The following is a 144,179-nucleotide window of genomic DNA, read 5'->3' as shown; positions in this document are numbered from 1 at the left end:
TCCTGCTCTCCATTCGGTCTCTCCGGCTCCTTAATTTCCCGCAACGTAAGTACACAAGTCACAATCTCATTGGTGGACTAGACATGTGTTTGGGAGCCTAAACTTCTCCTGCAGACTTTGTCTCCTCCGTGGATTCACAACATCATGGGTGTGCTAAATCTTGGTCTGAAAGTCAGCAACCCACCTGTGGACAGAGTCCACCTATGACAGTCATCCATGTATACAGTCAGTTTTCCAACTTTCGACTGACTTTGAGTGTGAGATTCAGAATCGCAACAGTGGACTGTTAATGTAGAACGATGACAATCTTTGCTGTCTGTTGGGTGTACATCTAAATGTCACAATGTCACCTGTATGCTGAGCTCAGCACTCAGCACTATTCAAGTGTTTTATACAGTATGCATAAGAGTCACAGTCTTTGCAACATTTGTGATGATATAGACAAATAATCATACCAATGGTTCTAAGCCTAGATATGCGAGTCAATATGTCTCCAACTGGATGGATCTAGATTGGAGAGTCCTCACCTGCCTATGAGCTGGGTTTAGAAATGAGTCACCATCCCGGGCCGGGTGCGGTGGCTCACGCCTGTAATCCCAGCACTTTGGGAGGCCGAGATGGGTGGATCACGAGGTCAGGAGATGAAGACCATCTTGGCCAACATGGTGAAACTCTGTCTCTACTAAAATACAAAAAATTAGCCGGGGGTGGTGGCGCATGCCTGTAATCCCAGATACTGTCCACAGAGAGCCAATAGAAGAGTCACATCACCTCAGTGATAGGCCAGGGATATGTCACAATCTTTCCAGAGGGCAGGGGTGAGGCAGGAGGGGTCACATTACCTGGGTGCTCAACCAGAGATATGTTACAATTTCTTCCTGAAAGCAAGTCACATGAAGCAGAGTCCCATCACCAGTGTGATTGGCTCAGGAGTATGTCACAATGCTCTCTGTTGGCAAGTCACAAGCAGGAGAGACACATACCTGGTTGCTGAGCCCAGTGATATGTGACAATCTTCCCTTTGGGCAGAGTGAAGGTAGAAAAGAAGAGTCACATCTCCCAGATGATTGAAGCAAAATTATGTCACAGGGCAACTGTGAGCCAGGCCCAGGCAAGAGCCTCCAACTGCCTAGGTGTTAAGCTCAGCAGTATGTCACACTACCAAAAATTCTAAGTCCCAATCGTAAGAGGATAGTCACATCACCTGGGTGCTGGGTTCAGTGAAATGTCACAATTCCCTTTTTGGCAGGACAAAGGCAAATAAAAAGAGTCACATCATGTAGGTGATGAATAGAAAGATATATTATAACCCTGATGGCAGGTGCTGTGCTAGAGGGCAAAATCACCTAGGTGCTGGACCCAGAAATATGTCACAGTACACAATATATGCACGGCCCAGGCAGAATAGGAGAGTCATATTACCTAGGTGCTAGACACAGGTATATATCATAATATACCCTTAGTGAAGGCCCAGAAAGAGTCACATCACCTAGGTGATGGGCCCAGAGATATGTCACAATGCCCATTGTGGATAGGGCTCAGAAAAAAAGAGGAGAGTCACATAACCTAAGGGCTGAGCCCAGCTGTACTTCACAATCACCTCAGTGGGCAAGGCCCAGGAAAAAAAAATTGTATCATTTAGGCGATGGCCTCAAAAATATGTCACGATGACTTCTTTGGAAAGAAATCAGTCAGAATAATTACATTTGTGTGCTGGTTCAGGCGATAAGTCACTTTCCATCTCTGGTCATGGCTCACACAGGAGAAGAGAGTCAAATCACCTAGGTGCTGGGCCCAAAGATATGTCAAAATCTCTTTTATTAAAAAAACTCAGATAAGAGTAGAGTCACATCAAATAGTTGATGGGCCCAGAGATATGTCACAATGTCTTCTGTGGGTAGGTTTTAGTCAGAAGACTTAACATCACCTTGGTTCTGGGCCCAGCAGTATGTTATAATGTCTTCTGAGAGCAAGGCCAAGTCAAAAAAGTAATGCCACCTTGAAGTTGGGCCCAGCATTATGTTACAATCTTTTCTACAGGCAGAACCTAAGAAGAAGAGAAAACTTACATTAGCTAGGTGCTGGGCTTAGCGATACATCAAAATCCCCCCTGTGAGCAGAGACCTGGCAAGAAGAGAGTCAAATCACCAGAATTATGAGTGCAGAGATATTTCACAATGCCCCCCTGGACTCAAGGCAGGACTCAAGCAGGAGAGTTACATCACCTGGGTGTTGGACCCAGCAATATGTCACAATAATCCATGTGGGCAGGGCACAGACAGGAGAGTCACAGAACCTGGGTGCAGAGATTAGTGATATGTTACAATGTGTTTTGGGGGCAGCCCCAAGGCAGGAGAGTAGGTTTACATTACCTGGGTGCAATTCCCAGCAACATGTCACAGTGCCACTTGCCACACAGCACCAAGGCAGACAAATGGAGTCACATTACTTAAATGCTAGGTCCAGTGACGTCACAGTCCCATCTGTTGTCTGGTTCCAGGCAGAAGAGTCAAATCAGGTGATGGGCAGAGGTATATGTCACAATCTCATCTGCACAAAGGTCCATAGATGAGATTAACACTCCCAGACACATCCCAGTTTTCAATATGAGAGTAAACACCACCTGTATATTGAGACTAAGTACAGGAGTCACAGTTTCAGTAGTGGACTGGATCTGTGAATTAGTGCCTCAATTTTTTTGTGCAGACTGTTTTAGTGGAGTCACAGGCTCACAGGTATGCTGAATGTTGGACTCAGGGACACCAATCCACCTATGGATGAAATCCATGTACAAGAGTCAATTTTCCAGCTTCTGACTCTTTCTGGGTGTCAGATTCCAAAACCTCAATAGGGGGCTGCATTCATGTGTGAGGATAACAATCTTTACTGTTGGCTGGGTGTGCATACAAGTGTCACAATGTTGCCTGTGTGTGGGGCCCTGTTAAGATACTCTCTGTATTATCTGAGGGCTTTATATGGTATGCATGAGAGTTGGAAATCCACCGAGACCTTCTTGCTGGTATGGACCCGTGTTTGAACCTGTGGCACTAAGCCCAAGTATGAGAGTCAACATCTCCCCAATTGGCTGGGTCTAGATATGAGAGTCCTTGCCTGCCTATGATCTAGAAATGAGTCACCATCCCAACTTTAGCCAGATGATTATATATGACAGTCACTATTCCAACTATGGACTGTGCCCACGTGTGAGATTAAGGACCTCACCAGTGGGTTCTTTCCATGTTTAAAGGGTGACAATCCTAACACTTGGTGGAGTGTGCATACTAAAACCACAGTCTCATATTTTTGCTGGGCTCTGTGATAACATTCTCTGCACCAAACGAAGGTTGTATACAATATGCAAAAGAGTGGTAATCCTCTATGACCTTAGTATAAAGAGAAGACCCAGAATTTTACCCATTTCCTTAAGGTTACCTAACATAGATGGTATCACTCTTATTGGCTGGCTCAAGGTATGAGAGTCCTCATTGCATATGTGAGCGGGGCTAAGATGTATTTCACAATCCCATCTGTGAGCATGGAGCAAGCAGAGACACATCGACTGCCTCTCTGCCAGGGATATGTCACAATCTTCCCTGAAAGCATGAACCCAGCTGGAGAGTCCCATCACCCAGGTGCTTGGCCAAAGATATGTTACAACCCCCTTCTGAGAGCAGGGAACTGGCAGCAGAAGAGTCAAATCCCCTGGATACTGGGCCCAGCAATATATTCCAATGCTACCTGTGGGCAAGGCCAAATGAGAAGAGACACATCACCTGGTTGCTGGGCCCTGCGATATATTGCAATTTTCCATTTGGGCAGCGCGCACGAAAAAGAGGGAAATCACATCCCCAAGGTGATAGATGCAGACATATATCACAAGGGCTACTGTAGACAGGGCCCAGGAAAAGTCTCTCATCCCTTGGGTATTCAGCTCAGCAATATGTCACAATACTCAAAATATACAGGCTCCAGGCAAAAAAAAAAAAAAAGCACCAAGGTGCTGGATCCAGTGCTATGTCACAATTCTCTTTTTGGTTAGGGTCCAGGCAAATAAAGAGAGTCACTTTGCCTAGGTGATAAATAAAAGGATATGTCATAACACCCCTTTGGGCAGGGCCCATATAGAAGAATCTTATTACCTAGCTGCTAGACTCAGCAATACATCACAATTTCACTCTGAGCAGAGCACTAGCAATAGAGGAGAGACACATCACCTAGGTGCTGGGTCCAGAGATATTTCACTATCTTTCTTTTGGGCAAAGCCCAGGTCAGAGAGGAGAGTTCTCATCAAACAGTTGATGAACACAGAGATATGTCACAAACCTCTAAGAATAAAGCCCAGGCAGAAGAGTCACATCAGCTGGGTGCTGGGTTCAGCAATGTCACAACCAGGCAGGAAAGTCACAATTACTTGGATGCTAGGTCCAGCAATATGTTACAATGTCCCTTGTGGACTAGGCCCAGGAGGGAGAAGAGTCACATCACCTAGGTACTGGACCAGGCAATTATGTCACAATCCTCCCAGAAAGCAGGGCAAAACAGGACAGTCAAATCACTTAGTTGCTGGGTCCAGTAATATATTGTAATATCTCCTGAGGGCAAGGCCCAGGCAGAAGAGGAGTTACATCATGTAGGTACTGGGTCCAGCCATATGTCACATCTCTTCTGTGGGCAGAATATAGGAAAAATGGAAGAGTCACATCAGCTGGGTGCTGGGCCAGTGACATTTCCAAATCACTTCTGTGACCAAAAACAAGCAGTAAAAGAGAATCACATCACCTGAGTAACAGGCATAGAGATATGTCACAATGCCTCCTGTAGGCAGGTCTCAAAGAAGAGAGTTACATCCCCTTGGTGACAGACTTATCAATATGTCACAATGCCTCTGTAAGCAGGGTCGTTGCAGGAAAGTTGCATTACCTAAATGTTGAACCCAGCGATACATCCCAGGCAAGAGGGGAGAGTTAAATCCCTTTGGTCAGCCAGGCGCGGTGGCTCACGCCTGTAATCCCAGCACTTTGGGAGGCCAAGGCAGGCAGATCACCTGAGGTCAGGAGTTTGAGACCAGCCTGTCCAACATGATGAAACTCCATCTCTATTAAATACAAAAATTAGCCAGGCTGTGGTGGTGGGTGCCTGTAATCCCAACTACTCAGGAGGCTGAGGCATGAGAACTGCTTGAGCCCGGGAGGTGGAGGTTGCAGTAAGCTGCGATCCCACCACGGCACTCCAGCCTGGGCGACAGAGGGAGACCCTGTCTCAAACAAACAAACAAAAATGTTGGCAATCATCAGTGATAATGTATTGTGAGACCTTTGTATCTTGTAAATTCTTTTTAAAAAATAAATAAAAATTAGGCCCTAAATCTCAACCACAAAAAAAGGAAAAGTCACATTAACCTGATTGTCAGCTCAGCATTATGTCACAATGTGCTTAGAAAATAAGACCCAGGCAGAAGAGAAGAGTCACATCACGTAGGGGGCTGGGATCAGCAATCTGTCACAATCATCCCTGTGAGCAGGGCCTATGCCAGAGAGTTGTATTACCTGCGTGCTGGGCCCAGTGATAGATCACAATTCCTTCTGTGGAAAGAAGCCAAGCGGTAGAGGAGAGTGACATCACACAGGTGTTGGGTCAAGCAAATTGTCACAATACTCCCTAAGGGGGTCCCAGGTAGGAAGGTCACATCATCCAGGTGAGAAAAGCAGAGATATGTCACAATGCTTTCTGTTTATAGGGCTCAAATCAAAGCAGAGAGTCACGTAACTTAGAAAATGGGTTCAGCTATATGTTACAATTGCTTTATTGGGCAGGGTCCAGGCATAAGAAAAGGGTCACACCATTTAGGTGCTTGATCAGGCAGTATGTCACAATCCCCATCATGGACAGGGCCTAGGCAGAGAAGGAGAGTCACATCAACTAGGTGATGGGCCCAGAAACATGTCACAATGACTCCTGTGAGCAGAGCCCAGGTCAGAGAAGGGAGTCATATCAAATAGTTGATGGGTGCAGAGATATGTTACAATGCCCTTTGTGGGAAGGGGTCCAGAGAGGATACTTACATTCCCTTGAAGCTGGGACCACCAACATATCACAATGCCTTCTGAGGGCAGTGAGAAGGCAAAAAGTAACATCACCGTGGTGTTGCAACCAGCAATATGTCACAATCTTCTTTGCAGGCAGAACCTAGGAAGAAAAAGAGTCACATCAGCTAGGTGCTGAGCTCAGCGATATGTCACAATCACCTTTTGGGACATGGAATTGTCAGAAGAGAGTCAAATCACCTTGGTGATGTTTGCAGAGGTGTGTCACAATGCCCTCCGCAGGCCAGGCCAAGGCAGAAGAGTTACATCCACCTGGGTTTTGGAGTCAGCAATATGTCACAATGGCCACCATGAGCAGGGCAAAGGAATGGAGAGTTACATAATGTGGGTTATGGGTGTGGAGCCCAATGATATGTCACAATGCCCCCTATAAGCAGTGCCAAGGCAGGAGAAGAGACTGACATCACCTGAGTTTAAGGACAAGCAATATATCATATGCCCCCTTTAGACAGTGCCAAGGAAGGAGACTAGAGTCACAATACCTAGTTGTGGGGTCTAGTGACATGTCACAATCCCATAGGTGGGCTGGTCTGAGGCAGAAAAGTCAAATAAGTCAAAGGCTGGTCAGAGGTTTATTTCTCAGTCACACCTGCAGGGAAGTCCAGGGATAAAATGAACAATCCTGTACATTTCCCAGTTATAGGTATGAGAGGCAACACTTCCTATATGTTGGGTCTCAGTATATGACTCACAATCTCAACAGTGGACTGGATCCACGCATGACAGCCTCAATCCCTCCTGCAGATTGTGTACCCTTAGTGAAGTCACAGCCTCACAGCTGTGCTGAATCTTGGTCTGAGAGTCACCAACCCACCTGTGGACAGGATTCACCTATGAGAGGCAATTTTCCAACTTTTGACAGCTTCCTCATGTGAGATTCAGAGCCTCAGTGGTGGGCTGTGTTACTGTTAAAGAATGACAATCTTTACTGTCATCTGGGTGTGCAACAGTCACAATATCACCTCTGTGCCATATTTCATTAGGTGTCAACATTTAGCATGAAAATTATAAAACTATAAACCCAGCTCAAGGCAGAATAATCTTTTTGTGATTTTTAATAAATGAGACATTTAATATGGTGTATTTAAAAAGCTACACATTCTGAGTTATCAACAAAATGTCCGTGTATTTAACTTAAAGTTTTTTACATAAACACCTAATGTTCTCAAACTTCAAAATGGTTAACAAATAACTTTAAATAATAACTACCTTTGTGTAATATCTGTTTTCAGAAGTAGTCTAAATAAATGGCTAAAAATGAAAAAATTGAGTACATAGATAAAAAATAGTATTTTGAAAATCTGTTTCAAAATTGTGGAATGGTCCTCATCTATGAAATGCTCATACAAATTTTTGCTTCATAGGTTTATATTAAATGTGCCAAAAAGATAGGTTCTCATTGAAAAATGAATAATTTTGTCTAATTCAAGAGTTATCTAAAAGTTAGCTCAAATTATGAATTTAAAAAGATTATTGTATTCATGCAACCCTCTGTATTGCCTGAAAAATCCTTGTGCTGTTAAGTTCCAGAGACTCAACTCTTGGGTCTAAAAAGTGCACATAATTGTTTTATTTCACATATATATATAAACCCATATGTATACATACATATATACATATACACATACACACACATATACATATATACATATACATATACACATACACACACATAGACATGCATATATACACACATACACATATATACATACATTGTGTATATATATTCATACATACACATTTATACATATATACACATATACATATTTATACATATATACGTATGTGTGTGTATATATACGTATATATATTATTTGAGACAGTCTCGCTCTGTCACCCAGGCGTCCAGTGGCGTGATCTCAGCTCACTGCAACTTCTGCCTCCTTAGTAGCTGGGATTACAGGCATGTGCCACCATGCCCAGCTAATTTTTGCATTTTTAGTAGAGACAGGGTTTCGCCATGTTGGCCAGGCTGGTCTCAAACTCCTGACATCAGGTGATCCACTGTCCTCGGCCTCCCAAAGTGCTGGGATTACAGGCATGAGCCACCGAGCCCAGCCTAATTTTGTATTTTTAGTAGAAATGGGGTTTCACCATGTTGGCCAGGCTGGTCTTGAACTCCTGACCTCAAGTAATCCACCCACCTCAGCCTCTCAAAGTGCTGGAATTACAGGCATGAGCCACCACATCTGGCCAGTTCTATTTCTTTAAGCCTATACATTTGCACTTGTTGAAAGTATTTGAACATACAATTATCCAGCTTCATGCTTTCACTGAGTCTTCATAATGTGGCACTTTAATGATGTGAGCAAGCCAGGAGCTTTGAGCTTTCTGTGCCAGGTAAGGATGCTAAGCCCAGAGACAAAGAGGCCAAGGCTAGGGTTTGGGAACAGGCAGAACCTGGGTTCACCCTGGTCATGGAAGTTTGCTGGAAGCAGAAATAGGCAGGATTTAGTCAGAATGTGACTATTAAAAAGTCAAGAAATAAAAGATGCTGGTGAGGCTGTGGAGAAATAGGAATGCTTTTACACTGTTGGCGGGAGTGTAAATTAGTTCAACCATTGTGGAAGACAGTGTGGTAATTCCTCAAGGATCTAGAACCAGAAATACCATTTGACCCAGCAATCCCATTACAGGATATATACTCAAAGGAATATAAATGATTCTAATATAAAGACACATGCACATGTATGTTTATTGCAGCACTATTTACAATAGCAAAGACATGGAACCAACCCAATGCCCATCAATGATAGACTGGATAAAGAAAATGTGATACATATACACCATGGAATATTATGTAGCCATAAAAATGAGATCATGTTTTTTGCAGGGACATGGATGAAGCTGGAAGCCATCATCCTCAGCAAACAAAACACCGCATGTTCTCACTCATAAGTGGGAGTTGAACAGTGAGAACACATGGACACAGGGAGGAGAACAACACACACCAGGGCCTGTCGGGGGAGTCGGGGCAATGGGAGGAAGAGCATTAGGACAAATACCTAATGCATGTGGAGCTTAAAACCTAGATGACGGGTTGATCAGTGCACCAAAGCACCATGGCACATGTATACCTACGTAACAAACCTGCACGTTCTGCACATGTATCCAGGAACTTAAAGTAAAATAAGATTTAAAACAAAAAGAAAATGCACTGAGGCCATGAGAAACATTTATTGCCAGGTCAAGGCTGACCACTCTAATTCTGGTGAACACAGAACTAAAGATAAAGTAGCTTCAGCTTAAAAGCTCTCCCTCAAATTTGAAAGTGCTAGAAATTTTTCTTTACAGCTTTCATCAATTTAGGTATCTGTTTTTTTGAAAATGTGACATAGGAATGCCATATCATATTTATGTGGGATTCTTTGGCCGGAAAAGTGAATTATGGGGTAAAAAAGAAAAGCCAAGAGTTGTTACTTAAAGATAGACTATGATATTAAAAGCACATTTCAGTTTATTTTGGAAGCTTTACTCTGTGGATTTAGATACAGTATAAAAATGTAGATAGGTTAAAAATACAAACACACAGGGTTATATAAATATGTCTATTATGTCTTGTAATAAAGCCTTGAAATAAAACTGCGTCAGATGTGAATTCTCTACTCATCCCACCCACTCAGTACTTGTAAATCCAACCAGCTAATTAGCTCAGGTCAGTTGGTTGTTTTTTTTGTGGTGGGGGCGGGTGGCGCAGGGGGAAGGGAACGGAGTCTGGCTCTGTCGCCCAGGCTGGAGTGCAGTGGTGTGATCTCAGCTCACTGTAACCTCCACCTCCTGGGTTCAAGCGACCTCCTGAGTAGCTCGGATTACAGGCGTTCGCCACCACACCTGGCTAATTTTTGTATTTTTAGTTAGAGATGGGATTTCACCACGTTGGCCAGGCTGGTCTCAAACTCCTGACCTCAGGTGATCCACCCACCTCGGCCTCACAAAGCTCTAGGATTACAGGAGTGAGCCACTGCGCCCAGCCAGGACAGTTTTTCTAAACTTAGCAAATTATCTCAGCCCAGATGATTCCAATCAGCAAATTATAAAATTAGGTTCTTTCAGGCGGGGCGAGGTGGCTCACGCCTGTAATCCCAGCACTTTGGGAGGCCTAGGTGGGCGGATTGTAGCAGCACGAGTCGCAGACGAAACTCCTCAGACACTGGATTAAAGAAGGAAGAGGTTTTTTATTCAGCCAGGAGCATCAGCAGATTCGCGTCTTAAGAGCCGAGCTCCCCGAAAAAGAAATTCCTAGCCCTTTTAAGGGCTTACAACTCTAAGGGGTCTACGTGAAAGAGTCATAATAGATCAAGTAAGGTGAGGAACGTGACTGGGGGCTACATACATCAGCTAAATCAGCTTATGTTTAGAACAAAAAGTTTTACAAACTTTACAACTCTAAGGGGTCTACGTGAAAGAGTCATAATAGATCAAGTAAGGTGAGGAACGTGACTGGGGGCTACACACATCAGCTAAATCAGCTTATGTTTAGAACGTGACTGGGGGCTACATACATCAGCTTATGTTGTTTGTAAAAAACATAAGCAAACTTCACCTTCAAGGGCAAGGTCTGGAAAGGAAGCTGCCAGTACAGAAATGTATTGCTTTATGTCCAGGTTAACACTTCAGGGTCCTGCTTTCTTTCTAGGACCTGTTCCTAGAACTATGTGAATAGGATGCTATTCACATCTAGCATTTGGAGCCTGAGTTGAATCTGCAGTTCCTATTTAATTGACTGGATGTACCCACCTAGGCTGAGCTTTTTACAGTGCTTTTTCAGAACAAAAAGTTTTACAGTGCTTTTTCATACAATGTCTGGAATTTACAGATAACACCAGTAGTTTTGGTCAGGGGTTAATATTATTATTATTATTTTAACCACCAGGGCCAGGTGGTGGCGCCAAGGTCATCTAGCTATTTATCTTCTGTTTCCTTCCAACTTTTTGCTTTCTCCCTTTTCTCCTGTCTTATAAGCTAGGGAAAAGGGGAGGTTGGGGAGAAACTGGGAAGGACAACAGGAGAAGTAGTGGTCTCATTCCATAGGATGATGAGGTTGGGAGTTCAAGACCAGCCTAGCCAAAGTGGTGAAACCCCATCTCTACTAAAAAAAAAAAAAAAAAATTAGCTGAGTGTGGCGGCAGGCACCTGTAATCCCAGGTACTCAGGAGGCTGAGGCGGGAGAATGGCCTGAACCCAGGAGGCAGAGGCTACAGTGAGCCGAAACCACGCCATTGCACTCCAGCTTGGGTGACAGAATGAGACTCCATCACACACACAAAAAAATTAGTTTGTTTTTTTTTTTCCCAGAGCAGGAGTTGGCAAGAAGGAAAGTGCACTTGGGAGAAACCCAAGTGGGCACCTGACGTTTAAAGGGAGTAAAATTAGGTGATTTCAACTAGCCAGTTACCTCAGCCCAGGTGTATCTAATTACCAATTAGCTCATCTTAGATGATTTCTATCAGCCAATCAGCTCAGCCTAGGTGGGTACATCCGGTCAATTATCTAAATAGGAACTGCAGATTCCTCAACTCAGGCTCCAAATGCTAGATGTGAATAGCATCCTATTCACATAGTTCTAGGAATAGGTCCTAGAAAGAAAGCAGGACTCTGAAGTGTTAACCTGGACATAAAGCAATACATTTCTGTACTGGCAACTTCCTTTCCAGACCTTGCCCTTGAAGGTGAAGTTTGCTTATGTTTTTTACAAACAACATTGTATGGCTGTGTTTCATTCTGGGATGCTATTGTGCCATAGAGTAGAATGGTAAGTATACATCTGCATTTTTAGTATATAGTTGGGTATTGAAAATGTCTTTTGGATACATACTTTCTATACATAAATATTTATATAGACATACCCACATAATCCTGTTTGTGTTTATCTACTTAAATATGTTTATATGCAGATGTATTTGATGCAATTTTGTATCCATATTTATACAGAATAAAGATATAGGTGGTAGAAGTATTGATACTGAAATTAAACTTTCATGCAGGTATAAACTTCTATACACTAAAAATTATATCTACAATAGTACGACATCCTGTTGCATTTAATATATATAAAGGAAGCATTGGTCCATTTTGCTCAATTTTGTGAGACTAAAATGGGAATTATGTGAGACTAAAATTGAAAATAAAAGGTCATGGGAATCATTCATTGCCAGGTCAAGTCTGACTCTTCTTTTTCTGGTAAAAATGGGCTCGCATATGAACCAGCCTCAGTATAAAAGCACTCACCCAAATTTCAGAATGCTTATTTCTTCTTATAGCTTCTGTCAAGATAGGGGTTAATTTGTTTCTATGAGTGTGGGATGTAAAAGTACACTTTTGTATTTACATCTTTGTGGCTAGAGTAGGGTCTTCATGGTAAAGAAAAGAAAGTCTAGGTCTGTTTTCAGAAGATATACTGTGATACTAAAAGTAAAATTATGGTGGATGGTATCTGACCACTTTTTTTTTTTTTCTTCTGAGACAGAGTCTCACTCTGTCACCCAGGCTAGAGTACAATGGCATGATCTCGACTCACTGCAACCTCTGCCTTCCAGGTTCAAGCGATTCTCCTGCCTCGGCCTCCCAAGTAGCTGGGATCACAGGTGTGCACCACCATGCTCAGATAATTTTTATATTTTTAGTAGAGACGGGGTTTCACCATGTTGGCCAGGCTGGTCTCGAACTCCTGACCTCAGTTTATCCACGTGCCTCCATCTCTCAAAGTGCTGGGATTACAGGCGTGAGCCACAGTGCCCAGCCTACCTGACCACATTTCTACCAGGTAATAGTGAACATGTGCTGAAGTGTCAAAGGTGGATTTTATTAAGCAGGCCAGAGCTTGTTTGTGACAAAGTCTAGGCCCACTGTTGTTAGGCATCTCTGACTGTTTATAGATGAATGGTTAGAACCACAAGTGGGCTCATTTAATGAAAAACTAAATTTAAAACACCTTGGAGCCAGTATCAAGGACATTTTCACATTAAAAAATGAGGTTTGGTGTTTGGCTTGGATTAGATAAATCTTCACAAAGTGAATTGGCTGATTGGATTCACCTGGCCTGGAGGTAAAGGCTATGGAAAGAACCTCTGACCTAGTTATTCGTGGGGGATTTTAAAATTTACATTTAAATATAAGATTGTGGATAAACATATACACACTGGCTGGACACTGGCTCACGCCTGTAATTCCAGCACTTTGGGAGGCCAAGGCGGGTGGATCACCTGAGGTCAGGGGTTCAAAACCAGCCTGACCAACATAGTGAAACCCTATCTCTATTTAAAATACAAAAATTGGCTGGGCGTGGTTGCAGGCATCCTGTAACAATCTCTTCAGCACATAGCACCTGCTTAATAAACATTATGTTAGTACATGTGAAAATGTTGTTTTCCCAATGCAGATTTATTCAGACATGGCTGCTTTTTGTTTGTTCTGTAAACTTTAAAGAGCCAGCAAAAAATAAGAAAATCGGTTGTCTTCATTTTTCCTAAAGTTGGCTTATTGAATTCACCTGTTCTGTCTTGGTTGGGAAGAGACATGACCTCTGATCTACTTTTTTTCTGAGGCTTTATTACCAAACATGCATATATGGGCATTACCTAAACAAACCCATGAAACACATTCTGTGTGTATATGTCTTTATTTTTTGGGTGCCTGTAATCCCAGCTACTTGGGAGGCTGAGGCAGGAGAATGACTTGAACCTGGAAGGTGGGGGTTGCGCCATCACACTCCAGCCTGAGCAACAAGAGCGAAACTCCATCTAAAAAAAAAAAAAAAGATATAGGAGTCACTGGCTAGGCGCAGTGGCTCACACCTGTAATCCCAGCACTTTGGGAGGCCGAGGCAGGCGGATCACCTGAGGTCAGGAGTTCGAGACCAGCCTGACCAACATGGAGAAACACTATCTCTACTAAAAATACAAAATTAGCCAGGCATGGTGGCGCATGCCTGTAATCCCAGCTACTCGGGAGGCTAAGGCAGGAGAACTGCTCGAATCCAGGAGTCAGAGGTTGCAGTGAGCTGAGATTGCACCATTGTACTCCAGCCTGGGCAACAAGAGTGAAACTCCTCTTAAGAAAAAAAAAAAAAAAAAAAAAGATATAGGATTCATTGAAAGAGGTAAAATGGTTGACTGGTGCCTAATGAAGTGTGTAGAAATCTAGTCTAACCTCTCCAGATGTGACTGTAGAGGACTGTAGATACCAAATAGGCAGAGAAACAATTCTGCCTGCACATTTAGGAAACAAAATCCACTATGCAGCACAATTGTGAGTTGACTGGAAGCCTGAGAGAGAAAGGCCCCTCTAGAGTAAACCTTGGTTGTCAGCTTACATGTTTATATTACGTCTGGTAATTCTAGACAGTGTTTGGGAAATATAATTAAAAGAAAAATTCTCCCCAGCCCCAGAGTAACTTCACAATGATAGAATAGAAAAAAAAAAAAAAAACTGTTTTACTACACAATTAAATCAGAATGTGACATGCATCAGTCAATCTCCTTAAGAGATTGTAAAGACAAAAATATGGTCACCATAATTAATCCACAAGCAGAAGAATTTGCACACCATGTCATACATAGTTTATCCTGAATTCACCTGTCAATTGGAGAGGCCATCCATGTGTGCTAATTGATTATAATCAATGACAAAATAAACTTCTTACATCTTCATGACAAGTGGTAATTTTACAACTTGAATCCAGGTGCATGCTGAAGGTAGGCTCTCTTTTACAAAAGTGATTGAAAAGGGCACTATCTTTTCGATCATTTACATTTTAAAGCAATGGCTGTCTACTCCCTGAGCACTGGGCTGTATGTAGCACACCTACCTGCCTTCTACTGGTGGCTGGTGTCATCTTTTGACCCCTACCATCTGCCACTGAGGCACAGCCCACAGCATACAGCTCACATATTACATGGACACCAATTGCCACAACATCACTCCAGTGCCACATCAGAGAGTGAGGCCTGAGCTGCAGGAGAGCCTGCAGGCCTCCTGGGTAGGACTGCACCTTCGCAAGAATGGAAATGGGAGCAGTGTTTCAGCCTCACTTTCTAGGTGACATGAAAAAATACTGCTGGATTTCCAAGATAAGTCCAGATAGAGATAGCTCCAAGGGTTTTCACTATGATAGCCCACCTCATTCATAGACACCATGGGATATTAATAGGGCTTCTGAAACAGAAACCCAAAGCATTGGAAGAAAAACAGCTCTCAGTCTGAGCAAGATTATATTGAGAAAAAGAAGTTAAAAGCATTCTTTAAAAAACTCAGATTAGATATAAGATTGATCAAGTTTACCAGAAAATATTCCCCTAAACGAAATTTCTTTCTAAACACTCAAAGTGCACAGCTACTCTCAGCATGAGAAACATGAGCGTTATGAAGAAAGGGGGCATATTCTCAGCAGAATTTAGAAAGGTTTCTCTCCCATCTCTGGGGCTCTCATCTCCTAGCCATTGAATAGGGGATTTATATTGAAATACATCTGACAATTTTTGATGAAGAATTGAAATATGACTTTGTTCATATAGTGGAATATATCTGAGTTATATGGCTAACTAAAGAGGTATTATGGTTTTTCGGTGCCCACATCGCCCTTGTTTATTTGTCCTGTAATAGCAGCATTCCAATTTAGTGAAATGAAAGACACTAAAATCAGGCTTACCTATAATTATGCCTTTGGATAAATTAATAAGCATGTGAGACTAATATCTACTGTAACAATTTGGTAGTGAATTTTCTTTGGATATTAGATGTAAATATCTAAGTATAATTTGTGTACTAGCCATAATGTACATAAAAATTTTTTAAGTTGTCTGTAACCATAATTCGATTAAAACCCTTTATATTTCAAAAGTATGAATAACAATTTAAAATGACTAAGGGATCTATTCAAAGTAAATATTGTGGCTTTATATTCATACTATTGTAGAAAATACTGTTTAATTTTTTCTACAAACACTACGCATAACTATTCTTACTGTTCTGAAGTAATAAACAGAAACCAAAGTACAACTACAGACTTCACTTTTCATACACTGAACCTTTTGCAGTGTAAGTACTTCAGCCTGCAAATATTGCATAACTACTTTGGATAATCAGTATTTTTTGTCAAAAGAACTTACTCAGTATAGTAAAGTCTATCATTCTGTACTGCTAAATTTAATCCTATCTTTGCGCTCAACTTTTGTGTGCTCTTAAAATGAGCTTTAATCTAAACAAATCTGTCTACTTTAAAAGACTAAAAATAAAAAAATAAAAAATAAATCTGAGGTCCTAGACAAAGACAATCTTGAGTCAAAAATAGTAACAAAAGGTTTCTATAGCTGTTATTATGATTTACATATCTTTCAAAACAACAAAGAAAAAATATACATAATCTGAATGCTTTAAGAAAACAGAGATTGGCAAAATATCTTCTCTTATTTTTAACGAAGGAGAATAAAGCCTCGTCTCTTTTTTTTTGCGACATAGTCTTGCTCTGTAGCCCAGGAAGGAGTGCAGTGGCCCGATCTTGGCTCACTGCAACCTCAGCCTCCCAGGATCAAGCGATTCACCTGCCTCAGCTTCCCGAGTAGCTGGGACTACAGGCACACACCACCATACCTGGCTAATTTTTGTATTTTCAGTAGAGACGGGGTTTCACCATATTGGCCAGGCTGGTCTCAAACTCCTGACCTTGTGATCCAGCTGCCTCGTCCTCTCAAAGTGCTGGGATTACAGGCATGAGCCACCACGCCCAGCCAAAGCCTCTTCTTTCTAATTGATATTTTCTCCTACAATAGCCAGGTCTCTGGACATGTTCTTGAACTCCAGGACATCTGAATTTTGCACACTGAAAGAATGTTTGTGGGGAGAAAAGCAGAAGAGAGAAAGGTGTTATTTAAAAAGCAAACTCTTAGAGATTTATGAAGAAACTTGGATTCTCACACAATAACAAGAGACAACTAAAACACCCTAAAAACACTAATAGATCATTGAGGCAGGAATTTTACAAAGATATTAGGACTCAAACTCATCACTTGAATAAATGGTCCTAATAGACATCCACAGAACTCTCCTAAATAGACATCTACAGAACTTTACTTAAAAACAACATAATATACATTATTCTCATAACCATGTGGCACATACTCTAAAATATTGACCACACAATCAGAAATAAAACAATTCTTAGCAAATTCAAACATCCCAAAATCATACCAACCACACACTCAGATCACAGCTTGATAAAAATATAATTCAATTCAAAGATAACCACTTGAAACCATATAATTACATGGAAATTAAACAAGCTGCACCTGAATGACTTTTGGGTAAATAATGAAATTAAGGCAGAAATCAAAACATTATTTGAAACAAATGAGAACAAAGTACAACATACCAGAATCTCTGCAACACAGCTAACGCAGTGTTAAGAGGAAAATTTATAGCACTAAATGCTCACATCAAAAAGTTAAAAAGTGGGGCTGGGCGTGGTGGCTTACGCCTGTAATCCCAGCACTTTAGGAGGCTGAGGTGGGTGGATCACGAGGTCAGGAGATGGAGACCATCTTGGCTAACACGGTGAAACCCTGTCTCTATTAAAAATACAAAAAATTAGCTGGGCGCGATGGCAGGCGCCTGTAGTCCCAGCTACTCGGGAGGCTGAGGCAGGAGAATGGCGTGAACCTGGGAGGCAGAGCTTGCAGTGAGCCAAGATCACGCCACTGCACTCCAGCCTGGGCGACAGAGTGAGACTCCGTCTCAAAAAAAAAAAAAAAAAAAAGTTCTCAACAACCTAACATAATAAAAGAATGAGAGAAGCAAGAGAAAACCAACCCCTAAGCTAGCAGAAGGCAAATAATAACCAAAATTAGATCTGTACTAAAGGAGATTTAGACATTAAAATACAAATAACTATTGAAATCTACTATGAACACCTCTACGCACACAAACTAGAAAATCTAAAATGAATAAATTTCTGAATACATCCTAACAAGACTGAACAACAAAAATTGAATCCCTGAATAGACCAATAACAAGCTTCAAAACTTAATTACTAATAAGTAACCTAGCAACCAAGAAAACCCCAGGACCAGAGAGATTCACAGCTGAATTTTACCAGAGGTACAAAAAAGAGCTGCTACCATTTCTTCTAAAACTATTCCAAAAAACTAAGAAGGCACTCCTCCCCAACGTGTTATACAAGAATAGCATCATTCTGATACCAAAACCTAGCAGAGCTAAAACAGAAAAAGAAAACTTCAGGCCAATATTCTTGATGATCACTGATGCAAAAATCTTCAACAAAATACTGGCAAACTGAATCCAGCAGCACATCAAAAAGCTAATCCATAGGCCGGGCCCAGTGGCTCACGCCTGTAATCCCAGCACTTTGGGAGGCTGAGGCAGGCAGATCACGAGGTCAGGAGATCGCGACCATCCTGGCTAACACAGTGAAACCCCATCTCTACTAAAAATACAAACAATTAGCCAGGCGTGGTGGCAGGCACCTGTAGTCCCAGCTACTTGGGAGGCTGAGGCAGGAGAATGGTGTGAACCCGGGAGGCAGAGCTTGCAGTGAGCCAAGATAGCGCCAGTGCAGTCCGGCCTGGGCGAAAGAGCAAGACTCTGTCTCAAAAAAAAAAAAAAAAAAGAAAAAAAGAAATGTACAGATCTAATGTTATTCCTACCAAACTACCAAAAACATGCTCAACAACAACAACAAAACTATTTAAAAATTCACACGGAACCAACAAAGAGCCCAAATAGCCAAGGCACTTCTAAGCAGAAAGAACAAAGCTGGAGACATTACATCACCCAATTTCAAACTATACTACAGAACTACAGTAATTAAAGCAGCATGGCACTAGTACAAAAACAGACTCATAGACCAATGCAACAGAATAGAGCCCAGAAATAATGCCACACATCTACAACCATCTGATCTTCAACAAAGCTGACAAAGGGAATGTGGGAAGAATTCCCTATTAATAAATAGTGCTGTAATAATTAGCTAACACTATGTAGAAGATTGAAACCAAATGCCTTTATTACACCATGTACCAAAATCAACTCAAGATAAATTAAGGACTTAAATGTGAAACTTAAAATTATAAAATACCCGGCCGGACACAGTGGCTTACACCTGTAATCCCAGCACTTTGGGAGGCCGAGGCGGGTGGATCACAAGGTCAGGAGATTGAGACCATCCTGGCTAACACAGTGAAACCCCATCTCTACTAAAAAAAAAAAAAAAATTAGCTGGGCATGGTGGCATGCGCCTGTGGTCTCAGCTGCTGGGGAGGCTGAGGTAGGAGAATGGCGCCAGGAGGCAGAGCTTGCAGTGAGCCAAGATCGTGCCACTGCACTCCAGCCTGGGTAACAGACCGAGACTCCATCTCAAAAAAAAAAAAAAAAAAAATTATAAAATACCCTGGAAGATAACCTAGGAAATACCATTCTAGACATAGAAACTGGCAATGATTTTATGATGAAGATAAGAAAAGCAATTGAAACAAAAGCAAAAATTGACAAATGGGACCTAATTAAAGAGGTATTTCACAGCAGAGAAAACTATCAACAGAGTAAACAGACAACCTACAAACTAAAAGAAAATATTTGCAAACTATGCTTCTGAGAAAGGTCTAATATCCAGCATCCAGAAGGAACATACACAAATTTATAAAAACAACATTATAAAGTAGGCAAAAGACATGAACAGATGCTTTTCAAAAAAGACATACATGTGGCTAACAAGCATATGAAAAAAATGCACATCACTAGTTATTAGAGAAATACAGAGAAAAACGACAATAGCATCTCACACCAGTCAGAATTGCTATTATTAAAGTCAAAAAATCACAGATGCTGGCAAGGTTGAAGAGAGAAGGGAATGGTTGGTTATACACTATTAGTGGGAGTATAAATTATTTCAACCACTGTGAAAAGCAGTGTGTTTATCACAAAACTAGAAAGAGAAATTACCATTTGACTAAGCAACCTCATAATTGGATATATATCCAAAGTAATATAAATTATTTTATCATAAAGACACATGCACATGTATGTTCACTGCAGCCCTATTCACAATAACAAAAACATGGAATCACCTGGTATGCCTATCAATGGTAGACTGGATAAAGAAAATATAATATGGTAGGGTACATTGGATCACACCTGTTTGGGAGGCCAAGGGATGTGGATTGCCTGAGCTCAAAAGTTCGAGACCAGCCTGGGAAATGTGGAAAAACCCCATCTCTACAAAAAATACAAAATGAAAAATTAGGCTGAGCGCAGTGGCTCATGCCTGTAATCCCAGCACTTTGGGGGGCTCAGGCAGGTGGATCATGAGGTCAGGAGTTCAAGACCAGCCTGGCCAACATGGTAAAACCCTGTCTCTATTAAAAATACAAAAATTAGCTGGGTGTCATGTAGTGTGTTTATAATCCCAGCTACTCAGGAGGCTGAGGCATGAGAATCACTTGAACTCAGAAGGCGGAGGTTGCAGTGAGCCAAGATTGTACCACTGCACTCCAGCCTGGCAACAGAGGGAGGCTCTGTCTAAAAAGAAAGAAAGAAAAAAAAAAAAAGAAAAATTAGCCAGGCATAACGGTGCATGCCTGTAGTCCCAAGTACCTGGGGGGCTGAGGTAGGACGATTTCTTGAGCCCAGGAGGTTGAGGCAGCAGCGAGCCAAGATCACACCACTGCACTGCAGCCTGGACTACAGCATTAGACCCTGCCTCCAAAAATAAATAAAAGGCTTAATAAAAACAAAATATGGTACATAAACATCATGGAATACTGTGTGGCCATAAAAAAGACCAAGATTATTTTCTTTGCAGCAACATGGATAGAGCTGGAGACCATTATCTTTAGAAAATTAATGCAGAAACAAAGCCAAATGCATTTTCTCATTTATAAGAGCTAAATAATAAGAACACATGGACACAAAGAGAGGAACAACAGACACTAAGGCCTAATTTAGGGTGGAGGATGAAAGGACAAAAAGGATCAAATCAATACCTGTTTAGTGCTATGCTTGTACCTCAGCAACAAAATAATCTGCACACCAAAGCCCCGTAACACAGTTTTACCTATATAACAATCCTGCACATGTACCCCTGAATCAAAAATGAAAGTTAAAAGAAAAAAAAAAAATCAACCAGGCATGGTGGCTTACACCTGTAATCCCAGCACTTTGGGAGGCCAAGGTGGGCAGATCACCTGAAGTCAGGAGTTCGAGACCAGCCTGGCCAACATGGTGAAACCCATCTCTACTAAAAACACAAAATTAGCTGGGTGTGGTAGCACACACCTGTAATCCCAGTTACTTTGAGAAGCTGAGGCAGGAGAATCACTTATCATTTGAACCCAGGAGGTGGAGGTTGCAGTGAGCTGAGATCACACCATTACACTCCAGCCTGGACAAAAAGAGCAAAACTCCATCTCAAAAAAAAAAAAAGAAAAGAAAAAAAATCCATGGGTCGGGGAGAGTACAATGTAGGTGGAAGGACTGGTCTGTGCTACAGATAGTGGCCCAGGTGTGGCTGTCCTCTCATTTATTTGTGTCCATGCAGGCAGAAGAGATTATGAACAGATGGTCCAGAATCCTAGGCTGGTGGAGAAAACAGGTTCGTACTGCAGATTCAGTGTCTTGGTATAGGAATATATCAGGAGCCTTGTAGACGCTTTTGTGGGTTTTGGCAAGAAATACCAGGATAAAATATGCTGTGGTGAAATTCCTAGGGGTGGTGTCTAGTCCTAGGAGGGGTGTGAACACCTCAATGTCTAGCATCTTTTTTTTTTTTTTTCCCAGAAAATCAAAGTCAGTGATTTATTTTTTATTATGTTAAAGGTGACAAATCTTGGCTTAAGGAAAACCAGATTTGTGACTAAAGGAAACATTTTCTTGGAGCTTTTCATTGTTCTGGCTTAAATTTCCTTTTAAAAAGTAACTTTCCGGCCGGGCGCGGTGGCTCACACCTGTAATCCCAGCACTTTGGGAGGCCGAGGTGGGCGGATCACGAGGTCAGGAGATCGAGACCATCCTAACACGGTGAAACCCCGTCTCTACTAAAAATACAAAAAATTAGCTGGGCGTGGTGGCGGGAGCCTGTAGTCCCAGCTACTTGGGAGGCTGAGGCAGGAGAATGGGGTGAACCCGGGAGGTGGAGCTTGCAGTGAGCCGAGATAGTGCCATTGCACTCCAGCCTGGGCTACAGAGCGAGACTCCGTCTCAAAAAAAAAAAAAAAAGTAACTTTCCGTAAGTTAAAGTTAGCACTTTCACAAATACTAGCAGAGTCACTAAATGAAATATTAACATCAAAACACATGATTAACAAAAAAGTATTTTATTATTTTGCTGCAAAGCTGTTGCTTCACTGTGTAAAAACAGCATCAGCAAATGCAGTGTATTGCAAAATTAAGATAGTATTGTTCCTCATCTGACACTGTACAAGCAACAAAAACCTCTTCACTCCCAGTTATTTCCAATAGAAAGATCATTAACTATTTCAGCCCAAATCCAGGTATGGATATATGCAAGTTACAATATTATATAAAGCTTAAGAATAACAACGTTATCTTTGAATTATGTAATTTTTATAACCAGTTTTTACCATGGATAATCTCATGAATTCTGAATACCAGAGCCTAGACTAAAAATCATAGGATATTGTGATAAAGACGTGTATTATATTTATCTATAATCATTAGAAAGTTAAAGGGCATTTTCTTTCATTAGCAGTGTTAACAGTTTTTTCTCCCCCAATCGGTAATGCTAAAAGTTGGTATTCTAAGTCTTCCATCCACCCCTAGTTTAAGACAACTCTGCTGGGTTATTTCACACTAGTTTATTTAGGGGTTCCATTTTCACTCCTCAATAGATTTTCTCTATCTCTCATATGCTTCTTCACTCGTAAATTCATCTAGTTCTGAAGGGTTACTTGGTGTCATCTTGATCAGCCAACCATCTTCATAACAAGATTTGTTTACAAGTCCTGGATTTTCTCCAAGAGCTTCATTAATTTAAGTTACTTCTCCTGATAAAGGAGAATAGAGTTCACTAGCAGCTTTCACACTTTCCAAAGCACCAAACTCATTTTGTTTGTTCAATTTTGTCCCAACTTCAGGCAGACTACGGTAAACAATATCTCCCAACGCTTCCTGTGCAAAATTGCTGATTCCCAGTGTTCCGATATCATTTTCTGTTGCCATCCATTCATGTTTCTCTGTGAATTTGCGCACCGAGAGCAGAGCTGGTCCCGCGCGCAGCGTCCGAACAGCGCCCACCCCCAGCTTCCAAGGCCTCGGCGGGCAGGGCGCGGCGGGTGACAGGGCCGCGCGAAGGGTACAGAGCACCACCCGCACGCACGCACGCTCCGCGCCACTGGCAGCGCCACGTTCGCAGGGGTGCTGGGGGTCGCAGCCCTAAGCCTCGGCCAACCGCGTGGGGAGGCGGGGCGGGGCGGGGCGGGGCCTCTAGTAGGCATCTTTGTTAGTGGGTGAAAATCCTGTGGTGGTAGCTGTGGGGAAAAGGGGATCTGTTATCAGCGCTCCTTTCCTTTAAGTTTTCGGTCTTCTCTCATCCTGGGAGGTGACTGGAATCACAGGACAATGGACAGTGTGACAGCCTGTGTAACAGGAGAGCAGAGCCTCCCTTTCCCAGATACCTAGAGTTACATTCCAGGCCAGGCCTCTGAGATATCTTTCTTCTGGCACCAAATCTGTAGTTTGCTGTATATCAAGCAATTCTCCAACACCAACGCACTGTCTAAAACTTGAATTCTGACTGTTAGTCCAAGCTGCTCCATTTTGTAAGCCCCCCCACCATTTCGCAGACCATGGTGTGTCCGGAATTCGTGGGTTCTTGGTCTGACTTCAAGAATGAAGTCGCGGACCCTCGCGGTGAGTGTTACAGCTCTTAAGGTGGCGCGTCTGGAGTTTGTTCCTTCTGATGTTCAGATGTGTTCTGAGTTTCTTCCTTCTGGTGGGTTCGTGGTCTCGCTGGCTCAGGAGTGAAGCTGCAGACCTTCGTGGTGAGTGTTACAGCTCTTAAGGCAGCACGTCTGGAGTTGTTCGTTCCTCCTGGTGGGCTCTGGTCTTGCTGGGTTCAGGAGTGAAGCTGCAGATCTTCATGGTGAGTGTTACAGCTCATAAAAGCAGCGTGGACCCAAAGAGTGAGCAGTAGCAAGATTTATTGCAAAGAGCGAATGAACAAAGCTTCCACAGTGTGGAAGGTGACCCCAGCGGGTTGCCAATGCTGGCTCCAGCAGCCTGCTTTTATTCTCTTATCTGGCCCCACCCACATCCTGCTGATTGGTAGAGCCGAGTGACCTGTTTTGACAGGGCGCTGATTGGTGCGTTTACAATCCCTGAGTTTGACACAAAGGTTCTCCACTTCCCCATCAGATTAGTTAGATACAGAGTTTCCACACACAGGTTCTCCAACGCCCTACCAGAGCAGCTAGATACAGAGTGTAGATTGGTGCACTCACAAACCTTGAGCTAAACACAGGGTGCTGATTGGTGTGTTTACAATCCCTGAGCTAGACATAAAGGTTTTCCAAGGCCCCACCAGAGCAGCTAGATACAGTGTCGATTGGTGCACTCACAAACCTTGAGCTAAACACAGGGTGCTGATTGCTGTGTTTACAATCCCTGGGCTAGACATAAAGGTTCTCCAAGGCCCCACCAGAGCAGCTAGATACAGAGTGTCGATTGGTGCACTCACAAACCTTGAGCTAAACACAGCGTGCTGATTGGTGTGTTTACAATCCCTGAACTAGACATAAAGGTTCTCCAAGGCCCCACCAGAGCAGCTAGATACGGAGTGTCGATTGGTGCACTCACAAACCTTGAGCTAAACACAGGGTGCTGATTGGTGTGTTTACAATCCCTGAGCTAGATATAAAGACTCCACGTCCCCACCAGACTCAGGAGCCCAGCTGGCTTCACCTAGTGGATCCTGCAACGGCGCTGCGGGTGGAGCTGCCTGCCAGTCCCGGTGCCGTGCGCCCGCACTCCTCAGCCCTTGGGCGGTCAATGGGACTGGGCGCCGTGGAACAGGGGGCGGCGCTCGTTGGGGAGGCTCGGGCTGCACAGGAACCCAGGGAGGCGGGGGAAGGCTCAGGCATGGCGGGTTGCAGTCCCGAGGCCTGCCCCGCGGGAAGGCAGCTAAGGCCCGTCGAGAACTCGAGCGCAGCGCCGGTGGGCTGTCACTGCTGGGGGACCCAGTACACCCTCCGCAGCCGCTGGCCCAGGTGCTAAGTCCCTCATTGCCCAGGGCCAGCAGGGCTGGCCGGCTGCTCCGAGTGTGGGGCCCGCCAAGCCCACGCCCACCCAGAACTCCAGCTGGCCCGCAAGCGCCGCACGCAGCCCCGGTTCCTGCTCGCGCCTCTCCCTCCACACCTCCCTGCAAGCTGAGGGAGTGGGCTCCAGCCTTGGCCAGCCCAGGAAGGGGCTCCCACAGTGCAGTGGTGGGCTGAAGGGCTCCTCAAATGCCGCCAAAGTGGGAGCCCAGTCAGAGGAGGTGCCCAGAGCAAGCGAGGGCTCTGAGGACTGCCAGCACGCTGTCACCTCTCAATGGTCAGAATGAAACATTCCACGGGGATTCGGGCCGTGCCAAACATCCTGCCCAACCACAGGACTTTCTTATCACACCCGTCTGTGTAACAGTCCAAGCAACCTCCTTATTACATCTTGCTGGAAAAAGGGCCAAACTGCCTGACCACAAGAACATCTTATCAACATCCATCCAGGCAGCAAGCCATACTGCCTAGATCCCTCCCACCAGTCTGAGCCAACATACAATCCCATTTTATGTCCTTCCTAAGAACATGCTGACTTCAGGGTACAACACTTTCTAATCCAAAATCTGATATTTTCTCACTCTATTTGCCATTCCCCTTCCACCTTCTTTCTAACCTTGTTTGCTCCTCACTATGAAAGAAAGCCTTTGTCTGCCTAAACTTTGCAATCCTTAAAGATTTTATAGTTGGTACTTCCTTCTGTTGCAATACTCTTTTAAAATGCAAATGTTTTAATAGAAACCTAATTTTATTTTATTTTACAAAATCTAGAAACTGCCTCAAAACAATAACAACTTTATTTTCAGTAAGACCCTCCCATTCCTTTTCCATTTTAACCTTAACTGCATCTGCCTGTGGGTCCCCAGCTTTCCAGGGCTCTGTAGCTTCTCTCAGTATAAAGGCTTCTTCCAAGGCTGGTGTGAGCAAGCTGGGACATCTGCAGGGGCAGCTCCCCAGAAAGAACTAACTGGGACTTTTAATAACCCCCTTTTGCAGACTCAATATTAGCCTTAGCTTGAAGTCACTGGACTCAAGCCTTAATTTCCATGTCAATTATTCATTTGGTTTTTGAAACTAAGTGTTTGAAAAATCCAGCAAAATTACTCAAACATGGTGTTAATATAAGAGAAGAATTTTTTTTTTTTTTTCCAGACAGAGTCTTGCTCTCTTGCCCAGGCTAGAGCGCAGTGGCACAATCTCGGCTCACTGCAATCTCTGCCTCCCACGTTCAAGCGATTCTCCTCCTTCAGCCTCCTGAGTAGCTGGGATTACAGGCACCCGCCACCACGCCTAGCTAATTTTTGTATATTTAGTAGAGATGGGGTTTCACCATGTTGGCCAGGCTGTTCTTGAACTCCTGACCTCAGGTGATCTACCTGCCTCGGCCTCCCAAAGTGCTGGGATTACAGGCGTGAGCCACCGCACCCGGCCGACAGTTATATTTTATACCTCAATAAGAAATGCCAAAGTATCTATTCCTTTCAGAAAATAAACCCATTATTATTTGTTTTGTTTTGTTTTTCTTTGAGACGGAGTCTCGCTCTGTCGCCCAGGCTGGAGTGCAGTGGCGTGATCTCGGCTCACTGCAAGCTCCGCCTCCCGGGTTCACGCCATTCTCCTGCCTCAGCCTCCCGAGTAGCTGGGACTACAGGCGTCCGCCGCCACGCCCAGCTAATTTTTGTATTTTCAGTAGAAACGGGGTTTCATGGTGTTAGCCAGGATGGTCTCGATCTCCTGACCTCGTGATCCGCCCGCCTCGGCCTCCCAAAGTGCTGGGATTACAGGCTTGAGCCACCGCGCCCGGCCCCATTATTATTTCTATTAAAAATTATGTAGTAGGCCAGGCGTGGTGGCTCACACCTGTGATCCCAGCACTTTGGGAGGCCAAGGCGGGTGGATCACGAGGTCAGGATCACAAGGTCAGGAGATGGAGACCATCCTGGGTAACACGGTGAAATCCCGTCTCAACTAAAAATACAAAAAAAAAAAAAAAAAATTAGCCAGGCGTGGTGGCACGCGCCTGTAGTCCCAGCTACTCGGGTGGCTGAGGCAGGAGAATTACTTCAACGTGGGAGGAAGAGGTTGCAGTGAGTCCAGCTTGCGCCACTGCACTCCAGCCTAGGCGACAGAGCGAGAATGTCTCAAAAAAAAAAAAAAAATTATGTAGTAAACAACTAGTCATATGGGAACACTTCTAGGAGTATCAAGTTTCAGCTCATAAAATTTAGCATAAATCTCAGAAATCAAGATGATGGGATATAGAACATAGATAGTCAGTGTCACAAACTTACTCTGCCAAAGGAAGAACTGATGTTTTCATAAATCTATGTAACTCACCAATTATTTACCACATTTTCTTGTGGAAATGTATTTATTTTCTGCAGCCAAAATGAGAGTTTTTTTCTATTCTTTTCCTTGGTAGCATTCTAAAAGCTAGGTCTTGGAATTCTGTTTGTAATCACCCAGCCATTTAAAAAAGACACACACACCTGAGAAAATTCCAGAACTCACTCTGGGCAAGAAAAAGGTAAATGAGAATTGTTAACAAATGGAGTATGAAATTAGGTATTAATTTACTCTGAAATCCACCTCTTTGATACCCTTTGTGAACATTTTCTTACCTTTTAAGTCCCACTAATAAAATGCAAGTTACAGTTTAAAAGCTGAAGTCAAAATAAGTGAACAAATTTTTTCAAGGTAACAAACCTAAAGAGTGGCAGTACTGATGAGAAAACAAATGTGTCTGACTCACGTGTCAAATCAGGCCATCTAATCACTTGAAAGATTCTCCCACCCCATCCTACTTATTTAAGTTCTCAAAGACCACCCTCTCAGGAGACACTGCCCTATGCCTCAGTGAGTGCCCCAGATGCTTTTTACTTTGCAAGTTCTTGCACCATTTCACGGGGGTCATGTTTGGGTTTTTTGTCTTTGGGGATACTACTTTTTCTTTCACAAATCTTAGAGAATACAGGTGGCAGAAATTATTTCTGTGCTTTACCCTCAATGGCAGCATCTGATTGGCTGACCAGCAATGTGTCTCCAAGAAATAAGCTGGGTTGGGCGAAGACAATCTTACTATCTAAAAAAGCCTGGGCACGGTAGCTCACGCCTGTAATCCCAGCACTTTGGGAGACTGAGATGGGCAGATTACCTGGGGTCAGGAGTTCGAAACCAGCCTGGCCAACATGACAAAACCCCCTCTCTACTAAAAACACAAAAATTAGGCCGGGCGCGGTGGCTCACGCCTGTAATCCCAGCACTTTGGGAGGCCGAGGCAGGCAGATCATGAGGTCAGGAGATCGAGACCATCCTGGCTAACATGGTGAAACCCCGTCTCTATGAAAAATACAAAAAATCAGCCGGGCGTGGTGGCGGGCGCCTGTAGTCCCAGCTACTCGGGAGGCTGAGGCAGGAGGCTAGAGAATGGCATGAATCCGGGAGGCGGAGCTTGCAGTGAGCGGAGATCGTGCCACTGCACTCCAGCCTGGGCGACAGAGCGAGACAAACAACAACAACAAAATTAGCTGGGTGTGGTGGACGCCTGTAATCCCAGCGACTTGGGAGGCTGAGGCAGAAGAATTGCTTGAACCTGGGAGGCACAGGTTGCAGTGAGCCGAGATCGCGCCACTGCACTCCAGTTTTCGCGACTCTGTCTCAAAAAAAAAAAAAAAAAAAAAAAAATCTAAAAAGGTTTGCTTTTCCAAGGAAGACTACACCAGGAGATTCCTCTCAGCCCCAGGGCACCCACCTGCTCCCTTGAGAGGCTACACTCCATACCTCAGGTTGTCTTATGGGAGAAAATGACTCAGGAGCTGATATTCACTAGACACTCTAGCCGACATAGCCACAGTGGATATCTTGATTTATCCCCAGACAGTACTGAAACCCAGGACCAGAAAAAAACTGAAGGGTGGCTGAGGACGCATCACTCCATAAAGTTTCCAAAGGGAAACCTTCACCAAAAAACATTCTGATAAAATCTCTGTGGCTAGGAAAGATAAAAGGAAAAGAGGCACAGAGATTTTTTACAATAAAGCGTCAGGAGAATTATTCTCTGCTTTCTTCTCATGGGAAATATTTTCAAACAGAAAACAAAGTGCCATCCAACGCTTTATCAAAAAATGATTAAAATACGGAATATAAAATGCACACTGAATGGCAAAAATGTAAATGCATTCTAAATCTAAGGCTTTTTTTTTTTTTTTTTTTTTTTTTTTTTTTTTGAGACAGTTTTGCTCTTGTTGCCCAGGCTGGAGTGCAATGGCGCAATCTCTGCTCACCGCAACCTCTGCCTCCCGGGTTCGGGCAATTCTCCTGCCTCAGGCTCGCGCCTCAGCCTCCCAAGTAGCTGGGATTACAGGCACGTGCCACCACGCCCAGCTAATTTTGTATTTTTAGTAGAGACGGGGTTTCTCCATGTTGGTCAGGCTGTTCTCGGTGATTCATCCGCCTCGGCATCCCATTGTGCTGGGATTACAGGCGTGAGCCACCGCGACCGGCAATCTAATGAATTTTTTTTGTAAATTACTCTTTGGGGAAACAAAATTCAGCCTTAACCAACTATAAACTGCCAATTAACCAATGATTACCTAACCAGGAAATTTCCACCTTGATCGTACAAATTAAGAAACTACATAACTCTACTAAATCAATTATTGAATTTGAGTTTCTCCATCATGCACTTTATACATAAAGTTTTTTCCATCATGCACTTTATATATAAAGTTTTTCTTTTATATTTAAAGTTTTAGGGACATGGATGAAGCTGGAAACCACCATTCTGAGCAAACTATCGCAAGGACAGAAAACCAAACACCGCATGTTCTCACTCATAGGTGGGAATTGAACAATGAGAACACTTGGACACAGGGTGGGGAACATCACACACCAGGGCCTGTCGTGGGGTAGGGGGAGGAGCGAGGGATAGCATTAGGAGATACACCTAATGTAAATGACACGGTAACGGGTGCAGCACACCAACATGGCACATGTATACATATGTAACAAAGCTGCACGTTGTGCACATGTACCCTAGAACTTAAAGTATTAAAAAAAAAACCTAAAAAATAAAAAAAGGAATCGTTATAGAAAGTACTATGTAGAGATATAAGAAAAGCAGTAAAATCTCATTATAAAGAAAGAAAAATAAATAAAGTTTTATATATAAAGTTTTTCATGGACCACAAACTACAAACCATAGCTGCTAGCTGGGTGCTCTTCAATTCTTGAATTACTCTTTTTTTTTTTTTTTTTTCTGAGACGGATTCTCGCTCTGTCGCCCAGGCTGGAGTGCAGTGGCGCAATCTTGGCTCACTGCAAGCTCCACCTCCCAGGTTCACGCCATTCTCCTGCCTCAGCCTCCCAAGTAGCTGGGACTACAGGCGCCTGCCCCCACGCCCGGCTAATTTTTTGTATTTTTAGTAGAGACGGGGTTTCACCGTGTTAGCCAGGATGGTCTTGATCTCCTGACCTCGTGATCCGCCCACCTCAGCCTCCCAAAGTGCTGGGATTACAGGCGTGAGCCACCGCGCCCGGCCCTTGAATTACTCTTTGATTTTATTCTTTAATATTTTTACCTTGACTCCCATAATTTTTTTTTCTTTTTTTTGAGACGGAGTTTCGCTCTAGTTGCCCAGGCTGGAGCGCAATGGCGCAATCTCGACTCACTGCAAACTTCGCCTCCCGGGTTCAAGCTATTCTCCTGCCTCAGCCTCCAGGGTAGCTGGGATTACAGGCGCCCGCGACCACGCCCGGCTAATTTTTGTATGTTTAGTAGAGACGGGGTTTCACCATGTTGACCAGGCTGGTCTTGAACTTCTGACCTCAGGTGATCTACTCGCCTCGGCCTCCCAAACTGCTGGAATTACCGCGTGAGCCACCGCGCCCGGCCCGACTCCCATAAATTTTTAATCAAAAAAAAAAAAAAAAAAGCGGGGGTACTGGAAACACCACAGCCCAAAAGTTCTTCTTATTCATGAACCCCACACCCCGAGTCAGGATTTTCCCTTGACTACCGTCCCGTGGTCCCGGCACAACAGGGGAGAGATGCGGCGATGCCAGTGCAGAGCTGCCCAGCGAGAGCTCCAGGCCATGGCACAGTCACTGCGCAGGGAGGAGACAGGGTGCCCGGGGTCCCGTCTGTCAGCCCAGCTGCCATCTTATGGCTGAAGGGGACTGAGGGCCGAGCTGTACCAAGGACAACTCTGGCCAAGGATTTTGGAGCCGACGGCGGGGAGGCCGGAGTCCCGCCACAGCCACTTCAGACTGGTTCCAACCAGCCCCTCCCCCTCTCTCGGGGTGTCGGACCCAGCAGACTCACCATTTTTCCAGGCTTCCCAGGGGGTCCTGGCATCTTAGCTGTGGATCTCCCAATACCTACAGGTCACAGGGACACAGAAGCTGGGCCTCTAGGAGCAGAAGACACAGAACAGAGAAGACCTGGAGCTGCGACTGCAGCCAGAGACAAAGGCCGCGCCAAATCTCGAAAGCCGTCCTGTCCACTCCAGCTGCGTGCCTGATTGGATGGATCCCAGCCCAGAGTCCCTGATTGGATAACATTTAACACCACACCCCCTCAGGCCCTGAGTGACAGAAGACGTGCTCAGGTGCTGGGCTGAATGAAAATAGAGTGAAACCTAAGCTGCAGCTTTTTCAGGCAGGGTTTCCTCCCTGAGCTGACCCAGGCCTGCCTCAGAGGGCATTTGCATTTAACCATGTGTAAAAGATCATATGCATTTATAAATAATATATTATATGGCTATTCACAAGTGAAGATAATGTAATAACAATTATTTTAAAATTCCAGATTTTATTACCTTCCCGGCTTCTGGTCCTCTGAGCAGGCAGCCTGAGATTTTAAAAAGAAGGCAATCCTCTGAAATAAAATGTGGGCCACATGTGAATTCTAAATTTTCTAGTAGTCAAATTTTAAGAAGAAAGAAGCAACAGGTGGAATAAATGGTAACCATTTAATTAACCCAATATATCCAAAATACTATCATTTTAATATGTGAGCAATGTGTAATTATTAATGAAGTATATATAATTTTTACTCTAATTTAACTTTCTAGCACATCGCAGTTCAGACCATCCACATTCCAAGCACCCAGAAGCAACATATACCCAATAACTGTCACATTAAAGTGCAGCTGTGATGTCAGGGTGGGCAAAGGGCCTGAAAATCCCTTTTCTGCCAGAGGTAAAGGAAGAGCCTCTTCCTACCAACATCTCTCTTTAGTTCCGAGGGTGCAACAGATAGTGACCATAGAAAGAGCAGAGGGCAGCCGGACAAGGCAGCTCACGCCTATAATCCCAGCACTTTGGGAGGCTGAGGCAGGTGGATCACTTGAGGTCAGGAGTTCGAGACCAGCCTGGCTATCACGGCGAAACCCCGTCTCTACTAAATATACAAAAATTAGATTGGCGTGGTGGCAGGTGCCTGTAATCCCAATTACTTGGGAGGCTGAGGCAGGAGAATCGCTTGAGCCCCGGAGGTGGAGGTTCTAGTGAGCAAGATCACGCCACTACACTCCAGCCCAGGTAACAGAGCAAGACTCTGTCTCCAAAAAAAAGAAAGAAAAAAAAGAAAGAACAGAGGGCAGCAGAAATAAAATAACCCCAGGTAGACCACTGCTGGCCACATGTTTTCCATTTTTGTTCCAGAGATCAGACAGTGAACAAAGGATGATGGGTCCACAGGAGAAGAAAACTCTATGTCTTCAGATATGTCCACAGTCTTGACCTCCAATGTATAAATATAGAGAAAACAGATTAAAGGTAAACTTATTTTGCCATTTGGCCTTGGCACTAATGGTCAGGCTGTGGTTATCTGTTTTCTCCTGTGGTTTATGGGAATGTGTGAGTATAAGCACCAATCACATGCATACATGTCTACATGTATTTATTCATTTCTCAATATTACAAAACATCTAACTTTAAATCAGGGAAAAAAAGTCAGCACTTTTAGGGTGCCCACTGTTAGAAGGTAACTAGTAATCAATTTGCCATTAGTTTTTGGCATCCTATCTGCACTGGGTGCACGTATTAGTTAGCTCTTACAGCATAACAAACCATCCAAAACTTCTTAGCTCATAATTGCAATGGTCAGCCATTTCGGCTAGGCTTGGTGGGGCCATTCTTCTGGTCTCAGCTGAGCTCCTTCAGACATGTATCATCAGCTACCTGTCAACTAGGCAGCTGTGCTTCTGGGCATGAGCTTCTGCTTCTGGGATTGTCAACAAGGGGCACCTTGCTTCTCCTCCCCGTTGTATCTTATCCTCCAGCTGGCAAACATGGGCTTTTTTCATAGAGATGGCAGCATTCTAAAAAACAATTAGAAGCATTTAAAACCACTTAAGCCTAGGCCTCAAACTAGCACACTGTCATGTTCACAGGTTTCTACCACCCTGAACAAATAAGGCCAGCCAGATCTGGGGTTTGGAAAACAGATTCTGGATCTCGATGGGAACACCTGTAAAAGCACCTGGCAATGAGCATGGAACAGGGAGAACAAAAAATTGCTACCATTTGTGCAATCAGAATCATTCTGTTTTTCAGCTTTTTGTTTTGTTTTGCTTTGGTTTTGGATATATGTGGCTTATAGAACTCTTCCACATCAAGAAATTGCCCAAACACCCACAGCTATTAAGTGACTGGGCTGAGACTCACTCTCCAGGGCTCTAAATCCTGGAGAGTAACACTTCTAAAATAGAAGCCAGATTCCTTTTAGATTTGTGCCCAAATAGTACTGTTTATTATCGGAAATAATCTCAATAAATTGCATAAGCACACGGTGGCTCATACCTGTAATCGTAGCACTTTGGCAGGCTGAGATGAGAGAATCATTTGATATCAGGAGTTAAAGTGCAGCCTGGGTAACATAGTAAGATCCTGTATCCATGAAAAAGACATTACCCAGGCATGATAATGCATGCCTGTATTCCCAGCTACTCGGGTGGCTGGGGCAGGAGGATTGCTTGAGCCTGGAAGGTTAAGACTGCAGGGAGCCATGATTGGTTACACCACTGCACTTTAGCCTGGGTGATGGAGTGAGACCTTGTCTCAAAAGAAAATAAAATAGCTGGGTGTGGTGGCTCACGACTGTAATCCCAGCACTTTTGGAGGCTGAGGTGGGCAGATCACCTGAGGTTGGGAGTTCGAGACCAGCCTGACCAACATGGAGAAATCCCATCTCTACTAAAAATAGAAAATTAGCCGGGCGTCGTGGCACATGTTCGTAATCCCAACTACTCAGGAGGCTGGGTCAGGAGAATCTCTTGAACCCGGGAGGCAGAGGTTGCAGTGAGCCGAGATCACACCATTGCACTCCAGCCTGGGCAACAACAGCAAAACTCTGTCTCAAAATAAATAAATTAATTGGCCGGGCATGGTGGCTCACACCTGTAATCCCAGTACTTTGGGAGGCCGAGGCGGGTAGATCACAAGGTCAGGAGATCGAGACCATCCTCGCTAACACGGTGAAACCCCATCTCTACTAAACATACAAAAAATTAGCTGGGTGCGGTGGTGGGGGCCTGTAATCCCAACTACTCGGGAGGCTGAGGCAGGAGAATGGCGTGAACCCGGGAGGTGGAGTTTGCAGTGAGCCGAGATTGCGTCACTGCACTCCAGCCTGGGCGACAGAGTGAGACTCCATCTCAAAAAAAAAAAAAAAGACATAGAATAATGTGGAGAAAACAGCTGAGAGATGAGTTTAGAAATCAAAGTCCAACAACGCATTACTTATTTTTTTATAGAAAAAAATTTGAAAACGTTTCAAAGAAAAAAGCTTTTAGAGAAATTAAATTTCACAGAGTTTAATTGAGCAAAGTATTATTTGCAAATCAGGCAATCTGTGGGCCCAGAGTAGGCTCAGACTTCAACACAGCCACATAGTAAAAAAAGATTTATAGACAGAAACAGCAAAGTAACATACAGAAAAAGAAAGTGAGGTACAGAAGCAGCCAGATTGATTACAGCTTGAGATATGTCTTATTTGAACATAGTTCAAAAAGTTGATGTCCTTTTATTGGCATAAACACAGTAGTTGGTACAAGAATGGGTTACAGTCTATTTATATATCCAGTTAGGTTCAGTTTACTATGTACAGTTTACTATGGTACTATGTACTGTGGCAATTAGCAATTGCCATAACAGAATTAAATAAATATTTCTTATGGTCATCTGCTAAAAGCTAATTAATTAGAAAAATTGGATAATGACTTTATGCTTTATTACATGTTAATTGTAAATGGTTCCAATCAGCATAAACATACTAAAGTATTTTCAACTTTGAAAGATCCAAGAATGATTAAATCCTTCTGAATAATTGTTTATAATAACTAAGATTATAGCCCTGTAGTTACAAAAATAATAGAAAAAATAAAGTTTTTCTATTTTATGATAACAACATTCTTCAAATTATTTGAAGTTTAAAGTTTAAAGGCACTGGGAAAAGGGATTACTAGAGATGTCATTTTACTATGTTACCCAATAATGTATTATTACCATTTGTTACCTGCAACCTTGATTAAGGTGGGATAGGTTACAGATGGTGACAGGATATACTTCATTCAATGCACAACAATTTAAACACACTAAAGCCACTTTTGTTTGATCTTAAAAATTATGGGTCGCGCCCCCCCAGCCCCCTCCCCCCACACCCCGGGCCGGTGCAGCCGCAGGAGGGGTCCCCCTCCCCCTTCCCCCTCTCCCCCCAGGCCTCGCGCGCCCCGGACCGGCCCCCCCTTTCCCCTCCCCCTCCGTGCCGCCTCTGTCGCGATGCCCCCGGCTGCGCCCGGGGCCCGGCTTCGGCTTCTCGCCGCCGCCGCCCTGGCCGGCTTGGGCGTCATCAACCGAGGGCTGCTCTCCCAGAGCCTGGAGTTCAACTCTCCTGCCGACAACTACACAGTGTGTGAAGGTGACAACGCCACCCTCAGCTGCTTCATCGACGAGCATGTGACCTGCGTGGCCTGGCTGAACTGCTCCAACATCCTGTACGCCGGCAACGACCGCAGGACCAGAGACCCGCGGGTGCGGCTGCTCATCAACACCCCCGAGGAGTTCTCCATCCTCATCACCGAGGTGGGGCTCGGCGACGAGGGCCTCTACACCGGCTCCTTCCAGACCCGCCACCAGCCGTACACCACTCAGGTCTACCTCATTGTCCACGTCCCTGCCCGCATTGTGACATCTCGTCGCCTGTGATGGTGAATGAGGGGGGTAATGTGAACCTGCTTTGCCTGGCCGTGGGGCGGCCAGAGCCCACGGTCACCTGGAGACAGCTGCGAGACGGCTTCACCTCGGAGGGAGAGATCCTGGAGATCTCTGACATCCAGCGGGGCCAGGCCGGGGAGTATGAGTGCGTGACTCACAACGGGGTTAACTAGGCCCCCGACAGCCGCCGCGTGCTGGTCACAGTCAACTATCCTCCGACCATCAGGGACGTGACCAGCGCCCACACTGCGCTGGGCCGGGCCGCCCTCCTGCGCTGCGAAGCTATGGCGGTTCCCCCCGCGGATTTCCAGTGGTACAAGGATGACAGACTGCTGAGCAGCGGCACGGCCGAGGGCCTGAAGGTGCAGAGGGAGCGCACCCGCTCGATGCTTCTCTTTGCCAACATGAGTGCCCGGCATTTCGGCAACTATACCTGTCGCGCCGCCAACCGGATGGGAGCGTCCAGCGCCTCCATCCGGCTCCTGCGCCCAGGATCCCTGGAGAACTCAGCCCCGAGGCCCCCAGGGCCCCTGGCCCTCCTCTCCGCCCTGGGTTGGCTGTGGTGGAGAATGTAGGCGCAACCCAGTGGAGCTCCCCTCCCCTCCCCCTGCAGGGGGCCTCAGGCCAAGAGTGAGAGAAAAGGGGGAGCAAGAGCCCTGGGTCTCTTGGGGGCAGAAGAGCTCTCGGCCACCAAGGAAGAAAAGAGGAGAGAGAGGAGGAGGCAGAGGAAGAAAGATCTTTAGAGAACCCATCACTGTGAGGGGTAAAGCAAAATTATGCAACTTTCTACAGCCATTCTCGCCACCCGTTCACGTTTCCGATTGTGACCCACTCCCGCCACCCCATACCCCTCTCTCTTAGCTCAGGCTGTCAACTGGCTTGTGTGGGTGTGGGTGTGTGAGTGTGCACCTGCACGCTTGTGTAGGTGTCTGTGTCTCTGTGTGTGTGTGTGTGTGGATGGGTGGGGGGAAGGGACTCAGCCGTCCTCCCACCCCCAAAACCCCCATGTCCACTGTCCCCAACCCTACTGCCTCTCACCTCTGGCTGGAGGTAGGTATGAGGCTCTGCAGTGGAAGCTGTGAAGAGAGGCTTACCAGGCTCCCTGCTTCCCCAGTATATGCAGGCACACTGACCCCTCCCCCTGTCGAAAGGACAACTCCTGGCAGGTTGGGAGTGGGGAGGGGCATCGCGCTCACCTGTCAAGCTGTCATTCAGCCTTTGTGAGTAAGTGGGGGACCTCCATCTGGGCTCTGGGCTTCCCTGCTATCAACCACCAGCTTCCTGTAGCCAGAGGCCCCATCGCTGGCTCAGTGGCCTGAGACCTTCCCACTTTTCCTGTCCCTCCCCACCCTGGATTTTCTGGACCCCTCTTGGGCCAATCGGTGCTTCCATCCAACTGTCAGACTGGTGGCAGAAGTCACCTGTCTGTTTCCGTGCTTTGCCCTACCCCTGCCACCACTCCCCTTGGCCTTGATTTCCCCACCTGCGGCACCAGCCAGCTGCCCTTGGGGCCTTTGCAGCTGGCCCACAGGTGTGGGCTTGCTGGTCTATCACTTCCTGGCCTCTCCACCAACTGTACCTCCCAAAGGCTACCTGACCGCCCTCACACACACTCAGACGCACCACACACACACACCGGCGACTGTGACCAGCAATAGCCCCCTGGCTCCAGCTGTCCTGTAGCTGGTGACTAGCTGTATTTCCCCCTGGGTAGGCATCTGTTGTCAGGAAGGGACACTGAGAGGCTGCAGCCTCAGCTCTGATTGTAGGACTACTCCACCCTGGTACACCACACCACACAAAGTGGGGGACAGAGAGGCATCACACAGACATCCTGAGCCCAGACAAAGATGCCATGTCACCAACTCCGACTCCCAGGAGACCCTCTATATAAACACCCACCCCAAACCACACCACCCAGAGTCTGGTGGAGAAGAGGAGACAGCAAGGAGCAGTGACTGTACCTCAGACGGGCGCATGGGCCCCATCCCACATTGTCTTCCATTCCCAGGATCCAGGGGATAGGGTGGGACCTGGGAGGGATTCTAGGGAGGGGGTGGGGGGCCCTGGGGGCCGTGTGTTCCAATTCATGGGGATTGTTGAGACCACCACACCAATAAACACCTTTTTCCAAAAAAAAAAAAAAAATTATGTTCATGGCCAAGTGCAGTGGCTCACGCCTGTAATCCCAGCACTTTGGGAGGCCGAGACGGGTGGATCACGAGGTCAGGAGATAGAGACCATCCTGGCTAACACGGTGAAACCTCATCTCTACTAAAAATACAAAAAATTAGCCGGGCATGGTGGCGGGGACCTGTAGTCCCAGCTACTCGGGAGGCTGAGGCAGGAGAATGGTGGGAACCTGGGAGGCAGAGCTTGCACTGAGCCGAGATTGCGCCACTGCACTCCAGCCTGGGCGACAGAGGGAGACTCCATCTCAAAAAAAAAAAAAAAAAAATTATGTTCACACAGGCTAGATGTGGCTTGCATTCCAATGGTTGAGACTCTTTCACCTGAGACTGAGACTCGGTGGTCTTCAGTTCACTGTCTTCTAGTTGCATGATGAGTGCTGTGTAAGATCAAGATTCAGAGGAAGAGGAGATGGTCAAGAGGAATCTGATTTGGTTGCATTCATGGCTTCCCAGAAGCACCGTGAATCTCAATAAAAGAAACCACTGGCTGGTGCGGTGGCTCGCACCTGTAATCCCAGCACTTTGGGAGGCCGAGGTGGGTGCATCACCTGAGGTAAGGAGTTCGAGACCAGTCTGACCAACATAGAGAAACCCTGTCTCTACTAAAAATACAAAAAAAAAATTATCTGGGCGTGGTGGTGCATGCCTGTAATCCCAGCTACTTGGGAGGCTGAGGCAGGAGAATCACTTGAACCCGGTAGTCGGAGGTTGTAGTGGGCCGAGATTATGCCATTATGCCATTGCACTCCAGCCTGGGCAACAAGAGCGAAACCCAATCTCAAAAAAAAAAAAAAAAAAAAAAAGAACACTAACTGAGAATTAGGATATTAAACCTGGACAAGAGAGAGAATAAACACCTGTGATTGAGCAACTTAAATTGGAAGGTGATTGCCAGAAATTGCATCTGGAAAAGACTGGGAGTAAGTGCGAAGATGGCCCTGATGTAAAAGGGAAGACTCCACCTAATCTGAAGCGTGCTAAGATTATAGAAGCAGGAGATGGGCAGCCATAAATTAAAAAGAAGACGAAGTGGTTGGTCGCGGTGGCTCACGCCTGTAATCCCAGAACTTTCAGAGACCAGGGCGGGTAGATCACGAGGTCAAGAGTTCAAGACCAGCCTGGTCAATATGGGAAACACAGTCTCTACTAAAAATACAAAAATTAGCCCGGCTTGGTGGCAGGCACCTGTAATCCCAGCTACTTGGGAGGCTGAGGCAGAGAATTGCTTAAACCCGTGAGGCGGAGGTAGCAGTGAGCCGAGATCCTGCCACTGCACTCCAGCCTAGGTGACAGAGTGAGACTCCGCCAAAAAAAAAAAAAAAAAAAAAAAAAGAAGACACACACACACACACACACAGATGATGTCACATTGAAAATTTGGCTGAAATTTTGAAAATACTGTCAATTAAGTTTGAGTTTTCACTGAAGCAAAAAATAAAACAAGTATCTTAGAATTAACTGTATTTTATTGTCTTAATGTGCAATTGGTAAAACCAATTTACTTCTTTAAATTTCAAATTTTTCTGACTATAATGCAGTAGACTATGACTCTAAACATTTCCCTCATGCATTTTGTGGGAATTATGACTTATCATAGAGTCAATCACAAAGAGAGTCTACACTTAAATTTTCTCCTTGCATCTTAAATTTCAGTATCTATAATCCTCCATAAAAAAGAATATGAGAGGCTGGGCATGGTGGCTCACTCCTGTAATCCCACCATTTTGGGAGGCCGAGGCTGGTGGATCACCTGAGGTCAGGAGTTCGAGACAAGCCTGGCTAATGTAGTGAAACCCTGTCTCTAGTAAAAATACAAAAATTAGCCGGGCGTGGTGGCAGGCGCCTGTAATCCCAGCTACTCAGGAGGCTGAAGCAGGAGAATCACTTGAACCCAGGAGGCGGAGGTTGCAGTGAGCTGAGATGGCGCAATTGCACTCCAGCCTGGGCGACAAAAGTGAAACTCCATCTCAAAAAAAAAAAAAAAAAAAAAAATGAGGCCGGGCGCAGTGATTCACACCTATAATCCCAGCACTTTGGGAGGCCGAGGCAGGTGGATCACCTGAGGTCAGGAGTTCAAGACCAGCCTAGCCAACATGGTGAAACCCAATCTGTACTGAAAATACAAAAATTATCTGGGCGTGGTGGTGTGCGCTTGTGGCCCCAGCTACTCGGGAGGCTGAGGCAGGAGAATTGCTTGAACTGGGAGGCAGAGGTTGCAGAGAGTCTAGATTACTCTGCTGCACACCAGCCTGGGTGACTGAGCAAGACTCCATCTCATAAATAAATAAATAAATAAAGCAAATCTAACATAGAAGAACTTTTCATAGTTTTAATGCAGCCAACAACTGATCAAATGCTTTTCTATAAATGCTAAAATGAAGGCATAACATCAAGTGATTTGAGAGTTAAATTACCTCAACATTCATATTTTGAAAATTTAAAATTCTTTCAATGCAAAACAAGAAAAGTCAAATATAACTACAACGCCTCAAAAGATCAAACCCTTGCTTCTTTTAGTCTTACATAAAAGTAAATGATACATTTTAACTTTGGATTACTCTGTATAATAAACACTAGAGTAATGTCTAAAATGTTAGTGTCTTAGTGCTTTCTACTGTGAATTACCTGATGATTACTTCTACTTGATTTCTAATTTTTTTTACATTTACTGAATTTGAAGAATATTATTTAATGTGAACACTCTGGTGTTTTCTAAGGTATACTTCTTAGAACAAATGGTTTTTCTCTATTTATTATATTATTCATAGGGTCTGTCTAAAATACAAATTTCCTAAAGTTGAAGAAAGTGTCAACAACTGTTTGAGGGTTTCTCTCCAGTATAAATTCTCCTGTGTACAATAAGATATAAGTGAAGATATTAAACTCAACTTTTCAAAGTCAGGAAATGTAACATTAAAAAATGAGGTGAATCTTAATAACATAAATAAAGTATACAATCACAAAAAACAGATACTGTCGGAATCCACTTATATGAGATAGCTAGAAACAGAAACCAAAACGATATTTTGAAAAAGATAAATAATAGGAAATTGGGCAGTTGTTTCAGGAGTATTGAGTTTTGTTTAGAAGATAAAAATGTTTGCCGGGCGCGGTGGCTCATGCCTGTAATCCCAGCACTTTCGGAGGCCAAGGCGGGCGGATCACCTGAGGTTGGGAGTTTGAGACAACCCTGACCAACATGGAGAAACTCCATCTCTACTAAAAATACAAAATTAGCTGGGTTTGGTGGCACATGCCTGTAATCCCAGCTACTCGGGAGGCTGAGGCACTAGAATCACTTGAACCCAGGAGGTAGAGGTTGCAGTGAGTTGCGATCACGCCATTGCACTCCAGCCTGGGTGACAAGAGCAAAACTCTGTCTCAAAAAAGAAAAAAAGAAAAAGAAAGACCAGGGAGGGATCTGTAGACATAGAGCTTTCTTCTTCTGTGGCCCCATTGTGCTTTGTTTACTGTCTGATCTCTGGAAGAAAGGTGGGCAACAGGTGGTCTTCCTGTTGTTATTTTATTCCTGCTGTACTCTGCTCTTTCTATGGCCACTATCTGTTCTACCCTTGGAACTGAAGAGAGATGTTGGTAGGGAAAGACTTTCCCCTTATTTATGGCAGAAAAAGGATGTTCAAGCCCGGTGTGATGGCTCATGCCTGTAATCCCAGCACTTTGGGAGGATGAGACAGAAGGATTACTTAAGGTCAGGGGTTCGAGTCCAGCCTGGCTGACATGGCAAAATTCCATTTCTACTAAAAATACAAAAATAAGCCAGGCATGGTGGCACATGCCGTAATCACAGCTACTCTGGGGAGGATAAGGCAGGAGAATTGCTTGAGTCCAGAATGTGGAGATTGCAGTGAGCCGAGATTGCACCACTGCACTCCAGCCTGGACATAAGAGCGAGACTCTGTTTGAAAAGAAAAGAAGAGAAGAGAAAGGAAAAGAAAGAAAAGAAGAGAAGAGAAAGGAAATAAAAAGAAAGGAAGAAAAGAAAAGAAAAAAGAAAAGGGATGTTCAGGATTTCATCTTCTGCCATCAGAGCTGCACTTCAATGTGGCAGCTGTTGGCCACCTGTGGCTACTGGGTGCGTGGAATGTGGCTGGTCTGAACTGCGATGTGGTAGAAAGGTCAAATACATAGTTTTAATTTTTTTTCCAAAATATATATACCTTACTAATAATTACATACTGGTCACATATTAAAATGATAATATTTTGGATATATTGGGTTAATTAAATTTCTACAATGAATTCCTCCTGTTTTTTTTCTTTTTAAAATTTTCCTTCTAGAAAATTTAGAATTCACATGTGGCTCACATTCAATTTCAGAGGATTGCCTTTTTTAAAAAAATGTCAGGCTACCCGCTCAAAGGACAAGAAGCCAGGGAGCTCATAAAATTGGAAAATTTTAAATAATTGTTATTGCATTATTTTCATGTGTGAATAGCCACATAATATATTATTTATAAAGGCATACGACCTTATACACAGGGTTATATGCAAATACCCTCTGGGGTGAGCCTGGTCCGCTCAGGGAGGAAGCCCTGCCTGAGAACGCTGCAGCTTTGATTTCACTCTTTCTACGTTCAGCCCAGCCGCTGAGCACATATTCTGTCACTCAGGGCATTAGGGGGTGGGGCCCTAAACATTATCCAATCAGGAACGCTGGGCTGGGACCCGTCCAATCAGGCACGCAGCTGGAGCGGACAGGACGGCTTCCGGGATTTGGCGGGGCCTTTGTCTCTAGCTGCTGCGGGAGCTCCAGGTCTAGTTTTTACTGCTCTGTGTATTCTGCTCCTAGAGGCCCAGCCTCTGTGGCTCCGTTACCTACAGGTATTGGGAGATGCACAGCTAAGATGTCAGGACCACCTGGAAGCCTAGAAATGGTGAGAGTGCGGTCCGACACCCCGAGAGAGGGGGAGGGGCTGGTTGGAACCGGTCGGAAGTGGCTGTGGCAGGACTCCAGGCTCCAAGCACTGGGCTCCAAAATCCGCGGCCCGAGTTGTCCTTGGCGCAGCTCGGCTCTCAGTCCCCTTCAGCCATAAGATGGCGGCTGGGCTGACAGCCGGACCCCGGGCGTCATGTCTCCTCCCTGCGCAGTGACTGTGCCTTGGCCTGGAGCCCTCGCTGGGCAGCTCTGCACCCGCAGTGCCGCATCTCTGCCCGATAACTCGGTGTGCAGGGTTCATAAATGGGAAGAGCTTTGGTCCATGGGGTCCCAGTCCCTCCTTTTTTCTATTAAAAATTCATGGAAGTCACTGCAAATATATTTAAAAATGTAATAGAAGAGTGGTTCAAAAATCATAGAGCACCCAGCTATGATTTGTAATTTGTGGTCCATGGGAGGGGCTTGAAGGAAAGACTTTTAAGTGGTGTATGATGAATAAAATAAAATTCAATAATCGGTTAGGTACAGTTACATAGCTTCTTAATTTGTAAGATCAAAGTGGAAATTTTCTGGTTATGTAATCGGAGGGTACTTGGCAGTTTATAGTTGGTTAAGCAAGAATTTTATTTCCCCCAATGTAGTAATTTACAAAAAACAATGTATTTGAGTTAGATTTTTTTTTTTTTTTTTTTTGAGACGGATTCTCGCTCTGTCGCCCAGGCTAAGTGCAGTGGCGCGATCTCGGCTCACTACAACCTCTGCCTCCCGGGTTCAAGCGATTCTCCTGTCTCAGCCTCCCGAGTAGCTGGGATTACAGGCGCCCGCCACCACGCCCGGCTAATTTTTGTATTTTTAGTAGAGACGGGTTTCACCATGTTGGACAGGCTGGTCTCGAACTCCTGAGCTTGTGATCTGCCCGCCTCGGCCTCCCAAAGTGCTGGGATTACAGGCGTGAGCCACCGCGCCTAATGTACTTTTTTTTTTTTTTCTTTTTTGAGACGGAGTCTCGCTCTGTTGCCCAGGCTGGAGTGCAGTGGCGCGATCTCGGCTCACTGCAAGCTCCGCCTCCTGGGTTCACGCCATTCTCCTGCCTCAGCCTCCTGAGTAGCTGGGACTACAGGCGCCCACCACCATGCCTGGCTAATTTTTTTGTATTTTTAGTAGGGACAGGGTTTCACCATGTTAGCCAGGATGGTCTTAATCTCCTGACCTCGTAATCCACCCGCCTTGGCCTCCCAAAGTGCTGGGATTACAGGCGTCAGCCACCGCGCCCGGCCCTAGTGTACATTTTTGATACTGTATTTTAATTAATCACTTTTTGAGAAATCATTGGATGGTACTTTTTAAAAGATTTGTTTTCCGTTTGTAAAAATTTTCTGTAAGAAGAAAGCAAAGAGTAATCCCCGGACACTATTGTAAAAAATCTCTGCTGCCTCTTTTCCTTTTATTTTCCCTAGGCACAGAGATCTTATCAGAATTTTGGAGGGGTCACAGTTTCCCTTTGGAAACTTTATGGGGTGATGTGTCCTCGGCTACCCTTCAGATTTTTCCTGGTCCTGGGTTTCAGTACTGTCTGGGAATAAACCATGATACCCACCATGAGTATGTCTGCTAGAGTGCCTAATGAGTATCAGCTCCTGGGTCATTTTCTCCCATAGGACTGCCTGAGGTACAAAGTGTAGCCTCTCTAGGGAGCAGCTGGATGCCCTGGGGCTGAGAGAAATCTCCTGGTGTACTCTTCCTTGGAAAGGCTGACACCTTGAGACATTAAGATTGTCTTCACCCAACTCAGCTTCCGTTTCTTTGGGACACATTGCTGGTCAATCAGATGCTGGTATTGAGGGAAAAACATAGAAATAATTTCTGCCTTTTGGATTCTCTGAGGGGGCAGAAAAATAGTGAAAAAAATATGATGAAAAAAGAGTGAAAGACAAATAGTGAAAAATTTGTAAAGGAAATTAAAAGGTAAAATATTTACAAATGGTGTAAAAGAAGTGAGTTTCAGAAAAAAATTAATATCTACGTATATTCCATTTGTTAAAAATTCTCATTTACTATTTTGTTCTCCAGACTGAGTTTAGTAATTGTCACAGGTAGTTTTTTTATGGCTGGGTAATTTTTTTTTTTTTTCCTGAGACAGTCTCATTCTGTCACCCAGGCTGGAGTGCAGTCACATGATCTTGGCTCACTGCAACCTCTGTCTCTTGGGTTCAAGCGATTCTCCTCCCTCAGCCTCCTGAGTAGCTGAGACTACAGGTGCTAGCCACCACGCTTAGCTAATTTTTGTATTTTTAGTAGAGATGAGGTTTCACCATGTTGGCCAGTCTGGTCTCAAACTCTTGATCTCAGGTGATCCACCCGCCTTGGCCTCCCAAAGTATTGGGATTACAGGCGTGACCCACCGCACCCAGCCTAGCTGGGTAATTTCAAACAGAATTCCAAGCCTTAACTTTTAGAATGCTAGCTATCTAGGGAAAAAATACAGAAAATCTCTTCTCCATTTTGGCTTTAGAAAATGAATACATTTCTGGCCGGGTGCAGGGGGGTGGATCACCTGAGGTCAGGAATTCGAGGCCAGCCTGGCCAACATGGTGAAGCCTTGTCGCTACTAAAAATACAAAAATTAGCCGGGCGTGGTGGCACATGCCTGTAATTCCAGCTACTTGGGAGGCCGAAGCAGGAAAATTGCTTGAACCCAGGGGGGCGGAGGTTGCAGTGAGCCAAGATTGTGCCACTTCATTCCAGCCTGGGCGAAAGAGCGAAACTTCATCTCAAAAAAAAAAAAAAAAAGTAAAGAAAAGAAAATGAATACATTTCCACCAGAAAATGTGGTAGGTAATTGGTGAAGTTACATAGATTCTTGAAAACATTAGTACCTCTTTTTGCACAGCAAATTTGTAACAGTGAATATTTCTAGTCTATACCCTGTTATCTTGATTTCTGAGTTTTGTGCTAAATTTCATGAGATGAAACTTGGTACCTCCTAGAAGTGTTTCCATATGAATAATTGTTTACTACATAATTTTTAATGGAAATAATAATACATTTATTATCTAAAAGGAATACTTTTGCTTTTCTTATTGAGATATAAAATGTAAGCATCTTCAAAAAAGTCCTCCCTGGCCAGGCACAGTGGCTCAAGCCTGTAATCCCAGCACTTTGGGAGGCCAAGGTGGGTGGATCACTTGAGGTGAGGAGTTTGAGACCAGCCTGGACAACATGGTGAAACCCCGTCTCTACCAGAAATATAAAAAATTAGCCACGTGTGGTAGTGGGCGCCTGTAATCCCAGCTACTCAGGAGGCTGAGGCAGGAGAATTGCTTGAACCCAGGAGGTAGAGGTTGCAGTGAGCTGAGATCGCACCACTGCTCTCCAGCCTGGGTGACAGGGCGAGACTCTGTCTCAAAAACAACAGCAAAAAAAACCTAAACAAACAAATAAAAAAAAAAAGTGGATTTATATGCCTGTGCTCCAAACTTGCTGAGTCACTCTGGCCCGGATGTCTGCCTTTGCCTATTCCTGACCAAAGCACATCCATGTACCTTACAGCCCCCAAAATGAATAAAGCCTTTCCTAGAAGTTGCCAACTTCCTAATGAAAACTTTGCCCTTGACTTTGGTAATATCAAAAATTGCAGATATATGTGGAAGGAAAATAAACTCTTGGGATCCTGAACTCACTATGCCAAAAGTTAAGCTGGGAACTGGGTCATGCAAAGATTGGCTTCCTTTTATTCCCAAACAGATAGCTGTAATTTCACATGCTTACTTTATCTTGTATAAAATGTAGAGTTACTGAGGGAGAGAGAGAAGGGGGAATGCATGATTGACTTTTCCGAACCCTTTCTACATGTAAAATATAGATTCACTGAGTGCTAATCAGAGCCTCATGGGAATGTAGCCAATAGCCTCATCACCTACACTCCCTCTTGTTTCTCCCACCCGGCCTTTTTTCTTCCCCTCCCACTTGCTCTTTCTTCTTTAAATACTGAAGTTCCCAAAACATTCTTTGGAAAAAACACAGGACACAGATCCTATTGCGACTTGTGTTTCTTTCTCCCAGGTGTGTCCTCAGCATTAACAAAATAAATCTCAAAATTGATTGAAAAAAAAAGAAAAAAAGAAAGCAACCCCTTTTCTGCCTAAACTTTGCAATCTTTAAAGATTTATAGTTGGTGCTTCCTCCTTTGGAATTCAAATTTTGTTTACATAAATCTGTGTTTTGTTTTACAAAGTCTAGAAACTGCCTCAAAACAGTAACAACTTCATCTTCAGTAAGACCCTCCCAATCCCCTTCCATCTTAACCTTAACTACATCTGCCTGTGGGTCCCCAGATTTCCAGGGCTCTGTAGCTTTTCTCAGTATAAAGGCTTCTTCCATGGCTGGGGTGAGCAGCTTGAGACATCTGCAGGGGAGGCTCCCCAGAAAGAGCTGGGCCTTTAATAATCTCCTCCCAGGTGAGAGAGGACTGAAAACTTACAGGAAATTAGCTCTGATAACAGACCCCCTTTTCCCACAGCTGCCACCCCAGGATTCCCACCCACTCACAAACATACCCAGAAATTGATGTGTCCACACTCCTCCCAGGACTAGGCACCACCATCAGGAATTTCACCACAGCATTTTTGATCCTAGTGTTTTTTTTTTGCCAAAAATCCACAAAAGTGTTTACAGTCTCCTGCATATCCCCACCCCCAGACACTGAATCTGCAGCAGCAACCTGCTTCTTCCACCAACCAACGGTTCTGTACCACCTGTTCATAATCTCATCTGCCTGCCCGGACACAGAAATAAACAAGTACAGCCCCACCTGGGCCACTATCTGTAGGACAAACTAGTCCTTCCACCTACATTGCACTCTCCTCCACCCATGGATTTTATTCCTTTTAACTTTTATTTTTGTTTCAGGGTTGGGGTAAACGTACGAGTTGTTATATAAGCAAAATTGTGGCATAGGGGTTTGGTGTAGATTATTTTGTTAATGAGGTACTATGCATAGCATAAACAGGTATTTTTTCTAGTCCTTTCTGTCCTCCCACCCACCACCCTCAACTAGGCCTGTGTCTGTTTTTCCTCTCTTTGTCCTCCACCTCCTGGGTTCAAGCAATTCTGCCTCAGCTTTCTGAGTAACTGGAACTACAGGTGTATGCAACCATGGCCGGCTAATTTTTGTATTCTTAGTAGAGACAGGGGTTTCACCACATTGGCCAGGCTGGTCTCAAACTCCTGACCTCAAGTGATCTGCCTGCCTCAGCCTCCCAAAGTGCTGGGATTGCAGGCATGAGCCATTGCACCCGGCCTTTTTTGTTTTTTTTTTTTTTTTTCTTTTTTTTTTAAGATAGACCCTTGCTCTGTCACCCAGGCTGGAGTGCAGTGGCACGATCTTGGCTCACTGCAACCTCTGCCTCCCGGATTCAAGCTATTCTCCAGCCTCAGCCTCGTGAGTAGCTGGGATTACAGGTGCGTGCCAACACACCTGGCTACTTTTTGTATTTTTAGTAGAGACGGGTCTCGACCTGTTGGTCAGGCTGGTCTCGAATTCCTGACCTTGTGATCTGCCTGCCTCAGCCTCCCAAAGTGCTGGGATTACAGGTATGAACCACTGCGCCCGGCCTTATGGTAAACTTTTTTTTTTTTTTTTGAGACAGTGTCTCGCTCTGTCGCCCAGTCTGGAGTGTAGTGGCGCGATCTTGGCTCACTGCAGGCTCCGCCTCCAGGTTCACACCATTCTCCTGCCTCAGCCTCCGGAGTACCTGAGACTACAGGTGACTGCCACTACGCCTGGCTAATTTTTTTGTATTTTTAGTAGAGACGGGGTTTCACCATGTTTGCCAGGGTGGTCTCAATCTCCTGAGCTCGTGATCCGCCTGCCTTGGCCTCCCAAAGTGCTGGGATTACAGGCGTGAGCCACTGTACCCGGCCCACCTTATGGTAAAAGTTTTAAAATTCTTTACAAATTTTGAATAATAGACCTTTGTCAGAAGCATATTTTACAAATATTTTCTTTTTATTGTGTAGGTTGTTTGTTTACTCTATTGATAGTTTGCTTTGCTGTGAAGAAGCTCTTTAGTTTCTTTAGGTCCCATTTATCAAGTTTTTGCTTTTGTTGCAATTGCTTTTGGTATCTTCATTATAAAATCTTTGCCAGTTCCTATGTCGATAATATTTTCTTTATCCAATTGACATAGGTATTTTTTAGATTTTCTTTCAGGGTTTTTTACAATTTTATGTTCTACATTTAGGTCTTTAATCACCTGGAGTTGATTTTTTTTTATATGGTGTAAGGAAAGCATCCAGTTTCAGTCTTTTACATAGTGCTAGCTGGTTATTCCTGCACCATTTATTAAATAGGGAATTCTTCCTGCATTGCTCTTGTGACCTTTGTGGAAGATCAGATGGTTGCAGGTGTGTGGCATGATTTCTGGGCTCTCTATTCTGTTCCATTGTTCTATAGTCTGTGTTTGTACCGGTATCATGCTGCTTTGGTTACTGTACCTCTGTTGTATAATTTGAAGTCAGGTAATGTAATGCCACCTGCTTTGTTCTTTTTGCTTATGATTGCCTTGGCTATTCAGGTTTTTGTTTTTTTTTCGGTTTCATATAAATTTTAAAATACTTTTTTTTTTTTTTTAGTTCCGTGAAGAATGTTTTTGGTAGTTTGATAGAAATAGCATTAATTCTGTAAATTTCATTTGGCAGTATGGCCATTTTAATGATATCAATCTTTTCTATCCATGAGCATAAAATGGCTGCCCATTGGCTTGTGTCATCTCTGACTTCTTTAAGAAGCATTTTGTAATTTTTGTTTTAGAGATTTTTCACCTCCCTGATTAGGTGTATTCCTAGACATTTTATTATTTTTGTGGTTATTGTGAATGGGATTTTTTTTTTATTTGGCCTTAGGTTGAATGTTGATGATGTTCAGAGATGTTACTGATTTTTGTACACTTATTTTGTATCCTGAAACTTCTGTTTTCTAGTTTGTGTGCATAGATTTTCTAGTTCCTGTGCATAGAAGTGTTCATAGTAGACTTCAATAGTTATTTGTATTTCTGTGGGGTCAGTGGTAGTCATTTCTAATTGTGTTTATTTGGACCTTCTCTTATTTCTTTATTATTGTAGCTAGTGGTTTGTTTATCTTTTTTTTTTTTTTTTTTTTTTTAACAAAGATTTAACTCCTGGATTTTTTGGTCTCGTATGTTTTTTTCTGTTTAAATCTTCAGTTCAGATCTGATTTTGGTTATTTCTTGTCTTTTCCTAGCTTAGGGGTTGGTTTGCTCTTGCTTTCTCTCATTCTTTTATTCATGATGTTAGGTTGTTAAATTGAGATCTTTGTAACTTTTGGATGTGAGCTTTTAGTGCTGTAAATTTCTCTTTAACACAGCCTTAGCTGTGTTGCAGAGATTCTGGTATGTTGTATCTTTGCTCTCATTTTTTGCAATGAACTTCATTTCTGCTTTAATTTCATTATTTACTCAAAAGTCACTTAGGCTCAGGTGGCATAATTTCCATGTATTTGTATCATTTCAAGTGGTTTTTTTTTGGTATTATATTTTTATCAAGCTGTGCTCTGTGTGTGTGGTTGGTGTAATTTTGGAATTTGCTGAGTGTCTTATTTCTGATTGTGTGGTTCAATTTTAGAGTATGTGCCACATGGTAATGAGAAGAATGTATAGTATGTTGTTTTCAGATTAAGAGTTTCGTAGGACTATTTGTCCAAGTGTTGAGTTTAGGTCCTGAGTTCTTTGTAAATTTTCTGCCCTAATAATCTAACAGGGTCTGTGGGGTGTTGTAGTCTCCCACTCATATTGTGTCAGAATCTAAGTCTCTTCATAGGTCTCTGAGAACTTGCTTTATTCATGTACATCCACAGATTTTTTTTATAACACCTTTCTGTATTCTGCTTTTTCTCTCTGTAAACATTCTTTCAAGTGCACACAGTGTGCCCAAGGCTACTTCTGGGATACCTGAATCCAGTGTCTACTGAAATTCAGATGTCCAAGAGTTCAAGAGCATGTCTAAAGACTTGGCTGTTATAGGAGAAAATAAAAATAAGAGGCTCTATTCTCCTACCTGAAAATAAGGAAGGCTATTAAGGCTATTATCCTCATCTCTCTTTTCTTAAAGCATTCGGATTATATGTACTTTTTTTCTCTGCTTTATTGAAATATATGTAAGTCATATAAATCATATTAATCTAGGTGTAGCTAAATAAACAGTTCAGTATATAACAGTGGAGTTGGAGTTGAACCTTGGTTTCTATTTATTACTTCAGAACAATTACCATTGTCACATGAAGCATTTGTAGGCAACCTACAATCATATACTTTTTTTTTTTTTTTTTTTTTTTTGAGATAGAGCGTTACTTTGTCCCCCAGGCTGGAGTGCAGTGGCACAGTCTCAGCTCACTGCAACTCCATTTCCCAGGTTCAAGGAATTCTCCTCCCTCATCCTCCTGAGTAGCTGGGACTACGGGCATGTGCTACCATGCCTGGCTAATTTTTGTATTTTTAGTAGAGACAGGATTTTGCCATGTTGGCCAGGCTGGTCTTGAACTCCTGACCTCAGGTGATCTGCCCATCTCGACCTCCCAAAGTGCTGGGATTACTGGCGTGAGCCACCATGCCTGGTCAACATTCATATAAATTAAAGAGTATTTTCTACAATAATATAAATATAAGGCCACAATATTTACTTTGAACCAAACCCTTAGTCATTTTAATATTGTTATTTCTACTTTTTAAATATAAAGTGTTTTAACTGAATTATGGTTAAAGAACACTTTCACAAATCCTACATACATTATGACCAGTACATTAAAATTATTTATATTTAGATACTTATCTCTAATATCTAAATAAAACTTATTACCAAATTGTTACAGTAGATACTAGTCTTACATACTTATTGCCTTATCCAGTAGGGATAACTATAAGTAAGCATGAGTTTAGTGTCTTTCATTTCAGTAAGTTAGAATGCTGCTATTAAAGGACAAATAAACACAAATGATGTGACCACCAAAAAAACTATAATAGCTCTCCTCTTAGCTGTGTTGCAAGCTCAAATATATTCCACTATATAAACAAAATCAGATTCTAATTTTTCATCAAAAAGTGCTGGTGGTGACAGAGCACAGTGGCTCACGCCTGTAATCACAGCACTTAGGGAGGCCAACGCGGGTGGATCACTTGAGGTCAGGAATTCGAGACCAGAATGGCCAACATAGTGAAACCTGTCTCTACTAAAAATATAAAAATTAACCGGGTATGGTGGCAGGTGCCTGTAATTCCAGCTACTCTGGAGGCTGAAGCAGGAGAATTGCTTTAACGTGGGAGGCGGAGGGTGCTGAGATCATGCCACTGCACTCTAGCCTGAGTGACAGAACGAGACTCCATCTCAGAAAAAAAGTGCTGGTGGATGTAGTCTGATGTATTCCAATAGAATCCCCCCTTTCAATGGCTAAAAGATGAGAAAGCAGCAGAAATGGAGGAATCTTATAAAATTCTGCTGAGAATATGCTCCCTTCTTCATAATGCTCATGTTTCTCGTGCTGAGTAGCTGTGTAATTTGGGTATTTAGAGAGAAATATTTTATAGGGAAATATTTTCTGGCTGACTTCATCAATCTTACATGTAATCTGAGTTTTTTCTCAAGATGCATTTAACTTATTTTTTCTCTCAATATAATCTTTCTGAGACTGAGAGATGTTTTTCTCTCCAATGCTTTGAGTGTCTGTTTCAGAAGCCATTTTAGCATTTCACAGTGTCCGTGAATGAGGTGGGCTGTCACACTGGAACTCCTGGAGCTATCTCTTTACAGACTCATGCTGGAAATCCCACAGAACGTTTTCCATGTCACCATTATAAATAGAAACTGAGCCTAAAACATTGTTCCCATTCTCATTATTGTGAAGGTGCATTCCTACCCAGGAGGCCTGCAGGCTCTCCTCCTGCAGCTCAGGCTTCGCTCTCTGATGTGGCGCTGGAGTGCTGCTGTGGCACTTGGGGTTCATGTGAGATGTGACCTCCCAGCTGTTCACCCTGTATTGTGGGCTGTACCTCAGTGGCAGAAGGTAGGGGTCAAGAGAAAACTCCAGCCACCAGGAGAGGGCAAGCAGAAGTGCTGTAGTCCAACGCTCGGGGAGTAGAGAGCCATTGCTTCAAAATGTAAATAGCCAAGATGATAGCACACTATTCAGATGTTTCTGTAGGAGACTGAGAGCCTACCTTTAGCAGGCACGTGGTTTTATATTGCAAAACTACCCTCTGTCATGAAGATCTTAAAAGTTTATTTTGTAATTATATATAACAAATTAACATACACGGATGGCCTCCCCAATTACCAGGTGAATTTAGAATGAACTACGCATGACATGGTGCTGTAAGTTTTTCTACTCATGGGCTAATTATGGTGACCATCTTTCTGTCTTTGCAATCTGTTAAGCAGATTGACCTTGATGCATGTCAAATTCTGGTTTAATTGTGTAATATAACAGTTTCATTTCTGTTCAGTCATTGTGGAGTTGCTCTAGGGCTGGAGAAAATTTGTCTTTTAATTATATTTCCCAAGAACTGTCTAGAATTACCAGACATGACATAAACATATAAGGCGCCAACCAAGCTTTACTCTAGAGGGGCCTTTCCCTCTCAGGCTTTCGGTCAGCTCACAATTGTGCTGCAGAATGCATACTCTCCCCTAAATATGCAGGCAGAATTGTTTCTCTGCTTGTTTGATAATCTGTAGTCCTTTATAGTCACTTTTAAAGAGGTTAGACCAAATTTCACAGGGCAGCAATCAACCATTTTACCTCTTTCAATGACTCTTGTATTTTCAGACCTGAAACTGATTCAGAGACCATGAGGCTCACAAACTTAAGAGTAACATGTGTGCATTGAGCAGAAATGAGAATCTCTGCTTTCTCTTTCCTCGTGTTGCTAAAATGTCCATAAATCTGCAGGTGACACCTGCTACTACTCCATTTATTCAGGACCTAAATCTGCAGCTCCAAATTCTGAATCGGGGTCTTGGGAAAAAATAAAACATTTTATCTGAGAAATGCATGTCCGTTTAGTTGTAAGACTCAAAGAGACATTAAAATGAGACCACAATTATGTCTTTCTTCCTTCTTTTAGCTATTATCTCTTAAAACTGCTTACTATAGCCATAAGTAGCTATAAGTTAAACTAATAATTCCACACTGGACACTATAACCCACACCCTATAGCTTAACAATGTATAGCCAATTAGTAATCGATTTTATTTTTGTAAATAAATAAGAATTTCTAACAACTTTGTATCAGTCCACTCTCTGTCCCTCTATTTTTGCCTTTACAAATCCACTTGTAACTGCTGCTAATCAAAGTGTAAATTTTTGACAGTTTGAATCTTGCTCTCAAGTTAACAATCCTCAAGCTTGACCCAAATAAACATGTTGCCTCAGTTTTTCGTTTTTTGTTTTTTTTGAGAGGGAGTCTTGTTCTTGTCGCCCAGGCTGGAGTGCAATGGTGCGATCTCTGCTCACTGCAGCCTCTGCCTCCCGGGCTCAACCGATTCTCCTGCCTTAGCCTCACAAGTATCTGGGATTACAGGCACGTGCCACCACACCCAGCTGATTTTTTTTGCATTGTAAGTAGAGACGGGGTTTCACTGTGTTGGCCAGGCTGGTCTCAAACTCCTGACCTCAGGTGATCTACCTGCCTCGGCCTCCCAAAGTGCTGGGATTACAGGTGTGAGCCACTGCGTCCAGTGTCTCAGTTTTTTTTTTTTTTTTTTAGATAGACATATCATTTAGAATGTGCTAGAGCAGCCTCTATAAGGGGATCTCTCCTTTGGTTGTACTCCATTTGCTGTAACACCCAAGAATGCAGAGCTAGGTTGATCCCACCTAGAATCTGCACATAAGGTTTGGCCTCTGCCTGGGTTTTACAATACAGGGCCAGACTTAGGATTGAGAATGTACAGAAAACCAACAGGAGGCATGTTCTGCATTGTGAGATGTCAACATAGACATCTTAAAGTTCCCTTTTGAGAGTATGGCTTCTTGAGCTTTTCAGATCTTGTTCCGTGACCTGCTACAGTTATGTGAGAGGCACCAGGTATACATAGAATCTCATGGGAGAATCAGTAAGTGTAAACAAGCGTCTTAGGAGTGAGAGATCAAGGCCACAGAGTATCCAAAGCCATGACCACAGCTGTATCTACCTGTAAAATGTGGTAGTGGAGTATTCCTGTCCTTCCTGTTACTCAAGAGCTAGCTCATCAGGACAGGTGATCCAAATTCTGGATCTCCACCAGGGCAGTTTCATTGTTTTTTTTTTTTTTGAGGCAGAGTCTCACTCTATTGCCCAGGCTGGAGTGCAATGGCGTGATCTCAGCTCACTGCAACCTCTGCCTCCCGGGTTCAAGTGATTCTCCTGCCTCAGCCTCCTGAGTAGCTGGGATTACAGGCACATGTCACCACGCCAGGCTAATTTTTGTATTTTTAGTAGAGACAGGGTTTCACCATGTTGGCCAGGCTGGTCTCAAACTCCTGACCTCGTGATCCACCCACCTCAGCCTCCCAAAGTGCTTGGATTACAAGCATGAGCCACCGCGCCCAGCCAGTTTCATTTTTTATATAGGATCACCCTGAGTCTCTCCTGCATGGTACATCATCGGGTCATCAGCCTAGGGTCATTGGGAACCCTCTCACAATCACCTAGGCATCTTTGAGACATTTGAGGTTGTCCAGAGCAGAACTGTGTCAGGCTGACAAGAGTGGTTAATTATGCTTCTGTCTCAGTGTAAGACAAATGAGTCAGTCTGCATTTGTTCCTCCCCTCATACAAGAGATGTCTTGGTTGGTACCCAGATGAGAGTTTCTCAAGTTTCCTGGTGCTTGGGTGAAAAAAAAGGAAAGGGTCTGGAGACTCAAATAGATAAACTAATTGCTTCCATTTTATATGGCCATTAGAAAATAGTTGAAGCAGTCAGGGTTCCTACCATGCAGGAACTTTAAGTCTAGACTAGTAACTGGATAAATGGTTGAAGCATTATATGGTTGGTACAATGTATAGATGTGTGGAAAAAAAAATAACTTGGCCTTTGGCCACTTTCTTTATATTGTTGTGACTTCTGATGTCATCACCTGAAAGGATATTTATGAACAGAAGAGTTGTTATTGTTTGTATTCTTTTTTACTTTCCTATTAATACATATTTATGTCCTAATAAATTACCCTAGAAAACCTTAAGGAATTTGTTGAAATTATTTATTAGTATACGTTATAAAATTGACATGGCAGTGGCTAAAAGAAATTAGAGTTACACAAACTCTGTAATGTAAGTTTCTCTGAGGTAAGCTGAGAAAAATCAGAACTGGAAATACCTCAGTGGCATAGAGAGCAGAATTCTACATAGGGTCCACTCCCTGCCCCAGTTCTGCTAAGATTCACTCTTTTTGGAGGCCTTATTTAGGTCTGACCCCACTGTGGAGTCTTGCCTCACCAAACTGATTAGAAGAAATTAGTTTTGTCTGGTGAGTCCTGCAGCCTTTTTAGAACTGGTGCCCATAATTCTTTGAAACTCAGAAGCAGATAAATGGGAAAAATATTTATTTTAGGGCCTTAATTTTTTATTTTTTATTTTTATAAAAACCAGTACTTGCTGAAATGTTCCATGTAGCAACTTGTTTTCTATTACTGCAGATTTAGTAGTTGCTCCATAAGCCACGATAAAGTAAATATAAACACAATAAAAATTTTTCTAAATTACATTAAGCTTTTCTGTATCCCTCTCATCTGTCTATATTTAGCTTTTATTTTATACATCTTCAAGACAAAATCAATGACGGAGAAACAGAAGAAATAAAAATCCTGGGCTCTTTATCCTGAGATTTATTGAACACCTCTTACCAACTCCCAGGGTGTTATGAGGATTAAATCAAATAATGTATTTTTCCCAGCACAATGCTCTGTAACACTTGAGGACATAGTACCTGCTTAATAAACGTTACGCTAGTACATGTGTACATGTTGTTTTCCAAATGCAGATTCATTCAAATATTGCTCCCTTTTGTTTCCTCTGTAAACTTTAAAGGACCAGCAAAGAATATGATACTTGAGGATGGAGATTGGTTGTCTTTATTTGTGTTGTGACAAGAGTGCTGAGTTTAAGGGAGTCTGTGCTGTGCCTGCTTTCTCCAACTAATGCTAATAATGAGCCCAGGAAGAGCAACATCAGCATTGACAGAGGATTTGTTTAAAACACCCATTCACGGACCCTTTCCAAACCTGCAGAATCACATTACATAGAGACCAAAATTATCAAGTGATTTATAAGCTCATTAAAGCTTGAGAGGCAATGCTTAGCTAAGTGGTTATCAACCCAGGCTTCTAATTAGGATTAAATGGCCAATTTTAAAAATCTTACTTGTGTCCTTTCCACAGGTTCTGTTAATTGTTCTTGGTGGAAGCATCCATATTGTTTTAAGTAAGGGCCTCATGTGACTCTTAAAATGAGGACAGAGTCAAGTATGAGGGGTTCAGGATACATTCATGAGAGTTAAGTTCCACCTTTGCATTGAAGGTTGGTCACAGGGCCTGTTCTGTTCGGGTTTGGTAGAGACAGGTCATTGTGGCCCATATTGCCATTATTGTAGCAGAAATTGCTGGTGTCTGTGCCCGGGGAGGGCACCTGAGAACAGGAAAAGAGAAACATATATATATTTAAGAGACGGAGTCTCACTCTGTCACCCAAACTGGAGTGCAGTGGCGCTATCTCGGCTCACTGCAACCTCTGCCTTCCAGGTTCTAGCAATTCTCCTGCCTCAGCCTCCTGAATAGCTGGGATTACAGGCTCATGCTGCCATGCCTGGCTAATTTTTTTATATTTTAGTAGAGACGGGGTTTCACCGTGTTGCCCAGGCTGGTCTCGAACTCCTGAGCTCAGGCAATCCACCTGCCTCGGCCTCCCAGTATGCTAGGATTACTGGCCTGAGCCACTGTGCCTGGCCGAGAAACTTACATTTTTATCTTCATGGAGCGTCTCATTGTTCCTGAATCTCTTCTTGTATAAAGGACAGAAGTGGGTGGACTTTTTCTTCAGGTTTTGGTTTTTCTGCCTGTGGGTGTGGTGATAGCAGGTAAACAGGGGGTGCTGACACCTATAGAGGCGTATTCTCAAGATACAAGTGTAATTTGTCCAGAGAATCTCATCTGAGAAGGAATTCCAAAAAAGGAAAAAGAAAAAGAATTGGTTCTTTTTTTTACTTAAACCTGTCTCAGATCAAGAGCTGTGTCCACTCTTCCTCCTGGAATGCCATGTGTTTAGTGCTTGCAAACCCTTTACTTCTCTACTCGATCTTTTCCTCCCTAATGAGCTAGTTTCAATTACTTTAAAAATTCGTTATAATAGTCAAGGGTCTCTGAAAAATATTTTTCCTAGGTACCAGAGCCTTCTTTACATTCTCTGCATCATGGCTTCTTATGTGCCATGCAGAATTCTCATTATGAATTTATAATCTGCAATATTAAAAATATTTCCTTTGTAGCTGTTGAATTATGGGAACGTGTGGATACTCAAGATTTTTACTGGGGAAAAGCTGGGGTCCTTAGTAAAGAAAAAGAACATGTAATGTTGAGGATCCATCTGTGTTCTCTATTAGCTCTGTGCAGAAAAGGATCAAGAAAATGCTTATTTAAACAGAATGTCATTTATCACCCATGAAGTTCTGAAAAAAATTTTAGGAGATTCCTGCTCTCTAGGGTGCTGAAGAAAGACTACTTAAAATCACTATTTAATAGTACAGTAAATAGGAGCTACCTGTATTTTGAACTTTGCATAAAGTTGATGTTTCTTTATGGTTAAATTTAGATTATAATTTACTTTTTGGGGGCAGTATTCCAGCAGTGATGCTGTGTTCTTTGTGCATCAGCACATCATAAAAATTTGTTCCTAGTGCAGTTGATGTTAATGATTCACTTGGCTAAAGAGCTCTCTGACAAGTTTTTTTTTATAGTTAATTACTTTTCATTAGTATCTTTATGCAGCTGATGTGCATAAATTATCACATTTGATTTGGCAGCTGCCTTTCTTCCTTAGGTTTTATTTGCATATATGTCTTTGGAAGATGAAGGCTCTCATCTTTATTTACAAAAAAACTGGGAAAAACACAGGTTCTTTTTTTTTTTTTTTGAGATGGAGTCTCGCTCTGTTGCCCAGGCTAGAATGCGCTGGCGCAGTCTCAGTTCACTGCAACCTCCGCCTCCCAGGTTCAAGCGATTCTCCTGCCTCAGCCTCCCAAGTAGCTGGAATTACAGACGCACATCGTCGTGCCCGGCTAATTTTTGTATTTTTTTTTTAGTAGAGATGGGGTTTTGCCATGTTGGCCAGGCTGGTTTCGAACTCGTGACCTCAGGTGATCCGCCTGCCTCGGCCTCCCAAAGTGCTGGGATTACAGGCGTGAGCCACCGTGCCTGGCCAGCACAGGCTCTTTTACTTAGTGGATGTTTGACAAAATACTCTTCTTGGGCCAAAAACATTGGCATTACTGGTGAGCTTGTTGAAAATTCAGAAATTCAAACTTTATTCCAGATTTTCTAAAAACAATCCGCATAATAAGATCTTCAGTTTATCATACACATTAAAATTTGAGATGTACCTTCTAACTCAACATATCTTTTCTATCTGAAAAATATATACAACTCATTGTGTATGATGTAAATATAGCACTCAAAAATTTACACGTTTGTATTCATGTCCTTTTATAGTTTTTCTTCAAAAAAGTATATATACACTGATGTTGTGGATCTTATGCTGTTCTCTTATCTGAGTTAAAGAATATATTAGAGAATATTTCTGCATTGAAATTTATTTTATTGTATAATTTGAGTCACTCCTATAAGTCAGAATCAGTTTTCTATACTGTCTTACTTTGCCTTGAGCCAAAATAAAAATTCTGCCCATGGTTATTCAGTAAATATATGTGTGTGTGTGTGTGTGTTTTTCAGGGACCATTGACATTTAGGGATGTGGCCATAGAATTCTCTCTGGAGGAGTGGCAATGCCTGGACACTGCACAACGGAATTTATATAGGAAAGTGATGTTTGAGAACTACAGAAACCTGGTCTTCCTGGGTGAGGATAACTTCAACACACAATTCCTAATATGCCCTAAAGGTTTTATTTCTCTTTTTTTGCATAACTTGTGGTAATTTGTGCTTTGCATAAATGAGTTTCAGATCCCTGTTTTCAAGAAAATCTTTGAGATTTGTCCGTGTAGAAAAAAATTTCTTCAGTACGTTTCATCGTGACCTGAACTTTCCACATTCCTGAGCTGATCTATATCCTTCACTCTAGATTAGTGGTAATTACAGAAATTTGATGGCATAAAATGTTGTTGCCCACACCTTAAAATTTAATTGCCACCACCAATTTTTGATTCAGTAGTACTGGGTAGTGAAATTAAAGACCTAAAAATTTAAAGCATTTTCTAAATATTTAGAAATGTCTGTTATAAATTAGTAATTTGGGATTAATTTACTAGAATATGCTATGACATTCTCTTTACTGAGCACATTAGTAGGTTGGTAACTGGAGAATATGAGCAAGATTCATGTTATTTATTTTTAATAAAACAGGTATTGCTGTCTCTAAGCCTCACCTGATAACCTGTTTGGAGCGAGGAAAAGAGCCCTGGAATAGGAAGAGACAGGAGATGGTAGCCAAACCCCCAGGTAGGTGAGAGTGATAGTGAATACAACAGATGACACAGATGAGAGGTCCAAATGTCAAAGAGAAAGTCAGTTCTTGACATGGGATTTGGGAAGCTATGTTCCAGAGAAAGTTTCTGGGAAGCTCAGTTTCTTTTCTCTTGCTCTCACATAGGGGCATCTTCTTTATGCTCTTAAATTCTCTAAAAATTCTACTTTCCCATCAGTGATCTTCCTTCAAGTTTACTGTGAGCCAAAGTCCTCTTCATGGCTTATAAGAGACTGCACAATCTGACTGATGTTCCATTGTTTTAGGGATACACAAATATCTGCAAAATTTTGAGAAACCCTGTTATTTTTTAAGTTCTCTTTCTACATCACGTCTGAAATGTGTGTGATTAGTGGTTTCTTTTCCATTTTTTTGGTTCATTTTTCTGCACATTTCATCTTGTTTTTATTATTATAGTCTTTTTTTGATACTCGAAATATAGTTTGAAATTATAATGTCCTTCTTTGTTCTTTTTCCTCAAGATTGCTTTGACTATTCAAAGTTTATTGTAGTTTCATATAAATTTTAGGATTTTATTTTTCATTGCTGTAAAAAAATGCCACTGGAATTTCGATAGGGAGTTCATTGAATCCATAGATTATTTTGGATAATATGGCACTTTAACAATATTTATGCTTTCAATCCATGGACATAAAATATTTTAAAATTTATTTGCGTTGGCCAGGCACAGTGGCTCACACTTGTAATCCCAGCACTTTGGGAGGCCAAGGCAGGGAGATCACTTGAGGTCAGGAGTTTGAGACCAGCCTGGCCATCAGGGTGAAATCCCATCTCAACTAAAAATACAAAAATTAGCCTGGCATGGTGGCAGGTTCCTGTAATCCCAGCTACCCAAAAGGCTGAGGCAGGAGAATTGCTTTAACCCAGGAGGTGGAGGCTGCAGTGAGCTGAGATTGTACCACTGCACTCCAGCCTGTGTGACAGAGACTCTGTCTCAAAAAATAATAATTATTTGCCTCTTCTCTATTTCATTAATATATTTTTATTGTAAAGATTTTTTTACCTCCTTGTTTAAATTTGTTCTCAGAAATTATTTTAATGCTACTGTAAATAAGATTGTTTTCTTAATAATCAGTTTGCTTTAAGTGTATGGAACCATATCTTAAACTTGTATGTTAATTTTATATTTTGCTAATTTACTGAATGTATTTATTAATTTAAACAGGTTTTAGTATACTGTTTATAATTTTTTATATATAAGAGCATGTGATCGATAAGCAGCAAGTTTTTACTCATTTGTCTTCAATTTCAGTGAGTTTAAAAACTTTTTGACGAATTCTTCTGCCACATACTTGCAGTTCTATGTTAAAATAAAGTATTTACAGTGGGTACAATATAGTTTTGCATTGGTGTCTGAATTTGAAGGAGCAAACACCTCTTTAAGTTTTTATAAACTGGTTTAGGAGGTAAAGATTTTTTTTTGTTGGGTTCTCAGGGTGATGGGATGCCCTCTGGGTTTGTAGTGGAGAGGGCCGTAGCTTGGTCACAAGGCTGCTGGGTCTGCACTAGGGCTCACCTTTAGTTGGCTTAACAGGGGCTTGGGTAATTGTAATTTCCATTATATTTTGGAACAGACTAAATATTTTTCTGGATATTGCTCTGTAGGGCAGACAGTAGGGCAGGTTTTTGTAATTGGGTCTATATATGGTGGGCCTTATATCAGAATGTGGATGAGTATGGCTTTCACTGAGTATCAAAGAGAATTTTTTCAGGTCACTGTGTGGGTTCCTATATAGGCAGAACTGGCCATGAACTATGGCTCAGGGAGCTGGAACTGAGTCATTGAACTGCTTCAGAAACCACAGTAAAGGACAAGGTCTGCAGGCCTGCCTGCATGGCTATAAATGGCTGTCTTCCTCCAGGCCTCTGGAAGGGCACGGTCTCTCCCAGACTGTGGCTGGGAGGAGTTTGGAATGATTAGAGAGTAAGTTCAGAATTCTCAGTGGGACCAAATTTGGTGGGCCATTTCCTGGTCTGCAGCCTAGAACAGGGGTCCTGTATTTTTCCACCTGAATGAGGGCCTGCCTTCTGAAAAGAACACTCCTTAATCTTAGACTGTAGCAGTTTCACAACACCCTCTCTGGATCTCAAAGCTCTCTTAAAGGCACTTATTTTTGAGATGGGTTTTGGCTTCATAACCCAGGTTGGTCTTGAAATCCTGGCCTGAAGCAGTTCCCCAACCTGAATGTACCATGTAGCTGTCATTACAGGTGTGAGCCATGGCTCACATAAATGCATTTTTGTCAGAGATGGCTGATAAATTTTCTTGCTGTGGGATGATAAGCAAATAGGGAACCTTTTATTTTTCCATCTTACTGATGTCACTCTCCCTATACATTTTTACTTTCTATTTTCTATTTCAAATTTTTCTGTACTTTAGGTTCAGACATTTAGGACAATATGCTAGAACTTACATGATATGGCTGATGTTACTTATAAATTTAAGTTTGCTTCAGGCAAACAGGAATTATAGGATTTTCACCCACTTTCTTAAGCATATATCTAAGTAATGACATAACTAATTTCTAAATATTTGTTTTATATATAAGAAGTGCTAACCATATTCTGCAAAATATATAATTTTTAAATTTAGCAATACAAGACTATTATTTTGCTTCTAAAGTTGGATTACAGTAGTTTTATTTTGTGTAAGAATAGCATATATTTAAAACATAAATACTAATTTATTATAAATTTATTGTTAGAATCTTTTATTTATAATTATACTGTTTTTTTCTGAAATTTTATTGCAACACAGCGCGTGCCAATGATTTGAAATACCTGCTTTCCATGAGTACACACAGTCAAATATTGTAATTATCTAGACAAATTCTTTAATGGTACATAAATATTGCAAAGCGGATTTTGTGAGTAAACATTTCTCTAGTTATTGTTTTGCAGTTCCATATTAGTGTTTTATTTAGTGTAGGTTTTTAAACATCAGTTTATTGTGATTTTTTGTTTTACTTATATATTTAGACATTTTGCAATTCTGTTTGTAAACTTTAAGTCAACATGGGGTTTAATTAAAAGATAAATCAGCCGGGCACAGTGGCTCACTCCTGTAATCCCAGCACTTTGGGAGCCCGAGGCGGGCAGATCAGAAGGTCAGGAATTCGAGACCAGCCTGGCCAATATGGTGAAGCCCTGTCTCTACTAAAAATACAAAAATTAGCCTGGCGTGGTAGCGGGTGCCTGTAGTCCCAGCTACTTGGGAGGCTGAGGCAGGGGAATCTCTTGAACCTGGGAGGCGGAGGTTACAGTGAGCTGAGATAGCGCCACTGTACTCCAGCCTGGGCGACAGAGCGAGACTCCATCTCAAAAATAAATAAATAAATAAATCAGCCATATGTCTATCACAATCAGTTTATATATGTGTGTGCTTTTATCTACAAATATGACCTCAATTTTGGTTATGGCTTATTTTGTATGTATTCTTTCTTAGCTGATTTTCAGTGGTTGTCCTATCATATCTAAATGAGTAGTCATGGAAATCGCCTTCTTTTCACCATGTGTTTAATGATGAATATATATTTCTTTTGCATGAGAGAAACACGTTTGTGATTTGAAGATAATTTTTGAAAAGATTTATAATTTATTTTTTTCAGTTTTTCTTTTAAAAAAATTAATTGTGAAAATATAACATAAAATTTACCATCTTAAATTCATTGAAGTGTACATTTCAGGACCAGGCATGGTAGTGGCTTACTTACATCTGTAATCCAGGGATTTTGAGAGGCCAAGACAGGAGGATCACTTGAGCCCAAAATTTGGAGACCAGCTTGGGCAACATATAAAGACCCAGTCTACAAAAAAAATTTTTTCTAAAGACAGGCATGGTGGTGTGCACTTATGGTTTCAGCTACTTGGGAGATTGATGGGGGAGGATTTACTTGAGCCTGGTTGAGGCTACAGTAAGCCATAATTGTGCCACTGCACTCCAGCTTGGGTGGCAGAGTGAGATCCTGTCTGAATAAAAGTTGTACATTTCAAGCATGTTAAGTGTATTCACACTGTTAGGCAAAATACTTCTAAAAGTTTTACATCTTGTAAAACTAAAACTCAGTACACATTAAGTAACGACTGCCCATTTTACCCTCTCTTCAGCCCTTGACAGGCACACTTCCACTTTCTGTTTTTATGAGTGTGACTACTTAAGATATCTCATATAAGTGGAATCATACAGTATCCATCATTTTGTTACTGGCTCATTTTAGGTGACATAATTCTCTCAACATTTGTATTAAAATGGGACAAGATTTTCTTTTTGGTTTTTTTTTTTTGAGATGAAGTTTTGCTCTTGTTGCCCAGGTTGGAGTGCAGTGGTGCCATCTTGGCTCACCTCTACCTCCCAGGTTCAAGCAATTCTCCTCCCTCAGCTTCCCAAGATTTTTTTTTTAAGGCTGAATAATATTCCATTGTATGCATATGTTACTTATTTTATGTATTTATAAATCAACATCTGGATTGCTTCAGCATTTTGGCTTTTTTTTTTTTTTTTTTTGAGATGGAGTCTTGCTCTGCCTCCCAGGCTAGAGTGCAATGGCACAATCTTGGCTCACTGCAGTCTCCGCCTCCCAGGTTCAAGTGATTCTCCTGCCTCAGCCTCCTGAGTAGTTGGGATTACAGGCGCCCACCACCACACCTGGCTAAATTTTGTATATTTAGTAGAGACGAGGTTTCACCATGTTGGCAAGGCTGGTCTCAAACTGCTGACCTCAGGTGATCCATCCGCCTCCGCCTCCCAAAGTGTTGGGATTACAGGTGTGAGCCACCATGCCTGGCCGCGTTTTGGCTTTTGTGATGCTGGTACAAGAAACATAAATGTTCAAATATGTCTTCCAGGTCCTGCATTGCATAGTTTGGATGTAGATCCATAAGGGGGATTGCTGTATTTAATAACTCCATTTTTAATTATTTGAGGAACATTTATAACATTTGTAAATAATGGTTGCATCCTTGTTTTGCACCAACAATTAACGTGGGTTTTATTTTCATTGCATCATCAACTGATTTGATGTTTTCTAGAAAACTTATAGTGGCTATTATAATGGGTGGGAGAGGATTCTGTTTTTCATTGTGATTTTCATGCATTTGTCTACAAAGTAGTATTTTTGTGTATCCTTTCAAATGCTTTTTTGCATTTGTATCATTTTGATGAAAATTTAATTCAATTATTTGTCCACTTCTAAGTCGTTATTCAACTTTATAATTCAGTTTTAATAGTTGTTTATATATTCTGAATATTAACTCCTATCACATGTGATTTGCAAATATTTTCACCCATTTCCTAAGAGGCATCATTACTCTTTTGAATGTTTTCTTTGATATGCAGAAATTTTGAAGTACAGTGTAGTTCAGTTATTCTGTTCTTTGTTGCTCATGCGTTTAATGTTGTATCTAAGAAAATGGTGCCAATACCAATGTCATGTTTTTTTCCTATATTTTTTCTAAGAGATTGTTATTTTTTAAATTTCTAAATATTTTATTTCAAATATTCTTTGTATATAGTTCAAGGAAAGGATTCAGCTTTATCAGTGTAGATAACCTGATTTCAACGTTATTTTTTTGAAAAGATTGTCTTTTCTCTATCATGTGTTAATGGTGACTTAGTGAAAGATCATTTGATCATACACAAAAGGGTTCTTTTCTGGGCTCTCTATTCTGTTTTTGTTTGTTTTTTTGTTTTTTTTGGAGATGGAGTCTTGCTCTGTCACCTAGTCTGGAGTGCAGTGGTGCTATCTCAGCTCACTGCAAGCTCTGCCTCCCGGGTTCACGTCATTCTCCTGCCTCAGCTTCCCGAATAGCTGGGACTACAGGCGCCCGCCATCACGCCCGGCTAATTATTTTTGTATTTTTAGTAGAGACAGGGTTTCACCGTGTTAGCCAGGATGGTCTCGATCTCCTGACCTCGTGATCCGCCGGCCTTGGCCTTCCAAAGTGCTGGGATTACAGGCATGAGCCAGTGCACCTGGCCGTCTATTCTGTTATCTCTTTATATGTCATTGTGTCAGTACCACATTATTTTTGCTGTTGTAGCTTTTAATATGTTTTTCAATCAGGAAGTATAATGCTTTTTTTTCATGGTTGTTTAGCTAGTTATAGTCATAATCAAATTTAAAAATTTTAAACATTTCTGTAAAAAAAACTGCTATTGGGATTTTTATAGAGATTATATTGAATTTTTTTACCACTTTAGTTTATATTGACATCTTAACAAAATTAAATTTTTTGACCCTTGAGCAAAACTATGTCAAAGAGTATGTTTTATTTTATTTTAAATTAAATTAAGTTTAAAGACAGGGTCTCACCTTGTTGCCCAGGCTACTTTCAAACTCCTAGGCACAAGTAATCCTTCTGCCTTGGCCTCCTGAAGTTCTGAGTTTACACATTTGAGCCACTACACTCAGCCTGTGTGTTTCATTTTCATATATTTTTGGATTTGCCAATTTTACCTTTGCTTTTAATTCCTAGTTTTATTAAGTTTTTGTCAGAAAACACACAGTGTATGATTTTGGTGTTCTTAGATTTATTCATCATTGTTGTTTTGAGGCAGGATTTTACTGTCACTCAGGCTGGAGTGCAGTGGCATAATTTTGGCTCACTGCAGCCTCAGCCTCCTGGGCTCAAGTGATCCTTACCCCTCAGCTCCCCGTGTAGCTGAAACTACAGACATGCACTATCATGTCTGGCTATTTTTTTTTATTATTTGTAGAGACAGGGCCTCACTGTGTTACCTAGGCTGGTCTCAAACTTCTTGTCCCAAATGATACTCCCACCTTGGTCTCCCAAAGTGTTGGAATTATAGGCATGAGCTACTGCACCCAGTTGTTATTGTTAAATTTAATAAGACCCATTATGTGTTTTCACAGAATACACTAGGTGCAAATAAGAATATCATATATTCTGTTGCTTTTGACTGAGAAGTTTTTTATGAGTCTGTTAAGCCTAGTTGTTCTATGCTATGGTTTGGATGTCCGTGTTCTCCAGACCTCATGTTGCAATGTAATCCTGAATGTTGGATGTGGGACCTGGTGGGAGGTGTTTGGGTCATGGAGGCAAATTCCTCATGAATGGCATGACGCCATCCTCTTGGTAATCAGAAAGTTTACACTCTATTAATTCAAATGAAAACTGCTTCATTAAAAGAACCTGTTTCCTTCACCTCACACTTGCTCTGTCTCTTACCATGTGATATGTCCAGTTACTCTTTGCCTTCCACCATGATTGTAAGCTTCCTGAGACCCTCACCAGAAGCAGATGCTGGCACATACTTCTTGTACAGTCTGCCAAAGTGTGAGCCAAATAAACATGTTTCTTTATAAATCATCCACTCTTAGCTATTCCTCTATATGCAAAATAATCAATGCAGTCTATAATGTCTAAGTTTTCTGTTTTCTTATTAATCTTTTATCTTAATTTTTTATTATTGAAAATGGGGTCTTGATATCTACAATTATTATGTTGCTATGTATTTCTTTCTTCACCTTTGTCAATATTTGCTTTATATATTTTGGAGACCTGATGTTATTAGTACACGTACATATAGGTAGATAAATATGATAGTTATAGATTCCTGGCAAATTGACCCATTTTACTTACCATTATATAATATCAATCTTTGATTAATGCTACTACTTGACTTATTTGTTTGTTTGTGTTTTTGTTTTTTTGAGACAGAATCTCACTCTGTCGCCCAGGCTGGAGTGCAGTGGTGTGATCTCGACTCACTGCAACCTCTGCCTCCCGAGTTCAAGCAATTCTCTTGCCTCAGCCTCCCGAGTAGCTGGGATTACAGGAGTGTGCTACGATGCCTGGCTACTTTTTGTATTTTGGGTAGAGATGGGGTTTCATCATTTTGTCCAGGCTGGTCTCGAACTCCTGACCTCAAGTGATTCACCTGCTTCGGACTCCCAAAGTGCTGGGATTACAGGCATGAGCCACCGTGCCTGGCCAAGTATTTGACTTAAAGCATATTATATCTGATATAATGATGACCATCTCACCCAGTCGTGGTTACTATTGGCATGAAATAAGATTTTTTTCATTTTGTTACTTTCAGCCTATTTGACTCAATGTTAAAATGAGTCTCGTATAGAGAACATATTGTATGCTTTTTTACTTAAGCCATTCAGGCATCTTATTTCTTTTTCTCTTTCTCTCTCTCTGTCTCTCTCCCTCCCTCCCTCCCTTCCTTCTTTCCTTCTTTCCTTCCTTCCTTCCTTTCTTTCGTTCTTTCTTGTGGCCTCACTCTGTCAACCAGGCTGGTTTGCAGTGACGTGATAATTAATGGCCCACTGCATCCTCAACTTTCTAAACTTAGAAAATTCTCTAACTTGAGCCTCTCCAGTAGCTGGGTTACAAATATGCACCATCACATCCAGTTAGTTTTTTTGTATTTTTGGTAGAGACAATGTTGTCCAGACTGGTCTCAAATTCTCTTTTATTTTTTATTTTTTTAATTTTATTTTTCTATAGGTTATTGGTGTTTGGTTCCATGAGTAAGTTCTTTAGTGGTAATTTTTTAGATTTTGGTGCACCCGTCACATAAGCAGTATTCACTACACCCTATTTGTAGCCTTTTATCTCTTGCCCCTCTCCCACCCGAGCCCCCCTAAGTCCCCAAAGTTTATTGTATTGTTCTTATGCCTTTGCATCCTCATAGCTTAGCTCCCACATATCAGTGAGAACATACAATGTTTGGTTTTCCATTCCTGAGTTACTTCACTTAGAATAATAGTCTCCAATCTCATCCAGGTCACTGCAAATGCCATTGGTTCATTCCTTCTTATGGCTGAGTAGTATTTTATCCCATATATACACCACAGTTTCTTTATCCCATTGTTGATTGATGGGTATTTGGGTTGGTTCCATGATTTTGCAATTGCAAATTGTGCTGCTATAAACATGTGTGTGCAAGTATCTTTTTCAGATAGTAGCTTCTTTTCCTGTGGGTAGATACCCAATAGTGGGATTGCTGGGTCAAATGGTAGTTCTACCTTTAGTTCTTTAAGGAATCTCCACACTGTTTTCCATGGTGGTTGTACTAGTTTACATTCCCACCAGCAGTGTAAAAGTGTTCCCTGATCACCGCATCTATGCCAGCATCTACTGTTTTATGATTTTTTGATTACGATCATTCTTGTAAAAGTAAGGTGGTACTACTGCATTATGGTTTTGATATGCATTTCCCTGATCATTAGTGATGTGGAGCATTTTTTCGTATGTTTGTTGGCTATTTGTGTATTTTCTTTTGAGAAATGTTTATTTGTGTCCTTAGCCCACTTTTTGATGGGATTGTTTGTTTTTTTCTTGCTGATTTGAGTTCATTATAGATTCTGGATATTAGTCCTTTGTCAGATGTATAAATTGTGAAGATCCTTTCCCACTCTGTGGGTTGTCTGTTTACTCTGCTGACTGTTCCTTTTGCTGTGCAAAAGCTCTTTTGTTTAATTAATTTCCAGCTATTTATCTTTGTTTTTATTGCATTTGCTTTTGGGTTCTTGGTCATGAAATCCTTGCCTAAGCCAATGTTTAGAAGGGTTTTTCCAATGTTATCTTACAGAATTTTTATAGTTTCAGGTCTTAGATTTAAGTCCTTAATCTATCTTGAGTTTATTTTTGTGTAAGGTGAGAGATAAGGATCCAGTTTTATTCTCCTACATGTGGCTAGCCAATTTTCCCAGCACCGTTTGTTGAAAAGGGTTTCCTTTTCCCACTTTATGTTTTTGTTTGCTTTCTGAAAGATCAGTTGGCTGTAAGTACTTGAGTTTATTTCTGGGTTCGCTATTCTGTTCCGTTGTTCTATGTGCCGATTTTTATACTAGTAACATGCTGTTCTGGTAACTATGGCTTATAGTATAGTTTGAAATCAAGTAGTCTGATGCCTCCAGATTTATTCTTTTTGCTTAGTCTTGCTTTGGCTATGTGGGCTCTTTTTTCGTTCCGTACACATTTTAGAATTGTTTTTTCTAATTCTGTGAAGAATTATGGTAGTATTTTGATGGGGATCGCATTGGATTTGTTTATTGCTTTTCGCAGTATGGTCATTTTCTACAAGATTAATTCTACCTATCCATAAGCGTAAAATGTGTTTCCATTTGTTTGTGTTGTCTATGATTTTTTTCAGCAGTGTTTTGTAGTTATCCTTGTAGAGGTCTTTCATGTAATTGATTAGGTACATTTCTAAGTATTTTATTATTTTTGCAGCTATTGTAAAAGGGGTTGAGTTCTTGATTTGATTCTCCACTAGGTCACTGTTGGTGTATAGAAGAGCTACTGGTTTGTATACATTAATCTTGTACCTGGAAACTTTGCTGAATTCTTTTATCAGTTCTAGGAGTTTTTTGGAGGAGTCTTTGGGGTTTTCAAGATAAACGATCATATCACCAGCAAACAGTGACAATTTGACTTTCTCTTTACTGATGCCCTTTATTTCTCTTGTCTGATTGCTCTGGCTAGGACTTCCAGTGCTATGTTGAAGAAGAGTTGTGAGAGTGGGCATCCTTGTCTTGTTCCAGTTCTCAAAGGGAATGCTTTCAACTTTTTTTCCATTCAGTATTATGTTGGCTGCGGGTTTGTCATAGATGACTTTTATTACGTGGAGGTATGTCCCTTGTATGCCAATTTTGCTGAGAGTTTTAATCATAAAGAGATGCTGGATTTTGTCAAATGCTTTCTCTGCATCTATTGAGATGATCATGTGACTTTTAACTCTGTTTATGTGGTGTATCACACTTATTGACTTGCATATATTAAACCGTCTCTGCATCCCTGGTATGAAACTCACTTGATCATGATGGATTATCTTTTTGATATGTTGTTGGATTCAGTTAGCTGGTATTTTGTTAAGGATTTTAGCATCTATGTTCATCAGGGATATAAGTCAGTAGTTTTCTTTTTTGATCATGTCCTTTTCTGGTTTTTATATTAGCATAATGTTGGCTTCATAGAATGAATTAGGGAGGGGTCCCTCTTACTCTGTCTTCTGGAATAGTGTCAATAGGATTGGTACCAATTCTTCTTTGAGCGTCTGGTAGAATTCTGCTGTGAATCTGTCTGGTCTTGGACTTTTTTTGTTGGTAATTCTAAAATTACCATTTCAAAAGCTACTTGCTTTTGGTCTGTTCAGGGTAGGAGGGTTTTATTTTTACAGGAATTTATTCATCTCTTCTAGGTTTTCTAGTTTATGTATGTAAAGGTATTCATCGTAGCCTTGAATGATCTTTTGTATTTCTGTGGTATCAGTTGTAATATCTCCCATTTTGTTTCTTATTGAGGTTATTTGGATTTTCTCTCTTCTTTTCTTTTTTTTTGAGATGGAGTCTCGCTCTGTTGCCCAGGCTGGAGTGCAGTGGCACGATCTCGGCTCACTGCAAGCTCTGCCTCCCAGGTTCAGGCCATTCTCCTGCCTCAGCCTCCCGAGTAGCTGGGATGACAGGCGCCCACCACCATGCCCGGCTAATTTTTTGTATTTTTAGTAGAGGTGGGGTTTCCCGGTGTTAGCTAGGATGGCCTCAGTCGCCTGACCTCGTGAGCCACCGTGCCTGGCCTATTTATGTTTTCAAAAAAACAGCTTTTTGTTTCATTTATCTTTTGTTTTTTTTTGCTTCAGTTTCATTTAGTTTTGCTCTAATCTTGATTATTTCCTTTATTCTGTTGCATTTGGATTTGGTTTATTCTTGTTTCTCTAGTTTCTTGAATTGTGACCTTACTGTCTCAAGTTTGTGCTTTTTCAGTCTTTTTGATGTAGGTGTTTAGGGCTATGAACTTTCCTCTTAGCACTACCTTTGCTGTATCCCAGAGGTTTTCATAGGTTGGGTCATTATTGTCATTCAGTTAGACAAATTTTTAAATTTTCATCTTGGTTTCATTTTTGACCCATTGATCATTCAGAAGCAGGTTATTTAATTTCCATGTATTTGCATGGTTTTGAAGGTTTTTTTGGAGTTGATTTCTAGGTTTGTTTTTTTTTTTTTTTTTGAGACGGAGTCTCACTGTGTTGCCCAGGCTGGAGTGCAGTGGCACGATCTTGGCTCACTGCAAGCTCCAACTCCTGAGTTCACGCCATTCTCCTGCTTCAGCCACCCGAGTAGCTGGGACTACAGGCACCCGCCACCATGCCTGGCTAATTTTTTTGTATTTTTTAGTAGAGACGGGGTTTCCCCATGTTAGCCAGGGTGGTCTCGATCTCCTGACCTTGTGATCCGCCCACCTCGGCCTTCCAAAGTGCTGGGATTACAGGCGTGAGCCACTGCGCCCGGCCGATTTCTAGTTTTATTCCACTGTAGTCTGAGAGAGTGTTTGATATAATTTCAATGTTCTTTAACTTATTGAGGCTTGTTTTGTGGCCTATCATATGGTCTATCTTGGAGAAAGTTTCACCCACTGTTGAGTAGAATGTGTATTCTGTGGTTGTTGGATGGAATGTTCTGTATATATCTGTTAAGTCCATTTGTTTCAAGGTATAGTTTAAGTCTGTTGTTTCTTTGTTGATTTTCTGTCTTGATCTGTCTAGTTCTGTCAGTGGGCTATTGAAGTTCCCCACTCTTACTGTGTTTATCACATTTTTTAGGTCTATTAGTAATTGTTTTATAAATTTAGAAGCTCCATTGTTAGGTGCATTAATGTTTAGGATTGTGATGTTTTTCTGTTGGACAAGGCCTTTTATTATTATTATTATTACTATTATTATTATTTTTTATTTTTATTTTATTTTTTTTTTTTGAGATGGAGTCTCGCTCTGTTGCCCAGGCTGGAGTGCAGTGGCATGATCTCAGCTCACTGCAACCTCCACCTCCTGGGTTCAAGCAGTTCTCCTCCTCAGCCTCCCGAGTAGCTGGGATTACAGGTGCCTGCCACCACACCTGACTAATTTTTGTATTTTTAGTAGACATGGAGTTTCTCCATTTTGGCCAGGCTGGTCTTGAACTCCTGACCTTGTGATCCACCCGCCTCAAGCCTCCCAAAGTGCTGGGATTGAACAAGCCAAGGCCTTTTATTATTCTATAATGTCCCTCTTTGTCTTTTTAAACTGCAGCTGCTTTAAAGTTTGTTTTGTCTGATATAAGAATAGCTACTCCTGCTCACTTTTGGTGTCCATTTGCATAAAATGTTTTTTTCCACCCCTTTAATTTTATGTGAGTTCTTATGTGTTAAGTTAGTCTCTTGAAGGCATCAGATGGTTGGTTAATTCTTATCCATTCTGTATCTTTTAAGTGGCAGATTTAGGCCACTTACATTCAATGTTAGTATTTAGATGTGAGATACCATTTCATTTATCATGCCATTTGTTGCCTGTGTACCTTGGTTTTTGTTTTTTTGTTTTTGCTTTTTAAATTGTATTTTTGTTCTATAGGTCCTGTGAGATTTATGCTTTAAAGAGGTTCTGTTTTGGTGTATTTCCAAAATTTGTTTCAAGATTTGGAGCTCTTTTAGCAGTTCTTGTAGTAGTGGCTTGGTAATGATGAATTATCTCAGAATTTGTTTGTCTGAAAAAGACTATATTTTTCCTTCATACGTGATGCTTAGTTTCACTGGATACAAAATTCTTGGCTGATAATTGTTTTGTTTGAGGAGGCTGAAGATAGATAGGGCCCCAGTCCCTTCTAGCTTGTAGGATTTCTGCTGAGAAATCTGCTGTTAATCTGATAGTTTTTACTTTATAGGTTACCTGGTGCTTTTGTCTCACAACTCTTAAGATGTTTTTCCTTGTCTTAACTTTAGATAACCTGATGACAATGGGCCTAGGTGATACTCTTTTTGTGATAAATTTCTCAGGTGTTCTTTGTGCATCTTGTATTTGGATGTCTAGGTCTCTAGGAAGGCTGAGGAAGCTTTTCTCGGTTATCAACCCAAATGTGTTTTCCAAACTTTTAGATTTCTCTTTCTCACAAATGCCAATTATTCTTAGGTGTGGTCATTTAACATAATCCCAGACTTCTTGGAGGCTTTGTTCATATTTTCTTATAATTTTTTCTTTGTCTTTGTTGGATTGGGTTAATTTGAAGACCTTGTCTTTGAGCTCTGAATTTCTTTCTTCTATTCATTCAATTCTATTGCTGAGACTTTACTGTAAGTGTGTCCAGTGTTTCCTGAAGTTTTGATTGTTTTTTCTTTATGTTATCTATTTTCTTGAATATTTCTCCCTTTGTTTTGTGTATTGTTCTTTGAATTTCCTTGCACTGGGCTTCACCTTTCTCTGATGCCTTTCTTATTAGCCTAATAACTAACCTCCTGAATTCATTTTCAGGTAAAACAGGGATTCCTTCTTTGTTTGGATTTATTGCTGGTTAGCTAGTGTGATAATTTGGGGGTGTTAAAGAGCCTTGTTTTGTCATATTACCAGAGTTGGTTTTTTAGTTCCTTCTCAGTGGCGTAGGCTCTGTCAGAAGGAAGGTCTAGGGCTGAAAGCTGTTTTTCAGATTCTTTTGTTTCCTTGATTTGGTATTCTCCCCTTTTCCTGTGGATGTGGCTTCCTGAGAGCTGAGCTGTATTGATTGTTATTTCTCTTCTAGGTCTAGCCACCCAGCAAATCTACCAAACTTTGGGCTGGAACTAAGGGTTGTCTGCCCGGAGTTCTGTGTTGTGAACTGTTCATGGGTTTCTCAGCTGTGGATACCAGCACCTGTTTCAGTGGAGGTGGTAGGGGGGTGAAATGGACTCTTCTAGTGTTCTTAGCACTGGTGATTTAATGCTCTCTTATTGTGCTGATTTGCCTCCTTCTGGGAAGTGGTGCTTTCCAGAGAGCATCAGCTGCGGTAGTATGGAGAAGAACCCAGTGGGTGGGGCCTTACAACTTCTTAGAGTATATGCCCTTTGTGTTCAGATACAAGGGTGGGTAGGGAAGGACCATTGGGTAGGGGCAGGGCTAGGTGTGTCTGAACTCAGACTCTCCTTGGGTGCGTACTGCTTTGGCTGCTTTTGAGGATGGGGGTGAAGTTCCCAGGTCAATGGATTTATGTACCAAGGAGGATAATGGCTGCCTCTGCCAAGTCTTGCAGGTTGTCAGGGAAGTGGGGAAAAGCTGGCAGTCACCTGCCTCACCCAACTTCTACACAATCCAAAGGGCTGGTCTCACTCCTACTGTGCCCCACCTAACAGCACCAAGACTCTTTTCAGGCAGTTAGCAAGCAGGGCTAAGAACTTGCCCCAGGCTACCCACCTCCTAGCTGTGAAAGAAAAGGGCATTAGTTCTTCTCCGGCCCTGTGACCTGTGACCTGTGGACTCTGCAGGTTGGATTTGATGGATTCTCGCCCTTTGCCGAGTTCTGGCCCGGAGGCTTCTCAGCTGGTTCAAATTGTCACAAAGTTCAGCTGGAGGTTTTCTTCTCCCTGTGGTGTTTTTCTCGTGCCTGTGGCTGCCCTCCAAAAAGATCCTTGTGATGCCAGGAAGGAATGGCCTGCTTGGGGACCCAGTGAGCTCCTAGGGCCTTTTCTGCTGCTTCTTCCACCCCCATATTTCACTTGGCACTCAATTGACTCACCTCCAGGTAAGGTCGGCATCTTCTCCCACAAACTAGACCTTCAGTTTCCCCAGTGGGGGTGCATGTTTCAGAGGTGAAGGATCTCCCTTTTCCACTTCTGCAGTTTGGGCACTCACAGTATTTGGGGTGTCTCCTGAGTCCTGTAGGAGCAGTCTGCTTCATTCAGAGGATCTGTGGGTCATTTCAGGTTTCCTGATTTATTCCTGCAGTTATTCTGAAGCTAAAATTTATGATACAAGCCTCCACACACTGCTTTATTCGCCTGAGTTGGAGCTGCAGTCTAGTCCTGCCTCCCATCCACCATGATGCCCCCAGATTTGTCCTCAAACTCTTGAGATGAACTGATCAGCCCACCTTGGCTTCTCAAAGTCCTGAGATCACTTTTTTTTTTTTTTTTTTTTTTTGAGACAGAGTTTTGCTATTATTGCTCAGGCTGGAGTGCAGTGGCACCATCTCGGCTCACCGCAACCTCCGCCTCCTGGGTTCAAGTGATTCTCCTGCCTCAGCTGCCCCAGTAGCTAGGATTACAGGCATGTGCCACCATGCCCTGCTAATTTTGTATTTTTAGTAGAGACGGGGAGTCTCCATGTTGGTCAGGCTGGTCTCGAACTTCTGACCTCGGGTGATCCACCCTCCTCGGCCTTTCAAACTGCTGGGATTACAGGCGTGAGCCACTGTGCCCAGCACCTTTTTTTATTAATTAGTTTAATTAATGTATTTTTAAAATGATTGCTTAAAGAAGTAAAGTTACTATTATCAGTTTATTGTTATTGTTTTATGTGTTTCTTGTAGATATGTTTTCTTTTTCATTGTTCATTTTAGTGCTTATTTTTGTTTATTTATTTATTTATTTTTTTGAGACAGAATCTTGCTCTTGTTACCCAGGCTGGAGTGCAATGGCGTGATCTCGGCTCACTGCAACCTCCGCCTCCTGGGTTCAAGTGATTCTCCTGCCCCATCCTCCTGAGTAGCTGGAATTACAGGCACCTGCCACCACACCCAGTTAATTTTTGTACTTTTAGTAGAGAAGGGGTTTTGCCATGTTGGCCAGGATGGCCTCGAACTCCCGACCTCAGGTGATCCGCCCACCTCGGCCTCCTAAAATGCTGGGATTACAAGTGTGAGCCACCTTGCCGTGCCAATTTTTATTTAAGTTTGTTGTGACATACTTTGATTATTTTAAAATTTTGTTTCACATACTTTCTGGAAATACAATGTAATTATCTTGAAAAGTGGAGATTACATAAAACATCTTAAAGTTAAAACAATATGTTTTAATTTCATAGCAACTTCAATTTAATACAAAAACTAATATATTTTCCAGTTTTTTTATTGATGTTAAAAACTGTTATTTTTTATTGGGTATCGACAGATTTATGCAGATTTATTTTTAGTTTCTCATATTATATAGAATAACTTTAAAGGTTTTATGCTTCATCATTATGAGAGTAAAGAATTCTATGTGTGTGTGTATATTTACATTTAATAGCTTTATATTTATATATAGTTTTATGATGCTGTCCAGCATCATTTTTTTTTTTTTTTTTTAAAATAATGGACTCATGTTAGCATTTCTGTTTGTTTATATGCAGAGTCTTACTGTGTTGCTCAGGCTGATCTTGAACTCCTGGTCTCAAGTTATCTTACTGCCTTGGCCTCCCTAAAGATGTGGGATTACAGGCATAATACACTTTGCCAGGCTACTATGTAGCCCTTCATGTAGAGCTGTGCTAGTCATAATGAATCATAACACTGTCACCTTTTATTTTGAAAAGCCTTTATTTTTCTCTGTTTTTAAAGTACACTAATCTTGAATCAAGTATTATTGGTTAGGAATTTTATTACTACATCAAAATTTGGGAAGTTCTCAGCCTTTTTTGTCTACAAGTAACCTCTACATTACTTTTTCCCTACATTCTTTTTCTAAGAGTTTTTTAATGAATATATTGATGTACTTGATGGTGTCCAATAAGTTTTACATTTCATGTTTTAATTTTCTTTTGGAATTTTATATTTTTGTGTTACATATTTTAGGATATGCCACCTCACATGAGTTAATTCTTTTGGTTTTTTAGTTTATATTATAATTGAGTATGCCAGTATTTAACTCTGTAAAATTTAAGACAGTGTGGAACAAAGTCAAATATGAATCAGCCATATGTCTACTACCAATATAACGATCTCTGTGTTTACCTGTATAAATATTTTCCCTGTTCTTTTTATGACTTGTATATTTCTGGTATAGGTTTGTTGCGAATGGTTGTTTAATCTTGACTAGGTGAGAAGTCATAGAAATTCTCCTAATTTCAACATCTATTTATTCATGAATCTATATTATTTTTGTGTGGGAGAAAAACTTCTCTATTTAAAGATAATTTACAAACGATCATAACTCTGTATCTCTTTTAGGTATTGTCTATTTTTACTTGTCAAAAACACATAACATTTACAATAGAATATTTTTAAATGTTTATTTTAGTCCTATTATATTGACATTGTTATGCAACATATTCCTAAAATGTTTTTATCTTGCAAAGCTAAATATCAATACCCATTAAAAAACTATGAATTTTACCCATTTCCTGGCACTTTTCAAACACCACTGTGTTTTCTCTAAGAGTGTAACTGCTTCGTATATCTCATACAATCTCTGTCTTTTTGTGACTGGCTCATTTTATTTTGCACAATGTCATCAAGCTTTATAGTTGTTAGAATATTTTCTGCTTTTTAAATACTGGGTGATATTTAAGTATTTTATATTTTAAATTATATCTACTGAGTAATTTGGTGACAAATTTGCACTGCTTTTACCTATTGGCTTTCAGTAACAATGCTGCAATAATTACAGGTATGCAAATGACCTATATGATCATATATGTGAAAGTTTATGTGCCGCATTCTGTTCTACTAGTGTACGTTTTTACCTTTGTACTCATACCAAATTGTTACAGTTCTGTAGCTCTGTAATGTGTTTCAAAATCAGAAACTGTAATGCCTTCAAAATTGTTTATTTTATTGCAGATTTTTGGGTACTTTATTATCTCTTAAGACTTTATATACTTTGGGGGTTGCTGTTTCTATTTCTTCAAAAATGCAATGAGAAATTTGAACAACATCGCATTAAATCTGTAAATTATATTGAGCAGGATGGACATCTTCACAAGATTAATTATTTTAACATTTCAACAAGCATGCTCAAGAGAGTGTATTGTTTAATTTCTATGTATTTGTGAATTTTTCAATTTTTTCTTCTTACTGTTCTATACTCATTTCATTTTGGTCATAGAAAGTAACCCATAAAAATTTAGTTTTAAATAATTTGTTAAGACTTCTTTTTTGGTTTACCAGGTTGTCTATCAAGGAGAATTTCGTATGAGGTATTGAGAAGGCTGTTTATCGTTACGTTGTTGAGTGTTCTCTATGCCTCTGTTATAAATAATTGTTTTATACTCCCTTCAAGTCCTGTTTCTTTACCAATATTTTATCTTTTTAAAATCTTTATTACAGAAAGTGAAGCATTAAAATATTCTACTATAGTTATATTGCTCTCTATGTGTTTCTTTCATTCTGACAGTATTTGCTTTATATATTTGGAAACTTAATGTGAGATACACACACACTGCCATATACAAATTTGTCATTGGTTCCCAGCAAATGAATCTATTACTGTTTAATATTCTTCTTTGTGAGCCAGGCATGGTGGCTCATGCCCATAATCCCAGCACTTAGGGAGGCTGAGGTGGTTGGATTGCCTGAGGTCAGGAGTTTGAGACCAGCCTGGTCAACATAGTGAAACCTCGTCTCTACTAAAAATACAAAAAATTAGCTGGGTATGGTGGTGGGCGCCTGTAATCTCAGCTACTAGGGAGGCTGAGGCAGGAGAATCACTTGAACCCGGAAGGCAGAGGTTGCAGTGAGCTGACATCTCACCATTGCACTCCAGCCTAGCCAACAAGAGTGAAACTCCATCTCAAAAAAAAAAAAAAATTCTTCTTTGTCTCTTTGGAGTTTGACTTCAAGTATATTTCATAAAATATGACAGTTTTTGACTTAAGATGTATTTTGTGTAATATTTTGACCTCTTCTTCTCTCATTTGATTAATATTTGCGTGAAATGTGTACTTTTGTCTTGCCACTTTCAGTCTCTGTTTATCATTAGATCTAGCCTGACCCTTGTAAAAAGGCATGTTGGATCTTGGTTTTTAAAATTCTTTTTTTTTTTTTTTTTTTTTTTTTGAGATGGAGTCTCGCTCTGTCGCCCAGGCTGAAGTGCAGTGGCGCGATCTCAGCTCACTGCAAGCTCCGCCTCCCGAGTTCACGCCATTCTCCTGCCTCAGCCTCCCAAGTAGCTGGGACTACAGGCGCCCACCACCATGCCCAGCTAATTTTTTGTATTTTTAGTAGAGACAGGGTTTCACCATGTTAGCCAGGATGGTCTCAATCTTCTGACCTTGTGATCCGCCAAAGTGCTGGGATTATAGGTGTGAGCCACCGCGCCCAGCTTAAAATTCTTTTAATAAATCCCTTTAATGAAAGTATATCTCTTGATTGGAAAGTTAATTTTACATATATATTTTACATATATATATATATTTGGATAATTTTCTGAAAGAGAAAGAATGTTATTTTATTGTTTTATTTGATTCTTTTACTTTTGTCTCTGATTTTCTCTTTCTGTCATCCTTGGTGTCTTGTTGATTTTTGTATTGAAATGCTTCACTTCCTTCCTGTTTTCTTTTGTATATCTATGCAGATATACAAAACACTTTCTTTGTGGTACCTTGGGGATTACATAAAACCTCTAAAGGATACAATAATATATTATAATCTGGTAGAAAAATTAACTTCCCTTGCATATAAAAGTTCTATTTCATTACATCTGCCCTGAACTTTATTATTAATGTTGCTAATTATTTCTTTTTATGTTGTATATTAATAGACATTTATAATACTTTCTATGATTTTATCTTTCAAATTTTAGAGAATAATTAACGTTTTCTGCACCATTATAATAATGTTAAGGAATTCTATTTGTATGTGCATATCTTTTTCATAAAGTTATGTATTTTTATATAATAATGTGTTGTTTTCTGTCATGTTATTTTCAGTGGAAGAAACTGCTTTCAGCATCTTTTTTATGTAGGGAATTTGCAGTGCCAATATACTTTTTCAGAATTTGGTATTTTGGAAGTTTTTTTTTTTTTTCCATTTTGTAGGACAGATTTGCTGATGGTATTATTCTCATTTGATATCTATTTTTCTCATGACTTTGACTATATCACACACTTCTTTTCTTGCCTGCAAAATTTTCTTGACAAATTCACTGGTTATTTAAAAAGACTATGCTTATAAATGACATATCATTTTTATACTGCAACTCACAAGATTCTCTTCTTGGTCTGTGACTTTTGAAATTGTGTTTATATATGTGTTTGTTATAAATATCATTGTGTGTATCCTAATTTGTCAAGCTTCTTCATTTGTACATAACTTTTTTTTTTTTTTTACTTTTAGGATTTTTTAGTTATTTATTTTTGTATTTTGCTTATGTAGTTGGTGTAATTTTATAAATTTGATTTGTAAAATATATTCTATCTGAGTCTAGGAAGTGGCGTAATTTGTTATTTTTATGTCTTTCAGTTATATATTCTCATTTCACTGAAGACCTTTGGCCAGAGCACAGCATAAAAGATTCTTTTCAAAAAGTGATACTGAGAGGATACGGAAAATGTGGACATGAGAATTTACAATTAAGAATAAGCTGTAAAAGTGTGGATGAGTCTAAGGTGTTCAAAGAAGGTTATAATGAACTTAACCAATGTTTGACAACTACCCAGAGCAAAATATTTCAATGTGATAAATACGTGAAAGTCTTTCATAAATTTTCAAATTCAAACAGTCATAAGAAAAGAAATACTGGAAAGAAGTTTTTCAAATGTAAAGAATGTGGCAAATCATTTTGCATGCTTTCACATCTAACACAACATATAAGAATTCACACTAGAGAGAATTCCTACAAATGTGAGGAATGTGGCAAAGTTCTTAACTGGTTCTCAGAGCTTATTAAACATAAGAAAATTCATATGGGAGAGAAACCGTACAAATGTGACGAATGTGGCAAAGCCTTTAACCAATCCTCAACCCTTATTAAACATAAGAAAATTCATATTGAAGAGAAACCCTTCAAATGTGAAGAATGTGGCAAAGCCTTTAGTTTATTCTCAATCCTTAGTAAACATAAGATAATTCATACTGGAGACAAACCTTACAAATGTGATGAATGTCACAAAGCCTTTAACTGGTTTGCAACCCTTACTAACCATAAGAGAATTCATACTGGAGAGAAACCCTTCAAATGTGAAGAATGTGGCAAAGATTTTAACCAGTTTTCAAACCTTACTAAACATAAGAAAATTCATACTGGAGAGAAACCCTACAAATGTGAAGAATGTGGCAAAGCTTTTAACCAGTTTGCAAACCTTACTAGACATAAGAAAATTCATACTGGAGAGAAATCCTACAAATGTGAAGAATGCGGCAAAGCTTTTATACAGTCCTCAAACCTTACTGAACATATGAGAATTCATACTGGAGAGAAACCCTACAAATGTGAAGAATGTGGCAAAGCTTTTAATGGATGCTCCAGCCTTACTCGACATAAGAGAATTCATACTAGAGAGAATACCTACAAATGTGAAGAATGTGGCAAAGGCTTTACTTTATTTTCAACCCTTACTAACCATAAGGTAATCCATACTGGAGAGAAATCCTACAAATGTGATGAATGTGGCAATGTTTTTAACTGGCCTGCAACTCTTGCTAATCATAAGAGAATTCATGCTAGAGAGAAACCCTACAAATGTGAAGAATGTGGCAAAGCTTTTAACAGGTCCTCGCACCTTACTAGACATAAGAAAATTCATACTGGTGAGAAACTCTACAAACCTGAAAGATGTGACAATAATTTTGACAACACCTAAAACTTTTCTAAACATAAAAGACACCATCCTGTTGAGAAACCCTAAAAATGTGAAGAATTTGACAAAGCCTTCCAATGATTGTTACACTTGCTTGTAGGTAAGATAATTTATACTGGAGAAAACTTTATAAGTGTAAAGAATGTGACAAAACTTAACCAATACATCTTATTGCACAGGAAAGCATTTTTACTTGAGAAAGATCGTACAAGTATAAAGAATGTGAAAAAGTCATTGATATCTTTTCACATCTTACTCAACACCAGAGAGTTTATACTTATTAAAAGCATTATAAATGCAATTACTGTCAAAAGAAATTTCAGAAAATATAACACTTTAAAGTGAAGAAGCATGTTTATTTTGAAGACAAACATAACAAATATAAGGAGTGTAGGAGGGTTGTAGTACCTTTACTTGTATTACAAATCTTATTGTACTCATTTTGTACTATAGAGAAACGCGAAGCAGTTGCTCAAACTTTGTTCAACATCAGGGAATTTATATTGGAGAAAAATCCTGCAAATGTAATGAATTTGGAAAAACATTTTTTTTCAAAAACTACGGTGTCGAAAACATGAGTTTATATTGAAATGTGTTTTTGCAGATGCAGTAAGTATGAAAAATATTTAATCCAAAATTAAGTCTATGTAAATATTAAAGAATTTACAGTAGAAATAACTAAGGCACTGACACTTTAGACATTACACTAAAACAGAGTGTTGAGTATAAAAAAATCTATAAGTTGTTAGATTATTTGTAAATAACTTTAAAAGGAGTAGAAGATTGTTTAGAGAGTTATAATTACATTGAAAGTATACTTTTTTCTTGAAAAAATTATAGCTTATTTGAAAAGTAAATAATGATGAAATTCAACTCTCAAATTACTTTATCTTCATTCCTATTGTATTCACATGTGAAAGCGTGTTGCTGTGTCAGATATAGGAGAGATTCTTTTTTTATTAGATGGACATTATTTATGGTTTTTTCTGTGGAAGAGTATGGGCATTAAAATGTAAGGTTTATGATGAAAATCTAAGTGGAGAGGCCCTTGTTAGTTTACTTTCCATATTGAGTGATGCGTGAGGTGGGTGTTCAGAGTAATATTCTGCATCATAGTGAGAGAAAAGCATTTTTAATTTTACTTTAAATTAAATGTAATTAAATTACTAGTGAATCATTTTACTAATTGTACTTTTATGCTATAAATGCAGTACATTTGAAAATTTTTAGATTATGTATAAGCTTAATTTTGTAATTAAACATTTCTTTAACATGTTAAGACTATTGTGCATTCAATGAAGCGTTATTATGCCATTAACTTTAACCTTTTTCACTTTACTCAAGGAGGGAGGTAAAAGAGAGTAACAATATGTTATTTGGTCATGAGATGTTAATCTTTCTGTGCCTGGCTTATTTCAACTAATATGCTGTCCTCCAGGTTAACTGATGTGATCAAAAATAATAAAATTTTCTTTTAGATTCCACGTAGCAAAAGCAAGAGTAAGAGAAAAGAACAAATCTGGAGGCATCACATTACCTGACTTTATACTATAAAGCTTTAGTCATCGAAACAGCATGGTGCTGGTATACAAATAGGCACATAGACTGTAAACGTGTGTGCAAGTATCTTTTTTCATATGATGCCTTTTTTTCCTCTGGATAGATACCCAGTAGTGGGATTGCTAGATCAAACGATAGATCAACTTTTAGTTCTTTAAAAAAATCTCCACACTATTTTTCAGAATGGTGCTAATTTACATTCACACCAGAAGTGTAAAATTGTTCCCTTTGCACCACATCCCCACCAACACCTCTTATATATTTTTTTATTTTTTAATTATGGCCATTCTTGCAGGAGTGAGGAGGTATCATATTGTGATTTTCATTTGCATTACTCTGATAATTAGAGATGTTGAGCATGTTTCCATATGTTTCTTGGCCATTCGTATATCTTCTTTTGAGAATTGTCTATTCATATCCTTAGCCTACTTTTAAATGAGATTGTTTTTATTTCTTGCTGGTTTGTATGAGTTTTTTGTAGATTCTGGATCTTAGTCCTTTGACAGATGTATAGATTGTGAAGATTTTATCTCACTCTGTGGGTTGTCTGTTAACTCTGCTGATTATTTTTGCTCTGCAGAAACTTTTTAGTTTAATTAAGCCCCATCTGTTTATATTTGTTTTTGTTGCATTTACTTTTGGGTTCTTATTCATGAAGTCTTTGCCTAAGCAAATGTCTAGAAACGTTTTTCCAATGTTATCTTCTAGAATTTTTACTGTTTTAGGTCTTAAATTTATGTCTTATATCTATCTTGAGTTTATTTTTATATAAGTTGTGAGATGAGTTTCCAGTTTTATTCTTCTACATGTGACTTGCTAAACATCCCTCCATTATTTGTTCAATAGGGTTTCCTTTCCCCACTTTATGTTTTTGTTTGCTTTGTCAAAAATCTGTTGGCTGTAAGTATTTGGTTTTATTTCTGGGTTCTCTATTCTGTTCCATTGGTCTATATGCCTATTTTTATATCAGTACCATGCTGTTTTTGTGACTATGGCTTTATAGTATAAAGTTATGTAAACTTTAGGATTGTCTTTTGTCATTCTGTGAAGAATGATGTTGGTATATTGATGGGAGCTACATTGAATTTCTAGATTGCTTTTGGCAATGTAGTCATTTTCACAATAGTGATTCTACCAATCCATGAGTATGGGATGTGTTTCCATTAGTTTGTGTCGTCTGTGATTTCTTTTAGCAGTGTTTTGTGGTTTTCCTTGTAGAGGTCTTTCATGTCATTGTTTAGGTATATTTTTAAGTATTTTTTTTCCAGCTATTGTAAAAAAGTTGCATTCTTGAATTAATTCTCAACCCAGTCACTGTTGGTATATAGCAGAGCAACTGATTTGTGTACATAAATTTTGTATCTGGAAACTTTGCTGAATTCGCTTGTCAGTTCTGGGAGATTTTTGGAGGAGTCTTTATGGTTCTTTAGGTATACAATCATATCATCAACAAATAGTGACAGCTTAAATTCCTCTTTGGCTGCCCTTTATTTCTTTCTCCTATTTGATTGCTCTGGCTAGGACTTCAGTGCTATGTTAAATAAAAATGGTGAAAGTACACATCCTGGTCTTGTTCCTGTTTTCAGAGAGAATGCTTTCAACTTTTCCTTGTTCAGTGTTATGTAGGCTGTGTTTTTGACATAGATGGCTTTTATTACATTGAGGTATGTCCTTTGTATGCAGATTTTGCTGAGGGTTTTAATTATAAAGGAATGCCGGATTGTGTCAAATGCTTTTTGTGTGTTTATTGAGATGATCATTGTTTATAATTCTGTTTATTGGTGTATCACATTTATTGACTTCTATATGTTAAATCATCCCTGCATCCCTGACACAAAACCCACTTGATCATAGTGGATTACCTTTTTGATATGTTGTTGGATTCAGTTAGCTAGTATTTTTTTTTAAAGGATTTTAGCCTCTGTGTTCATTAGGGATATCAGTCTGTAGTCTTCTTTTTTGGCTATGTCCTTTTCTGGTTTTGGTATTAGGGTGATGCTGGCTTCATACAATGAATTATGGAGGGTTCCCTCTTACTCTGTCCTGTGGAATAGTGTCAATAGGATTGGTACCAATTTTCCTTTTAATGTTGGGTAGAATTCTGCTGTGAATCTGTCTGGTCTTGGACTTCTTTTGTTGTTAATTTTTTAAATTACGATTTTAATCTCACCGCTTGTTATTGGTCTGTTCAGGGTTTCTGATTTTTCCCGATTTAAGCTAGGAGGGTTGTACATTTGCAGGAATTAATTCATCTCCTCTAGATTTTTGTGTTTATGTGTGTAAAGGTGTTCATAGTAGCCTTGAATGATCTTTTGTATTTCTGTGATGTCAGTTGTAATATTTCCTGTTTTGTTTCTAATTAAGCTTAATTGGATATTCTCTCTTTTTTTCTTAATCTTGCTAATGGTCCATCAGTTTTATTTATCCTTTAAAAAACCAGGTTTATGTTTCATTTGTCTTTTTTTCTTTTTAATCTTATTTAGTTCTGCACTGATCTTGGTTGTTTCCTTTCTTCTGCTGGGTTTGGGTTTGGTTTGTTCTTGTTTCTCTAGTTCCTTGAGGTGTGACCTTAGATAGTATATTGTGGTCTTTCAGACTTTTTGATGTAGACATTTAAAGCTATGGACTTTCCTCTTAGCACGGCCTTTGCTGTATCTCAGAGGTTTTGATAGGTTTTGTCACTATATCATTCCATTAAAATTTTTAAATATTTTTCGTCTTGATTTTATTGTTGACCCAATGATCATTCAGAAGCAGTTTATTTAATTTCCATGTATTTGAATGGTTTTAAAGGTTTTTGTTGTTAACTTTCAGTTTTATTCCACTGTGGTCAGAGAAAGTACTTGATATCATTTCAATTTTCTTAAATTTATTGAGACTTGTTTTGTGGCCTATCATATGTTCTGTCTTGGAGAAAGTTTCATGTCCTGGTTAATAAAATGCATAGTTTGTGGTTTTTGGCTAGAATGTTCTGTAAATAGCTGTTAAGCCCATTTGTTCCAAGGTATAGTTTAAATCCATTTTTTCTTTATTGACTTTCTATCTTGATGACCTGTCTAGTACTGTCAGTGGAGTATTGAAGTCCCCCACTATTATTATGTTTCTGTCTATTTAATTTCTTAGGTCTAATAGTTATTGTTTTATAAATTTGGGAGCTTATAAAGCCCCATTTTCCACTTTTACAGTTTGGGCACTCAGAATATTTGGGCTGTCTCCCAGGTCCTACAGGAGCAATTTGCTTCCTTTAAAGGAACTGTGAATTATCTTGCCTTTCCTGGTATATTCCTAGAGTAGTTCTGTGTAGTTTTAGCAATGCAACAAGATTTAACAGGTTTTCTTTTGTTTGAGATAACACTTAGAGTTTTTTGTTTTATTTTTATGAAAATTAAAAAATATGAACACAAAAGTGAGGTTGGAGTGAAAGTTTAATAAGCAAAAGAAGAAAGCTTTTTGCTAGCAGAGAGGGGTTTCTGAATAGGAGTTCCCCCTGTGAGGCTGGGGTTCAGGGTTATTACGGACTAGGAATAAAAAGAAATGTGCTTAGTTTGTGGGCTGTTTTGGAGATCTTGTGACTTAGCTTGGCCTGGGACTAATTAGAAAGCTTGGGCTGAGATCTTGGCCCAGGACCAATTAGAAGCTGAAATGATGATATATAGATGCTGCTTAGCTTGGCCCAGGACCTATTAGAAGCTGAAGTGAAAGCTTGGCCTGGGACCTTGGCCCGGGACCAGTTAGCGTCTGAAGTGATGATTTATAGGAGCCGCTGTATAGTTTAAATAAAGGTGAGTGCCCACTGGAGCTCACTGTGTTTATGCCCACAAAAGGAGAAGAAACTTTTTTGGAGCCCTCTGATTATATAAAGGATAAAGGCATTTTATACCAGGCCTTGTTTTTTATTTGAGTGAGCTAGAGGTTTGTGCAAGTTTTTATTTAAATAGGCTGGAGGTTTTTTTATTTGTGCAGTTGTGGGCATGTTTTTAGGCACAATACTTTGTGCCAGTTTTTTTATTGGTGCCTGCAGCTTGAATTTTTTTTTTTCCAGGCTGCATTTTACATTATGTGGGGTTGAGGCAATGACTCATTGGCTGGGGACTTTTCAGGGACCTTTCTGTTGCTATTTACCTAAGGCAAGCAAACTTCTTTCAGTCTCCACTCAGGAGTGGAAACCGTAACTATTTTTATGGAGATTAGGCATTGGATTTTTTTGGACTGCTTTTTGCTTGAAAGGGGCATTGTGTAGGGAACAGTAGCCAGGATTTTTTTTGGGGGGGGTGCTAGTTTAAGGGTTTTTGGAAGAGGTGCACATTTATGTGTGTGTGTGTGTTGCACTGATGCAAACAACTATATTGTTGTAAGTCAAGAATAATTTAACTAGTTTTTAGATTTTAGAGGAGCTAGGCTGAGAGAAACAAATGCATTTTAAATTTTATTTACAGGAGTATACCTTGCTTGTTAAAAGGTTTTAAGAAATTCTTACTTACTTTGAAAAGCAAAATAAAGATTAGCAATTTGTGTGTGTGTGTGTGTGTGTGTGTGTGTGTGTGAGACAGAGTTTTGCTCTTGTTGCCCAAGCTGGAGTGCAGTGGCGCGATCTTGGCTCACTGTAACCTCTGCCTCCCGGGTTCAAGCGATTCTCCTGCCTGAACCTCCCAAGTAGCTGGGATTACAGGCATGCGCCACCACGCCCGGCTAATTTTGTATTTTTAGTAGAAACTGGGTTTCTCCGTGTTGGTCAGTCTGGTCTTGAATTCTCGACCTCAGGTGATCCATCTGCCATGGCCTCCCAAAATGCTGGGATTATAGGCATGAGCCACCACGCCCAGCCAAGATTAGCAATGGTTTAAGCAAAAGTTAAAAACATTGCTTTTGTTTTCTATTAGTTTAGTTTATTTTGTTAACTTTTGTTTTGCTTGATATTTATAAATATTATGTTTTTATTATGGGTTTTATTAATGAGTTATGAGTTTATTTTATTGATATTTATAAATATGAGTTTTTATTGTGAGTTTTATTATTATAGAATTTTTTTATTATGAGCTATTTATGAGTTTTGTTTTGTTATGAGAAACCTGCATTGGAGAACATTTGTTAAAGTTTTACAGCTAATTGTAAACCATTTTTTGAAGAAAATTAAAATAAGATAATATTTTATTTTATAAAATAAATAAGATAAATAAGATAATGTTTATAAATGACAAAATGTTTAGGGTGATTACAGTTAGAAGCACAATTGACAAAGAAATGTGGTTATTTTTGTGGCTTATAATAACATAACCTTAATTGTGATTGATGGTGCACATTTAGACATTAGAATCTTAGATATTTTATATGGTTTTGGAACATATGTTAATGATATTTACTAAAATATAACCTGAGGAAGATTAGATATTAATTTGGCAATTTTATATACCTAAACTTGTTAAATAATTTTGTTAACCTCTGTTTTGGATGCCCCAGGAGCCCCTTGCAGCACTCAAGAGCTAGACATTAGAAAAGACAACTTTGAAACTGAAATTTGATTTTGTGAAGTTTGTTGAAGTTGTTGGAGGTTTAAAACACTTGATATTCTGAAATAAAATTTTAAATTACTGTAAGTTATTTGTTTTGCTAAAATGATGACTTAAAATTTGAAAAAGCAAAACCTTTTACTAGCTCTTATTATTACATAAAAATTTTGATTGGCCAGGTGTGGTGGCTCACGCCCGTAATCCCAGCACTTTGGGAGGCCTAGGAGGGTGGATCATGAGGTCAGGAGATCAAGACCATCCTGGCCAACATGGTGAAATCCCGTCTCTACTAAAAATAAAAAAATTAGCTGGGTGTGGTGGCAGGCACCTGTAGTCCCAGCTACCCAGGAGGCTGAGGCAGGAGAATAGCTTGAACCCAGGAGGCAGAGGTTGCAGTGAGCTGAGATGACGCCACTGCACTCCAGCCTGGGTGACAGAGCGAGAATCTATGTTAAAAAAAAAAAAAATTTTTTTTTGATTAAAAGAAAGAAAGCTAAATTTTACTGTTGCATACTGTTCATGTTAACCCCAATTTTAATGAAACCTTATAAACAATTTTCTTCAATTTTAACTAATTAGACCATGAGGTGAGAGTTTTATAAACCTTTTATAACCCTTTACAAATTTTGCTAAGAGTAGATTAGTGCTTTAATAAAACCTTGTGTTTGTATTTTAATGCTTAATTTGAAAAACTATATAATATCCTTTAGAATTTTAGTTGATATGTTTACATACAGGATTTTTTTGCAAGATTAATTTATACAGTTCTTTTTTTTACAATTTGCTTAAAGCTTTTGCTTTAAGACTTTTTTATTTTTAGGCAAAACGTACTTTTAAAAAAGATTTTACTAAAAACACATTTTACTGCTTTTGCATACCTTGCATGTAAATTTATTTTTAGTAGTTTTAATTATATGTTATAATGATATGTTATATGTTATAATGATAACTTTCAGCAATGAATGTAAAACCTGGTAAATTGTTTTAGTTATGTGCTAGGTGCAGATGAATTTTGACTTTTTTTTAGCATAGTTAGGGGCACATACGCTTTTTGGCCTTACTCATTGTGAAGCAGGCAAATAGAACAGTTTTTAAAGGCCAAAGGAGTAGTTTACAACCTTAAAACATTTAGCAAATTTAATATTTGGCCAGAATAATTTTGATTACCTATTTACATTTTGTAGACATTTATACTTTATTAATAATCTTTAAGGCTGATTTTATTTTTTAAAGATTAAAGTTACATAAACTGAAAGGTACCACAGCCTTTATTTAAAAAAAATTGATTTAAGCACTTATTTTTAATTAGAGCTTTTTTAAATAGACATTACACACACAACACATGTATAACCACACAGAAAAAAAAAATTTAGTAGTTACAAGATTTTTTACTTGCCAGTTTTTAACTGGATTATTGGCCTCTGGGTAAAGCCCTTTAGGAACAAGGCTAGAAATATAGTTTTTATTTATAGGGCTAGGAATACAGTTTTTAGGGATTTTATGAGAAAAATTTTTTTTAAATGAGATTTGTGGTGTTCTTGTTTTTAAGAAGTTTTAGGCCACCAGAAATTATTTTAGGACCTTTTATGAATGGACCAAGAGTGGCAAGGCACAGTGGAGAAAAGTCATTTAGTTGACTGAGAAGAAATTTTTTTTTTTTTTTTTTTTTTTGTTGGAGACGGAGTTTTGCTCTTGTTGCCCAGGCTGGAGTGCAATGGTGCGATCTCGGCTCACTGCAACCTCTGCCTCCCGGGTTCAAACGATTTTCCTGCCTCAGCCTCCTGAGTAGCTGGGACTACAGGCGCACGCCACCACGCCCAGCTAATTTTTGTATTTTTTTTAGTAGAGAAGGGGTTTCACCATCTTGGCCAGGATGATCTCGATCTCTTGACCTTATGATCCGCCTGCCTTGGCCTTGCAAAGTGCTGGGATTACAGGCATGAGCCACTGTGCCCAGCCCCTTAAGAAACTTTTTTTAGAAAAGATTTATGAAGAGAAAAACATGAAACCTTTTAAAATATATTTATAGCTTGGATATTTATTTTTAATAGTGCTTTTTTTTTTTGGAGACCAAGTCTTGCTCTTGTCTTCCGGGCTGAAGTGCAATGGCGCGATCTTGGCTCACTGCAATCTCCGCCTCCCAGGGTCAAGTGATTCTCCTGTCTCAGCCTCTTGAGTAGCTGGAATTACAGGTGCCCACCACCATGCCCGGCTAATTTTTGTATTTTTAGTAGAGATGGGGTTTCACCATGTTGGCCAGGCTGGTCTCAAACTACTGACCTCAGGTGATCTGCCCGCCTCGGCCTCCCAAAATGCTGGGATTACAGGCGTGAGCCGCTGTGCCTAGCCAATAATGCTTTTTAATAATTTTTTTTAAATTAATTAAAACTTCACAGAGAATATAAACAGTAATTTTACCATTTTTTTCCTAGTTTGCACCACTACCTGTTTACAATTATGTTTAGGTTTTTTTGGAGGGTTTTTTGAAGAAAGTGTCTGGGTTTAGGCAAGGGCAATGTTTTTTGTTTGTTTGTTTGTTTTACTAAAGATTTTTTTTAGCAGCAAAGCTTGATATTTGAGGCGGTGATGGCCAGAGACTATTTTTTAGAGGACAACAGTTTTGCAGTACTGTGTGAGGTATAAACAGTTAAGTTATTTTCCATGGTTAGCCCACTTGCTGTTGAGTCAGACCTTGAGCCTTAGCCAAAACTTTTAGGGCTATTTTCTTTTTTCTTTTGATACATAGAAATTAAATACCTGAGGGCATCAGCCCTCAGTCTTCCCATAGAGACTGTGCTTTAGCTGGTTAAAAGTTTTTGTGTTTTAGGTTTTATTTTATTTTTTTGAGATGGTGTCTTGCTCTGTCGCCCAGGCTAGAGTGCAGTGGCCCAATCTTGGCTCACTGCAACCTCTGCCTCCTGCGTTTCAGCAGTTCTCCTGCCCTAGCCTCCCAAGTAGCTGGGATTACGGGTGCCCGCCATGGTGCCTAGGTAATTTTTGTATTTTTAGTAGAGATGGGATTTCACTGCGTTGACCAGGCTGGTCTCAAACTCCTGATCTCGTGATCCACCGCCTTGGCCTCCCAAAGTGCTGGGATTACAGGCATGAGCCACTGTACCTGGCCTGTGTTTTAGGTTTTTAAGTTAGGAAGTGAGTTTTAGCTGCTTACATTTTTGTTTGTTTTTTATGAGGTGATACAAAGGATGAGCTATTTTACCATACCCAGGTATTTATAATTTACAAAAACATGTAATGCCTTAAAATTCTTTTAGCTCTTTGAGGGTTTTGGGAAAGAGGAAAGAAGGAAATAGGCTTATTTATTTATTTATTTATTTTGCTTCATGCTTTAGTTTTTGTTTTTTGTTTTTTTTTTCTTTGAGATGGAGTCTCACTCTGTTGCCTAGGCTGGAGTGCAGTTGTGTGATCTTGGCTCACCACAACTCCACCTTCCATGTTCAAGCGATTCTCCTGCTTCAGCCTCCCGAGTAGCTGGGACTACAGGCGCACACCACCATGCCAGGCTAATTTTTGTATTTTAGTAGAGACAGGGTTTGACTATGTTGGTCAGGCTGGTCTTGAACTCCTGACCTCGTGATCCGCCCACCTCAGCCTCTCAAAGTGCTGGGATTATAGGCATGAGCCACCGCGCCTGTCTGCTTTAGTTTTTTTTTTTTTTTTTTTGACAAGACTGGACTTAAGTACCTTACTGAAGTTTGAACTGAGCTTTAGATTTGGGTATTTTATGTTTTTTACCTGCTAGAAAATTAAAAAGAAACTTAGTGCCTTTTTGAAAGACTCCCTCAGTTGGGGCACAGAGGAGAGTGTTATTTATATACTGCAAAGTTTTAAATTGAGGCTGAGCAAAATTAGATTTTTGGAAACAGCCTGTTTTTGCAACTTTTTTTTAATATTAAGGGCTGCCTGAATAATAAACCTGTTTTTTTAATTGAGTTGGGATACAGGTAGGTGTTTCTACTAAAGCTTTTTTTAGGCTATTTAAAAAGGTGGCGGGGCGGGGGGGGGTGCGTTATTTGGTTTTTGATTTAGCAAGGACAGTTTAGAGTTACTAAGAGGTTTGGTTTTGGTTTTTTGCAAGCTTTTTAAAATGCATATTAGAAAGTGTTTTGTTTTGTTTTTTTTTTTTTAATTACGTTATTTATAGGATTACCAAGACTTTAATTAGGTTTTTAAGGGGCATTGTTTTATTTTAATTGGGATTGGGGATCTTGTTCTACCCTTTTTTCCTTGGGGCTTTTTTTTTGTTGTTGTTTTGACTGCCTAGGCCTCCAATTCGTAAGATGGCTATGCCCTTATGCAAGAGAATATAAGTCTTTTTTTTTTTTTTTTAAGAGTTTTACGGTTAAAGGAGCTTTAGTAATTTAGAATACACTTGAGGGGAGTATAGACTGCAGATGGTCTGTTGCCCATCTAGAACGAGAGGGAGAAACAAAGCTTTCCTTAGTTCCTTTTCTCCCTTTTGTGTGACCCAGGGTGGAGAGCAAGAGAGAAAGGGCATCCTCTTTCTCCTCCTCCTCTCTCTCCTTTGGGTTCAGGCTACCATTATAGGTGCTGCAACATGGATACAAGCGTGACCTTTACCCGTGTTCCTGGAGAAGCTAGTCGGCAGGGTTTAGTTACACTTACCTGCTTAAAATTCTAGCCTTTTGTCCTGCTGGATTTCTAGACTCACTCAGCCCAAAAGGCTCCCAGGGTACCCCAGATGTTGGAAGAAAGTATGTAGTAGTTGGATTTGGGCAAGATTTTTTAATGAAGGGAATGTTTTAATACTATTTTTGGCTTTCCTTGCTATGGCCCCAGTGAAGAATTTAAAAAGCAGACTGATTAACTTTTATACATAAAATTTCTGTTTTGTTTGAATGCCAGTGTAATTGAATGCAGAACAGATGCCTTAAAAGTGTAAAAATTGAATGGCTGCCCTTTCTTTGATGGGGACAGTATTGAAGCTAAGATTTGTCTTATTAGGATGGCTTCCTCCTGGCTGTTGAAAGTGGAGTTTTTCTGTTTACACATAGGACGTGGGGCCTGATTACTGATAGAGAGACGTAAAAGGGAAAAGAATGGAAGATGAGAGGTTTTGGGCAAAGGGCTGACAAGGCTCCCCATGGAGAAAAATTCTGTTCCATTATGTGGCACTGCAGGATTAGAAGTGTTAGGTAAAAACTCTGACTCCAAATTCTTTTTAGGCAAAAGTTAGGTTTGGGGTTGGATAGGCTATTATTATAGTATGCCCCCCAGCATAAGAAAATCAACCGTTTAAACTCATTGGACAATGCTGAACTTTTATGTGGAAGGAAGAAATAAATGGAGAGGGGGAGGGTATTTACATGAGGTGACGTTCCCCTATACAGTGCCATAAATGTCTATTATTGGGGACAAAAAGCCCTTACTAGAAAATTTAGACTGAAATCCCAAAGTCCCCCTGTCTCAAGGAATCACAAAAACGGCAATTTTTTAAGTTACATTCGTAAGACACTAACTCTACCCAGCAAGATTATATCTTTAGGTTGCAGAAACATCCGCGACATTGTATACAAAGAAGGGATAGGAGGCATAATAGCCATCATAGGAAAGGAAAATGCAATAGGAAAAGACTGGAAGTCCTTGTGCTGACACCCTGACAGGCTGTTGGGGACTAGAGTTAGTCCAAGGGCCTTTAGATAACACTGAGGTATAGCCCAAGCCAGAAATTTTTAGTTGCCTAGGACCCCCTTTTAATTCCATGTGATGGCTTAGGTCCTCTGTGAAAAGTAGCTAGATTGGAATAGACAAGAAGTTCTAAAAATGAAAGTAAAGGGTTAAAGTTAAACCACTTTGTAAGTGGCTGATTAGTAATTCCAGTCTGTTTCATTTTTAGTCAGGTAGCGAGTATACAGGAAATTTATTAGCTCTCATTTTTTATTCTGTTAGATCATGATTAGTGTTAAGCCTGAAAACAAGCTGGCCACATCAGTAGTTTGTAACCCATGTTAATTCTAATCAGTCAATCTGGGGCTATAATAGTAGTTAAATGTTTTCAATACTATCCTTGGCAGATTCACATACAGCATAAATATAAATATTATGGTAACATTTCTCATTGAGTACTGTTCTTTAGCACTCCAGTAAATTTAAATGTAATTTAAAAATATATATTCATGCTTGAACCCAAGAGGCGGAGTTTGCAGTGAGCTGAGATTGCACGACTGCACTCCAGCCTGGGCAACAGCAAGACTCTGTCTCAAAAAAAAAAAAAAAGTATGTGTGTGTATATATATATATACACACACATATATATAAAATATGTATATATACACACATATATAAAATATGTATATATACACACACATATATAAAATATGTATATATACACACATATATAAAATATGTATATATACACACACATATATAAAATATGTATATATACACACATATATATAAAATATGTATATATACACACACATATATAAAATATGTGTATATACACACATATATAAAAAATATGTGTATATACACACATATATAAAATATGTATATATACACACATATATAAAATATGTATATATACACACATATATATAAAATATGTATATATATACACATATATAAAATATGTATATATACACATATATATAAAATATGTATATATATACACATATATAAAATATATATATACACATATATAAAATATATACACATATATAAAAAATATGTATATATATACACATATAAAATATATGTATATATATACACATAAAAAATATGTATATATATATACACATATATAAATATGTATATATATACACATATATAAATATGTGTATATATACACATATAAAATATGTATATATACACATAAAATATGTATATATACACATATATACACACATATAAAATATGTATATATACACACATATATAAAATATGTATATATACACACATATATAAAATATGTATATATACACACATATATAAAATATGTATATATACACACATATAAAATATGTATATATACACACATATATAAAATATGTATATATACACACATATATAAAATATGTATATATACACACACATATATAAAATATGTATATATACACACATATATAAAATATGTATATATACACACATATATAAAATATGTATATATATACACATATATAAAATATGTATATATATACACATATATATAAAATATGTATATATATACACATATATATAAAATATGTATATATATACACATATATAAAATATGTATATATATACACATATATAAAATATGTATATATATACACATATATAAAATATGTATATATATACACATATATATAAAATATGTATATATACATAGTTTTTAAAATATATATATATTCAAATAACTTGTTTCTCTAACAAGTGAAGGAAATAATTTACTTAGACATTTAGAGAGAATTTTACTCAAAACAGTAGCTTTAGAGCCTTTTAAAGTATTTTATTATTTTGAACATTAAAAATCAAGAAAATTTATTCTTGAGTGTTGGGTTCATACTATTCATAACATTAAAAGTTTACTAACCCACATCACTAAATGAGCAAACCATTTGAAATTAAAAAAATGTGTGTGTGTGTGTGTGTGCGTGTGTGTGTGTGTGTGTTTGTTTCCTGGAATTTTAAGATGAAAAAACACTTTTTTCTCTAGCCCAAATTCTTAAAGTTTATTTCTCTCTTTTTTCTAAGAAAAGTATTAATAGTATTTTTAAATGGCAAATCAGAGTTGTATACATTTATGGGGTACAATGTGATGTTTTAATATACGTATATAATATGGATGGCTCACGCCTGTAATCCCAGCTACTCGGGAGGCTGAGGCAGGAGAATCACGTGAACCCGGGAGATGGAGGTTGTAGTGAGCCAAGATCGTGCCATTGCACTCCAGCCTGGGTGACAAGAGCGAAACTCCGTCTCAAAAAAAAAAAAAAAAAAAGAATAATTGAGTTGAGTTGAATAACATATGTATATCAACTCGCTTACCTATCCTTTGTGGTGAGACATTTGAAATTTACTCTTAGTTATTTTGAAATACACAATATATTGGTGTTTACTATAGTCCCTGCTGTGCAATAGATCTCAAAACCTATTTACCCTATTTGAAACTTTGTACCCTTTGATGAACAACTCTCTGTTTCCTTCCAACCACCCCCAGCCTCTGGTAACCGTTACTCCACTTTCTAGTTTTTGAGTTAAACTTTATTAAATTCTACGTATAAACGAGATTATGCACTATTTGTCTTTCTGTGTCTGGCTTATTTCATCTAGCATAGTGTCTTCTAAATTTATCTATCTTGTTTCAAATAATGGGATTTACCCTTTCTTGACGCTGAATAGTAATTGTTTATACCACATTTTTAAAAGAATTAATATAAATATATATTTGTCTATTGGTTGAAAAAGTCTGTTCTTAGGGAATAATATTTCTGTGTTAAAGCATGTATTAATGTAATTCAGCATATAATTATCTTATTAAAATTACCTAATTTCTACTGAGTACTGACCATAACACTATATATGTGTTAATAAATTTAATTCTCACAGTAACTTAATAACATAGGTATCATTATTACCCTCATTTTACCAGAGGAAGAAACAGAGCCACTGAGAGAAATGACTTGCTCACAACAGCAGAGCCAATATTAAACCACAGGCAACTTTGTCTGCACAGAGGTAACACTCGAGTACAACAATAAAAAACTTCAAACAGAAAATAATTATTTTAAACTCTCATTTTAAATAAAAAATTTTTAGAAATTGAATAATTGGATACATTTGCATTGTTATATCTGTGCATGAATGTATAAAATGGTATATTAGAGAGAAATAATTTAAGCCAGAAAAAAAATTAGTTAATATTTGTTGTGAATAAAACTGGAAAGTAATTAATTATTATTTGCAGGTATTATCTTTGTTTACTTAGATAACAAAAGAAACTAAAAGACTAGGCTGGGTGTGGTGGCTCACGCCTGTAATCCTAGCACTTTGGGAGGCCGAGGCAGGTGGATCACAAGGTCAGGAGATCGAGACCATCCTGGCTAACACGGTGGAACCCTGTCTCTACTAAAAATATGAAAAATAGCTGGGCATGGTGGCAGGCACCTGTAGTCCCAGCTACTGGGGAGGCTGAGGCAGGAGAATGGCGTGAACCCGGGAGGCAGAGCTTGCAGTAGCCGAGATGGCGCCGGTGCCACTGCACTCAAGCCTGGGCAACAGAGCAAGACTCTGTCTCAAAAAAAAAAAAAAAAAAAAAAATCTAAAAGACTATTTTAAAAGTCTATTCAGGTGGGTGGGCAAAATTCTAAGATGATCCTCAAGGTTCCCAGCCTGTTTCACACCTGCTGTGTAATCCTCTCCTCTTGAGTGTAAAAAAACTAACTGTGGTGTGAAATTACTCATAAAATTAGGTCACTAGTGTGTTGCCTTTGTCATCAAAAGGGAGATTATCCTGATTGGGCTAAACTGAATCAGAGGTGCTTTTAAGAGAAAGGGACACATAATAGAAAAACACTTCAGCTGGCCTGGAAGTAAGTGATTTCTAGGTGGGCCATGCTGTAAGCTGCTTATGGTGGCCACATGGCAGGAAATATATTTGTATATTTTCATCATTCCTGCCTCCCACATGGTGCTTCCAGTAGAGAGGACAGGAGGATCTCATGGCAGAGGAAAAAAAAAGGAGTCTAATTTATGCAAAAAGAAAAAAAATCACCTCTCATCTGAGATAGCCTAAGATAAACAAAGGAGACAACACTGATTACGTCAATGGGAGGAAGAAACAACCTGGATGAAAGGGCTCACTGGCACTGTGGAATGACATTTAGAAAGCCATAGTGAATGATCAGCCTCTGGAACATCAATAGCCTACCAACAAGGGATCTCATTCTTACTATAATTAAATCAGCATGTCTGCACCATTCTGGTAGCCCAGTTTTACACTACTCATTACAAAAATACCATGGAGACTAGTGTGTACCCTCCTAGAATTGAACTTATTATGAAAAAGCATACCTAATTATTTGTTTTTACAATTGAAATACCTTGAAGACATAATAAATTTATTAATAATTGACATTACAGAGAATTTTACTATACTGTAATATAATATTGACTTTAAACAGTATGATTATGTCTAGAATGCATGGAGTTATATATGTAGTTTTTCTTAGTTTAACATGATAAAAGTAACAGATGAAACATTTGAAGTAGAATAAAATTAATCAAAACCACATTTTTTCAATGGCTTGGCATAATTGCCGTGCTTTTTGAAATGGCCTGATTACTAACACGGAGCAAAGACATGATTTTGGCTTTGCTCGATCATTATGTTCTTGACCTTTTAAAATCTAAAATTCTGGCTAAAGGATTTTCAAAGGGAGTATTATTTAGATGGCTCCCTTGGGTTTCCAAGGCAATACAAGAATTTTGATAGGCAGAAAAATGCATGCTGCATAACACATTGCTCTTCTCTGATTTGCCTTAACACTGAAAGATTGAAGATTGCAAATCTAGTCTCTCAATTTAGAGTAAATTGACAAAAAATTTATTTCCTAGCCACACAAATCATTATATAAAACTAATGGGTAAAAGATGCCATTAGCTGCCAAAAACTTGTGTGACTAGATTCAGGAAGCATCTGGACATGCAAATAACAGCCCATTAAATTAAGACCCTAATAGGTGCATGTGGAAAGCATTTATGTGCAATGTGGTGCACTTCCTCTTGGCACCTTTTTCTGTGTCTTTGCAGAGATACCAGCTTTTTCTGAGTGACTCAGGGTGAATACTGGGCACTGAGAATGCTGTATTCAGAGTCATTACTGTGAACACGGTTAACACATTTCTTCCATATTATAAAAAATATGAATCCTACTCTGCCTCACAAAGGCTTTTAGTAAAAGATTGTTTATAGTACTCAATTTGGATTCATGGAAAATTTTCACATTCCAGATAAATCAGAAACAGTTAAACGTAAACCAAATTCCATAAAACATATGAATGAGATAAAATCTTCTTAGCTAAAAAATTGTATATTATCAATAAATTTAGGGAAAAATAGAAAACCAGTACTTTAAGCCAAATAACAGTGTTTGGCACATGAATACCACCCAAACAAGTGCTCTTCATCGTCATCGTTAAAATAGCGATAGCAGCATGTTCTTTCCTGGCACCAGCTAGCCTGTTTTCCACTGATATAAACGGAGAAGGCATTGAAATAGTGAAAGAGGGTAATATAAATGGAATAATTATATAAAATGCAACTTTTAATAAAAAGCATTTGGTATTGCATAACTATAGATGAGACTATTAGTATGAGGTCATAATAGTATTCTATTGACAGAATAACTTCACAATATTCTTATTTAAAATAACATTTTTCTGCTTATTTGCTATCTTTTGGCCAAATACTACACGAGCTCAATAGAAATAAAAGTAATATTTTACCACAAGCACTTTATTATTGATGCATATGCTTATTTTGTTTAAAATATGTTAGCTTTTTAAAGAAGATGTATTTTTTTTGGTGTGTTTTTATTGCTAGGAAGTGGCTGTCCTGCCAGGAAACTGCTATTCTCAGCTTTACCCACATTGACTAGTAGTGAGTGGAAGTGATGTGTGGATAAGAAGCAAATATGTCTTCTCCGCATCTTGTTTTCATCCATTGGCTAAAGAAAAAGGAGGATGCAGATAGAAAATGAAAGAAGATACAATCCCTGAAAGATTAAGTCTTCTTAAGCAGACAAAAGACTCACAGATGGCCAGGTGCAGTGGCTCACACCTGTAATCCCATCACTTTGTGAGGCAAGGTGGGCGGATCGCCTGAGGTCAGGAGTTCGAGACCAGCCTGACCAACATGGTGAAACCCCATCTCTACTAAAAATACAAAAATTAGCTGGGTGTGGTAGCATGTGCCTATAATGCTAGCTACTCAGGAGGCCGAGGCAGGAGAATCGCTTAAACCCAGGAGGCAGAGGTTACAGTGAGCCGAGATCGCGCCGTTGCACTCCAGCCTGGGCGACAGGTGAAACTCCTTCTCAAAAAAAAAAAGCCTTCCAGTTGATTTCTTAGGTAATAGCAGAATCTGTTTTTTCTGTAGCATAAGAATTCTTGATTTACCACCTTTAGAGGTACTGAACAAAACTGTATATGTGTTCTGAAATCTGGATTTATTTATAAGCTCATTAGAGACTAAGTCATGGCAACACATTATAGTTCATTATTTTCGTCTAAATTCTTGTTGAGCCGCATCCATCTATATATAATACTAAGTTGCTAACAGCTTCTTTATACCAAGCCACAACTCATTTTACCTGGTGGTTTCATTTGAAATGTATGAGCTGTATTATATAACATTCAAATAAGTAATAATTTAATTCAAAGACTATGGAAAGAAGAGTCATACAGGCACACTGATAGTGAATTGGAATCTGGCACCTGACACTGATTAACAGGTTGAACAGATTCAACTAGACCTAGTGCCACTGCACTCCAGCCTGGGAGACAGAGCGAGACTCCATCTCAAAAAAAAAAAAAAGTTCACAGACTGTGGGGATGTGAGCAAAAAATATATTATTCTAAGCATCTGAAATTTTAGTGTACAACCTGCATTGCCTTAACAGATATATTATTCAGTTTTGATTCTTCAGGATATGATTCAATCCTCTGGTGAATCAAAACTGAGAGGAGAATAACTTATTTGTTAAGGTAGGAAATGTAGGGAAGACACTTTTTTTCCTCCAAATTCCTGGTTTAATAAGGACTTGTTTATTTTGAGAAAAATAGGTCCCAAACATCAGGCTGTTAAAATAACCCACAGTATCAACCTTAAAAAGCAAATCTTAAGACTATAACACTGTTTTTCTAGAGGATGCATTTAACATGGCAACTCATTCACAAAAATACATTGTTATATTTGTGTTGAACTGCCCCACAAATCACACCTATGTGGGGGTGTAACACACATACTTCTAACTCAGCTGCTTTTAGGAGCTATGCAACTAAATTAGATTGCTTTTGCAGTTAGGGAGGCAACTACTGAAATTATGTATGATGAAAAAAACTACTTTCTGCATAATGAGATAATTTTGGAGACAGTTGATAAAAACCGAACATCCGGCTGGGCACGGTGGCTCATGCCTGTAATCCAAGCACTTTGAGAGGCCGAGGCGGGTGGATCACGAGGTCAGAAGTTCAAGACCAGCCTGGCCAACATGGTGAAACACCATCTCTACTAAAAATACAAAAATAAATAAAATTACCCGGGCGTGGTGGCACGTGCCTGCAATCCTAGCTACTCCGGAGGCTGAGGCAGGAGAATTGCTCAGTCCGGGAAGTGGAGGTTGCAGTGAAGCAAGATTGCACCACTGCACTCCAGCCTGGGCAACAGAGCAAGACTCCATCTCAGAAAAAAAAAAAAAAAAGAAATACATCCTTTTTATTGTTAAGTCATAAAGAGGTTTCAAAATTAAAAGCAAAAACTACAGGGTAAGACTTAACAAAACTACTAGGAGTGTCAAAGGAGGTGAAATGGGACCTAGGTGCAGGGCAATATGAATTAACATGGGAAAGACAAGGACAATGAGCATGTGCTGAAGATACTAGAGGAGAAGATCTGGTAAAAAAATTTGATCTTAGAGAAGCACCTAGGTAAACAAATATTGGGATAAGATTTCTAACCCCCACTATGTGCTTAAGAGTCATTTTTGCCATTGGCACTGTCTCTGTCATCCTCTCCTTCCTCAGCCTCTTTTTCATCCTTGGTCAACTCCAGCTGGCCATCCCCCACCTTCATTATCATCATCATCCAGTAGATCCCCCTCCTCAGCAGAGTCATCTGTGCCCCCCTCAGACTTCACATTAATCTCATTTTTCTTCACTGAGCTCCTGCTCTATTCCTCTTCTCACTTACCATTCTTCATCTCTACTGCTTGTTTGCTCTGTTCCTTTTAAATTTTTCCAGGTTTTCCAGGGGTGACTCCACTTTTTGTTTTATCTGGGTCAGTTCCTTCTTAATGGCCTAAAGGTCATCTCCTTTCAACTTTCCAGACTTGGAAGATCCCTGCTGTCCACTCTTAGAATTGAAGCCACTTTTGCCCCTTCATGAGGTGTTTTCTGATACATGCTGACGTTTCGAGGGCACTACAGCCTAAGCAATAGGAGGAAGAGGAGGAGGAAAATGTGCTGGGCAACTGTACATCCTTTCACAATAATCCCGTTGAAAGTCATAGTCCAAGTCAAGAGAGGAGCTGAATAGAGGCGATGGAGAAGGGTGTTCTGTTACTGACCCCATACATCGCTGCAGATCATTTCACACCTGCTTTTCCTCTGTTCACTTTTGGCTCTGCAGCCAGGTTAATATCTAAAACCTGGCCAGCAATTATTCTGCCCTTCTCTCTTCTACAGCAGCCGGGGCATTTCTCTCATTCACCTATTGAACAAAGGCAAAGCCCTTATGAACAGAGCAACCCACAATTTTGCTGCACGTCGAAAAGATTGCCTCCACATCAGACTTCTTGACCACAAGAGTGTTGAGATTTCCAGTGAACACATGGAGTTCATGGAGCGAGGATCTGTTCTGTTGGTAACATTGCTGGCCATTGTGTTTGATAAGGTTTCCAGAAAGCCAAAAACAGGAGGAAGGAGGGAGAAGAGATTCGATTCTGAGTCTCCTACTCCCAGGTTCTACGTGGAGAAGCCAACTGCTGCTCGTGGTCGGCAACGTGGCCACAACCGCTCAGTCTTCGTCTCTTCACAAAATCAGCCCCATTACTTCTGACCAACATCTCCACTCCCAACCCCAGACAATCATCATTCTACTCTATGCTTCTATGAGTTTAAACCTTTTTATACTCTACATAGAAATGATATTATGAAAGTTTTTTTCTGTGCCATCTTATTTAGCATCATGTCTTCCAGGTTCATCAATGTTGTTGCAAATAACAAGGGTTCCTTTTTTTTTCCCATAGGGCTGAGTAGCATTCCACTGTGTAAATATATCACATTTTCTTTATTCATTAACCTGTTGATGGACACTTAGGTTGCTTCTATATCTTAGATATTGTGAGTAATCCATTTCCTTCCTTTTCTCTCATTTGTTTTTATATCTTTTTTCCTTTTTTTATATCCAGGAGTATTTTATTTTTAAAATATAAACTATGAATGTTAAATGCCTTCATTTGAGCTTCATTTGGGTCATTAGCTGTGTTCCCAGAGGAAATTATTTTACATCCTTGGTATAAGAATTAAAGAGAAGAGAAACACAAAGGGTGGCTTGACAGTCAACAGGGACAGGTTTATTTTGAATAAACCTAGGGGGGCAGCTGGCCGAGTTAGGTCAGAGCCCACACTCTTTTACAGACTAAAAATTTTTAAGGATTTAGGGTGGGAGAGTTTATCGGAGGCTTGGACTGCTTCTATGTCTCTTCGTTGTGCTTATCTGGGAGGGAGAGTTGTGTGTCTGTTCCCATACATCTTTCTGCAGCTGCAGGCATAGCCCCCCAGTCTGCTTTTAGCTTCCCAATCTTAGTGCACCCGAAGGGAAAAGAATGTGCTTATTAAGGCCCACTGTTTTACTGGGGCCTATTGTATGAGGGTGAAGATTGGCAGTTACTCAAGAGACTTTCCTTCCACCTCCCTGTGTGCCCAAGCTGGCTGTTTTTTGTTTGTTTGTTTTGTTTTTTTGAGACGGAGTCTCGCTGTGTTACCCAGGCTGGAGTGCAGTGGTGTGGTCTTCGCTCACTGCAACCTCCACCTCCTTGGTTCAAGCAATTCCCCTGCCTCAGCCTCCCGAGCAGGCGCATGCACCACACCCGGTTAATTTTTTGTGTTTTTGGTAGAGATGGGGTTTCGCTATGATGGCCAGGCTGGTCTCGAACTCCTGACCTCATGATCCGCCCGCCTCGGCCTCCCAAAGTGTTGGGATTACAGGCGTGAGCCACCGTGCCCACCTGAGCTGTCTTGCCTGTATTTTACTGTCTGCTCTTTCTGGCTGCTTGTAGTTAGAAGAGAAGTGATTTCCTTGAAATGCATGAGGCTAGAAAGGGAGCTAGAACTTAAAAGTGGCAATGTTTGTCTGAGTTGACCTTGCTCCTGCTCTATCACTTGGAGCTTCAATCTTCATTGTTAATAAAAAATACTATTTCCCCCAGGGCTGTTTTAATTCATACATGGTAGCTATAAGTAATTTTCACTGAAAGCCTTGTCTGAATATAGTACAGTAAATATTTAAAAATAAGAACAAAATCATTTATATTTCAAAGATCCTTTATTATAGTTTAGTGGGTATATTATGTCATATTTAATGTATTTATTCTTTCCAAAAAATGCCAAAATAAAAATGTTATTATTTTTTCTGGAATAACAGACTAAGAGTTTCTACATTGTGACTTTGCTAATTTTTGCATATGGTGTTAACTGCTACCTTTGAATTTAGGTTGAATTTTAAACCCACTGTTGTTTACTTTGTGTAATATTTGTTTCTTTTGGGGAATCAAATATATTAAATATGGACTGTTTGGGGTAACCTAATTTCTGGGCTTAATTTCTGCTTTCTTTCTGTTATTAAATCTGGAATTTTAGAAATTACTAGGATTCAAATAAGGTTGGTTTGGAATCCAGCAACAGAAAATCCCAGAAAAAAGTGAAGGACACAGCTACTGGATAGTGCCTTTCAGTGAGCTATATACATGAAACAGAGTTCAGTGAAATTTATAAAATTATTGCAAGTTTGTTGAATTTAGAAACTAATTGCCTACAATATATTAGGCACTTAGTTTGTCTGTGGCATCCTTAGCTTGAGAAAGCTGACATTACTGAAAATAATATTGCTACTGTAATAAACTTTGGAACAAATATTTATGTGCTAGTAAACATTTGCCTTACTTCTTAAATACATGTCATTCTGGCTCAGTCCTTTTGGCACAACTGTTTATAATTGCAGAGACTTTCACCAATGTTCATTTTATGTTTATTTTTACATAGTAAGCTTCACAGTTGACATCATTATATTGGGATGCACCAGCCAATTCCTGAGCCTTAGAGCTGACCATCCTACCTCATCCTTCTTATTTCACGTGCTCTGTTGTTGTGTTTCTCTCACTCCATATTTGAGTCTTAACGAGGCCTCAGTCTGGAGAAACCAGAGGAATGGGTTGCCATATATGTTGGGTTGAGAATCAGGATCCTCTTGAGGATAAAGACTTGACATTTATTATTCATAGTACAAAGTAGAATTTTTAAGATGCAGACATGTTGTTGTTTTTGTTTTTTTGAGGCGGAGTCTTGCTCTGTTGCCCACGCTGGAGTGCATTGGCATGATCTCAGCTCACTGCAGCCTTTGCCTCCTGAGTTCCAGCGATTCTCCTGCCTCAGTCTCCCGAGTAGACTAGCTGGGATTACAGGCGCGCACCACCATGCCTGGCTAATTTTTGTATTTTTTTTTTTAGTAGAGACGGGTTTTTACCATGTTAGCCAGGCTGTTCTTGAACTCCTGACCTCAGGTGATCCGCCCACCTCGGCCTCCCAAAGTGCTGATATTATAGGCGTGAGCCACCGCGCCCTGCCAACATGTTTTATTCAAATTAAATATAGATGATTTTATCAGTATGCCCATATGGTAAAAATAACTGTATCAAGTCCATCAAATGTTCTGCTTTAGACTCTCCCAACGCAAAGATCAATATATATGAATTGGATGTTAGTTTTGTTTTGTTTTTTAGTGTAGGCTATTGTTTTTAAGATTTTTTTTTCTACTTTATGCTGATGTTAAGCTACACAAAGCTTACCAAAAGATTTATCATATTTATTTTTTACCCAAAGTTACAACACTTAAATATTTAAAGTGACATTCTGGATTCCCATTTTCCAGGTGATGTAGTTTGCATTTATTAGTACTACCTTTCAGTTTTTCCTTATGTGGTGCGAGATTATAAAAATGCCTTCCAGCTGATTTCTTAGGTAACAGCAGAATCTGTTTTCTCAGACAGTAGCATAAGAATTCTTGATATACCACCTTTAGAGGTATTGAACACACTGGATAAATGTGGTGAAATCTGGATTTATCTATGAACTCATTAGAGGCTGACTCATGGCAGCACATGTTATAGTTCAATATTTTTATTTAAATTGTTGAGCCACATCCATCTATATGTGTAACACTAAGATTGTAACAGCTCCTTTACACTAAGCCTGAATTCATTTTACCTGGTGATTTTATTTGAAATGTATGAGCTGTATTATATAACTTTCAAATAAGTAATACAAATTCAAAGAATATGGAAAGAAGAGTCATACAGGCACACTGACAGTGAATTGGAATCTGGCAGGTGACAATGATTAACAGGTTGTGCAGATTCAACTAGACCTAAATCCCTGAAACAATATTAAAAGATAGAATTTTTAAATTAAAAACATTGACAATATAATAGGCCTATTTAAAAAAATGTTTACCCATCATCAGTCGATATTAAGTTAAACTAGAAAATTTGGAACACACTATACAAAAAAAATGAAATAAGTCAACTATCCCCAGGCTTACTCTGATCAAAATAAGAGTTCAGCATATTTGAAAACACCAAATTATTATGAAAAATATTCATTTTGAACAGATCTTTTATATATATTACTTCTAAATAAACCTAATACTAATAGGTTTGATTTATGAAATATTTGTTTATGTCTATCGCTGTAGTTAAAAATTGAGATATTATATAAACATACTCTTTAAATAATTTTGATTAAAATATTTGGTGTTTTAATTGAGTACCAGTATTCATACAGTATGGCAAATTCAGGCTTATTGTATAAAATGGCAAAATAGTATTTTACTTTTTGTAAAATGCAAAATGGTATTTTACATTTTTTGACTATTTTGGCATTTTATAAAATAAGCCTACATTTTTGGAGACATTTTTAAAGAAGCCAATCTTTTCTAAAATAAAATTAATACATCAAAAACTAGAGACATAAATTTCATATACATCGTTTACTGAATTCTACAGTAATCTGTAAAGTTTGTTTGTGTACATCAATGTTAGATTACCTAAAACATAATAAAGTTTCTACTTTACGTTATATTTAATATGCAAAAGTCCAAAATATATCCAGACAGACAAAAATTGTGGCTGCCACTTTAAAAAACAAATGTTTGTCTGGCCATGGTGGCTCATGCCTGTAAGCCCAGCACTTTGGAAGGCCGAGGCAGGCGGATCACTTGAGGTCAGTAGTTTGAGACCAGCCTGGCCATGATGAAACCCTGTGTCTACTAAAAGTACAAAAATTAGCTGGGAGTGGTGGCAGGCACCAGTAATCCCACTTACTCGGAAGGCTGAGGCAGGAGAATCGCTTGAACCCGAGAGGCGAGGTTGCAGTGAGCCGAGATCGCGTCACTGCAGTCCAGCCAGGGCAATAGGGCAACAACTCCATCCCAAATTAAATTAAATTTAAAAAACCAAAGGTTTTAGCACGATAAAGAACGTTAAAATGTAAACTAAACTATGACAGTTTTGATTTAAAATATGATGAATGACTTTTTATTTGCACTTGTGTTAAGAATCACCTTTATTTTTTTGAAACACACAGGAAATGCTGCGGTGGTAACTTGGCTGGGTGATGACTGGGATGGTATTTACTATCCTAGGAATGGTGGGGTCCAGTGGAGCAGAATCCTCAGCACCTGACCATATTCACTGCTGTCCTTTCTCTCCCTAAGATTCGTTTCTCAGACTCCATCATCAACTCTGTTTCTATCGTGGCGTGAACGGTTTTTCGCTGCTTTAGCATCTAACTTTGACTTCTGCTAATTTTCGTTGATAGTTTGTTTTTCTTGTCCATCTCTGGTGCTGGCTTTGCTGTTCCACTTTGAGGAGTTCCGGCAGCTTCACCCTCAGCTACTCCAACAGTCCGTCCCTTTGGCTCAAACTCTTGCAGTTTCTTTCGGTTCTTCTGTTCCTGGCGTCTGAGATTTGTCAGCAGAGCCTGTTTTTCAGGGAACATGGCTACCACCTCCTCCCTCCTGCGGGGCGGCTCCTGCACTTTTGGTGGGCGCTAGTCCCAGCCGCGGCCCAGCCAAGCACAGCGGGAACCGCAGCAGCAGCCGGAGTGCCAGCCCCCGGGGTCGCCCAGGCCAGGGACGCCACGGCTCTAACCCTGGGTCGAGGCCCAGATCGGTGCACAGAAAGCCGATGTCAAGTGGAGCATTTCCCACAGCTGGGCGAGCCCTCCTCAGCCTGCGGAGCCAGTTCCTGCCACCAGCTTCATGCTGCCGCTGCCACTGCCCCTTTCATTAGAGGGACGCACAGGAAGGCACAAGGGCGCAGAGACATCGTGGAAGAGTCCAGGGGAAGGAGGAGGGGCGGGGCCCGGCAGCCTCAGGCCCAGGGCATTGCGGCGCGCCTCATGCCTGAGCAAACATCAGCCACTGTCACCGCGGGGAGGACAGAGGGGCCCAGGCTCCCCCAGCCAGCCTTCCTCTGTGCCAGGAGAGGAGAGAACTTTCTTTCTTTCTTTTTTTTAATTATTATTATTATAATTATACTTTAGGCTCTATGGTACATGTGCGCAACGTGCAGGTAAGTTACATATGTATACATGTGCCATGCTGGTGCGCTGCACCCACCAACTCGTCATTTAGCATTAGGTATATCTCCCAATGCTATCCCTCCCCACTCCCCCCACCCCACAACAGTCCCCGAAGTGTGATGTTCCCCTTCCTGTGTCCATGTGTTCTCATTGTTCAATTCCCACCTATGAGTGAGAACATGCGGTGTTTGGTTTTTTGTTCTTGCGATAGTTTACTGAGAATGATGATTTCCAATTTCATCCATGTCCCTACAAAGGACATGAACTCATCATTTTTTATGGCTGCATAGTATTCCATGGTGTATATGTGCCACATTTTCTTAATCCAGTCTATCATTGTTGGACATTTGGGTTGGTTCCAAGTCTTTGCTATTGTGAATAATGCTGCAATAAACATACGTGTGCGTGTGTCTTTATAGCAGCATGATTTATAGTCCTTTGGGTATATACCCAGTAATGGGATGGCTGGGTCAAATGGAATTTCTAGTTCTAGATCCCTGAGGAATCACCACACAACTTTCTTAAAAAGAAGCACAGGGTAGAACCTGCAGATCTGACCCAATTAAGTTTTTGTCCTTTTTATCTCTTTTCTCTTTTTTTTTGCCTTTTCCTTTCAAATTATGCTCACCTGAAGTCAGATTTCATGTTCCATCTTCATGTGGCAATTTACATGTAATCATAATGGTCACAACTTTAAAAACTTTTTTTGTTTTTTTAATTTGGAGACGGAGTCTCACACTGTCGCCCAGCCTGGTGTACAGTGTCGCGATCTCAGCTCACTCCCAGGTTCAAGCAATTCTCAGGCTTCAGCCTCCTGAGTATCTGGGATTACAGGCATGCGCCACCACGCCCGGCTAATTTTTGTATTTTTAGTAGAGATGGGGCTTTGCTATGTTGTTCAGGCTGGTCTCAAATTCCTGGCCTCAAGTGATCTGCCCAGCTTGGCCTCCCAAAGTGCTAGGATTACAGAAAAATTTTAATTTATTTTACCCAACAGTGCTGGGTTAACATTAAACTTTTTATAGTGCTTTCTGAATGCTACAGTTTATTACCTTTTATTTGATTCTATTAACTAAGCTATAGTAACTAATAAGTTAATTTGCATACCTTGACAGTTTACAAAGGGCATGTATTTATTCATTTAACCAATCAATGTGTGTTGAGCATACACAATGTGCCATACTTTTTGCTAGGCTTAGGAAATAAAATGAAGAAAAGAAAGTATTGGTCTCTACTCTCATAAAACTTTCAGTCTGGCTTCATGAAACTCTCACACACTCCTGAGAAGTGGATACCTCTGAAGTCTCTTATTAACCTCCTACCCAAAGTAACCACTATCTGAATTTTGTGTTATTCTTTAATTTATGCAATTTTATCTATAAACCATATACATTTTAGTGTTGCCTGTTTTTTGCGTTTATATAAATTTTACCATTTTATATCTAGGACTTGCTTTTTTATTTATAATTTTTTTATTATTTCATGTTGCTTAGCATAGCTGTAGTTGTGCATTTTCACTGCTGCATAGTGTAAATGTACATCAATTTATAAATCAATCTGATTGACAGTGGATATTTGTGAATTCCAATTACTCCATATTTTTACCAACTTAGAATTACTAGACATAATTTTTGACAAAATGGTGAATTAGAAAAGTGTATCATTTATAATTTTAATTAGCATTTTCATAGTTACTAATGAAGTTGGAATTTTTCATAAGTTTATTGATCTAATAAGCTCTAAGACTTGCCATCTCTCCTATATTTAATGTCTTTTTCTTATTTATTCATAATAATAAATAAGTCTAATAAATAATTGTCTGGTTTTTTAATATATATATACTTTTTTTTTTTTTGAGACGAAGTTTCTCTCCTGTTGCCCAGGCTGGAGTGCAATGGTGTCATCTTGGCTCACTGCAACCTCAGGCTCCTGGGTTCAAGCGATTGTTCTGCCTCAGCCTCCCAAGTAGCTGGGATTACAGGTGCGCACCACCACACCTGGCTAATTTTTTTGTATTTTTAGTAGAGATGGGGTTTCAACATGTTGGCCAGCTGGTCTTGAACTCCTGACTTCAGGTGATCCACTTGCCTCGGCCTCCCAAAGTGCTGGGATTACAGGTGTAAGCCACAGTGCCCGGTCTGTAATATATATATTTTTAAATATCAATCTTTTGTAGTATATCTTTTAAAAATATTTTCTCCCAATTATGCTTTGCCTTTGCATTATCTGTAGTAAAACATGTTTTTATACATTATTAATCATCAAAAGTTTAAAATTGATAGTCTAATTTATAAATATTTTTATGCATTATTTTTATCTTGTGCCATGTTTAGAAAATTTTTACCCCAGTTATAATAATATTTTCCTGTATTTTCTCCTAAAAGTTTTAATTTCTTAATCTATGTGAACAAGTTTTTTGTGTGAGTTGCTTTTCAGGTATCCAATCTACCTAGGTAGAACCAATTGTTTAGGTACTAGTTTATTGACTAATTTTTCTTTGCAAGTATAATTGTATAACTAATTTCTCATTTTAATCTGTTGACTGGAACCACAGATGCAATAGTTAACAAAATGTTTACATCAGCATCATTATCATGTTTATGATATTAAAAAACAAGCTTTTAATAGTTTATTATGTACATTTGCTGTAGTTTATTTTAGATACCTTGTATATTTACAAAATAAAATAACATCTTTTATTTCTAGTTTGCTAGAAGGCTTTTACCGAGCTCTTTTCTGTGCCTATTTTATATACACGTGTAGATTTTAGTGTTCAACTTATCCTGTACTCCTGAGATAATCTTAGTCATGGTTTTACTTATTTTATACAGAATGTGAAAGGAAATTAAATTTTGGGACCCCAAACTCATTTAGTTGAAGGAAAATGTCAAGCTGGAAACTGGGTCTCACAAATCTGTCTCCCCCTTTTGATTCCTAAATAAGATGGTTACAAGATGAAGGGCTACACACCTCCCCCATATTTTGTGCACAAGAAAATTCCTGGTGAGATGTTAAAACTTCACCATGGCAATGCAACTTGATAGCTTATCTTTACAGGTGCAGTCACCCTGGCCCGCCAGACACAAATGCATATCTGATTGTTTTCCTACCCCATTTTGTCTGTGTTATGTAAAATGCAGATTCCCCACATTTTTCCTCTGCCCCCTTTTATGTAAAAACTGTGTGCTTCTCAATATCCCACCCTTTCCCCTTTAAATTTGGAGCCCTCAAAATCATCTTCAGAAAAAGGCATAGACCTATCTCCTGGGTGTGTCCTTAACTTTGGCAAATAAATCTCCTAAAATGATTGAGATGTGTCTTGTTTTTTACTTCAACTGACATCTGGTAACCACAGAGGGATCCTGACTGAAAGTGACTTACCTGGCTTGTGGCAGTTCACTTTTCAGTGCTTCGTACCGGCTTGTGCACTTTATGGCCCGAACCGACAGGACAATTTACGGAAGTCTGGGACCCCTTTTCTCCAGGGATCCCTGATTTTCCAGCGTTTTTCAGCTGGGGGGGGTCGGAGGTTTTTTTGCTGTTAAAAAGACTCTTTTGCTTCTGTGTCGGCAGAGAGTCGTCTCCAGCATGGGCCCCATCAAGTAGTAAGAAACTGGTTTGGGATTCTGCCTTGCAAATTCTTCTCTTTCCTTTTTTTGTTGTTGTTGTTGTTGTTCTTGTTTTTGAGACTGAGTCTCACTCTATTGCCCAGGCTTGAGTGCAGTGGGGCAATCTGGGCTCACTGCAATCTCCGCCTCCCAGGTTCAAGCGAGTCTCCTGCCTCAACCCCCCCCGCCCCCCCCAGTAGCTGGAATTACAGGCGTATGCCACCACACCTGGCTACTTTTTCTTTTTTTTTTTTTTTTGAGACGGAGTCTCTCTCTGTTGCCCAGCCTGCAGTGCAGTGGTGCAATCTCGGCTCACTGCAACCTCCGCCTCCCAGGTTCAAGCAATTCTCCTGCTTCAGCCTCCCGAGTAGCTGGGATTACAGGCGCACAACACCATGCCCGGATAATTTTTGTATTTTTTTTTAGTAGAGACGGGTTTCACCATGTTGGTCAAGCTGGTCTCAAACTCCTGACCCGTGATCTGCCTACCTCAGCCTCTCAAAGTGCTGGGATTACAGGCGTAAGCCACTGCACCCGGCCTAATTTTTGTATTTTTAGTAGAGACGGGGTTTCACCATGTTGACCAGGATGGTCTCAATCTCTTGACCTCGTGATCTGCCCGCCTCAGCCTCCCAAACTGCTGGGATTACAGGCGTTAGCCACCACACCCAGGTGCAAATTCTTTTAAATGACTGAAATAGCATAATAACATTAACAACTAGCTGGTGTTAATTTCCTGCCTACACTTAGAGCACTCAGAAACTGTATATTTTGTGTGATCATTGTTAGTTATGCTTAACTTTTTTGTTTTTATTTTTTGGTGTGTGTGTGTGTGTGTGTTGTGTGTGTGTTTTGGTCCTTTCCCTTATCAGATTTGACCAACTTTGAACCCTCTAGCTCATGAGTTTGTAATCTTCCACTCTGAAGAAATACAGCACCTTGCTCCCCTCAGCCTTTTGGGGCATTCTCAGATGACTGGGAATCATGTGAGGTTGTCTAGGAGAAATGCTCCCTAAAACGTGCAGATGTTCTAAATAGGTTTCCCCTTTCAGAAGAACATATTTAGAATCCAATCTCATCTAGCAGGGGCATATAACGAGCCAAACCCTACCGCACCTTGAGCCCCTGACACATTTGTGCTAAGTAGCTTGGACACAGGTGGACTGAACCGGTTCAGGGGGTAACGGCCCTGAAAAGCTAGGTCTGAAAGCAGCACATTTTTGGTTTGACACACGTCCCTACTTGATCAAATCTGAAGAGGAGCTCTAAATTATGGGGAACAAGGCCTCTAAGACCCCGGGTGCTGCAGAAAACAAGGTTCTGCCTTTGGAAACTCCGCTGGGTATATGCAAAATGCTTATGGTAAATCATCATGCAAATATTTAACTAAGTGGACCACTATAACTAAAGCAGATTCTAAATTCCAATGGCCTAAATTGGGATCTTTTGAGATGCCTAAATTAGTGTACCTGTGAACCAGGATGAAAAATTCAGGCACAAATCTAAGCGGCCAGAATGGGAGAGTTATTTTTAGTGGTATTTGGAGAGTAGCAAAAGGGGCAAAGACTGCCTCACCTCCCTACAGGAGGTGAACAAGCAACTTAGAAATACTAATCAGGAACGCTCTAATCTTATATCTCTCAAAAAATACTCAAAATCCCTTCCTTCCCCCTTGGCACCACCCTCACCTCCACCTACAGCACCACTCTACTCTGTCCTCTCTGAACTTCCCAGACCAGACCTGTGCCCTTTCACACTCGCTCAACAGAAGGCAGTCTGGAATCTGACTTTAAAAAGGCCTCACCCACTGACAGTTCCCTTAAAGCCCCAATGGCAGTGTCTCATCTGGAAGATGTAAAAAGGAAGGACCTTCTCTCATGATTGCCCCATTTCAGGAACAAACAGTAACAGGTAGGGGAACCCAAGTTATTGTCTACTAACCTTGGTCAAAGACTGAATTATGAAGCATAGTTTAAAAAATTCCTGCTAGGGTGCGGTGGTTCATGCCTGTAATCCCAGCACTTTGGGAGGCTGAGGTAGGTGGATCACCTGAGCTCGGGAGTTCGAGACCACCCTGGGCAACATGGTGAAATCTTATCTCTACTAAAATACAAAAAATTAGCTGGGCTTGGTGGCGTGTGCCTGTAGTCCCAGCTGCTCAGGAGGCTGAGGTACGAGAATCGCTTGAGCCCAGGAGGTGGAGGTGGCAGTGAGCTGAGATCGCTCCACTGCACTCCCGCTTGGGCTACAGAGTAAGACTCCATCTCAAAAAAAAAAAAAAAAAAAAAAAAGTCCTGACCCCCATGAAGTTCCAATCAGGTGTGCCCAAGAATTTGAGCTCATTATCAGAACCTATGACCCAGGTCATTCAGACCTTTATCTGCTAGTTCACATGTTGGTCTCAGAAGCTAAAGGTAAAGAATGGCTGGAAAAAAGCACAATGGTCAGACCCTATAGCTGATTTAGCCCCTGAAGTTCCAACAGAGCCACAACAACCAGTCCCCAAAATCCAGAAGACAGGTGTAAAGATGCATGGGAATGAGCGATTGCTGTTAAATGTTATTCCTTCAGTGTTCCAAAGGGTTGTGGATTGGAATAAAATCCAACAATGCCACCAGAACCCAAATAAATCAGTTTTAGATTATTTCACACATTTTGATAAAACTTTAAGACAATATTGTGGGATGTGAGCTGATTGCTTTGAAAACAATAAAATGATACATATTAAATGTAAATTTCTTAAATGGAGTAGATGATGATTTAACCAGCCTTGTAAAATGCCACATAACAAACTGGGCCACAGAAAGAACTAGTAAACTAGTTAACTTAGCTGATCAATTATCCTACACTATGATAAAAAAAGAAAAGCAGAAGAGTGCCCACTTACAGCTAAAGCAATTAAGTTCTCAAACCTGTCAGCCGTAGAAAGATTTTAAGCTCCCTTTGTCTGAGAACTCTTTCCCTCCCAGTCTGTTACTACTGTAAAGGATCAGGACACCTTAAAAGGGATTCTCTTAGGCTGAAATGAAAGAAAAGGCAGGAAAATGCAATTCAGGAAGACCAGGGGTGCTCTGAGGAAGGACAGAAGTTTCACCTCTCCAAATATTCTATCCTGACGAACAAATTGAGAGAGATTAATATAATAATAAACCATAGCTTAAAACTGTTACAGGAAAGGTGTCCTGATCCAGACCCTGAAACAGGGTTCTTGGATCTCGCGCAAGAAAGGATTAAGGGAGAGTCTGCAATGCAAAGTCAAAGCAAGTTTATTAAAAAAGTAAAGGAATAAAAGAATGGCTACTCCATAGAGCAGCCCTGAGGGCGGGTGGTTGTCCATTTTTATGGTTATTTCTTGATGATATGCTTAACAAGGGGTGGATTATTCATGCCTCCCCTTTTTAGACCATATAGGGTAACTTCCGATGTTGCCATGGCATTTGTAAACTGTCATGGCACTGGTGGGAGTGTAGCAGTGAGGACCAGAGGTCACTCTTGTCGCTATTTTGGTTTTGGTGAATTATGGCTGGCTCCTTTACTGCAATCTGTTGTACCAGCAAGGTATGTATGACCCGTATTTTGTGGTGACCTCCTATCTCATCCTGTGACTTAGAATGCCTTAACCATCTGGGAATACAGCCCAGTAGGTTTCAGCCTCATTTCACCCAGCTCCTATTCAAGATGGAGTTGTTCTGGTTCACAGGCCTTTGACACAACTGCCTTAATTGACACTGGCATGACTATATCTCTGATAAATCCCACCTTATTTAAAAACCCCATTCCTTGGATAATGAAAGAATTAACATGGTAGGTATGTCTAATAAAAGGATCTTATGTTTTAAGTCAAAACCTATACCTTATCATTTCATGGGGTTCAGATTCCTTACAGCAGGCTCTAAGTGTGACATGCTCAGTAGGTTCCGTATGTTTCTTATATGCCCTGCGGCCTCTGTCCATCTTCTGGGCTATGATCTTCTCAACACCCATGATGCCTATATCTCTTTTTCATCAAAAGGTAAACTTTTTTTATAATTAGAGCCAGGGGACCAAAAATATCAAATTAAAAAATGTCCTGACAATGTACCACAATTTAGTACTAGTAATGTTAAAACATCATCTTGTGACCAGGCAAATAAAATGGAGACAGAGGAGAAAATATTAGGGGAGAAGAGAAAATACTGGAATAAAGAGCAGGAAACAATAAAACTCCTTTTAGCTTCTCTAATTTTTCTGTTAACCCCAGAAGTGGAACACTTGCTCAAGGATGTCCCCTCCCACTTGTGGTCTCAGTCAAATACAGATAAAGAAAAAAGTATTCTCAGCCACTCCAATAAAGGTAGAGATAAACCCCCCAAAACCCCTACCCAACCTTAAACAGTATCCTCTATGAAAAGAAGCCATAGATGGACATGCCCCTATAATACACGATTATCTGAAATAGGGGTTCATTATTCCCTGCACAAGCTCCTGCAACAATCCTATATTCCCAATTAAAAAAAAAAAGTGGGAGAGGATGGAGATTTGTGCAGGACTAGAGGTCAATAAACAATGTCGTATTACCCAGGCACCCACTAGTCTCCAACCACATACGTTTCTATCAGTTATACCCACTACCAGCCAGTGTTTCTCAGTGTGGATCGCTGTAGTGCCTTTTTTAGTATTCCTATAGATCCAGACAGCCAGTATTTGTTTGCCTTTACTTGGAAAGACCCAGGGCTCAGCACTCATTCAGTAGATGACCTTCTCCTTTGTTCAGACACACTATCTTTCTCCGAGGAAGATAGCCTATATTTACTCAAAGAGTTAGCCACCAAGGGACACAAAGTGCCTGAAGACAAACTTTAGCTATGCTTATCGCAAGTTAAATATTTGGGGCATATAATCTCAGTCAAAGGACTGATTATTAACCTGACAGAGTGAGAGGAATTTTAGTTTTCCCAATGTCCATCACTAAGAAACAACTTAGAGGAATTTTCGGCCTGTCAGGCTATTGAAGAAACTGGATACTAAATAGACAATCTAAGGTCACATCTCAAGAAACCAGAGAAACAAGAACAAACCAAACCCAAACCCAACAAAAGAAAGAAAATAACCACGATTAGAGCAGAACTAAATAAAACTGAAAAAAAAAAAATTCAAAAGATAAATGAAGGCCAGGCGCGGTGGCTCATGCCTGTAATCCCGGCACTTTGGAAGGCAGAGGCAGGCAGATCACGAGGTCAGGAGATCGCGACCATCCTGGCTAATACGATGAAACCCTGTCTCTACTAAAAATACAAAAAAAAAAAAAAAAAAAAAAAAATAGCCGGGCGTGGTGTTGGGCGCCTGTGGTCCCGGCTACTTGGGAGGCTGAGGCAGGAGAATGGTGTGAACCTGGGAGGCGGAGCTCGCAGTGAGCAGAGATCGCGCCACTGCACTCCAGCCTAGGTGACAGAGCAAGACTCTGTCTCGGAAAAAAAAAAAAAGATAAATGAAACAAAAAGCTGGTTCTTTGAAAAGATAAGTAAAATTAACAGAACATTAGCAATATTAACCAAGAAGAGATAAAAGTCCAAATAAGTGCAATCAGAAATGAAAAAGGAGATATTACAACTGACACCACAAAAATGCAAAAGATTATTCAAGGCTACTATGAACACCTTTACATACATAAACTAGAAAATCTAGGGGAAATGGATAAATTCCTGGAAAAATACAACCCTCCTAGATTTAATCAGGAAGAATTAGAAACCCTGAAGAGACCAACAACAAGCAACAAGATTGATGGTAATTAAACAATTACCAACAAAAAAATAGTACAGGACCAGATGAATTCACAGCTGAATTCTACCAGACATTCAAAGAAGAGTTGATATCAATTCTATTGACAATATTTCAAAAGATAAAAAGGGAATTTTCTAAGTCATTCTATGAAGCCCATATCACCCCAATACCAAAACCAGAAAAGAACATAACCAAATAAGGAAACTACAGACCAATATTCTTGATGAATGTAGATACAAAAATTCTTAACAAAATATTAGCTAACTTAATTCAACAGCATATCAAAAAGATAATCCACCATAATCATGAAGGTTTTATATCAGAAACGCAGGTATTGTTTAACATATGCAAGTCAATAAATGTGATACATCACATCAACAGAATTAAAAACAAAAATCACATAATTATCTCAATAGATGCAGAAAAATCATTTGACAAAATTTAGCATCACTTTATAATTAAAACCTTCAGCAAAACTGGCATACCTGGGACATACCTCAATGTAATAAAAGCCATTTATGACAACCACACACTCAACATAATACTGAATGAGAAAAAGTTGAAAATATTCTTCGAGAACTGGAACAAGACAAGGATGTCTACTCTCACCATTTCTCTTTAACATAGTACTGGAAGTCCTAGCCAGAGCAGACAGGAAGAAGAAATAAAAGGTATCCAAAGCAGCAAAGAGAAAGTTAAACTGTTGCTGTTTGCTGATGATATGGTCAGATACCTAGAGAACCCTAAAGACACTTCCGAAAAGTTTCTAGAATGATAAATGAATTCAATGAAGTTTCAGGATACAAAATTAATGTACACAAATTAGTAGCTCTGCTATATACCAACAGCGACCAAACTGAGAATCAAATCAAGAATGCAACACTTTTTATAATAGCTGCAAAAAAACAAACAAAAAAAACTTAGAAATATACCTAAACAAAAACGTGACATACCTTACAAGAAAAATTACAAAACCCTGCTGAGAGAAATCATAGATGACACAAACAAATGACAACACATCCCATTCTCATGGATGGGTAGAATCAATATTGTGAAAATGACTATACTGCCAAAAGCAATATAAAAATTCAATGCAGCTCCCATGAAAATATCAACATCATTCTTCATAGAACTAGAACAATCATAAAATTCATACAGAACCAAAAAGGAGCTCACATAGTGAAAGCAAGACTGAACAAAAAGAACAATCTGGAGGCATCATATTGCCTGACAACAAACTATACTATAAACCCATAGTCACCAAAACAGCACTGTACTGTTATAAAAATAGGCACACAGACCAATAGAACAGAATACAGAACCCAGAAATAAACCCAAATACTTACAGTAAACTGATTTTTGACGAAACAAACAAAAACATAAAGTGCAGAAAGGACACCCTATTCAACAAATAATGCTGGGATAATTGGCAAGCCACATGTAGAAGAATAAAACTGAAAACTCATCTCTCACCTTATACAAAAATCAACTCAAGAGGGACAAAAGACATACATCTAAGACGTGAAACTATAAAAATTCTAGAAGATAACATTGAAAAATTTTTCTAGACATTGGCTTACTCAAAGACTTTATGACCAAGAACCTAAAAGAAAATGCACCAAAAACAAAGATAAATAGATGGGGCTTAAACTGAACACCTTCTGAAAAGCAAAGTAAATAATCAGCTGAGTTAACAGATAACCCACAGAGTGAGAGAAAATCTTCACAATCTATACATCTGACAAAAGACTAATATCTATACATCTGACAAAAGACTAATATCCAGAATCTACAGAAAATTCATACGAATCAGCAAAAAAAAAAAAATTCCATGAAAAAGTGGGCTAAGAACATAAACAGACAGTTCTCAAAAGAAGATGTACAAATGGCCAACAGGCATATGGAAACATGCTCAATATACCTAATTATCAGAGAAATGCAAATCAAAACCACAATGTGATACCACCTCACTCCTGCAATAATGACCATAATCAAAAAATAAAAAAATAGGACATGTTGCCAGGGATGTAGCACAAAAGGAATGATTTTACACTTGGTGTGAATGTAAACTAGCCCAACCACCATGAAAAACAGTGTGAAAATTTTTTAAAGAACTTAAAGTAGATTTACTGTTTGATCCAGCAATCCCACTACTAGGTATCTATCCAGAGGAAAAGAAGTCATTATATGAAAAAAGATACTTACACACACGTTTATTGTCTATGTGCCTATGTGTATATCAGCACCATGCTGTTTTGGTGACAATAGCCTTATAGTTTGAAGTAAGGTAATGTGATGCCTCCAGATTTGTTCTTTCTGCTTAGTCTTGCTTTGGCTATGTGGGCTCTAAGAGAATACCATTTTGTTATTTTCAATCACATGGCTAAACCTGGCAGACAGTATATTAGCTGAAATTAGCCAGGCACAGAAGGATAAATATCTCATGATTTCACTTAGACATAGATTCTAAATAACTTAATCTCATTGAAGTAGAGAGTAACATGGTGACAACCAGATGCTAAGATATTTAGAAAAAAGGGGTTGGAAAGTTATCTGTTAAAGAATACACAATTATAGTTTGTTAGGAGGAATGAATTTAAGAGATTTATTTTGCAGGCTGGTGACTTTAATTCATAATAATGTATTTTTGAAAAATGTGAAGACAAGATTCTCTCACTAGAAAAATGTTAACTATGTGAGGTAAAGCAATTAAGAATTAAGCATTTGATAATGTATACATATTCAAAACATGTTTGGCCAGGCACGGTGGCTCATGTCTGTAATCCCAGCACTTTGGGAGGCCGAGGCAGGCAGATCACGAGGTCTAGAGATCAGGGCCAGCCTGGCCAACATGGTGAAACTCCATCTCTATTAAAATGACAAAAATTAGCTGGGCGTGGTGGCACATGCCTGTAGTCCCAGCTACTTGGGAGGCTGAGGCAGGAGAACTGCTTGAACCCGGGAGGTGGAGGTTGCACTGAGCCGAGATTGCACCACTGTACTCCAGCCTGGCGACAGAGTGAGACTCTGTCTCAAGAAAAATAAAAAAATAAAATAAAATAAAAAAATTATGTTTTACCGAATAAATACACATTTTATCCGTCATGTTAAAAATATATTTTTAAACATTATAAGAGGATAACAATGTTTCAAATACTGTGTTTTTGTCATAAACTTGGTTGAATGATACCAAAAATATGTAATTTTTGTGCTGTTTTTGTCACTTAATTTGTCAGTCATAAACATAAGAACTTTGATACTTAACTGCATGTTCTGGACCCAGCATGGTACACGGGAGAAGCCAATGTACTTTAGGGCTTTTACTTAAAGCTTAGGAAACCTGGAACTTCTGGTGCAGATTGTAATAATATGGAAAACACTAAAAGGTCAGGTGTTGCTTATGGTTCCATGACTACCCACACAGTAAACAAGTTCACTTACAAATTAACAGAAAATATTTTAATCCAAAAGCTGCCATGATCCCAAAATTTTTCCAGAGAAAATGACAAGGGAGTTGGCTACAGTTAGGTGACTAAGAATGAACATTGTAGACTGAACTTTACACCCCCTAAAGATTTTACATAGAATAAGAGAAAAATTTCTCCAAATTGTAACATCAACATGGAAAAAATATTATTCCAAATTTCAAACCCACAGAGTTCCTTTTATTGTTTTGCAACACTTCACATTTACACATAAAATTAAAAAAAAAACTGCATGGAAACATAAGATGCGCTATAAGTGTATCATAAAAAATTAAATTTAAAATTCTTCACTCACCATTAACTCTTAAGAATTTCTAAGATATATTTTCTAGCAAATTTTATATATGCCACAATTTGTGTAAGAAACTAATAAAATTTTCCTTTTACACACATAGGAAAACAATGCTAACTGATTTAATCCTCTCATCTGTCGACAGTGTATGCCTATTATGTTAATTAACTGATCTGAAAGTTATATTAATAAACTCTCCAGTTAAAACCAATTTTTTAGTGCATTAAAAAATACCAACTTTCTCATCAGAACCTACAAAGTACCACGTGAAATGACATGGCATGAAGACAACAGTGAGTAAACTGTAATCATAACACAGAAAAGGAGACGGGCTGTAACGCATACATAGTTGGAATACAATAAAATGACAAAACTGAAGATAATTAGAATGTAACAGAAGCAGAATTTGTTTAAATTCAGCAAAATTGAGCTTTGCAGCCTGTAATAAATGTTCTCTTCACATGAACAGTTAATGTTATTTCTTCACAATTCATATTTTCCATCTCTGACTTGAAGTTACAAACTAACACCAGCAGAAATATTTATGGCTTATTATGGAGCATCTGTTATACAGCAAGCACTTTCATGTTTTTTGCTACATTTATATTTTTAAAAATCCTCATGACTTATAAAGCCTGTACTTACCTGAACAAATTGGTTCAATAAATTAATTTACTTGTGTCAATTATAAACATGAAAGAAACAATAACTAAAGAATAGTAGGCTTGGCTAGGTGCGGTGGCTCATGCCTATAATCCTAGCACTTTGGGATGCTAAGGTGGGTGGATTGCCTGAGGTCAAGAGTTTGAGACCAGCCTGTACAACGTGGTGAAATCCCATCTCTACTAAAAATATAAAAAGTTAGCCAGGTGTGGTGGCACATGCCTGTGATCCCAGCTACTTGAGAGGCTGAGGCAGGAGAATCACTTGAATCTGGGAGGTGGAGGTTGCAGTGAGCTGAGATCACGCCATTGCACTCCAGCCTGGGCAACAAGAGTGAAACTCTGTCTCACAAAAAAAAAAAAAAAAAAAAAAGAAAAAAGAAAAAAAGAATAGTGTGCTTATATAGGGTTCTGCAATTAAATGGAATATTCTAACTGAAAACATAATACACTAATTTTGGAATTACATCTAAAAATTATTTTGTGTGCACTACTAGATTTTATTAAAATCATTCGTATAATCCCTTACCAGCTCATATAATGAGTACTTTATATACTATATAACAAAGAAATTATAACATACAAGATAATTATAAGTCTAGCATGAGTACCAGGCAAGTAAAAAAAAAATTGCATGGGGAGATCCTGAACCATAAGCCTTAATATTTTACAGTAATTCAACAGAAAGCAGAGATCATAGATTTGTTTCCAGCATTTTTGAAGTTTTTAGTTTTCTAGTAAATTAGTCAGCTTATTAAAATAATGCTTTGTTTCAATATTGCTTTTTACTCTGAAAATAAGTACAAACTCATACTTACACACACACACTTACTTCATAATTTACTTTCACCTAACAGTTATCTTTATAGTAATATATGTTTGTGTAAATAAAAATTAAAAGTCTGTGTTTCCAGGAAGAGAGGGCACATGTTCATATAAAAATATAATAAAACTTTAAAAATATTTAGGACTCAGAAATGTATAAATTTTATGTATATGTCTATGTAATTTTTATTATGACCTAAAATGACCTGGTAGTCACTAACAGTTTAATTGTACATTTTAATATAACTAGAAGTGTACAATTGGATTGTTTGTAATACAAAGGATAAATGCTAGAGGTGATGGATACCTGATTCACCCAGATGTGATTATTACAGATTGTATGCCTGTGTCAAAACATAACATAGGACAGGCGTGGTGGCTCACCCCGTCGGAGGCCGAGGCGTGTGGATCACCTGAGGTCAGGAGTTCGAGACCAGCCTGGCCAACATGATGAAACCTCATCTCTACTAAAAATACAAAAAAATTAGCCAAGCGTTGTGGCACACGCCTGTAGTCCCAGCTACTTGGGAGACTGAGGCAGGAGAATCACTTGAACCCCAGAGGTGTAGGTTGCAGTGAGCCGAGATCATGCCACTGCACTCCAGCCTGGGTGACAGAGTGAAAAACAAAAACAAAAACTAAAAAACATAACATATATGGCATAAATATATGCACATACCGTGTACCCACAAAAATTAAGAAATATAAATTTAAATAAATAGAAAAGAAATAAAAATTTAAGTGATGGGAACAATGTTCTTTAACTTACTTGCAGTTTAAAGCCACTGGCAAAAGAGATTTCTGGAGATATTATTCCACTATTTTACCAAATCACATACTGTTACTATCTTTTACCCACACTCTTGAGTAAGGTGGAATAGGTGAATGTTAGTGGCATAATAACACTTCATTGAATGCACAATAGTCTTGACATGTTAAAAAATGTACAATTAAAAAATTAAGTTCATACATAATCTAAAAAATTTTAAATGTACTGCATTTTACTGCATAAAAGTACAATTAGTAAATTGGTAATTTAATTACTTTTTTTTTTTTTTTGAGATGGAGTCTTGCTCTGTCACCCAGTGGGGAATGCAGTGGCACGATCTTGGTTAACTGCAGCCTCTGCCTCCCAGGTTCCAGTGATTCTCCTACCTCAGCATCCCCAGAACCTGGGATTACAGGTACACACCACCATGCCTGGCTAATTTTTGTATTTTTAATAGAGGCAGGGTTTCACCATGTTGGCCAGGCTTGTCTCGAACTCCTGACCTCAGATGATCCACCCACATTGGCCTCCCAAAGTGTTGGGATTATAGGCATGAGCCACCGTGCCCAGCCCCTTTAATTTAAACTAAAATTAAAAATGCTTTTCTCTCACTATAATGCAGAAGAATATTACTCTGAACACCTACCTCATCACTCAGTATTATAAGTTAACCACCAAGAACCTACTTAGATTTTCATTATAAATCTTACACTTTAATGCCCTTACTCTTTTATAGAAAAAAATAAGTGTTCACCTAATAAAAAAGAATCTCATCTCTCTGATACAGCAACAATTCATTACATGCTTTCACATGTGAATACAATACGAATGAAAAAAACAGAATAATGTAATTTGAGAGTTGAATTCATCCTTATCTGCTTTTCAAATAATCTGCAATCTTTTTAAAAGTATACTTTGAATGTAATTATAACTCTCCTAAAAATCTTCTACTCCTGTTTTGTTTTTTTTTCTTTTTTTGAGATGGAGTTTTGCTCCTGTTGCCCACACTGGAGTGCAATGGCGTGATCTTGGCTCACCACAACCTCTTCCTTCCGGGTTCAAGCAATTCTCCTGCCTCAGCCTCCTGAGTAGCTGGGATTACAGGCATGCACCACCACACCCGGCTAATTTTGTTTTTCCAAGTTAATCAGGCTGGTCTCAAACTCCTGACCTCAGGTCAGCCTCCTAAAGTGCTGGGATTACAGGCATGAGCCACTGCATCCGGCCTTACTCCTTTTACAGTTATATACAAATCATCTAACAACTTGAGTTATATTTTCTATACTGAACACTCTGATTTAGTGTAATATCTAAAGTGTCAGTAACTTATTTCTACTGTAAATTCTGATATTTACATAGACTGTGAATTAAATATTTTTCATACTTACTTCATCTGCGAAAATATATTTTAGTATAAATTGTGTTTTCTAGGCTATAGTTTTTAAAAAAATGTGTTTCCAAATTTATTACATTTGCAAGATTTTTGTCCAATATAAATTATCTGATTTTAAACAAAGTTTGAGCAACTGCTTCAGGGTTTTCCTCTAGTATAAAATGTGTACAATAAGATTTGTGATACAAGTAAAGGTACTACAACCATCCTTATATTTGTAATATTTGTCTTCAGCATAAACATGCTTTTTACTTTAAAGGGTTATAGTTTCTGAAAGATCTTTTGACAGTAATTGCATTTATAATGCTAATTAAGTAAAAATTCTGATGTTGAGTAAGATGTAAGCAGACATCAATGACATTTTTATATTCTTTATATTTGTACAATCTTTCTCAAGTATAAATGTTTTCCTGTGCAATAAGGTGCGGATATTGCTTCACAGTTTTGCCACATTCTTTACTTATAAAGTTTTCTCCAGTATAAATTATCTTACCTATAATCAAGTGTGACAACCACTTGAAGGTTTTGTCACATTCTTCACATTTTTAAAATTTTTTTTTTATTTTTTTTTAGACGGAGTCTCGCTCTGTAGTCCAGGCTGGAATGCAGTGGCGTGATCTTGGCTCACTGCAAGCTCCACCTCCTGGGTTCACACCATTCTCCTGCCTCAACCTCCCAAGTAGCTGGGACTACAGGCACCTGCCACCACACCCAGCTAATTTTTTGTATTTTTAGTAGAGACGGGGTTTCACCGTGTTAGCCAGGATGGTCTCGATCTCCTGACCTCGTGATCCGCCCGCCTCGGCTTCCCAAAGTGCTGGGATTACAGGCGTGAGCCACCGCGCCCGGCCACACATTCTTCCCATTTTAAAGGTTTTTCACCAGGATGATTTTTTGTATATTTAGAAAAATTGGAGGTGTTGTCAAAATCATTGTCATATCTTTTAGGTTTGTAGAGTTTCTCATCAGTATGAATTTTTTTATGTCTAGTAAGGTTTGAGGACCAGTTAAAAGCTTTGCCACATTTGTCACATTTGTAGGTTTTTCTCCTGTATGAATTTTCTTATGATCAGCAAGAGTTGCAGCCTAGTTAAAAACATTGCCACATTCAACACATTTGTAAGATTTCTCTCCAGTATTAATTGCTTTATGATTAGTAAAGGTTGAGAATACACTAAAGCTTTTGCCACATTCTTCACATTTGTAGGTATTCTTTCTAGTATGAATTATCTTATGTCAGGTAAGGTAGGAGAGCCCATTAAAACATTTGCCACATTCTTCACATTTGTAGGGTTTCTCTCCTGTATGATTTCTCATGTGTTCAGTAAGGTTTGAGGACTGGGTAAAAGCTTTGCATCATTCTTCATATTGTAGGATTTCTCTCCGGTATGAATTCTTTTATGTTTAATAAGGTTTGAAAACTGGTTAAAAGCTTTGCCACATTCTTCACACTTGTAAGATTTCTTTCCAGTATGAGTTTTCTTATGTTTAGTAAGGTGTGAAAACTGGTTAAAACCTTTGCCACATTCTTTACATTTGTAGGGTTTCTCTTCAGTATGAGTTTTCTTATGTTTAGTAAGGTGTGAAAACTGGTTAAAACCTTTGCCACATTCTTTACGTTTGTAGGGTTTCTCTCCAATATGAATTCTCTTACAGTTAGTAAGGGTTGAGAACTGGTTAAAGGCTTTGTGACATTCATCACCTTTGAAGGGTTTGTCTCCAGTATGAATTATCTTAAGTTTACTAAGGATTGAGAATACACTAAAACCTCTGCCACATAATAACATTTGTAGGATTTCTCTTTAGTATGAATTTTCTTATGTCTAATAAGGGTTGAGGATTGGTTAAAGGCTTTGCCACATTCTTCTCATTTGTAGGGTTTCTCTTCTGTATGAATTCTTTTACGTTTAATAAGCTGTGATAACCAGTTAAAAACTTTAGCACACGCCTCACATTTGTAGGAATTATCTCTAGTATGAATGCTTTTATGTCATGTTAGGTGTGAAAACATGCAAAATGATTTGCCACATTCTTTACATTTGAAAGGTTTCTTGTCAGGATGTCTTATGACAATTTGAATTTAAAAATATATGAAAGACTTTCATACATTTATCACATAGAAATATTCTGCTCTGAGTAGTTGTCAAACATTTGTTAAGTTCATTATAACCTCTTTTGTGCACCTTATACTCATCCACACTTTTACAGTTTATTCTTTACTGTAAATTTTTATGTCCACATTTTCCATATCTTCTCAGTATCACTTTTTGGAAAGAAGCCTTTATGCCTTGCTCTGGCCAAAGATCTTGGGCATAATGAGAACACTTAACTGAAAGAAATAAAAATAAAACATTTCTTCACTTGCTAGAGTCAGATGAATAAACTTTACAAATCTAATGTATAGGCTGAGTATGGTGGCTCATGCCTGTAATCACAGCACTCTGGGAGGCTGAGGTGGGTGAATGACTTGAGGTCAGGAGTTTGAGATCAGCCTGGCCAACATGGTGAAACCCTGTCTCTACTAAAAATACAAAAATTAGCTGGGCATGGTGGTGGGCACCTGTAATCCCAGCTACTCAGGAGGCTGAGGCAGAATTGCTTGAACCCAGGAGGCAGAGGTTGCAGTGAGCCAAGATTGTGCCACTGTGCTCCAGCCTGGGCAACAGAGCAAGACTCTGTCTCAAAAAATAAAATAAAATAAGTCAAATAGAAGAAATGTATAGAACAAAAAAAGGGGTGGGGAAAGATGAAGCACATAGATAATCCTGGTAAACAGCTGTGATTAATAAAATTATCCATCTTTTGTGTTCTCCAGGAACAGTTTACAGAAAGAAACACCCTTCCCATTTGACTTAGATGGTGTTAAGTACTCTCTTGTCTTACTTATCACATCCAAACATGAACTCTCCACATCTTCTTTTTCTCATTAAGAAATCAGTTGGATTTGTCTTCACTGGTCAGAATAAAATACTTCTTAATCAAAGTTTATCTCCTTCCCACAAGCTTCTGAACTTTCAGCTACCCTCAGTCTGAGCCAACATAGAACCCCATTTTATGTCCCTTTTAAGAACATGCTGAGTTCAGGGTAAAAAATGTTCTGATCTAAAATCTAATTATTTTCACCCTCCATTTGCCATTCCCCTCCCACCTCCTTTTTATTTTATTTTATTTTTTTTTGAGACGGAGTCTCGCTCTGTTGCCCACGCTGGAGTGCAGTGGCACGACCTCAGCTCACTGCAAGCTCCGCCTCCCAGGTTCACGCCATTCTCCTGCCTCAGCCTCCCGAGTAGCTGGGACTATAGGCGCCCACCACTACGCCCGGCTAATTTTTTGTATTTTTAGTAGAGATGGCGTTTCACCATGTTAGCCAGGATGGTCTCGATCTCCTGACCTTGTGATCCGCCCGTCTCAGCCTCCCAAAGTGCTGGGATTACAGGCGTGAGCCACCGCACCCGGCCCCCATCTCCTTTTTAATCTTGTTTGCTCCTCCCTATGAAAGAAAGCCCTTGTCTGCCTAGACTTTGCAGTCCTTAAAGATCTTATAGTTGGTACTTCCTCCTGTTGCAATGCTTGCTTGGAATTCAAATTTTTTACATAAATCTAACTTTGTTTTATTTTACAATGTTTAGAAACTGCCTCAAAACAATAACAACTTCATCTTCAGTAAAACCCTCCCAATCTCCTTCCTTCTTAACCTTAACTGCATCTGCCTGTGGGTCCCCAGATTTCTAGGGCTCTGTAGCCTCTCAGTATAAAGGATTCTTTCATGGCTGGGGTGCACAGGCTGGGAAACCTGAAGGGGAGGCTCCCTAGAAAGAATTAACTGGACCTTTAATAACATCCTTTTGCAGGCTCAATATTAGCCCTAGCTTGGAGTCACCAGGCTAAAGATTTGATTTCTATGTCAAAGGTATTCACTTGGTTTTTGAAACTAACTCTTTGAAAAATCCAGCACAATTACTCAAACACGGTGTTACTGTAAGGAAAGGAATTTATACGCTGCTTACACTTCACACCTCAATAAGAAAAGTAAAAGTATTTATTCCTTTCAGATAATAAACATATTATTTTATTATTTCCATTAATAATCATGTAGTAAACAACTAGTCATATGGGAACACTTCTAAGTGGTACCAAGTTTCACCTCATAAAATTTAGCATGAAACTCAGAAATCAGGCTGGGCGTGGTGGCTCACGCCTGTAATCCCAGCACTTTGGGAGGCCGAGGCGGGCAGATCACGAGGTCAGGAGATCAAGACCATCCTGGCTAACACGGTGAAACCCCGTCTCTACTAAAAAATATATAAAAAATTAGCCAGGTGTGGTGGCGGGCGCCTGTAGTCCCAGCTACTTGGGAGGCTGAGGCAGGAGAATGGTGTGAACCCGGGAGGCAGAGCTTGCAGTGAGCTGAGATCGTGCCACTGCACTCCAGCCTGGGCAATAGAGCAAGACTCCGTCTCAAAAAAAAAAAAAGACACTCAGAAATCAAAATAATGGGATATAGAACAGAGATAGTGTCACAAACTTACCCTGCAAAAAAAGAAATTGATGTTTTCATGAATCTATGTAACTCACCGATTAGCTACAACATTTTCTTGTGGAAATGTATTCATTTTCTAAAACCAAAATAAAAGAGTGATTTTCCCTATAATTTTCCTTGGTAGCTAGTAATCTAAAAGCTAAGCCTTGAAATTCTGTTTGAAATCACTCAGCCATAAAAAACACACCTGAGAAAATTGTTAAACTCTCTCTGGGAAAGAAAAAAGTAAATGAGAATTATTAACAAATGGAATATATGATTACATATTAATTTTTTTAACCCACCTCTTTTATGTCCTTTGTAATTATTTTTTTCTACCTGTCAAGCCCTACTAATAAAATGCAATTTACAGTTTAAAAACTGAGGTCAGGCTGGGTACCGTGGTTCATGCCTGTAATCCCAGCACTTTGGGAGGCTGAGGCAGGTGGAACACCTGAGGTCAGGAGTTTGAGACCAACCTGGCCAACATGGTGAAACCCAGTCTCTACTAAAAATACAAAAATTAGCTGGGCGTGGTGGTGTGCGCCTGTAATCCCAGCTACTCCAGAGGCTGAGGCAGAAGAATTGCTTGAACCCAGGAGATGGAGGTTGCTGTAAGCTGAGAGCGCACCACTGCACTCTAGCCTGGACAACAGAGCAAGACTCAGTCTCGGTTAAAAAAATAAAATAAAAAAACTGAGGTCAAAATAAGTAAACAAATATTTTCACAGTGACAAATTTATGGTGTGGCAGTGCTGATTAAAAAACAGATGTGCCTGACTCATGTGTCAAGTCAGGTCATCCAATCGCTTAAGAGATTCTCACCCCCCATCCTGCTCACTTAAGTGCTCAATAACCTGTCTCTCAGGAGACACTGCACCATGCCCCAGTGTGTGCCCCAGGTGCATTTTACTTTGTACCTGGGGTTAAGTTATTGAACCATCTCACTGGGGTCAGTTTTTGTTTGTTTTTTTGGACTACTATTTTTTCTTTCACAATTTTTTCACTATTTGTCTTTCACTATTTTTCCTCTGTTGTACTTCTTTCACAATTTTTCCTCTGTTGTATTTCTTTCACAATTTTTCTGCCCCCATACAGAATCCAGGGAGCAAAAATTATTTCTGTGTTTTCCCCTCAATACCAGCATCTGATTATCTGATCAGCAATGTGTCTACATGAAATGGAATCTGGCTTGAAGACAATCTTAATGTCTCACGGGGTTAACTTTTCAAAAAAATAGTACACCAGGAGATTCCTCTCAGCCCTAGGGCATCCACCTGCTCTTTCAAGAGGCTACACTCCATACCTCAGGTTTTCCTATTGGAGAAAATGACCCAGGAGCTGAGAGTCACTAGACTTTATAGCAGACAGCCATGGTGGGTATCTTGGTTCATCCCCAGACAGTACTGAAACCCAGGACCAGTAAAAAACTAAATGATGGCTGAGGACACATCACCCCATAAAGTTTCCAAAGGAAAACCATGACCCAAAAACATTCTGACAAGATCTCTGTGCCTAGGGAAGATAAAAGAAAAAGAGGCACAGACATTTTTACAATACAGTGTCTGTGGAATATTCTTTCCTTTCTTCTTATGGGAAATATTTACAAACAGAAAACAAATGTTTTAAAAAGTGCCATCCATACTTTGTCATAATTAATAATGATTAAATAAAATACAGTATCAAAAATGTATACTAAAGAACAAATAGTTGATCATGCAAATTAGGGAGGGGAAGTTGGCATTTGGGAATGTCACAAAGAACTGGAAATTTAGTATTTTACTGCAAGCCAGAGTTAGACTGAAGGATTAGGGGGTGGGGGGTAGACTTGAGACCCTGTTTGGGACACATGTGAAAAATGCAGGGTAAAATCTGTCCCCTGTGGAGTGTGAACATAATTAAATGGCAGGCAATTAGACTGAGGTGGCTCTAGCCCCTGGATTCCTACTTAAAAAAAACAAAAATCTAACTCAAGTGCATTTTTTTGTCAATTACTATATTGGAGAAAGCAAAATTTAGGCAACTATAAACTGCCAATTAACCGCTGATTACATTATCAGGAAATTTTCACCTCGATCATACAAGTTGAGAAACTACGTAACTGTACCTAACCACTGATTTTCTTCATCATGCACCTTAAAATGACTTTTTTTTTTTTTTTTTGAAATGAAGTCTCGCTCTTGTCTCCCAGGCTGCAGTGCGATGGCGTGGTCTCGGCTTACTGCAACCTCCGCCTCCCGGGTTCAAGGGATTCTCCTGCCTCGGCCTCCTGAATAGCTGGGATTACAGGCGCCTGCCACCACCTCCGTCTAATTTTTGTATTTTTAGTTGAGACAGGGTTTCACCATGTTGGTCAGGCTGGTCTCGAACTCTTGACCTCAGGTGATCCACCCGCCTCAGTCTCCCAAAATGCTGGGATTACAGGCGTAAGCCACCGCGCCTGGCCTAAAATGACTTTTCTTTAAGTCCACCTGATGGAACATAAACTAGAAACCATAGCTTAGTGCTCTACAATTTTTGAATCACTCTTCGATTAAATTCTTTAATATTTTTCTGGTGACTCCCATAAATACTTAACAGGAGAAAAGAGTGACTCGGAACCCCACGGATCAAAGCTCTTCCCATTCATAAACCCCGCACCCAGAGTCAGGATTCTCCCCTGACGACCTTCTCGCGGTCCCTGCACAACTGGGGAGGGATGCGGCGCTGTAGGTGCAGAGCTGCCCAGAGAGGACTCCAGGCCAGGGCACAGTCACTGCGCAGGGAGGAGACGGGACGCCCGGGGTCACTGCTGTGAGCCGGGCCGCCATCTTATGGCTAAAAGGGGCTGAGGGCCGAGCTGAGCCAAGGAGAACTCAGTGGGGAGGGGGGAGGTCAGTGGAATTTGGAGCCGACTTCGGGGAGGCTCGAGTCCCGCCACAGCCACTTCCTACCGGTTCCAACCAGCCCCCTCCCCCTCTCTCGGGATGTCTGACCCGGCACTCTCACTACTTCTAGGCTTCCAGGGGGTCCTGGCGTCTTAGCTGCGGATCTCCCAATACCTACAGGTCACGGGGACACAGAGGTTGGGCCTCTAGGAGCAGAGGACACAGAAAAGTGAAGACCTGGAGCTCCAACGGTAGCGAGAAACAAAGGCCGCGCCAAATCCCGGAAGCCGTCTTGTCCGCTCCAGCTACGTGCCTGATTGGACAGTTCCCAGCCCACCGATTCTGATTGGATAATGTTTACGGCCCCACCCACTCAGGCCCTGAGTAGCAGAAGATGTGCTCAGATGCTGGGCTGAATGAAGACAGAGTGAAACCTAAGCTGCCGCCTTTTCAGGCAGGGCTTTTTCCTGAGCTGAGCCAGGCCCGCCCCAGAGGGCATTTGCATTTAACCATGTGTATAAGGTCATATGCATTTATAAATAATATATTATATGGCTATTCACAAATGCAAAGATTATAATAACCATTATTTAACAAATTCAGATTTTATGACCTTCCTGGCTTCTGGTTGTTGAGCAGGCAGCCTGGGATTTTAAAACGGAGGCAATCCTCTGAAATAAAATGTGAGCCACATGTGAATTTTACATTTTCTGGTCGCCAAACTTTAAAAAAAGAAGAAACAGGTGGAATTGATTGTAGCAATTTAATTAACTCAGTATATTCAAAATATTATCATTTCAATATGTAAGAAATATTTATTACTAATAAAGTGTATATATATATATATGGAAATAAATCTTTGAAACTAACTCTGTATTTTAGCTTTCTAGCACATCGCAGTTCAGACCAGCTACATACCAGGCACTCAGTAGCCACACATGGTCAATAGCTGCTACATTAAAATGTAGCTTTGACGACAGGAGGATGAAGATCCTGAAAAAATCTTTTCTGCCAGAGGTGAAGGAAGAGCCTCTCCCTACCAACATCTCTCTTCAGTTCCGAGGGTGGAACAGATACTGTCGACATAAAAAGCAGAGGGCAGCAGGAATAAAATAATCACAGGTACATCATTGCTGGCCCACCAATTGGTGTACCTGTGATTATTTTATTCCTAAGTTATAAACTAAAGATCTCTACATTACAAGCTAAAGACTGTTGAGGTAAGAAACTAAATAATACACAAATACTTGCAAAGATATTTATTTGTAAATTGGCATAATTAATATTGTTAAATGTCTGTATTACACAAAATGATCTGCAGATATAATACAACCTTTATCAAAAACCAATGACTTTCTTCACAGAAACATTTAAAAACAATTCCAAAATTTATATGGTACTAGAAAAGACTCTCACTATGCAATTAAAAAAAAAAAAAAAACCCACAGCTGAGAACATTACCCTACCAGACTTCAAAATATCCTGCAAAGGTATAGTAGCCAAAACTGTATCATACTGGCATAAAAATTAACCCATAGGTTAATGAAGCAGAATAGAGAGACCAGAAGTAAATCCATGCATTTACAATTAATTGATTTTAGATGAAGGTGACAAGTTATTAAAAAAAGAGAGTCTCTTCAATAAATGATATTGGGAAAACTTTATATCCACATGAAAACAATAAAATAAGACCCTCATCTCATACCATGTATAGAACTCATCTAAAATGAATTAGAAACTTGAATTTAAGACTTGAAACTTGAAACTACTACAAGAAAAAATATTGTTAAAGCTTTATAACATGAGTCCGGGCAATGATGTTTTGGATTTAACCTCAAAATCCTAGAGAACAAATGTAAACATAGATAAATCAGATTATTTCCAATTAAAAAGCTATTACACATCAGCATTTGCAATCAAGAGAATAATAAGACAACTAAAATGCGTGAGAAAATATTTCCAAATTTTACATCTTACAAGAGGTTAAATATGAAAAATATGTAAGAAACTCAAATGACTATACAACAAAGAAGACAACTATTAAAAATGAGCAAAAGGCCAAAATAGACATTTTTCAAAAAAGGACATACACATGACAAACAGATATCTTTAAAAAAAAGGTTCAATGTCAGTTATCTTCAGGGAAAGGCAAGCCAAAACATTGATAAGATATCAATTCACTCTTGCTAGAATGACTCTTATTAAAAAGAAAAAGATAACAAGTATTAGTAAATAGGGGAAAGAGAATGCTTAAACACTGTTGGTGTGAATATAAATCAGTAAAGCCATTATAAAAAACAGAATGAAGATTTCTCAAAAAAATTAACATAGAACTACCATATGATGCTGCAATTGCACTATTGGGTCTAAATCCCAAAACAAATAAAATACGTATGTTGAAGAGAAATCTGCACTACTATGTTTATTGCAGAACTCTTCACAGATTCATAGTATAGAATCGATCTAAGTGTCTATCATCCAATAAGTGAATAAAGACAATGTGGTATATATTTTTTGTTTGTATGTATTTTTTGTATAAACATATATATAATATATGCTATATATTTTGTGTGTATATACATATTTTGTGTATATGTATGTACACAAAATAAGAAAATCCTGTCATTTGCAATCATATGGATGAACCTAGAGGAAATTATATTTGTTAAAGTAAGTCAAGCACAGAAAGATTAATACCTCATAATTTCACTGTTGTTCACTTATCTAAACAACTTGATGTTATTAAAGTAGAGAGTTTTGTGGTGGTTACCAGATTCTAATGTAATTAGAAGACAGAAATGTATGTGGAGATGTCTGTGAAAAGATACATAATTACAGTTGGCTAGGAAAAATAAGTTCAAAAGGGCTATTGTACAGAATAGTGACTATAGTTAGTAATGATGTATTGCATTTTTAAAAAATGCTAGGACAGTCAATTTTATATGCTCTTGTCACAAAAGTGTCAATGATGTGAGATAAAGCATTTGTTAATTACCTAGAATTAAGCATTGACAATGTATATATACTTTAAAACATCATGTTTTATGGATAAATACAGATTTTATGCATCAATTTAAAAACATATTTTTAAAAACATTATAGAAAAATGAAAGTGTTTCAAATGCTCTGCCTTTGTCACAAACTTAACTAAATCATATCAAAAGTATATAGTTTTAGTTTAGTTTTTTTTGTTGTTTTTGGTTTTTTTTTTTTTTTTTTTGAGATGGAGTCTCATTCCATTTTGTCACCCAGGCTGGAGGGCCGTGTGCAATCTCGGCTCACTGCAACCTCCACCTCCCAAGTTCAAACGATTCTCCTGCCTCAGCCTCCCAAGTAGTTGGGACTACAGGTGTGTGCCACCATGCCTGGCTAATTTTTTGTATTTTTAGTAGAAGTAGGATTTCACCATGTTAGCCAGGCTGGTCTTGATCTCCTGACTTTGTGATCCACCCACCTCAGCCTCCCAAAGTGCTGGGATTACAGGCGTGAGCCACCACACCCAGCCAGTTTTGTTTTTTAAATTTAATAACTATAGAAACTCTAATATTTACCAGCATATTCTAGACCCAGCACAGAACATGGGAAGAGGCAATGTACTCTAGGGCTTTTACTTTAAGCTTGAGGCACCTTGGAGTTTCTAGTGCTGATGGTAATGAGGCAGAAATTTCAAAATAAGTATGCGTTCATTCACTCTAAGAAAAGTAACAGGCAAGGCAAGGGTTAAAAAGAAAACAATAACTGTTCCTCTGCTTAGCAGCTCACTTCAAGGACGGTTATAAGATAATGCTGTCTGGAAAGCCAAGGCCAAAGGAATGGGCTTCAGACACCGCCCCCCTACCCGCCACCAGAACAACGTTGAGGGAAAAAAAAGAAGAGAAAGACAAATTCTTTTACTGTTACTCCTTTCCCTGGTTTCTTAAGCATGATTATGTTTTACAAATGTCTGTATTTAGCCAGTTCTTGTTTTTCTTTTGACGCAGCTACAAGGTCACTAGCTATGCAAGGCCACAAGTTATGCTAAGTCAACAGTTATGCTATAGATTACGTGACCTGTCACTGTATGATTAACTGCTTTTGTTTTGCCTCTGTAAGTTTGCTTATAAAAACCCTGCTCTGTCTTTGTTCAAGACTCAGCTTTTTGAATGCAAATCCACTGAGCCAGTGCATACCTAAAATAAACAATCCTGTTCTCCATATTGGTCTCACCATTCCTCAGTTTCCCGCAACAGTAATAGTATGAAAGACATTAAAAGGGCAGGTTCCATAATTAACTATTCTGTAAACACATTAAATAAATTTGCACCCAAAATCAGTGAGAAAATGTTTTAATTAAAAAGCTGCCGTGATCTCCAATCTTGGCTACAGTTAGGTAACTAAAAACTGCAGGCCATTAGCTGCACCCAGTAAAATAAAAAAAGTTATAAGAGAAATTCTTCAAGATTGTAATCTCAATCTGGAAAGGAAAGATCATTTCAGATTTTAAATCCACAGAGTTTATTCTATTATTTTTCCATGCTTAACATTCACACTCAAATAGAAGATTTTACATGGAAAAATAAGCTGTGGTATATGTGTGTCACCAAAATCTTAATTTAGAATTACTCACTTACCATTAAGTATCCTGAAAATGTTATTTGTAAGACACATTTTCTCGTAAGAGATTTCAAAATTCTGATTTGTTTCTTTCTATGGTGCTTACAATATGCAACCTACTCACGTTCATGCTTTACCTATTCTAACTAATGTTATATTTACCACATTTTGTGTTGGAATCTCATAAAAATGAGACAAAGACAAACAATGCTAACTGCCTGATTTATGCCTTTTATCTCAATTAAATGATTTAACCATTGCGTTGATTAGCTATAAAGAACCTCAAACCCTTCAGTTAAAAAACAGGTTTTCATCACATTAAATAATTTCAAACTTCTCATCAGGACCTAGAAAGTACATGTGAAATGACATGGCATGGAGAAAACAGTGAGAAAACTGTAGCCATAAAACAGTCCTCTTTTGAACCGTAGTTTTGGCTGTAAAATGACCATGTAAAGCTTTACTTTTTGTTGTATAACTTGCACTATCAAGTAAGCATCTTTTCTTGCCTTGAAAAGTCTATGCCTTGAAAAATTGTCATTTTGTTTTCAAAGTCTGAATAAATTTCTTAACACTTTATACTTTGTGCTTTCAATATTACCAAATATTTGTGAGTTTCTATAATATAAAGGTTTTTCTCAGTACTCCTTTTTTAAAGGATTTTAATCTTTTTTACTACCTCTGTTTTTCATGTTGATAATTTTGTTTTCCATTAAGACATTTGGCTATGAATATCCAGATATTCTCAAATATCAACAGTGTAAAGATTCTTGGGATTTTTTTTTTCTGTTAACTCCACTTATGTTTGATTCAAAGTTGACATCTATTTTAAGCACTTTTTGTTTCTTTTCTGCATGTTTATATTAATGGGTCAATTCTCACTATGGATTATCCATTGTTTATATACTATTAGTCTGGGTTTATCAATCTTAAGTCAAAAAGTGCAATACATTTACAACTTTTCTATTTGAGAATAAACAACAGGTTTCCAATTACCAGTCACCAGCAGAACTTGAAGACAGTGATGTGATGTGTCTTGGTGCAATGATATTAATCAGAATGAAAAAAAAGATTAAAACTCTGGACAAATTCAAACATGGGCAAATAGGGCAATAACATTAAACAGAAACCTAATGACTCGACAGTTCTTCCTATGAAAATATACTTACAGAAATTCTATTAAAGAACACATGAAGCTCTATACCATTCCCATCACTGAAGAAGGATTTGTAATAGCCTGAAACTAACAATACTTTTAGCGTCCGTGGTGGTTTATTCTATGTGTCAACATGGCTAAGCTTTGGTACTAAGTTTTTTTGTTTGTGAAACACCAGGCTAGATGTTGGTGTAAAGGTATCTTTTTGATGAGATTAACATTTAAATACTTATCATTTTCTTCAGTTGAACAAAGCAGTCTACCCTCATAACGTGGCAGAAACTCATTTTACCCATTGGAGGCTTTAAGAGGAGATATTGAGTTCTCCCAAGGAAAAATATCCTACTTACATAATAGCTTTAGACTTGACACTAAAACATCAACGCTTCCCTAAGTATCCAGTGCCACTTTACTCTTCAGATTTAGCATTGTCAGCCTCAATAATTGAGTGAGTCAATTTTTAAAAATAAACTTTTTTTTTTTTCTAAGGAGGTAATGTCAGAAAGACAGCATACTAGGAAGTTTCGGGCCCTCAGTTCCCTGTGGAAATAAGAAATTAACAACAACATATCCACAAAATATCTTTGTGGCAACTCTAGCAATCAATTGAGAAACTGTAGCAACCAACAGAATGCTTAGTTATGAAAAAAACTGCACCTCAAATGCTAGAAAATTCGGTGGCATTTTTCACACGCTTTTTCTCTATCCTGATCTGGTGCAGTGTACTGTAATCTGAAGGAAGGCAGCCAATTCACAATTTCTACCTCATATGAAGTGGATCATTGTAGCTAATTGTTGTACTAACTGAGGTAGTGGCTCCTGTTTTATTCAACTCGAAACACTGATACAAATGAAGCAAAATTTGGATAACAGAATGGAGGCCGTGAAAATCAGCAGCAGGCACCATGTTGTGTTAGATTTGCAGAAATTCTATAGTAATCCAGGAACCTGAAGGCAGCAAGTTACTACAGTCAGAGAAACAAAATAGAAGCCCCAGGCTTTTGAGACAAAACTGGCTGAAACTCTTGGGTAAATTGAGACATGAGAAGTATATTTATCAGAAACTGGAATAAAAATATACACTAAAAACCCAGGAAGCTTTTGTTAGTTTCTAGCATCTCTACACCACACTGATTAGTGACAGTTTATTCCTGCAGTAAGCCTGTCTGTAACAGTGAATAAAGTGCATGGGTTGTTTTTTGTTTTTTTTTTGCAAATTATTAACTCTCATAAAAAGATTATAAGGCATATAAAACAGGGAAATATGGCTCAATCAATAGAACAAAATAAACCTTCAGAAAACAAGGCTAAAGAAACATAGATTTATGGATGGCTTTATGAATAATTTAAAACAACTGTGTAGTCCCAGGTACTTGGAAGGCTGAGGTGGAAGGATCACTTGGGACCAAGAATTCAGTGCTGCATCGAGCTATGATCTTGCTGCTGCACTTTATCCTAGATGACAGAGAGACATTCTGTTTCAGAAATAAAAAAAAGAATACTGTACCCACCAAAGCTAGCCATCAAACACAAAAAATAAATAAAGACTTTTCCAGACAAATGAAAGCTGAGGGAATTTCTTGACACCAGATGTGTCTTACAGAAAATGCTAAGGACAATTCTTTAAAAGAAATAAACATTGACATGTAACAAAGAAACATCTAAAATTACAAAACTCACGGGTAGAAGTCTTAATAGGAATACAGAAAAACTCAGAATAATACTATAATCGTGGTAGGTAAACTGCTTATATTTTAAGTATGGACATAATACAAAAGTACTAGCCACAAGAATAATTATGACAATTGGTTAAGAGATAGGTAATATAAGAAGATGTAATTTAAAATATCAAAAAGTAAGAGTGTGAGGGAGATGGTGTTAAAGTGTGGCGTTTTATATTACTTGTATTTGTAATTAAAGTTGTTATTAATTTAAAAGACTATGCTATAACCATAAGGAGTTTTTGTTAAGTATTCATTATGTTATCTACAAAACAAAAATCTATAGATACATTAAAAGAAATAGCATAAAATCATAACACGCTACTAGAGAAAATCACTTAACCACAAAGGAAGACAGTAAGAGACGAAGAAAGAAAAAAAGATTTACAAAACAACCAGAAAAGAAGTAACAAAATGGTAGTAGAAAACCCTTTCCTATAAATAATAACCTTGAATGTAAATGGATTATATTATTCGATTAAAAAATGAAATGTGGCTGAATGGGTAAAAAAAGACCAAATATATGCTTTTTATAAAAATGTCACTTAATCTACAAAGACACATAGACTTAAAGTGATGGGAAAAGGTATACCATGAAATGAAAACTCAGAAAGAGCAAGAGTAGATACACTTATATTAGATAAAATTGACTTTAAGTCAAGAATGGTAAAATGCCATTATAAAATAATAAAAAGGTCAATACTACAAGAGTTTGTAACAATTGTAAATAAACATGTCCTAAACACTGAGGCATCAAAATATATAAAGCAAATATTAATAAGGTTAGAGGGAGAAATTAACTATAATACAATAATAATAGGAAATTTCAACACCATATTTTCAGCAATAAAAAAGTCATCCAGACAGAAAATAAAGAAACAGAAAAATAGAGTTAAACTGCATCCTATGCCAAATATACCTAAGGGACATTTACAGAGCATTTCCTCCAGCATCAGCA

The 144,179-nt window shown here is 39.5% G+C and overlaps 1 protein-coding gene and 3 pseudogenes across 10 annotated transcripts; 2 read left to right on the top strand and 2 right to left on the bottom strand.

Moving 5' to 3' along the window:
* Positions 1 to 22,943: 22,943 nt before the first annotated feature.
* On the bottom strand, positions 22,944 to 23,884 carry LOC129041484 (glycine cleavage system H protein, mitochondrial-like; annotated as a pseudogene).
* A 12,279-nt stretch (positions 23,885 to 36,163) lies between these two features.
* On the top strand, positions 36,164 to 37,380 carry LOC129040647 (igLON family member 5-like; annotated as a pseudogene).
* A 6,128-nt stretch (positions 37,381 to 43,508) lies between these two features.
* Positions 43,509 to 107,519, top strand: ZNF680 (zinc finger protein 680). Of its 10 annotated transcripts, XR_010127095.1 has the most exons (7): positions 43,520 to 43,684; positions 60,674 to 60,800; positions 61,304 to 61,399; positions 82,571 to 84,007; positions 84,361 to 84,516; positions 99,586 to 99,671; positions 102,537 to 105,320. XR_010127095.1 is itself a non-coding variant. In XM_054495402.2 (4 exons), exons 1-4 carry the CDS (start codon positions 43,655 to 43,657, stop codon positions 83,908 to 83,910), a joined length of 1,593 nt encoding a protein of 530 aa, XP_054351377.1. In that variant the 5' UTR covers positions 43,509 to 43,654; the 3' UTR covers positions 83,911 to 85,186. The 10 variants fall into 10 exon arrangements, 3 of the variants coding, with proteins under 3 accessions (XP_054351377.1, XP_063524456.1, XP_063524455.1); XR_010127096.1 differs by lacking the exon at positions 99,586 to 99,671 and having other exon boundaries at positions 43,509 to 43,684; positions 105,041 to 107,519; XR_010127097.1 differs by having other exon boundaries at positions 82,571 to 84,516; positions 105,041 to 105,320.
* On the bottom strand, positions 104,685 to 105,604 carry LOC129040655 (heterogeneous nuclear ribonucleoproteins C1/C2-like; annotated as a pseudogene).
* Positions 107,520 to 144,179: the final 36,660 nt, after the last annotated feature.

This window comes from Pongo pygmaeus, chromosome 6, assembly GCF_028885625.2.
Source record: "Pongo pygmaeus isolate AG05252 chromosome 6, NHGRI_mPonPyg2-v2.0_pri, whole genome shotgun sequence".
In the NCBI taxonomy this organism is placed as follows: Eukaryota; Metazoa; Chordata; class Mammalia; order Primates; family Hominidae; genus Pongo; species Pongo pygmaeus.
The sequence above is the reverse complement of the archived record's forward strand: the minus strand, read 5'-3'. Positions and strand labels throughout refer to the sequence as shown.

Bases quoted from the DNA above. Each gene is read 5' to 3' on its own strand.
- ZNF680 (XM_054495402.2), top strand. From the start codon at position 43,655: ATGTCAGGACCACCTGGAAGCCTAGAAATG. The intron at 60,801-61,303 runs GTGAGGATAACT...TTAATAAAACAG, and splicing joins CAGAAACCTGGTCTTCCTGG to GTATTGCTGTCTCTAAGCCT. The intron at 61,400-82,570 runs GTAGGTGAGAGT...TATGTCTTTCAG, and splicing joins GATGGTAGCCAAACCCCCAG to TTATATATTCTCATTTCACT.